Here is a 144,179-nt window from a genome sequence, read left to right as displayed (position 1 = left end):
TCCAGATAGAAAAGCTGAGAGAGCATGGGATAGATGAGTGGATAGTGAGGTGGGTTGAGAACTGGCTGTTGGACTGGGCTCAGAGAGTCGTGATCAGTGGAGCAAAATCTGAATGGAGGCCTGTGACTAGTGGTGTTCCCCAGGGCTCGGTGTTGGGTCCAGTCCTGTTCAATATCTTCACTGACGACCTTGATGAGGGAATAGCATCCACCCTCAGCAAGTGCCGATGATACAAAGCTGGGAGGAGTGGCTGACACGCAGGAACACTGCGCTGCCATCCAGCGAGACCTGGACAGGCTGGAGAGCTGGGCAGGGAGAAACCATATGAGATTCAACAAAAACAAGTGTAGAGTCTTGCACCTGGGGAGGAATAACCATTTGTATCAGAACAGGCTGGGGGATGACCTGCTGGAGAAGATCTCTGTGGAGAAGAACCTGGGGGTCCTGGTGGATGAGCCAGCAGTGTGCCCTGGTGGTTAAGAGAGCCAATGGGATCCTGGGATGCATCAGGAAGAGTGTGGCCAGTACATCTAAGGAGGTGATCCTCCCCCTCTACTCTGCCTTGGTCAGGCCCCACCTGGAGTATTGTGTCCAGTTCTGGGCTGCCTGGTATAAAAAGTACCGGGATCTCCTGGAGAGAGTCCAGAGAAGGGCTACGAAGATGAGGAAAGGCTGAATGAGCTGGGACTGTTCAGCCTAGAGAAAAGAAGACTAAGGGGGGACCTTACTGATGTTTATAAATATCTTAAGTATGGGATGCAGGGGGAATCAGCCAGCCCCTTTTCAGTGGTCTGTGGAGACAGGACAAGGGGCAATGGCTGCAAGTTGGAGCACAGGAAGTTCCGCACCAACATGTGGAAGAACTTTTTCACAGTGAGGGTGACAGAGCCCTGGGACAGGCTGCCATGGGGGGGTGTGGAGTCTCCTTCTCTGGAGATATTCAATACCCGTCTGGACACCTATCTGTGCAATATGTCCTAGGGAGCTGCTTTGGCAGGGGGGTTGGACCTGATGATCTCTCGAGGTCCCTTCCAACCCCTACGATTCTGTGACTCTGTGATTCTGTGAACATGGTGATTTCTTAAGATTCTTGTCTTCAAGCACCGAGAGCTTCTCAACAGCTTGTAGCAGACAATGGTAATCAATTAATGTTAAAAGTGTTTCAATTGTTTAAAGAAATTATACCAAATGTGTCACATCAGATTTTCACTATCCTGCCAGAAACAGGTTTACTGAAAGATCTACACAGACATCTCCAACAAGATCTACCAGTGGTAAAGCCACTGCATTATCCTGTGGTTTGAGTTGTCTCTCTTCTGTAGAAAAGCAGTAATTAAAAAAATTATGTCTTGGAAATTTTTATAGAACATAATTTAAGGATTTTAGCATCTGGTTAGCAGGGTGAGCAGTGGTGTGTTGAACTAACTGAACAACTGCAGGAAACAGTACTGTCATTTATGGGTCCACTCGTGTAATTTTGTCATGGAAAAGGTATATAAAATATGTGGTTATGTTATTTGGATAATTTTTTTTCTGTAAAACAAAGTTATGTGTTTCCGTTCTTTGGAGAATATACTGAGTGTGCTAAGATATGTGTTGCTATTGGTTGATGAATCTGCTGTGAATATGTTATGTGAAAAAATTAATAGGATTTTTGTTGTGCTCCTGACTGAGTTTCTAAATTGTTTGCTCTGACCCCTACTATACGTAACTTCAAAGCAACAGTTCACATGCTTCAATTTTTATATATTTGTGCTGAACTTCAAATCTGAAATTGTCATGCAGTGTATTTTGACTTTAATTAACAGCATAAATGCAGTTCTGTAAACGGCACGTGCATAAGAGCAGAGTTTTACTGCTTTAAAATTATGATTTGAAGTACCTGTATTTATGTTCATTCCAATATCTCACACTGCATCACTTAGACTAAAAATGGAAAGGAACCATTGAACCCTGAGGCATCCAACTACTTTAATTAAAAGTAAATAAAACCACACTTGTATTGGATTTAATTGTTTCAGGCACTCAAACTGCAGCACCACAGCATCACTAGAACAAGACACTGAGAGGTGGAAGTCATGACACACTCTTCTGCAAAAACCTTTTCTCCATGCTCGTGCTTCCTGTAATGGGAGGGCAGGGGATAATGAGCTTGCTCCCTCTCACTGTGGTACTGTAAATAACAGATTCATTTATATGGGGATGATATTACTTGTCTTCACTTTTTTATGTATTGAAGGGTACATAGTTGTATAGTATAACAAGATCCTGGCCTTGGTTAGCAAAGAGAAGTTCAGAAGGAAGAACCAAGTGGGTATCTCAGGCTGCATGTGCATGGTGTGATATACAAACCCTGTCTGGCCCTTTCACTGTGAGGGATGATGTCCAGGATTTCTGAGTCCATGCCAGGATGAGACCTGAGCATCCATCCCCTGCATCTGCATACCTTGATTTCTGCTAGGGCTGGCCAGACAGACCTGCAAGTTCCCTGCTGGGTACCTGAACCAAACAATCAGGGATCTCAATAGCACACCAGGATCATCTGACCTGAAGGCTGAAGAGATGTTTCCCTCTTGTTTCTGTCCTTCCTTCCAGCAAGGTAAGAACATGGATGCCTGCTCCCTGTTCTGAAAAGCCTATAAACACCAAATAGCTATGGATTGCTGTATAAACACCCCCTATCCCTTTGTCAGCTGGGACAACGCAGCTTTCTCTCAAAGGGAAGTAAAATATTGTCCCATGCAGGAGAGAGGAACTAAGGGATGTTATTTGGTTCATAGTAGAAAATTTCTTACATGTTTGTGATTGGTTTGATTATAAATTGTCAAAAGATTTGGATAAATGGTGTGGGTATCCTTTTTTTTCTTAATTTAAACAATGTGTTTGCTTGTTTCTTAGCAGAACATACGTGATAAACAATCTCCTATTTATGTAGACAAAATTTTTTTCAATACTTCATCATTCTAGGGAAAAGTTGAGGAAAAAATCAAGCATTTTATTTATAAATGTATAATACTTAATAATATTCTTTCAGAGAAAACCAAAACCAAACAACACTGATCACCTCTGCTGAAATGTGATTCTTGGTGAGAAGAAGTAGTTCTTTTATTTACAAGCATATTTATTTTATACTGATAATATTTGAACATGGCTCATTTCATAAAAGCAAACACTGAAATCAATCATTAAATCTCAGTCTTTCTTCACGAAAACCCATGTCTGGAAAACGACAATCTACTATAGGATAATTTTGCAGACAGTATATAATGTAAGGAATGTCATTCTCATTTAAAAAAAGTTTTTATAGAACTATGTTAAAGCCAGTTACTTCTGTCAATAGTTACTGTGGCCCCTTTCAGCAGTGAAAGTATCACGTTCAGAAATATAAAAAATGGCATTTATATGTAATTGTTCATCTTGAAGTTGCAACAGAAGTGGTGCATAGCAGCTAGATCATACTCTTTTGTAGTGGAAACTGATGGAATGTACATTTAATGTGGATAATTGGATTGGTTTGCCATTTTAAATATCTTGACTGAGTTTTTTTTAATCTTTGGACTAATTATATGAAATAAATGACAAATTATATAAAAATAATTCTTAAGGCAGGACCAATTAAAAAATTAAAAGTTAGTTCAAGGAGACTTTTTTATTACAATGCATAATTGTTTGTTTTTTTTTTTTAATTCACAATTATTTTGCTACCTATTCTTTCCTCCAGTATAATCTGGGTATGGAATTCTGCTTTGCTTCTGTTGGTTTGACAATTGTTTTTTTAATGCAAAGCCTATGAAGGCACACACTTATCTTGCAGAGGATTAGCAAAAAAATAAAACAAAAGGCAAAAAAGGCAGTAATTTGTCTCGTTATTTCATTTTGCTCAATAGAGCAAAATGGAGTTACTAAAAAATCCTATATCATTTCTGGTCTGTATCAAAAGAATAGCATGTGTCACCATAACTGCATAATAGGTGATGCTCTAGTATTGTGACATTGTAACTGTCAGGTTTTACATAACCCCTGGTTCATTCAGTGTGGCGTGAATTACTGGTGCTAAAAAAAATTAACAAATTAATTTTGGGATATTAGCAAAACACAACACATATGAAAATTGCTTTTTCTTCCTTTTTGTTTTTCTTCTTTTTTTTTTTTCCACTGAGGAAATGGCATAGCAGGAACCAATCTAATACTTATGCAGAACAGCATCTATTTTTAGTAAAGCAGTTTTCACCAGATATAATTTGGGCATTCTGAATAGAATATGTGAACCATAGCAAGTTTAACTCCTCTGAGTTAGGAAATAAAGGCCACAGCATATGCAACTGAGGTGATTTTCTAATTTTAGGATACGATCTGGGTTTTGACCTGTTGTTGTAAGGTCACACATTATAAGAGACTCCTATGTTAACAAACACACACAACATTCAGGTATGCATCCTACACTGCAATAATACACACAGATAAACCCAGTGACATAAATCCATGCAAATTCATGTAACTTGTTGGGATAGGTTGGCTCCAGATACCTTCCATCTCCAAATATAGTCTAAAAGAAGTGTTTTCTGGTTGTCCATTGTGGGTGCAGCCTATTAATGCTTATCTATTTATTTGCCTGTATACGTAGATTTTTCATATGAAGCCTGTGAAAGTAGTATCTAAGCAACAGCCTGAACATTTCTGCTTTGTCCTGAGGACTCTATTCAGCATTGAGAATGGACCATAAATGTAGGCAAGTTGCAATGGCTATGGGCAGTTTAACCACTGTATTATCTTACCTCAGTGCTAAGCAGCTGTAAGCAGTGTGTTATTTAAATGGTCACTATCTCCTGTTTGAAACAGCACTCTCACTGTTGTTACCACTAATGAAACTACCTCAGAGGTGCTCACCTAGACAAATGTTAGGGGAAAGACAATATTAGGAGGAAAATCACACAAGGAAAAAAAAAGAAAAAAATCGATGCTGTACTCCACTGTAGCCTCTGCATCTGCTTGCAGGCATATGTGGGATTTAGCAGGATTTACTTTTCAGATATTCAAAGCAGGCTAACAAGTTTGGAGAGCTTATGATGGTATTTGGATTTTATTTATATATATATTTCAAGGACCTGCTGTATTTTTCCACCTACAGACCAGTGTGTTTCTTCGAAGGCTTCTCTAAGAATTATTGTTGATTCATGCCCCTTCACCACCAATACCCAAAACAGTGTGGTCCTCAATACCACAGCAGATTTGGTTCTCTCAGCTCGAAGGGTTGTGCATAAAACGTGAGTGCTTTTCCATGGCCGTATAGCATGTCAAAGTTATGTGGCAGACCCATCCTGTATTTTTACCACATGATGAAACATATAAGGAAAAGTTTTTAAAAGATGTCATGAAAATAACTGCTATAACTGGATTTTCTGTTGGCTGATTCTGTTGCCACTGGTTTTGAAGAGAAAAAAACCTCTGCAGTCTCAACAGGGTAAGCAGCAAAACAATTCTCTGTACATAGATCTCATCTGTATTGGAAAAGTCATGCAGACACTATTGCAACTATGATAATGCTTCCACAGTTTTTGCTGCAAATTGTGGGGACATCAGATGTGAAATATTTCCAGTTTATAGAAGGATGGAAATATCACAGAAAAAAAAAAAAACAACCCACCTGGCCTTAGGCTAAAGCAAAGCCAAAATTTAACAATGTGACAAGTGAGGGCATGAATTTAGGGGCTTAAAGCAAGAATTTCTTCTATAGTGGGCTTTTCAGTTGGAAATGACAGACTAGTAGAAATAGTTGCTTTTCTATTAAACACCTCATTGTATGATACCAGATAAAGATAAGATGCCCAAGTGATATTCCCATGAAAAAGAAATAGGGGATTTATCTATGAGGGGAATCTAAAAGACTTGGGTTTATGTTTTTGATCGTAAAAAGAAGCAACCAGAATTGATGTCCTGGGAATTTTCACCCAATGAATCCCCAGTCACTGCAAGCTTCTGGGACACTGGTGATTCTCTGGACTCTCCATTTGATACAATATCAACTCTTAGTTTCTACATACAACAATAAGCATTTTGTAGTTTTGTGGTGACAGAGCAGTATAGATGTACATACACGTTTCTGAATTGAATGATTGTAACGGTGGCTTTTTTGTAAAATTTTCTGAGATAAAAAGTTGTTTATGAATGACCATAATTTTCATGGCTAAAATGTCTCCCTTGTGTCTGGGAGTACAAAAAAAATCAAAACCGAAAAAAAACACCTCAGCAAAGCAGGCAGAACTTAAGGATAGTTTAATAATGCCTGGAAAATTACTGTTGAATATCTTGGCAATGGTCCACATTTTTAACATGCCAAATAATGTCTTTGTATATATTGACAACTTGGATTATACCTATACTCCCCTATAACAATTAATACAGTGACACCCTGTTATTATTTTCCATCTTCTTCAACAGGAAAAAAAATCACTTAAAAGATATGTATTAAAACTAATAATCATACTAGATAGCCAAAGGCTGTGGGCTATTGTGTTATGAATAAATCAATCACTGCACTGATGCATAAAAAAGGTTGTTGCACCACAGAAAGTAACTAGTAGTGAGGGAATGCCCCAATAATTTAGAAAAATACTGCTTAAAATGCCTGGCTAAAAAGGAAAAAAATAGTTACTCAAGAAGAAAAAGTGTTTCAAATTAATTAATTTGTACAGGGCAGGAAAATACCAAGTAATGGAAAAAGAATAAAAAATAAAAGGACAACAAGATTCTCTTAATTTATTTTTTTTTCATTTCAGAAATTGTGTGCCAACATAAATTCTTTTGGATTAAAAAAACCCAAACCCTCCATATTTTTCATCAACAATTTGCATTTTAAGATTTGTTTTTCTGTCTAGATCTTTGCTATTTTCCCTGCTAATTTTCTGTTCACTTCTTAATGTCTTATTTATTCTCCTGTGCTGTTGCCATATTTCCTTCCTTCTTTTCTATTTCATTATTTCCTACTTTGTCTCTTCTCAGTCTGTTTTCCTTACTCCTTTTTTTTTTTTGGCAGGCCTCCATAGAAAATACTGCAGTATTTTTTTTTTTCTCCTACTATTCTTGCCAGTAAAACACTATCCTTGAGAAAGAGAAAAACTAAGCTGCTGCTCTGGAGGTGGCTAGAATACTGGCATAATACCAGTGAACATAATCCAAGCCTGGCACGGGACAGACTAGATGACCTAAAAACTTTTCCTTATATTGAACTTCAAGGTTTTTAGTAAGGGAAAGGACCAATTCCAAAACACTAAAATCTGTCAAGATGTTTTAATTGCACGGGGCTTAAGGGGCTCCAGAGATACTCTGTCCTAAAACAGACATTTCACTCTCAGTGTTTATTTTACATTTCATCTTCTTTTAAATTAACTAACAGTAAGACGATGACTTCGACTACGCCAGCTCAATCCTTTACATTTGTTGTGCAGATGAGAAGAGCTCCTATGCCAGGGCAGAGGCAGCTGCTCTGAAATAGGCTTTCCTCTGAGAAAAGCAGTGCAAGTCCTGGATCTGCACTAGGGTGCAGTGCACATGGACAGACCTTCTGGCAGAGCGTCTGAGGTGCAGGAAGGGCAGAGTGCAAGATTAAGGCAGAACTCAGAGAAATTAATACCTTGGGGACTGTAGCACAACCATGGATTTCCTTTTCTTCCTTGCTGGCCTGTTGTCAAGCTTAACTGCATGGGCCAAGCACTGGCTTCAAGATTATAGACCTGTGTAGAAGGGTCTGAGGGTTTTCTTCTTCCCTGTTTTGCGGATCAATGATTTGTCTAGTCTGCAAGGAAAAGTACCTACATATGTTTGGGAACATGTATTTATGATTTCAGTTCTTGTTCCCAATATTTTGAAACACACGCTTCTGCAAGCCTGCAAAGATAGGCTGTGCTTAATAGAAAACAAACTATCATCTCGCATCCAAGGTCATACTGCATCATTCCCTCGGGAGACCTCAAGCTCATTATTAGTACAGGAGCCAGATAAATACATGATAGAAGCCGCCACTGACACCGGCACATTAAACAGTCTTATGAAAGTTCAACAAATCTTCAGACAGAATAATCTGACATCTTATTTTTCTTCCTCTTTGGTTAGCTGTCTATCACTATGCAATTGAAGTATAAACAGAACATTTTATTAGGAACTATTATTAACAGAAATCCAAGGCTAAAAACTGTGCAGGAAAAAAAAAAAAAGTAATGGCACTTGAAAAAGTGAAGAATTCATCCCAGACTTGGAGCTGTTTTGCATTGCCATTTCTAACACATAGGACTGAGCCTTTTATTTTCATATCTTGCTGTAAGTCTTTGCCAGCCTGCTTATATTCCCCAAATAGCTTCTGCTTCACTACATTTCCATCTGTACAGAAAGGGCATGGACATAAACACTGATAAACAGTGAATGAAATCTTCCCTACCTCCCAGCTAAGGCAGGATACTGGCAGGCCATATTTTTCTTTTCAGAAAGTATTATGCTAGGGATTGAGTCTTTTATTGTGATTTAAGAGGGATTTTTACCAGGAAGCTGGCAGCATCAGGCATTTTTTGCTAGATGTTGCACTGCTCTGTGATACACAGGTGTGTGTCTTTTGGCTGCTATAATAACTTCTAAAAATGAACAAAGTACTGTTAACTGTATTTTCACCATTTCATCTCTGTAGTTGATTAAAGTAGATTTTAGTCTTGCAATTTGTTGTCTGAATTTTCCTCTGATTAAGAACAGGATTGTCACGTGTGCCTGCATAAAGGAGAGACCGGCTGCACCGGGAACATATCATCGGGCTGCGAGTACAAAACAGATTTCATGGGAAGTTATTTCCTGTGTGAAATAATCAAGGGACACTTGGAAGGCTCAGTTTCTGTGGAGTCCCGACTTCTTTTTGCTTATACCATTGGTATACTGGTAACAACCAGTAGAAATTTATCTGAGCCAGTTGAACAACAATTATCACAGTTATTCCCCACATCTATAGCAGAAATCAAGGTCCTAAATCACCAGAATTTTAGGGCAACACAGGTATAAGGTGTGGGTTAGGGAATTACAACTCCAGGTGACAACACTTTGATACAGAGTTTTTAAAATCAGCAGAAACATTTGAGTTAGTGAAAAAAACCCACTTTGCATCTGCAATTCTGTTTCCTATGGGAGGAATTTTTCAGTATGACATCATTGCAACGAGGTACAGATGTGTCACATATCCAGAACCAAGTTGTTCCCAGTGATAAGAATAATAAGGAAATAAGGATAGTTCATATGGTATGTTGAAATAAATACCATACAGTATTTAGCCAGTGTCAATGCAAACGTCTATTAGTGCAAAGGCATGACTACTGATGACAAAAGGGTACATGTATGCCCTAGAAAATTACACTTAGATTGCTTAGAACAGAAAAATGTTTCTCTAGAACTAAATTAATATCACCATAACTAAGCTCACATAATTCTCATTAATATCAATAGGAAGCTGGTGCCTAGAAAGAAGATAATAGAACCCTTATGCACTTGTGAGAAGCAGATTTGCAGCTGATTAATTAATAAAAATGATTAAGCTTGCTTTTATCCTCTGATCCTACACAACACACTTGCAAATGCATACACAGCCTGTGCCTCACATTCTCATAAATCAGCATCTATTCCTGAGGCCTGAACCCTCTTGTAACATTGGGAAAATAATACTCTCCCCCATTTAACTGTTTCCCTTTCACTTCCAGCTTGTTCAGCAGAGTTTCTCGAGTCTCCAGGTGCTTCTCCACACGTTCTTCAGAGTGGTGTTCAGAGCAGCCCTCACAGAGTCCCAACAATGAGCAGCTGCAGTAACGCACCCCAGAACACGCTGGAGGTGTCTGCAAGAGCAGCAAGACCAGGCAACACTGCAGTTAATGCAGGGCTTGAGAAAATTATTTTTCTTAGTTACTGTAATGAAGGAAAAACATGATGGGGAGCAGGCTGTAAGAAAGAATTTTAACCTCTGACAATAGATGTGTGGATTTGAAAAATATCTGGACTTCAACTCTGGTTTTGAATGAAAATTAAAATGTGATTGGAGAGGCTAAGAGTGATAGCTATGGTGAAGGTTTTAAATTGTCTAAAAGATAGATGCCTGAACTGCTGTTGCTGTTTGCCATGACCTTATGATGGAACATGACAGAAAAGACCATAAGCACTTCAGACATATTATCTTAGTGCTGTTCATTTTTCAAAACCATGGTGGCTATAAATCCCCATACCAAAAATCAATGTGGATCAACCTATCCTTTGGATGTGATTTGTAGTTATGGGGGGTATCCGAATCTCATTTAAACAGAGCTGTGGCACGCACACACTGCCTTAGCTTGTCTGAATGTGACGTCCTTCTGCAGCTGCACAAGAGTAGAGTGCACAAAATACATGTCATGAGGCGGTTTGGCATTGTGGACAATGGTACTTCATGGAGTCCTACAAAACTTGTGTCACATGCCAGTGAAACTTTAGCCTGTCAAAGCCTAAGAACTTAGTGTGATCAAAATGCTTCAAGGCATAAAGAAAGTAGAAATCTCCCCATTACATTTTTCATGTTTCACTGTCAGGTGAAGTGCCAGACAAAGTAATACCAAAGTAAGAGCATTAAAAGTTTTCTGCGAAGGTTTTTGTCTTCCCAGACCTCCTGTATGCATGTTGTGAAGCGGGGGTCTGTGCTAGGAAAAGAGGAAATTCTTAATTTCTTTGTTTAGGGAAATGTCCATACTGTCTCGTTTCTTTCTGCTATGCAGGTCAATAAAGATTTGGGGACACTGAGGAAGAGGAAGGATTTGTCCTTCTTACAAACATTTTGTCCGATTCTTGAAGTAAAGTAGAAAAAAAAAAGAGAGAAGCATTTTCACCTGTTGATCCTTGTTGTGGTTTTGCATGGCGGGATTCTGGTGTGGGGGGGAGGGGGGCGTTGGTGATGGTGCAGGGGTGGCTTCTGCAAGAAGCAGCTAGAAGCTTTCTGCAGGCCCAAGAGAGTAAACACCAGCCAGCTCAAGGCCACAGTCACCATTCATTCACTGCCTGCTAACTGGTATTTGCATTGCTGATACTGTGTGCATGCAGGATCTGCCTATTAGACAAAACATATTCAGTTCAATTATTGCCTTTAAGTGCCATACTTGGACTATAATTGGTTTGCCTATTCTCTTCCATACAGTACAACATATGTACAGTAATTAAACTTTTTATTTTTAACTGTTTATGACAAGCTATATCCTCCGCTAGCAAAAATTTTAAAAGGCAGGAAGAAAGGGACAGGAAGAGCAAACTAGGGAGACAAATTCCATCCAAAACACAGATTTAATTGCTAGATAGAAAGTCCTGTGGCAAAATCATATGATAAAATATATCTGAGTGATATAATGTTCATGATTCTGTGGAAGAAAGGGGAGACTGACCATTTCTGGTAGTAGTTATTGATGGAAACAAAGCAAAGGAAACCTTCCTATTGGAATGACTGATCCAAATTTGTTGGCATATTACTGGATAGTAATTACATGCTTTGGGTCTTTTTTTTATAAAATCTTTTTCCTGTACTATCTTAAAATCTCCCAAACATACAAAATTGCACTGCAATTACGAAAATATCGAAATACAGGTTTGCTTCCTAGTTTATGATAACATTTGTTTTTGTAACAAGAATAAGGAAAATGGACCTATATGTAGTACTTTTCTATCTGATTTTCTAGATCTTCTGTTAATGAGATCTGATAAATAAATTGGACTGAGAAGGGCTATTTTGCTGTTTAAGTGTTAAACTCCCACTATTACAAGAGCCTGTAGATTGGTTCAGTGTCCTTTTGTTTTTCCAAATGGCTCTGTAAAAGGAGACCAGGCAAACTGGGTCAATTATGATTTTGAAGTTAAAAAACCTTGGAAGTAGTTGGGCTTTAGTTTCATTTGATAGCACCTAAAATTTGTATTAGTGTATAAAATATACCCACAGCTTAGTGACGTGATGCTGTTTTAAAGGCCTCATGTTGATGGCATTCTGGAACATGCCAAAATTAATCCTGACCCTGCATTTGTAGTTTTGAGAGCCATTCTAGGTGGTTTTTGTAATTAGACCCTCCCAGGTAGCAGGAAACTAGAGCTCTGGCTCCTTCGTGAGCAGCTGTGCTCCCAGCTGGGTGTGTTTATTATAAACGAAAAAGAGTCCTCGAATTTCCATTCTCGGCATGACCATGCTTGGCTTCAGTCTCCACTTCTGGACGTCACTGAAGATAAACATTAAAAGCAGTCTGAATGCTGCCTCATAAAGATTTGGTTGACATAACATAGCATAATGATATATTTCTAATCAGGCTATTTAGTGCTATCAAAGGATCTTTTAAAAGATGAATCATGACTTGTCATTTGAATATAAATGTAACCTAACTCAGACAACTCTCTGTATAACGAGCCTGTGCAGTATAGAAACTGAATATGAAATGAAATATTTGCCTAAAGCATGCAGGTGATGATAACAAAACAATGGGGCATTGCTGACCCATGGTTATTGCTCATCAAAAAAAAAAAATTACTTGTATTTCAATCTCATTATAGAAACTGGAGAATGTGCTCTATACCATTATTCAAAACGGTGCATGGCATTGCATTGCCTCACACCTAGTTTGGAAGGTTTAAGTGAGATTTAAGGAGTACATGGGCCCAGTACTGTTTTTTTAACATGGGAGGATTTCATCATTAATAGCTACAGACAAGATATAAACCTCCTTAAAAGCAAGACATGGAAAAACAGCATTAAAAATTAGTTTTCCCTAAAGTCTCTAGTGTATATTTTTGTAGAGCTGGAGGTTTTTGTTTCGGGAGATTTTTTTCACGTGTTCAAAAAATGATTCCTTTCCAATCTCCCTTCTATTTAATTCTCTAACAAGCAATCTTTCCCTCTGCACCTCCTAGCACTTTCACTGCTTTTTTGCATGATTCATTGAGCTTTCTGTCTCACATATTTCATCCAAGTGTAACAAATCCCCCCAAGCCAGCACTGGTCTAGAAAACGATGAGAATGGGAAAGCAAGTTATTTCATATTGGGGCTAAAGTCTTTAGATTATTGTTCTGCCTTATAATATCTATGAATTTGTCTACTTAGTGGTTGTGCTGGTTTCTTAAAATCAGAGTTCTAGTTGAGATGCCCTCCAGATTTCTTGGGCAAAATTCTACGAAAGTAAACGGCAATTTTGCAGCTGATTTCAGGAAGGCAATGAATTTATGCAATTACTTTACTTTGTAAATATCTAAGAGATATACCCCTGTTCTGTTGTCTTATCCTGCTGCATTCTTCTTTTCTGTCTCCGTATGGTTATTCTTATAGATGAGTGAAACACCTTATTCCAAGGTGACTTCCATGCTATCAAAAGTAATCATTTTCTTCCCCAGAAACATGCCTCCCAATGTCCAGGCAGTCTCAATCAACTATTTAGAAAGTATTATTACCCATTAGTATGAAAATCTATTGGATGCCCTCTTCCACTAGGAATACATCTGGTCCAGCACATCATTTATTCCCTCTCTTGAACAGCAGGCTCCTCTAGCCAGCATCCGTTCTGATCTGTGTCCTGAGATCATGATGGTCGCGGAATGAATAGAGGTAATACTACACATAACCATGAGAAAACTAAACTGGGATGCTTTCAAGAAGACCAAAGGTGTTTTGTCACTACCCGTTTCCAAATAGAAGTTTAAAGCTGTTGATCCTTTCATTATAACACTATAAAAATATCGGGGGTTGTGCTCATAGGTAGGACATTCTCAGTCACAGGTATTATGAACTTGACCCTGTTAACAAATCTTCTTTTAATGCAGTAAAATGCATGGATGGCAGCCAGCCTCTCTACTTCCTCTGAAACTAGCCTCTATGATTAGCTATGTAGTAGAAATCTAATATGTTACAGTATAATACTCACAGGATGAACAAACTGGTTGAGACCATATTCCTTCCACATATGCAAAGTTTGACCACAGTCATTCCTTGTTGAACCTTACTGAAAAAGATGTGCTTTTTGTCCCAGAGAGAAACATGATCCCATAGACTAAATTCACCTCTCATTTACATGCAATGCATTCTATCTGGGATAAATTATTAGAATATCATCTTTTATGTATCCCAGCACAATTCTCTTTTTCTATCCTGCATCTTACAAATAAGATGTATTTCACTTTGGAAAGGTGAAGTTTCCCTTGTGTGTGCCAGCAAAACCTGTCAGCAGCTTGGCAGGTAGGAATTAAACCAAAAAAATGTCTGCAAGTACTCATGTAGGTCACAGTCTAAAAATTAATCCATGAAATTATACTGAACATTTTCTCTGCTCCCTTGTCCAATTCAGCTACAAAAGGTGTTTGCAGTTATTAACTAAAGTTAGTTTTAGGCTTATGTAGGTGACTGCACAATTTTAAACAGCCTCTGGACTACTCTGAATTATGCTACCTTTGAAGAACTGCATACCATATCCTTGCAAGAACAGATGGGAGAGGTGAAGAATTGGCCAATGGATTGTTCTGCACAGAGTTGCCATAGTTGTTGCTCCAGTACTTTTTGTTACCCAAGTGATGCAAACACCTCACAACAGAACTGAGGACCTTGCTTTATAAATTTACATTATAAAAATTCTGAGATGTTAATAGTCAGCCATTTATACCTGTTAGCTTATATTCAGCTAATGTGATGGTTTCAACATTTTTTGATTAGCATCCACTACAAAGGGGTGTGACCTACTAGTAGTAGGCTTCAAACTCACAGCTTTAATTCTGCTTACCATAATCATCTTTTGGCAACCCCAAGAGCTGACAGAGCACAAGCTGCCAACCACTGGTCTGAAACACAACTGCAACACACACAAGGCATAAAAAAAAATAAAGTCTATATAGGAGAAGAAGTCAGTTTGAAGATTTGAATGTTTTGTGGGTTTTAGGAAAACAATCTTTCAATTCCCAACTTCCAGCAGATGCAGAAATGAGCAACACATTTTTAATGTTTCATGATTTACAATATGAAGTGAACTTCATAAAGCCAAAACCAATGTTGGGGCTTATTAGTCAAATCCAAAATTAGTTGGCCATGTTCTTAATTCTGTGTTAATACTTTATTAGTACCTTTCCTATAGCTATTTATATTGCATTTATTAACTGCTTGAAGCACCTTTAGTGTGTTCCATAATTGTATTGAAATATCTGTGTATTCCTAGTACTTCAACCCATTGGATTTTAATTATTAGTTTCTGAAACATGTTGGTTCGATGTTAAATAGGACACACCTCTGTTTCACCTCTATATTTTTCTTTTAATCTCAGATTTATTCTTGATATCCTCCATTCTTACTTCTCCACACATGTGGGTTCTGTCATTCTCAGAAGTATTTAAACAAAAAATCTTGTGAAACTTACTGTGTAGAAATAGTGGCTGTTTTATCTCCACACATATTCTACCAACTTCATTTCTTCCACTTGATTCTCTCAAATCTATGACTAGGCTAAGAAAATCTGCCATTACTCCTACAGCTCTCTTGACCTTTCCACATGCCTTTTCATTTACTCAGTCATTTCACACTCGAGCTACTGTTTCTGGAGAAGGCAGAGTAAAGAATATTCCTGTAACTAGTTTATTCTCTATGACTGATTCAAATTCAACCCTGGATGACACCGAAGCTTTAGGAATGACCAGGTCACCACTGTTCTTTGCTCAAGGAACAAGCAAATTGATGCCCATACAAACAACTGCCAAGGAAAAACACGCAAAAGGGAACCCTTTGACACCCTCTCTGACTTTTCCCTTAGCATGGAGTGGACCAGCTGGAAAGAAAACTCAAAAATCTCCTTTCCACAGTGAATTTACTGGCTGATTTAAGATGGTATAACAAGAAGTTTACCTTTCTCTGGGTTGTCTGCCCCAAAGTAAAAATGAATGAAGTAATCTTATTCCTAAAAGCTGTTGCTCATAAGGAAGGTGGAGGTTTCCCATTTCAGAGACTTCCTGTTTCACATTCTTGCTGGCTCCATCTAATCTATACTTTTTAATGTTAATAGCCCAGTTAATGTAATCTTTGAGCCAGATTTCAGTCAGGCCCATAATACCCCACTTTTCTTCATATGACTGGCTCTCTCATTCTCCTGCCTACTTTCTTCGACTTCTATTTTTATATAGGCAGTGTAACAGCCTTTTATTATTGAGCTTACATTACCGTGTATTAATGTCTAAAACTTCCCCATCAATCTCTCATATAGCACATTTCCACTACATAGAATACATTTCCTTGTTAGCATTTACTCTTTTTGTTTTCATCTGCAATATGTACATTATGTTAGAGAGGAAAGATTTGGGTTTGCTTGAATAGGTTTGGGTGACTATTAGATACTACTTTATTGATCATAAGATGCTATTGTAGCAGTAGAATAACAAAAAAATAATCCAAACTGAGTTGCTGGTACACTCAGATAATTTCTAGAAGTCTTTCCTTCCCCATTCAGCATATTAAATAAAAAAGGGTCAGCAGGAATTGAAGGAGCTCTTAATCTCTTAAATATACATATAATACAATTGCCTATTTAGATATAAAAACCTTGGAACAGTGAAGTAGGTATCTACAGGTCACTGTAGAAAGTATTTTACATCATCTACTTCAGTATAAAGAATATACATATATTTCTATACAGGGCTGTTAATATGTTTAAATATATGTTTAATATGTTACAAAAAATTACATGTCAATCAGCATTAAACAATCAACATGACAAGAAAGAAACATAGTACAGCTTTTCAGCTGAAATATGCCTTTTACAGTGTTATCACCACTTTATACGTCAGTGTTCATGTGTCTGGGTTTGTCTGTTTTCCCTAACTGATGGGAAAATCCTGACTCTTATTTTCATTGTCTTCTCAGGCATGGGAAGCAGCCCTTTCTAAATCCTTTTGGGCAGTCCACCACTACAAATTTTACTTTCTTCTTTATGTCTTTTATTAATACTATTTTGATAGTGACAATTTGTTTGGCTGTTGTTATTAGAACTTAATACCGACTTTTGCATTTAAGTGTGTTAATTTACTGTGCTATTCTTTGAAGCTTTGTCATCTTCATAATTTTTCTTTTAAAGCTGTCATTATTTTATCATTATAATACCTTCACCAGCTTTCTTTTGTGAATGCATTCCCCTGCGTGACAAAGAAATTCTATCTCTACATTTGGATTTGGTTCTTCAGTGCAACATTTGGAAGAAAATATCAATTTCACAAAGAAAAAAGAAAAAATACACGGAAGCTACAAACAAATACTCATATTTCACTGTGCTATTTTGTCTCTTGCAGAATGAAATGGGTAGACAGTAAGCTCTAAAGCATTATGAATTATTATTTTATGCTCTCCATAAATATTGTTTCATACTAATGAAACATCAGTGTAACTGACACAGAAGCAAAGACTTAGTATCATCTCGATCCTGCATTGCATGTAAATACTTTTACATCGATCAGTACCCTCATTAGAGCCAATGGGGCTCTTCAAAGATTGCAAAAGTGTTTATGTGCCCAGTGCCAGAATGGTATTGAAGCACTTACCTCTGTTTAGGCACTTCAGTCATATTAATTTCAGTGAATCAGGATAGGTTCTTGTCTATCCTATTATAGATCTGACCTTAAGTGTTTTGTGGAATCAGAGTCATGCCCGACATTTTCTCTTCCTTTTCCACTTAGCCAACAGAAAAGCTGACATGCAGTGTTGTAGCTTTGCACGGCTGGGTTTTGGTGGGAAGTGGGGACTGCAGGTGTGGCTTCTGCAAGAAGCAGCCAGAAGCTCTCTGAAGCCCTAGGTGAGCAAATACCAGCTGGCTCAAGGCCAGAGTCACTGTTGACCAAGGCCAAGCCCATCACCAGTGGTCACAGCACCTCTGGGAATCAAATTTAGGAGAAAAAAAAAATGCAAGCAGCCACTTTTTGCCACCAGAAGTGGGTGTCCCCCTTCAGCCCATGGATGATGACAGGGAGCAGAGATCTCATCTACAGCCCATGGAGCAGGTGGAGACACCTGAAGGACACTGTGACCCCATCATAAGCCTGCATTGGAGCAAGCTCCTGGCAGCAAAACCTGCAGCTTGTGGAGAGACCAACCCACATTGGAGCAGTTTTGTGGGGGGAATTATGACTCGGTGGGGTACCAGGCTAGAGCAGTCTGGGCCTGAAGGTCGGCACCCCATGGAACGGAGCCATGCTGAGGCAGTTGGTGAGGAGCTGACACCCCAACAGAAAGGACTCATGGAGACCTTCAGGTAGGACTGTCTCCTGTCGGTGAGACCCCACGGTGCAGCAGATTAAGGGTGTGAGGAATGGACCCCCAGCTAAGAAGGAAAACAACTCATGAGGAACTGACGGAAGCCCCATTCCCCCAGTCCCTGCCCCTCCCTGTGCCACAGTGTGGGGGAAGAAGGGAGCGAAATCATAACTAAAGTGAAGTCTGCTGAGAGGAGGGGTGGGGGGAGATGCTTTAAGATCTGGTCGCACTTCTCATTATCCGGCTCTGGTTTCACTCTGTGTGTAGTGCAGTGTAATAAATTGAGAGTTTTCTTTCCTTTATTCTGTGTTCAGTCTGTTTTGCCCATGACACATTGCAGAATGATCTCTCCCTGTCTTTATCTCAACTACTAAGCCTCTCAATGTATTTTCTCCCCTTTCCAGCTGAAAGGATGTGATAGAGTGGCTTTGGTGGGCATCTGGCCTCCAGCCAGGGTCAAACCACCACATGCAGTCAAGCAAGTTAGGATATTACCAGAAATGTGACATTTATTGGTTTTGTGCATTTAGAGACTCAAGCATATTCTTTTACCTAAGAAATATTATGTATGATAGTTTATTTGATACTTTCTCCCTTAATGAAGGAAAATATCATTGTAATCGTCCATTCCAATATTAGATAACCTACAGCAAACAGGAAAAATCTATACTGAGTTTAGTGGAGCCATAATTTGTACCACTGTAGGGAGTTCCTGAAATAAACACTGCTGCATTAATTTCTGTGCACTAGACTGTAGATATATACCCACTCAGACATTAAGTGCCTACTTATCAGAACTCCTGAATACCACAAACACAAGCTGAAGCCAAAGGGAGCTGTGGTTATGGAGACTCTATCAAAATGCAGGAAAATCAAAATCTTTATTGACAAAAGAGTTACAGTCAGACTGTAGCTGCTCCAGCACAAGCGTGTACCACTACACGGATGTGCCAGCAGTGCCGGATGTTTCTGGATTTGATACAACTTAGGTTCATAAAGAAGAGTCGGAGAGACAATATGAGATTCCCTGTTCCGATGACAGCAAGAAGCAGCTCAGTCGCATAAAACCTGTGGCTATAGCAAGTGACCATATCGTATGCTTAACATTCAGGAGCCAGGTGTTAATGAAATGGAACCTAACTTCACTAGGATGAAACAATATGGTACCAGATATATATGTTTGTTGTGCCAGGCTGCTGATTTTAGCAGGCTCTGGGAAATTGCTGCTTGAGAATAAGAAAGAAATGAGCAGCTGAGCGGAACATCAATACACAGTACTTCTTTGGAGATCACTTCACATTGATCAACATTTAAAAGATTTTTTTTTTTTTTAAGATGAATGAATGAAGAAGGAAAAAATAGTACATTCAAATGCTAAATACAGCCTACACTGAGAAAAGTGAGAAAAATGTCATTGTCACACTTGGGATACACTTGCATAACTGTTCAGGCTATTAGGCCTAATTAAGAGTGAGCTAACATATTCTTGCTGTGGGGAGGGTATATGCAGAATATGCTAAATGTAGGGGTTCCTATGCTGAAGTTAGAACTAACTTAGATTTAGGTTACTGTAAAATCACGCAGAAGACAATTCTGCTCTGAAAAGGAACTATGAACTTAAGCACCAATGGCTCAGTTAGTTCTCAGAATGCTAATTCTGAGTGCTTATCTTAATAATGAAAACAAATTTTGCATTCTTCCCAGAACAAATCCAATGACATAAAATATCAAATTATTCTCATGTATGTTTGCATAAAAAATATAATTAAAATATTTTAATGAAGCTAGACTGGCTTACAATTCCTGGGGTTGCTCTTTTGGTTTTGCTTTGGTATTGTAGCACAGTGTAGGGAAAACTACAGACAGCTACAGTATGAAAAAACAGGCTTTATTTTAACTTTCATAAATTACTCAGCTCAAGAAGGACCTAGAACTCCTTGAAAGAGTCCAGTGCAGGGCTACCAACGTGATTAAGGGAGTGGCACACTTTCCTTATGAGGAAAGGCTGAGGGAGCTTTAACTTGGAGGACACTGAGGGGTGATGCAAGGGGTGCAAGCTGGAACATAGGAAGTTCCACGTGAACATAAGGGGGAACTTTTTCACTGTGAGGTTGATGGAGCACTGGAACTGACTGCCCAGAGAGGTTGTGGGGTCTCCTTCTCTGGAGACATTCAAAACCCGACGGTGCTCCTGTGCAATTTAGTCTAGGTGATCCTGCTCTGGCAGGGAGGTTGGACTAGATGACCTTTGGACGTTCTTTCCAACTCCTAATGGTCTGTGATTCTGTGACTCTGGACCCAAGGAACTCACCAGATAAAGCTAATGTAGCTGCTGCTGTGAAGAATTCAAACAAATCACTTCAGCCACTGCATGATGGAACTGACTTCACAGTGGCAACCTCCTTAAATACTGTCAGAAAACGGATTCTTTAGCTGTTAGTAGCTAGAAACTTTCAGTCCTTGAGAAGCCCAACTCGCTAAATTCTTTACTGATTAGCCTGACTGACAAAACTTCTCAACAATTTATTATTTTATTTTCTGAGAATGCATCATCTTTGAAACCTTAATAACTACTTGCTATGTTTCAAATGCAACTTAAATTAGAGCAATGAATTATTATGGACTGTAAAGAAAGCTCCCCACATGCTCAGAATCAAGCACGCAGACTAATTTCTTCTGATTTCAGTCCCAACAGTGCAACCAAATAATCTATAATACTAATCTAAATGTATGCAATGTTGTTTAGGTCCTGACTACACATTCCCACAGCACTAACTTTACATGTACGAGTGCTTCTGTTTAACTCAGAGAATTAATTACATGAATAAAAAAATTCTAAATTCTCGTAGAATCAGAGGTCCAATTATTTTGGAATAATGGAATGTTATGTATAAATACTTTTAAGGTTCAAAAAAGATTAATTTTGTGACTAGAAGGAAAATGTGGTGTGGAGAGGAGCTAATAGGGAACAAGCACAACACATACATTGCAATAACCACTGTCAGGTGGGTGGAAAATTGGCAAGCTGGAGTCTTAGAAAAGCCATTTCTTTGGAATGATACTTTGTTGCCAACAGAAAAAGAGATGTAAAGGAACAAGATCTAAGAATCCTTAATAGGAAAATATTATTAATTGGGGAAATGACAAAAATGACAACCAAAAGGAGAAGCGAATCATAAAACTGGCCAAGACTTTTAATGCTTACTGAGCCAGAGTACAGCAGTGTCAGAAATATCATTCTGCTGGCAGTTTGTCACACTCCTGTCTGCTATTTTAATGTCATTTTTTTAGGCTGATGACTTTTTGAAAGACAACATAATCATCTTAAATGCTTATTAGGTGATTTCTGTAATTATTGCAGACCTGCTCACAGTAATCATCTGGAACTTTTTCTGCATGATGAACTACTCTTCCTGTCTGATCCTGCAATTCAGGACAAAGGAACAATTCCCTTTGACTTCACTGGGAGTCTGCCAGAAGAATTTCCCTTCCAAAAAGTTCACCTAATTTATTCATTTGCTGGGATTAGAGACTTCTCATTATCTTCTTTCTAAGAACCTCTGATTAAGTGTCCAATTTCAGTATTTGTTCTTCTCCTACACGTTATCCTCTGCTTTGTTATTAATTTTCAGCAGTATTTCAGTATTTCAGTTGTATTTTACAACTTAATTTGAAAAGTGGTTATGCATCCTTCATTTCATGCTATCCACTGACAGTAAAAAATAAGACTGTAAATGGCAGGTATCACCTTGAACTGTATTAGTGAACACTATTCTTTTGGTTTTAAGTAATACTGGAATGTGTCTTTAAAACAAAGCTCTTGTGAAGGAAGCTCTCACTTCCACCTCTCTCCTCAGAAAAATGTTTTACTTTAGAGTTTTTACCAAGTACAACTTCACAAGAGATTACTGAAGCATTTTTTAAATTGTAAAAAAGTTACTTTTGCTAGGTGTTACAGCTCAAAACCTGCCTGAGCAATAAGACAAGGACCTGTATTAATTCCTGACATCCCAATTGCCATATCTGAACTGGACAGCCTGAGCAGCAGTAAATCGTCCTTTTATCTAGATGAATTTTTCATAAGAGTGACCTGTTTGACCTACACAATGTGGTCTTGATGTTCTTCCTGACCCTCTTTTCTGTCATTTCCCCCTCTCTCAGCATGATCCTCTCAGATAAGTCTAGTTTTATCAGTAGCCTGGTCAAACCTGACTGACTCCAGGGCAAGAAAGACTACAATGTAAATTTTTTTTTCTAAGGGAGGTGTCCTGCCTGTGCTCCTCTAGTCTGCTTTCAATGAGGTGGTGTTGCTACCTGTTGCTTGCACCAGTGTGCCTAAGGGAATCTCCAAAAGAAATTCACTTGTACATGAAGTCTGCATTTTTTTTCTCTGCTTTAAGCATCAGAAATCCTCATGTATCTGAAGCTAAAGGATATTTACTTTCGTACTTGCAGATTAACTTGTTTCCACTGTATTGGCTTTAAACTTCACTCAAATGGCACTACAGCATGTTGTTGCAATACACAAAATGTGTAAGAAGATGCTTTTTACTCCACAGAGCACAAATACATTCTTTTTGCCCGATCTCATGAAAAATTACCTTTGTCATTGATTCGAACAAAGACATTGTTGGATCTAGCATGTACATATTCACAGAGGAAACCACCACAAGCTAACCAAATATTAGGCAGCACACAGGAGCTTAATACACAAGTGACTGAAAGCATTTGGTACAAGGATTTCTCAAGTCCTTCAGGCAACTGCTGCTGAACCTAGAAAGAATGAAGCACTGATTCTTCCTTGCTTTCCTGATAATTCTGAGAAGAAATTTCTTCTTTACCAAAGTAATACATTAACATTTATTTTATGCATAACTTCCAAGCAACCTGTCAAACTCAGGCAATTCTAAGTGGTAAATGATCTCCCTCTAACATTTCTCAAGCTACATGTTCTTAAATATATATGTACACATATCCTCACAAACACAGGTCACTAGAGAGAAGGTTTAAGATAGTTCTGCTGGGGCCATGGGCTTCTGGAATGAGAAAGGAATGCAGCTGTCCCCTTGCTAAGGGCCCCACACTGGGTATGGCAGTAGGTCAATGCTGCTTGACAGTGTGATGCTGCAGTGTCATGGCCATACAGCACTCTGGCACGAGTTGTCTTAGACATGGGCAAACTATTATTCCATATTATACGGAAGAAATCTGTCCTTATAGCAATCAGCAGAAATATTTCCACTGAATACTTAGGAGAAACAGTATTCCCTGCAGGCAAGTACAAGACAATGAATGCTGTCTCTGGTGCCTTAAGGATTTGAGCCTCAAGAAATATATGACAAAATGACCAATAAACAATGATGCCCTGCTTTCTTGGTGCACAGCAGTTTGAATGATTTTTCTGACCTTTAAGAGCATTTCAAACAAAATAACCAGGAAAGAGAGAGAATTTTACTCAGTTTCTAGCAGTCATCCTTATTTTAAAAACTATTTATTGGTTTCAGTAAATGGTCAAGAAGGGGCACTGCAGAAATCTTTCCTGCGCATTTGCTCTCTATTAGAAGCCCTTTAACTCCCACATAATTCTTATGTTTGAAGCACAACAGATCTATTTTTCACAGAATCACAGAATGGGAGGGAATGGAAGTGATCTTTCAAGATCATCTAGTCCAACCCCCCTGACAGACCAGGATCACCTACAGCAGGCTGCACAGAACAGCATCCAGCAGGTTTTTAATGTCTCCAGAAACAGAGACTCCACAATCTGGGCAGCCTGTCCCAGTGCTCTGCCACCCTTACAGTAAAGAAGTTCCCCCTCATGTTTAGGTGGAACTTCCTCTATTCAAGTTTATGCCCACTGCCTCTTGTCCTGTCACTGGGCACCACTGAAAAAAGACTGACACCCACCCATCAGGTATTTATTAGCATTGATAAGATCCCCCTCAGTCTTCTCTTCTTTAGGCTAAAAAGTCCTAAGTCCCTCAGCCTCTTAGAGAGATGTTCTAGCCCCCTAATCATCTTCATAGCCCTTTTTTGTACCCTCTCCAGCAGCTTTCTGTTCTTCTTGAATTGGGGAGCCCCCCAGAAATGCCCACAATATCCCAGATGAGGCCTCACCAGTGCAGAGTCGAGGGGGAGGAAAACCTCCCTCGACCTGCTGGCCACAGTTCTCTCGATATCCCCCAGGATGCCATTGGCTTTCTTGGCCATGAGGGAACATTGGTGCTCATGGTTAACCTGTTGTCCACCAGGACTCCCAGGTCTTTTTCCACAGCGCTGCTCCGCAGCAGGTCAGCCCCTAACCTGTACTGGTAAGTGGAGTTACTCCTCCTTAGGTGCGGGACCCTACACTTGCCCTTGTTTAATTTCCTAATACTACTCTCTGCCCAACTCTCCAGCTTGTCCAGATCTCCCTGGATGGCAGCACAGCCTTCTGGCATGTCAGCTACTCCTCCCAGTTCTGTATCATCAGTAACCTTGCTGAGGGTGCACTCTATCCCTTCAACCAAGCCAGTGAATATATTGAGCAGGACTGAGCCATGAGGAACATCACTTGTTACAGCTCTCCTTCTAGGAGTCTTTGCTCAGTCTTTCCAACACTCCCCACCCAGTGGGTGGGTGGTGAATGTGCCTCCCCTCACATTAGCCATGTAGTTAGTTCTCTCTAAATGTGGATTTAGGGTCTATGGCAAATGGAAGGAGAAAGTAGTGCCATAGACTGATCCATTTCACCTTGAAAGAGGTATCTAAGATAGGTGGGATGAAGTGCTGTAGCGACACCTTTATAACTAACTGCCTTGAAAGTGACGAGTCTACACAAAGTGGTTTAAAGAGTATGACTAAGCCTTGGATGACCGGTCATCTTGATGGCTGAGGTAGGACTGCAACCAGATCTTCCTGCGAACTGATGACTTTTACCCCCAGGCCTTAAGTAACATTGTTTAATGAAGAATAAGTTGGACTTACTGTGTCTCTGTGTGGCACAATTAAGGGTTTAAACCATAACTTTTAAGGGAACATAAAAAACAGAGCTAAAATGTTAACATGTCTGAGCCACTCAGCACCAACAGAGTCACACTTGGATCCATCAGAGGAATGCAGGCAGGTCTGGGCCACAGTTTCTGCTGGCAAGAGCAATCGTACACCTCTCATCCAACACATGGGCACAAGTCTGTGCTCAGTACATTCCAGCAGCACAGCCTGAAAGTACATGCACCAGAAATCTGGATGCAGGTGACTTGTGGCTCCAGCTAAAAACAAATAAATAATTAAAAAAAAAATCTACCGAAATAGAGTACAAATTTTATCGCTACTTGGCCAAGAATCCAGACACTAACATGCTCCAAATCAAAATGTGTCTGGCATTTGGATCCTAATGGCAGCTGACTTTCTTTTCTGCTCTGAATCACTCCAATCCCATTGTCAAGCTAGAGAGCACATTAAGCTCCTCTGAAAATCAAGATCCCAGTGTGCCATGCCCCAGCGAAGCCGCAGGATATCCAATACAGCATTTGTGTCCCACCAGGGCCCGTCAGATTTCTGCCACCAGCACAGCTGAACACTGGTTTCTTTTGTGCCCTCAATTAAACCCCCCCCCCTTTTCTCATGGCAAAGGCATGCTGATACAGGGAAGATGGTGAAAAACGCTGTCACTGGCATCCTGCCGGATGCTACTTTCAGATGTACGACCATCATTGTGTCACTCTGCAGGTGCCGACCGGAGTGACAGCATAAGGGAGGCAGGGGATTTCGAGGGAGGTTTTGAGGTTTTTAAGGGGCGGGGTGGTGGTGGAATAAAATCCAAAGCGAACCAAAAAAGCCGAGGGGAGGAGCCGAGGTAGGGGCTTGGCTCTTCCCTGGGCCGAGCCTGGTAGCGCGGCAGCGCTTCGCCAAGTGGCAGCTGGCTCTGGCGGCCGCTCGGCCCTGAGGCCCCCGCGCCCCCCGCTGCCGCCTCGGAGAGCGCTGCCGGCGAGGCGGGGCAGCGCTCGGATCGGGTCGGGTCGGGTCGCGCCGGGGCAGCTCGCAGTCCAGCCCGTCCCGTCCCACCCTGCCGCCGGGGCGGTGCGGGGGCGCCGCGGGGCAGGTGAGGGCCGGCGCCGCTCCCGGGGCCGTGCCACCCGCCGCCGTGCCGGAGGGCGGCGGGAGCAGCGGCTCCGTCCAGGCGCTTCCGGGCGCGCCGGGCGGCGGGGGAAGGAGGAGAAGAAGAAGAAGAAGGAGGAGGAGGAGGAGGAGGAGGAGAAGGAGGGGAGAGGTGGGGTGGGTGGAGGGGAGGGAGGGAGGCCGCCTTTTTTAGGAGGGAGACCCTCCTTCGCGGCCGCCCGCTCGCAGCCATGGCTTTGAAGGAGGCGGGCGGCAGCATCCTGCCCATCAGCGACATGGTGTCGGGGCCGTCGGGCTCGCCGTTCCCCGAGGTGGTGGAGCTGAACGTGGGGGGCCAGGTGTACGTGACGAGGCACTCCACGCTGCTCAGCGTCCCGGACAGCACGCTGGCCACCATGTTCTCCCCATCCCGGGGCGGCCCGGCGGCGGCCCGCCAGCTGCCCAGGGACAGCCGAGCGCGCTTCTTCATCGACCGCGACGGCTTCCTCTTCAGGTACGTGCTGGATTACCTGCGGGACAAGCAGCTGGCGCTGCCCGAGCACTTCCCCGAGAAGGAGCGGCTCCTGCGGGAGGCCGAGTACTTCCAGCTGGGCGACCTGGTGAAGCTGCTTTCGCCCAAGGTCACCAAGCAGAGCTCGCTCAACGACGAGGGCTGCCAGAGCGACCTGGAGGACAGCAACTCGCAGGGCAGCAGCGACCGGCTGCAGCGGGCGGCGCTGGACAAGCGCTCGGGCTTCCTCACCGTGGGCTACCGCGGCTCCTACACCACGGTGCGGGACAACCAGGCGGACGCCAAGTTCCGCCGCGTCGCCCGCATCATGGTGTGCGGCAGGATCGCCCTGGCCAAGGAGGTCTTCGGCGAGACTCTCAACGAGAGCCGCGACCCCGACCGCCCCCCCGAGAAGTACACCTCCCGCTTCTACCTCAAATTCACGTACCTGGAGCAAGCCTTCGACCGGCTCTCCGAGGCGGGCTTTCACATGGTGGCTTGCAACTCCACCGGCACGGCCGCCTTCATCAACCAGTACAGGGACGACAAGATCTGGAGCAGCTACACCGAGTACATCTTCTTCAGTAAGTGCTGCCCGCGCTCCTGCCGTCCCCCATCCCCGGGGCTTGCACGGGGGTGTGCAGTGAAAAGTACATCTGCACCCCCCACTCCAGCCCTCGCAGTCCCAAACCAACATGTAGCTCGAGTGAAATTGGGGCTGCCCCCTTGTTCGGCGCTGTCACCGCCACAGTTCAAATTTAATTTTGTGCGCCGAGGGGAGGGCGGGACAGGGCTGCCCACTGCCCCGTCCGGAGCGCAGACAGGGAGCAGCTCCCTCCACTCCTCAGGGCAACCGGGGCTGCCCCCACTCCTTGGTGATGAGTGTGCACCAGGGAGGACCAGCCGCCCTCCCTCCCCCCTTTCCCAACCCCCTCCCCCGCACCGCCTGCCCCATGTCGGGGTCTCTCAGAGGGGCGCCGCACCGGTGCCGGAGCGGGGGGCTGCGGCGGTGGAGCTGGGGTGTCCCAGCCTGCTGGCCGGGCTCAGCGCCGGCTCCGCCGCGGCGGGTTGCGGCGCTCCCGCCCAGCCAGGCGGTGCAGAGGTTGCAGCGGCGGAGCCCCGAGCAAGGAAAGGTTTTAATATTTTATCGCTGCGTTTCCTGCCCAAGCGAGCGCACTGCGCCTGGGCACGGTCTTCGCGAGGGAAGGGGAAGCGAGGGCACAGCCAACTTCCCGAGGAGCAAGAAAGAGTCAGGCTCCGAGGTGGGGAGAAAAAATGGGAAGAAAAAAAAAAAAGAAACCCAAACCGCTCTGTGGCCAGTACAGAGCTCCTAAGCAACTTCGCTGGTTGGCTTTGGGTAGCCGTAAAGGTTTCAGGTCACTCACAAAGAGGAAAATTGGGTGATGACGAATGAGTTTCATTCTGGCAAAGTATGTAGTGCTATATGTAGGGCACTGGTTGGACAGTGGCTTTGGGTAATGAAACTGCAGCTGGATGGAGAACACCAGCTCCTGGCAGAGATTTGTCTTTGAAAGGCAGAGGCAGCCTTACACGTTACAGATGTGCCTGAGAGCCGAGTAAGCCTGTGGAAGAGAGGTGTTCTCCATTCCTTTCTTTCTTCTCCTGTCTGTGTGGTCTCACACTCCCTGAGCGCAGGAGATGCTTTGGTAGAGCATCTGCCTGTTTGTGCAGTGAGGTGGGAGATGCAGCCTCTAACTAACTTCACTGATAGGGCAGCTGAACAGAAGCAACCTGTTTTGTGTGCAAAACTGGACCTAGGCACCGTGTTTAATAGAGGAGTGAAATGTGAATGGTTTTCTACTTGGAGGAGGAATTCATCACATAGTTTACATTCCTGTATATCATATAGGTGGTGACCACCCTTTGCTGAGCAGACTTAAGTACTTCAAATCAATCTTCAAAACTGTATTTAAACAGTTTTTGAAGGTTTATTGCAAGTCATCTTTCATAAAAACTGAGCTGTAGTTTTACATTCATTCTTCCGGGTGGACTTCTATCAAGTATTTTACATGAGTATTGAATCTCCTTTCTAAGAAAAATGAACATACTGATTTTCTAAATAGTAGAAATTCCTTATTGTTATTATCAAAACTATAAAATGGTTCTGTTTGCTCAGAGATAGATTTGTAGGTATGTAATTATTTATGTGCATTTGTGATGCTCATAATGTTTTGGGTTATTTTTGTGCGTGTGTGTGTTGTGATGAGATTGCTGTATAGAATAGTGCTCTAATTCAGAGCAGTGTTCCAAATTAATCCCTGGTGTAATACCACTGATTTATGTGGAATAATGCCAGAGATGAATTGAATGTTGTACATCATCATTTTTGTTTTGATTTTTAGTCTACCAGTTTACAATGTTGTGAAAAGTAAAACGGTTACTTAAATTGATACAGTTAATTGAAAAATTATGGGGTTTGCATAATGTTTTTGGAGATGTTTGGTTTTTTGGTTGTGGGGTTTTTTTTTTTACTTATGAGTGCAAAAAATGGCTGAGAGAAAAGTAGGCTGAAAAGATGGGGAGCATATTTTCATTTTGATTGCTTGTTAGGCATTTAGCAACCTTTTTGTTTAACAATTTTGTATATTTTCGTATGATTAGATAGACTTTTCTCAACATGGAGGCAAAACTTAAAAAAAATCACCCAAGTGGGAAGAGAAACAAGTGAAACACAATGCCTGAGCTGGTACTTTAGGTTTTGATTTCAGGTTTGTTTTGGTTTGAGTTTGCAGGTTTCTGGGTTTTGAGAGTTTTTTGTTTTTTTTTTTTTTTAAACTGACTAAATGACCAACTGATGGAGACTATTGATAAAACAAGATTTTATTATTATTAAATGCCCTGGATGGGTTGCGTGCTTCCTATGTTGCTTTGCTGGACTGCTGTACAAGACTCTATCGAAGGGAGAGGAAACCTTGGAAGCATCAGGCCTCTGCACCAGGGGTGCAAAGGGTGGTTACTGCATGAATGTAACCAGCATTTGCAATTCCTTCCTCACTCAAAACCAGAGCTAATATACAAAGAGAAGAGCAGCCATTCTTCAGTTTGATCCTTGCCACATGGCCCCATGACCCCAGAATGGAGGCAGTTTTGGGTGGGGTGGTTGCTCATTTCAAGAGCCCTCTTGGACAATGCCCAAACCTGGGCTGTGCCTTTCAGATAAAAATAAAAAGGAAAAAAACCCCACCTTTGGGGAGACTATTCTTGTTTTGGCCAGCGCCTGAAACTTAATTTGGTGCTAGTGCAGAAGAAACCTAGTTTTATGTTCACTGGAAAAAGCCCTAGCTGCATTTGCATTTGTTATTCACAGCATGAGCATCTGCAAGCAGCAACTGTATTAGTTGTTGGTCTGTAATCCTATAGCAACCACACAAACTTCTCTTTCACCATTTCTCCTGAGGACTTGTGGATAAGTCTGTTTTCTAGTAACAGTAGATAGCAAAGCAATTGGAAAAATATGGCTGGATATATACATTCTGCCCTTTTCCTAAGGTCATGGGTAGCTGAATTGAGTTTCTTGCTGAGAGGTACTAAGGAATGTTCGGAGGCCAAAGGTGGCCTTTTAATCTATGATTTGTGGAATAGATTTCAGTTCTGTTTCTAGTGTCTCAAACTTCAGTATTTACTTTGATTTGAAAGGACCACCTAGCACATTTTTAAAAAATGGAAATTACATTCTCTCAAATATTACTGCAGATGGAATTCACCTTGGCTACCATGCATGTATTTACTAAATTTCTTAATACGGAGGGATGGATTGCAGACTAATTCTGACTGAAGAACCAGAGGTCGTTTGAAACCGCTTACCAGGAAATAATGCTCCAGCCTTCGGCAACATGTTCTGACAAGTACAGAGACAGACTTTCCACCTTATTATGCATAATTCCTATAAAAAACATGAGGTTCTCTGCCCCCGGTGCTGTGCAAGCTATCATGTATGCAATGACAGCTTCATTTGTCTGTGCAATTACAACATGGCCGGAATTTAACTTGAGCCTTGCATTGGTGGCTTAGCTCTTGAAAGCACTCACAGGTCAGTGTTGTGTATCTATTACAAATCCTTTCTCTTAATGGTCAATAAAAGGAGTAACTTTTTATGTGGTATCACAAAGGCTCTACCAGAGCCTACTGCAAACTTTTCCCTTTTTGATCCTGGTAGCTTGGCTCCATGCCTGAAGGCAAACAGGCATTTCCAAGCTATTGAAGCTCTCACCGTAGCGCATGTGAGAGTTACTTGGGTCAGTTAAAGTCGCATTAGCTGCACATGCAGTTTGGGAAAGGTGCTGGAACTCTTCTGCCTGTTGGTTTCAAGCTGCCATAGAGGACTACTGGTAAATTACCTGTAGATGCACATTAGGTGAAGGTTTTCACAAAAGTTGCTGTTAGTTGGAGATAGGATACTAGAAGTAAGGAGACTTTGCTTCACATGACTGCAGGTAATACAACAGACCTTCTGTTAGCTTTGTGAGGAAAAGATGTGATTTACACTTCCAAGCTTTTGTCTTTTTTTCCCTTTCTTTTTTTGTGATTCACTCTATCTCTCAATACTTGTGTGCAATGCAGGGTTGCCTGTGCATACTATTACAGTTTTTTTCGTCTGTAGAATCTAATTGGTCTTAATGGATTTTACATTTAACATCTGCTACACAATCTGACTTATGGGTGTTGAGAGCATCATGCTCAGCTGGAAGATTTCTGTGCTGAACTGACATGTTTATTGTAAGAAAAATGCAGTAATAGTTCATGAAAAAAAACTTTGACATGTATTCTGTTTTGACAGGCCCATTTCACGTGACATTTTCTCTTTCCTTGTCTCATGTTTGTGTTTGTAACAGGTGACGTGTGTGAATTTATGGTGCTTATTTTCCACTTGAAGTCACAGCACTGTGAGATTACATTGGTTGCTGTGGAAATTGTCATAAGCAAGTGATAATAATTTCTTAATCAGTGGGGAATAAGCATTTGGAAGCAATGGACTTTTTAAAAACAATACGGTATTTTGAAAATAACCCCACAACCAACAGCAAGACCAGACCCAACCCACAAAAAAACCCCAAGTGACATTGTGTTTTTGCAATAGAAAGGAGAAAACAGAAGGTGACACTTGAAACATGAGGAACAAACATATACATTACCTACTGTGAGATGTTAATTGCTCTGTGAATGCCAAATCCAGCTCAGCATCCCACTGGGATAGCGAGGGCGTGGTGGGTTGGCAGATAACCCTAAACTGCTTTTCTGCAGGCAGAGTGCTGTGAGAGCCATCTTGCAGGTGGTTTCTGTGACCATGCCAAGCTGCTCTCCATCCATCACTGCTTATTTGGTGGAGTTTTTGCTATGTGAAGCGTGTGTGTGCTATTTTATATGGCACATATATATCTGAAATGTGCAAGGCTGAGGAGAGAAGGTGACCAAGACAAATGTAGAACAATCATGTTCCTTCTTTGTGGAAGGATAAGGGGAAGTCAAATGTTTTACTTTGAGCCTGAATCAGAGCCTCAAAGATTACAATTTTTTGGTGGTCCAGGAAGACATGGAGGGTTAAATCGGTATCACAAGCATAATGTAGAAAAGCTTTGGGTTTCTGACAGCATAGAGATCTAGGAAGGTTGTTTCTGGTAGGATTAGGGAGCAGAGCCCTTAAAGGAGAGATTCTGTAAGCAGCCCTGTGACTTTGGAAAACTGACATAAAACTTCAAGATATTCGGCCTTATGATTCCAGCTCAACTCTAATACAGTTTAAAAATAAATAAATAATATACTAATCTTTAACTTGTCATTCTTCCAAAATATATGTCCCTGAATGTAAAGGGATGAATCAAAGTGTACAGTCATATAGTACTAATGTAAGGATATCTTTCTTATGCCACCAGTTGACATACTGTGTGATAATCTAGACTACTGAAACTGTTATTCTGATATTAGTCATCATCTCAACTAAGAGACTCTATTTGAGAATGGTCTTTTAAAACATAAGATTAAGAAGTTTGAAGAAATTCAGCTTTTTAATCAATAAATAATGAAAACAATCTGTGATCCTCTACAGCTGGTGTAGTCATTGCTGCAGTAAACAACTATGCCAGGAACCTTTGGATTTTTCTTGTTTCAATAGAAATATGCAAGACGATTTATTAGCAGATTTTAATTGCTATATCCAGTGTCTCCTCTTACCTAAATGCAATGGTATTTTTAAGTACTGTAGAGCCACTTTAATGTTTGGAACTGAGGATTGGAACTGTTGTGCAGTACTTTAAAAGTAAAATTAGAGAAAATCAACTATCCTAAATATTGTATACTGGGATTGATACTAGATAAGCAATATAGACCTGGATACAAGCAGCTGTTATTTCTGATGTCAGGAAATAGAAACATGCTGGTTTTGCTATTATCCCAGATTTGTACTTCTTGTGGATTCCTTGGGAACAAAGTAGCAGTGTTGGAGAAGCTGACTTTGCCGGGTCTGTAATATTTGCAGGAAAACTGCTGCTTGGCGTCGGATCACTTCTTACATTTTCAAGGATTTATGACAGTAGTTGCAGGGAAATGTTTACTTTTCCACAGTAGGATGAGCAAATCATATTTTATTTTTTCTTTATTGTCAACATGAACTCTCCGTTATCTGCTGTTCAAGCACAGAATTTACATGTACAGAAGTTTTCTGTATAATATTGTTCCAGGCACATGATTTAAAATTAAAACGTTACCTCTAATAAAATGTGTTTTGCAATATATTTGCTTTCTCAGTATGATATGGCTGGTATTTCACTGCTGGTTTTCTCCTTTGCAGCAAATACCAACTTTGTGATGAGAACTTCAGTGGCGAACAAAAATTCGCTAAGCATCACACCAAGAGGGAGTTAATAGGTTCTCACATTATCCTCTTTCTGCCGCAGTTCTGCATATATACTTAGGTCTCCAGAAATGAAAACCTGCTCAGGCATCTCTCTCAGATGTCAGAAGTAATATGCTACGGGAGACTGAAGTGGCAGAAAGGAAGGCCCTCTTCTTGGTCCAGCTGACCATCAGCATGGCCTAAACAAAGCAACCAGAAGTAATCACTCTTTTTTTATGTGTTACCCTTTTAAGGGCAAAATCCTTAGTGAACCAGATACTTAGATGGGCAAAGGAAGAAGGCATGCACATGTGCACCCATCTCCCTCCTCTGGGGTCCTGGGCTGCCCGAGACTGGTGTGGTGCCTGAATAGCTTGCAGCCAGCTTAGCATTGCTTGATGTTCTTTAAGCAACTAGGCAGATCCTGGCTGTCACTGCAAGAGAAGTGAATAGCAAGGCCTGCTCCACTGGAAGTTTTTCTACTTCCAGTTTTGGATTACTTTACTGCCAGAGTCATGTAGGTAGGGCTAAATTTTTGGCTTGAAGTCAGCTGACTGGCAGCGGGGCTTTCGGGGGCTTTCTTGGATCTTCTGGTGGTCGCAGGTTCCTTGCTATGGCTTGATGCTGCATTTGTAAGGGTGATGTTAAGACCTGAACTTAAAGAATGATGACATTTCTCTGGAGTTGGATTTGATGATCCTTAAGGGTCCCTTCCAATTCAGTGTATTCTGTGATTCTATTTAAGGAGTTTGTTACAGTTAAATTGACCAAGGTCATGTCTGTAGGACTTTTCCACACCAGACTGATTATTTGATTGATGGTTGATTATGTGGCTCGGTATAATTGTTGAAAAAGCTTGAGTTGCTATACCTGCTAACATCCTAACCTGGCAAACAGATGTTATTCTTAGGTCTGAGGTTGATTTTATTTTGTTTCTGCATACAAGACCTTTATTTCTTAAAACAGGTGGAGTACTGACAGCACTCTGAAATCATGGCTCTTTTATAAACTGAGCCACTCGAAGTCCAGTGGAAAATCCTTAAAAAAGTTTACCAGGTGTCCTGGTTTCAGCATGAATAGAGTTAATATTCTTCCTAGCAGCTGGTGTAGTGCTGTGTTGTGGATTTAGGATGAAAATTATGTTGATAACACACTGGTATTTTAGTTCTTGCCAAGCAGTTAAGGACTCACAGCTTCTCACTGCCCTGCCAATGAGAAAGTGGGGGGCACCCAAGAAGCTGTGAGGGGAAACAGCCAGGACACCTGACTCAGACTGGCTAAAGGGATATTCTATAGCATATGACGTCATACTCAGTGTATAACTGGGGGGAACTAGTTGAGCATTGGCTATAGATGGTGAGCAGTTATGCTGTGCATCAATTCTTTTGTACATTCTATTATTATTTATTATTATCTTCCTTTTCCATTCTATTACACTGCCTTTATCTCCACCCACAGGTTTTCCCTTTTCGATTCTCTCCCCCATCCCACTGGGGGGAAGTGAGCAAATGGCTGTATGGTTGTTTTACTGCTGGCCAGGTTAAACCACGACACCAGGCAAATTTCATTCTGCTTTAGCAAATCAGATGCTTTGTGATGGTTTTTCTGGGGAGGTTGTTTAATCCAGCTTGGTAACATTGCGTGTTCTTTTTGAGAAGAGGTAATTAATATATTTATTTAAAATTCATATATTGACTAAATGTAAGGAGAAAAAAGTGCTATGCCTACAATGCAATTATCATTCCTAGTACAGTTTAAGTACTTTTCTTTAAATATTTTGAATCTTTTATTTTAAAATTATTTAAAAATGAGTAATGGCCATTGCACATTTAGCTTTTGACTCATATAAATTCTGGTTTGTTCCAAAAATTTATTCTTTTTTTTTCTTTTTTCTTTGCCCTAAATGGGATCAATCATGTAAATAGGGACCGTGAGTGTGTGAAGCTCGCGCTCAAGACCCATTCACACTGCAAGATAACATTTCACTTGGATTGAGGCAGCAAATAGTCTTGGACTAGTTTTTCACATAAAAGTGAAATTCAAGCTACACAAGTGATTATTTGGTTTTATAACTGTTTCTAGTACACACAATTCTGGCAGGAGATAAGCAGGGAGGGTTTGTAATTTTCATGGTGCTTGTAGAAACTGACTCCATTCCATTTTGGTTGCGTTTTATCAGATTGTGGCAACAAAACTTGTCATATTTGTTTCAGTTTGACAGTTTAGCTTCAGAACATGTATTTAAATTAAAGAGTGCCTCTTGCTGCAAGGTGTCACTCCATTCGTATCACCACATCTCTAAATATTTTCAGGACTTCAGCACATGCCTGTAAATATCACAGTGGTGTTAATGAGAGTTTCATGCCCTGTGGGGTCTGCCTGGCTATAAGCAGCGCCGGGACTGCTCTCAGTTACAGCTGGTGCAACGGCTCCTTCATCGACATTTTGCAGCTGACAGTAGCTGGGTCAAAATCCAGTCATCCCCTTTCTCATTACTTCCCATATGCCAGAAGCCTCTGGCAGGGTCTCTGAGCAAAGAGGAGCAGAGCCAGGGGCTGCAGCCCCTGTGGGGCTGCCGCTGCCTCCGGCTGGCTGCCACTGCCTGTGGCCTGTGTGCGCCTCAGGTGTGCTTTGTGCTGCTCCAGTCACGTCCCCTGCGCCTGACCTGTGCTCGCTTCCAAAGGCACCCACTTAGTGAACAAAGAATATTGGAGTGGCTTATAGAATAAAAAATAATAGCAACTTCCTTTGGAAGGGAATGATACTACAATGCATTTCTTAAATAATACTGTGAGCTACACAATCCAGAGATGACAACTCAATCACAAGTGCAAGTACACACAGCAGCAATAACATGTATGGAAGTATGTATGCTGCACACATCTTTGTGGGGAGAAGGAGTGGGCTGGGGAACTGGAGAGAGAAATCAACACCATCATTAACTTTTATTAATGAAATTAAATATTCCAGGTTTTCCCTTAGCATACATTCAGTTGGGGCAATGGCTGCAAGTTGGAGCACAGGAAGTTCCACACCAACATGCCAAAGAACTTTTTCACAGTGAGGGTGACAGAGCCCTGGGACAGGCTGCCCAGGGAGGTGGTAGAGTCTCCTTCTCTGGAAATACTCAAGACCCGTCTGGATTCCTATCTGTGCAATATGTGCTAGGGAGCTGCTTTGGCAGGGGGATTGGACCCAATGATCTCTTGAGGTCCCTTCCAACCCCTACAATTCTGTGATTCTGTATTATACTTAATGCATAGAGAGATGTTCTCTTTGCATTAGCAGAAAGATACGATTCAGAAATGAAAACAGTGTGGTTTTTTTTTTATATATAATCAAACAACAAAAACCTTCAGGAGCATTTTAACTTCTTTTTCCCCCCTCATCCTTACTGGGTTTTCCCCTTTAACAGTATTAACAAATATTCCCAAAGAGAGATGAGTTGGTGCTCAGGGACTGTTGTCACATTTTGTTGTAAACAGTCTCCTGCAACTTCAGTTAATAGTGAAACTGGTTTATATTTTATTGAATGTAGATGTTTAGAGGTTCTTGTAAGGATTGCTACTATGTCAGTGTGTTCCATGAAAGTTACTAAAAGTGTATTATCATTCCAAAAGCTTTTATCAGTGAGGGTATTATATGTGTCTAGCTGTCTGTGAAGCTCTTTATATTTTTTTTATTAATAGAAGGAAAAAAGGCCCAGAATTGCATATATATGTATACAAACATGATTATATAAATAAATCGTGTGCAAAACAGTTACTTTTATAACTTATAACTAACAGTTTAATTAAACTAGTTGGGTTTTTTGTGCGTGTGTCTCTTAGTCAAATTCCCATTGAAACCACCATACCTGCAGAACTGAGAGAGTGATAACAAATGTCTGTTTTGTGTATACAGAAGCATGCTCCAGTGCTCCTGGTTCTTAATCCAAGGTTCTTTTATGATCATTGAAACTCATGAATGCAAAATAATATGAAAATCAACTACAAAAGGGTTAGAAGGCAGATAAGTCGGTAAAATAGAGTGCCAACAATTTAATCAGCGTAATATGTAGATAATGCAGTGGAGAAAGACTAAAACTAAACACCACTTTTTGCTAGCTTAATAAACATATTTTCTTTCCCTTTCTTCTCAGAGCCACCCATTTATAGCCAGCCACTTCTCAGTATTGTTCTCTTCAGGCAGCTGTTACTATTTCTGTTGTTAATGCCTACTGTGGCTTTTGAGCTGATCTGAAACAAAGCGGAGGTATGGCTACTCTTGCCTTTCTACCTATTTTTGTCTCTCTCCAGTGTTTGGGAATATAAATATCACTCATTCCATCCTCCTAAAAATACCAATATACAACCTTATAAAAGTGTGATCAATACTGCTGAAGCTATGTGGACTTCAGCAAGGGGTGAAGAACAAAACAATTCAGCTATTTATGGTGCAAGATGGAATGGGACTGTTCTTCAAGTTGTGTCTGTCCTCTCTGGCAAATTTTTTGGTGTCAAATCCCACAGTTGCCTTTCCAAGTGATTCACCTGTTCAAAGTACCTCTTCTTTGGAGAAGAACCTGTCAGCATCAGTATTAGGATGAACCACCACTTTAGTTCACGATCCTTGTTGAAATTTTTACTTTCCCAGTATTTGTAGACTTCAATTTTGTCTCTTAGCAGTCTGTCTGAAAGCAGTGCATATTTACAGCTTTTAGTGTTTTCATAGCTCGCAAACATAAATTTCTGATCATTTCCTTTTTCCCTTGAGATTTCTTTACACTGTCAGTTTGTCTCTGGGGATGTAATAAAAGAATATAATGTTTCTAAATGTTATAGACAGAGATAGGCAAAGTCTATGTGGTTTTGCTCCCCAAAAGCCATCTGGAATAACAGATAGTGATATCCTTTGCCTTCAAAATAATCCTGTAATTCTTTAGGATGGAAGGGACAAACTTCTCAGAAGTTTTTCAGTTATTCAGTATGTGATATTTTGAGGACTACTGGAATTTCTGAAGTTTAACCTCATAACCTGCTAAGTTTATATCTGCCTATGACTTTTAGCTGCCTAGTAATCTAGCCTCCAGTCAAAACAATGCTCACATTTTCATTCCCGTCTTTTCACTATTTACCTTTCCCACCTGCAGCTTAAGTAGTTTGGTGTCTAAATTGGTGGAATTATGCCCCTAAATAATTGCGTCTGTGATCACATTTAATTACAGGAAGAAGAATGTGCTTGTGATAGAGGAGATTAGGTTAAATGCTGTCTGTCTAATCAGATCCCTGGTGACTGACTTCTGGCAGTATTTGCTCCCTAAATCCCGTTGCTGTGGATGCGATGAGTAAAAGCAGCGGGGGCTGTGTGTGTCCATGTCTTCAGAAGATGGTTTTGCTTTTCTGATTTGAGGGGAATGATGCGGACCAAGGAGCAACCCTGAACATCATTTGCCCCTGCGGAAATCACGCACGGGCTTCGTGGCGCTTTTGGCTGGGCTTGGCTTGGTGGGTCCTGTGGCACCTCTCCTATGAAGACAGCCTGAGAGAGTTGGGCTTGTTCAGCCTGGAGAAGAGAAGGCTCTGGGGAGATTTTATTGCAGCCTTTCAGTACCTGAAGGTGCCTACAGGAAAGCTGGAGAGAGATTGATTATCAGGGAGTGTAGTGATGGGACAACGGGTAATGGGTTTAACCTGTGGGAGGGTAGATTTAGATTATACATTAGGAAGTAATTCCTTATTGTGAGGGTGGTGAGACACTGGAACAGGCTGCCCAGAGACGCTGTGGCAGTCCCCTCTCTGACAGTGTTCAAGGCCAGGCTGTGAGTGTTTGGGTAACCTGGGCTAGTGGAGGGTGTTGGAACTAAATGATCTTTGAGGTCCCAACACAAAGTATTCTGTCATTCTATCGTTCTAAATAAGCTCTGACCAGGCACCATAATCACTGGTCTGCTCTGGGCCCTCAAAATGTCAGAGCAATGATTCAGGGTGGGTTGGTTTTTTTTCAAAATTTCATGAACTTTCTGTAACATGAAATACAGAAGAAATAATTTCTTGACTTATTTTTATGCAGATAAAACAAGGGGTTCTTCATCAAAGACACCAGGAAGGCAAGAGTTGCATCTACCTAATATTTATTCAGTGGCAGGCCACATTCATACTGCTGCAAGTTTGTTGCTGAAACAGTGTAAATTTAATTGTAATCTTCAATGTAATACAGTTAACCTAAATATTCTTTACATCTGGCTGCAAAATATGAAGGGGAAAAAGCATCTATTATAAGCAATTGGTAACTGGAAAAAAACACATCATTTGCTTTCTACACTACATAAAAAAATTTCTTTATAATTAATATTTATGATGTGACTATATGCAAGCCTTTCTATATTGTCATGCTTATGATGCATAAAAGGTATGAAGGAGCTTGGGGGTTGCTTAGCTGTACTTTCTGAAAACAGTAAAATAGTCTGAATTTTGAGAAGATAGACTTTAAAAAAAATACATGTTTTTGGAATCAAGGTTATCTTCTGCTATCAACAGTGAGGCTACTAGCAAAATTAGTTATACTTTTTAATGAACCATGTAACATATCGCATTTGAGAGTGAGTCTAAAATTGACCTCCAAAACAATGTTTATGTTCTTTAATGTATTTTCAGAAAATCCAGCCAAATTCAGGGCAAATTTCCATCTGCACTTTGAGTACTGGGCAAGCAGCAGGGCTATTTAGGCTGCTGGGTTGGAAAATTTATTTATCATCCCCATGACTGACAATATACTGCACTTGTTTCTCTTTCATTATCCTGTGGTTATATTAGAGGTTTAGCAATACAGAAATTGACATTTTACCAAAGTTCAACTTGATTTCTAACAATGGTTAGCCCTCAGTCATTAATTTGCTCGTTTAAATCAGATTTAACAGTGAAAGGAATAGTGGTAAAAGCTATTTACTCTATCATCAAGCAGTCATATAGCAAGAGTATTACTAGGTAATTACTGCTGGTTCAGAGTGAGTTGCCATAATTCCTATTCAAGAAGGTATGTGGTGTTAGACTGTGGATCAGTAAATTAAGACTAATAAATATTACACGTGGTAGCCATATAACATTCTCAGCTCGAGCTTCTTAATAGATTTACAAGTTTCTTGATAAAAGGAAAAACATTTTCCCCATTAAGGTAGTCAGGCATTGGAACAAGCTGTGCAGTGCAGCTGTATATGTTGTGCATCAAGACTCGCCTGGATTAAGACCTGTTAACCTGGTCTGACCTCATAACTGACTTTTGAGCAGAAGGTTGGACTAGAGGCCTCCTAAATTGTCTTGTGATTCTCTTATGTGATGTGATTTAACTTGGCATTGGGTATTTGAAGTCACTTCTTGGGAAAGGAAGAGTAAACTGCTGCTGGTAAATGAAGTAGATGCTAGACAGCTATAAATTCTGAATATTCTGAAAATCACAAGCTTCAAAGCCTTAACTTTATGTTATCTTGTTACTTACTTTTGTGTGTCCTACTTGTAGTCAGAATTGAAACAAATGCTTCAGGAGAAAGTTTCTTGCAAGAGTGTCTGTCCCAAATTCAAAACCATAGAATGGTAAATAGGCCACATTTAACAAAGTGTCTGAAAAAATGTTAAGAATGAATATTAGGTAGCTCTGTGGTGGTTGATCACATATTGCTTGAAGAAAGAAATCTCAAGAATTCAGAAAATCACCAGTGTTTAAACTTCTAAACAATTTTATTAGACAGATGCTTTATTCATTAGATAGATTCTGGCACTGTCACAAAGGTGACAGATTACACGGTATTTATTTGGATTTTTCACCAGTTCAATATGTTTCATCAGTGTTGAGTTCCTTTAATGTGACATTTTTTTTTTGCTCGAGGTTTTCAGCCTCTGGATTTTTCCCCTCTCGTTAGAATCAATTTATGTAACAACTGCAGAAATGTTGAACGGGATTTTTGGGTAGCCTGGAAAACTTAATCAATCATAAAGCAAACATGAGCAATGCTGAGTTACTTTTTAGTGGTATGATGCTAAATGAATGCACAGCATAATAGCAATTATTAGGATATTTAAACAGTTTGGTTTTTTCCTTCTTGAACTTTTCATGTTAGAAAGGAATGTGAGGCACTAGTAAGCAGGGTTACACAAAAAAAGTTGGATGTTCCACTTGCATTTTCTACATTACTGAAAAGATTGCTGAAGTGATATGTTTGGAGAGTCTTTTATGCTGTTAAAAATTCTCTTATGACAACAAACTAAACCAGAAGTATTGCTTGCAGTGACTGACACCTAATAGATAAATATACAGATATGCCTATATAGAGAAGAAGCATAATGAAAAGAACCTGAGATAGGTCTTATGTCAGTTGTAGGTTGTCAAAGCACTTTGAATGTCAGATACTCCTGTTTATATGTTTTCTTCTCTAAAGTTATTCTCCTGAGCAGGGCATCCGTTGTTAAGGTACAGTATATTTCAACCAGCATTCATGGGTGATGGAGGGATCGGGCAGATTGGTACTGACATCCTGGTTATGAGCTCACCTACATCCACTTAGATAAGGTTTGGATGTCTTGATGGTGTTAACTACTCTGTCCCTTTACATCCACATGAAATGTGATACAAAGTTTATGTGACACTGCATTCAAAGGCCTGTGGCTTGGCTGAATTTTGCTTCTGGGAGTGATAGAGATGGGTTCCCTAGAGACTGGAGGGAGGCATCCCGAGGAACAGCAGCCACAGGGCTTCACTTCTCCTCCTCGTGAGCTGGTGTGGTGACCTAGAAGCAGTGAATCATGGAGCTTAGCCCCTCAGTGATTTGCACGGGCAGCCTCATCATTTCAGGGCTTCTTTCAGGCTGTTTTCCAGTTTATAATTGGTCTCTTAACTCTGCTTATGTCTGTCACAGGCTACAAGCTTTTCTTCACAACCTAGAGGGTCAGACAATTGCTTTAGATTTTAAAGTTAAAGCCTGAAAGTTGTTTATGACCATGTGAACCTGGACCCTAGTATCTACTGTGCTGTTTTCACTATCTTTTCAGTGCCCTCTTTCCACCCTTATTTATAGACCACCATTGGAACTACATTAGTAATTTATCAACACAGTATTCCCAAATATTTCTTAAATCTACTATATCATAATCTGAAATCTAATGCATCCTATATAAAGTCTATATTTATTTATCTACATTTCATGATCTAAATATTTGAAGAAAAGGCATTAGCTGGATTCTGACATCCTGGCTCAATATTGTACTTGATTCATGTTATGGTGGCTTGGGAGGCACATAAATAAAGAAGAATATTTTTCCTTACAATTTTATTGATAGACTTTGAATACTTGGCAAGATACTTTATTTCTTTTTTGTAACACCCATTAAATAGATGGTTATACCAATATAATTCAGAATGGTATTGGCATATCATATATAATTGTCATTATTTTGTACATTTTAAAAGAGTTTAAAAAATGCTTCAGTTTAGAGTGTTGAATTTTTTTTACAGTATGACTTGCAGTAAAAAAGGATTCCTAAATTATTTTACACAAAGAAAGAACTGTTTCGTCTTGGTTCAAAGCTTCTTGAAGTCTTTGTGTTCAGTTCAGTGATTTAATGTGCATGTGTAAAGATCCAGTTACCAAAATATGAATATTGATTTAGTAATCATTTTATGTAGTGCTAAATCCTACATCAAATACATAAGAATTATGTTATCAAGTATAGAAGATTATACTACAGTAACTCTGCTTTTTGTATATTCTTCTCTCTGAATTCTACTTTTAAAATAGGATTTTCGCTGCACATATTTCTCTTTTCAGATCGTGATGTTCTATTCTTTATTGGATAGGAAAGTAGTCTCACTGCCACATAAAGCTATTTTCTCTTCGCTGTCTTGCTGCAGCACTATTGGAGACAAAAATGACCATATTTTTATCAGAATCTTGCTATGTGGACATTGAGAGTCGTTACAGTTTGTACTCTAAGCAGGGTTTTGTTGTGATGAAGATGGCACTGAGTATCTTCACCAGCCAAATAGTATGTAAGACTGTCTTGCTACAGTTCTGTAAAGAAACAAGATTACAGTGTTACTTGAATATTTAAAAGCCTTCATTAGCACAGTGGTGATAGAGAGATTACAGAAACTGTAGAAATAATAAGCAATACAAAGGTGTTTATAATCGTGATCTTTAGGACAGTGCTGCAAGTTTTGTAAAATTACTGTATCTTTGCTCCATTGGCTCATGTCATGTGTACTTAACTTCACCTGTACAGAGTCGGTCCAAGCAAAACAGGTCAGATCCTTTGTATGTTCATTGAACAAATGAAGAAAAATTTACAGGATACAAAACAGTGGAAACTTGGGGCTGTATGGACAGAAATGCTCTTGGAAAACTGAAGATCTTCAGCTTGCAGAGGCAAAACTCAGAAGTTCCTAATTTTATACTCCACAGACTTACGTTGCAATACTTGCCATGTAATACGAATTACAGGAAAAAGTCTTGAAATTGTAACTTTGCAATAAAAAAACTGGTAATTAAGAAAAAGCTCTTTTCTACCAAGAGATACCTGCCATTAAATGCTGTAGAATTTTATTTTTAGTTTCACAGAGTTACTCCGAGAGAGGCTACTGGAATGAAGGGCTCTGCTGAGCTTCTCTGACATGACACAGTACAATCTAATGGATGCCATTGCAGTCTTATCAAGTCAGGGAGTTTCCTATAAAAGGAAGGGCTTATGTTTTCAAAAAGTAGCATCACTAATGTTATGAATATGATGTATAGGTGTTAAAAATATTTGATGGAAGCTCATAGAATTTCATCTGCCATGTTGCAAATACTCTTTTTTTTTTCTTTCTTTTTTTCCTCTTTCTTTGTTATATTGATTTTCCACACTAGATGGCAGTGCCTTAGCACTAGTGCATGATAGGGGAATTGATTTAATTTGTCCAGGGGGAAGAAATCCTTCTGGTTTGTGTTTCCTGTTACATACATAGCTCAAAGAATTGCAGATAGGAGGCTGGATTATGATTAGCCACATATGGATGGGCAAAGGAAGATGCATATTATTTCCCCTCTTCCTTTGTATGAATGAAAAACCCAATCAAGTCGATTGAACCAGGCTTGTATTGGCTGTAGATGAGATGAACTGGGGCTTTCTGTGCTGTCCCCAAAGAACTGCGTTCATAGAAACTTCACATGAAATGTGGTATTGAGTTAGAGCTGAGAGTGCCTCCAGACTCTGAGCAGATTGCTTCACAGTTTTGAGCCATATGTTGTCTATACTGAGAAGTCAGTGAGAGGAAAACACAGCTTCCTTTCCAAGAAAACCACGTGCTGGAGAGGTGGGGATGGAGATCTGAGAGATGATGGGGTGCACCTAAATATTACTGCGTTAGAGCTAGGAGACAGCCAGGAGATTTACATGCACCTGTAATCTGGGATGCACTTCTGGATTGCATGTTAGGTGGAAGACTGGAAGTTAGCATACTAATTTAAAGTATTTTAACTAACTGAAAAGTCAGTGAAAGCCTAATGGTGAGGACTGAGAGGAGATGATGATTAGAAAGAGATGTGCTCTGGAAGCGTAAATGTGGACATTAAGATACGGTGTTCAAAATTTAGGGATGAGGTCATTAAAAACACAAGGTTATTAAAGCAATCAAACAAAAAACCCTTGTCAGTTGTTCTTTTGAGTCTCTAATGTTTGTATTTTCAATCTCATGTTTACAAACTTGAAGGAAAATCTCCACCTAATCCTCTGAAAGGAGGACACAGTTAGAAAATCAGCAAAAATCAATATACTCTGCAGTTAAAATAAAATAAATAGTCACATAACATCATCAGAGGAAATTAAATACCTCTAACAATAGGGAAACAATAGGGAAAAAAAAAATCAACAAACCTGGACATAGGAATGATGGAAAGAAGGTATAGAAGAGCCTGGAGAAAAAAAAGCCAGGAAGTCAAGACTTGACAAAGAAATAACCTCTCAATGTAAAATTCCTGAAGAGTCTTTTCATGGTAAGGTTTGCTCAAAAGTACGATCATTGTTTCAGTTTCAGTCCAATTTATACTTAACAGGAAGTAAATTTGATGCAGTACCTTTGTCTTGCTCACTGGAGTTAAACATTTTCAAATCAGGAAAGCTCTTGCCTGAGGCTGGGAAGGATACTTCCATGAACACATTTTCTTAAAGAAGATTTAACTAAACTTGGTGTCTCCTGGGACATCACTGAGTGCATCTTCTGCCTTTTTTATTCAGTTGTGTTTTATTTTTTGCTATATCCCTACTGAATGAGCTGGATAAAAACAAATTGAAATTCAGGAAAACAAATTTTTTTTCACTGTTTTTTACTGCAATAGTAGCTGAAATTTCATTAATACTGCAGGAAAGAAGGCAGACCAAAGGAATGTTTACCTATCTTCTACCACAGCATTTAGAGAAACTGAATCTTTTTGCAAAATAGGCTGTTGCTATTTGCTGTCATTTTTTTACATGCCACAGAAAGTGATAATCCTTCTATAACCTATTACATAATTCTGCCAGAGCAGAAGATGCAGATGACTTGCTATAAAAATGCAATGCAAATTATACTTGTTAGTACCACTTAGACGATTCCTCATTAGTTAGGCGAAGCCACAAACTGTGCTGAGTTGGAATTTGCCAGGAATTTGGTGCTAGAGAGTGAGCCTTATGCTTGGGACACTTATGTGGGAGGTAGAAGTTGCCAGTTCTTTAAATCAGAGAGAACAAATGATTGAATATAGACCTCCCACCTCCCAGATGAATTTTCTAATCACCAGGTTAGGTTGTCAAGGGAAATACCTATTGCCTTGCAACAATGATTTTTTTCTTTCTGCATTTGAATATAAATATCTTGCCTTGAAGGTTTTCATAAAACAGAAACTTGTTTTCCAATTAGGCTGCTTCACATCAGTAGGAAGCGTGACACAGAGTTGTTTGAGGAAAAAGGTATGATGTGTCTTGAGGAAAAATGATTATTTATATGAACGATATTATGCAGAAATTTCAACCTGGGGAGGTTTGTTGTTGGATTTGGAGCGGTTGTTTTTATGTTCTGTCTCAGTTCACTTTCATCTTGTGGCTAGATGATAAACTGATTTTTCCTTTTGTACAGATCTTTGGGAAGTCTGAGTAAAAGGAGTAAGTGAATTTCTTCCAGAGTTTCAGTCTTCCTGAGCACACAGTTTCACAGACTGGATGATATACAGAATTGGGAAATGTAGGAGCCCTCTGGGTACCCCAGTGCAAGAGTTTCTTCATCATTAGCACACTAGCCTTTTCAGAGACCACTAACCAATCTCTGTATTATGCAGATTAAATTCCTGTTAAAAAAGAAGAAATGTCATTTGTAAACTTTTAATGTAAGTACCAAAGGAACATGACATCTATATTTTAAAAATAATTGGAGAGTCTCATTAAAATCTGATTATCTCATCAGTAGCTCTGTAGCCGTGTTCACTTTTTTTAAACAGCCATGCCCAGCATGTTGGGAAGTCACAGAAACCCTCCTTTTTTCCTGCAAGCCAGGAGCAACTTGCTCTAATGGGAGATTTCTGTCTTGCTCACATGGCCACCCTGATTAGATCTGAAGAACAAATGAATGACAGGATGCTTCAGACCACCCAAATGACTTGTCTTTACCAATATCCATGATTTAATTGTAAGCAGTAGGCTCAACTCCAAGAATCAGGCTTTGTAGGCATAAGGACTTCCTGTGTTTGTTGAATGTTAACACCTGTAACTCAACATTTATTTCCTCAGAAAGGCAAGGTGCTCTTCCAGACTGCTTTCCTGGGTTTGCTGGTTTACTTTGCTTTTGAAAAACAAAACCAAGCAACCCTGTTGGGTTTTGATAATCTGTCATTCATGAAGAACACGTTCAAGGTGTTCTCTTTAAGACAGTGTTGGTTATGGGTTTGTACTACTGCTTCAGCTCCCCAGTACTTTGCTTGCCTCCTCCCGATTGTGAAACGCCATCTCCACAACAGGGACAACAGAGGTGCCACTCATGCTAAATTAATGCTAGCATTCATCATTGCAGTTTTTATGCTGTCCAAACACTTAATATTCAAGTTTTGCGGCTTACACTTGAATTACCCCAACCATCATCTGGAAGATATCCTTCTGACTCATTGCACTTGGACAAAGCATCTGATCATAAATTCAGTTTTGAATGGCTTTTCTTGTCATAGATACTCTTACAAAATATTAATTAAGCACTTCTGTTGTCCTCCTGATTTTTGCCCTTTTCTTCCTTACTTGGACCTATATAGCTTTTTTCTCCTTTTGTCATCTCTTCTTCTAAAGCAGCTTATAAATGAATTCATTATACTTTCCACTGCCTTTTTTCTCGTACCTTTTTTTTTATCAGTTTTGATTTTTGTGTGCATTTTTTTCAATTACTATTAATGCCCACTAGTGTTTTGTCCTTGCTCTTTTTTTTTTATTGTTGTTCCTTCAATTACCTTTGTTTTGTGGTTTGTTTTTTTAAAAAATTTTTTTCTTTGTTTCTTATACAATTGCTTCTAACTGGCATATATTGTTCTACCTGCAATTGAAGACTGTCCTCACTGTGGGTTTAACATGTAGTCCGCTCTATCACATTTTATTTCACTTCTAGCAAAGTTAAACCACTTAAAAGGCAGCAGCTTTGGTTGTTCCTTAATTGTCTTTCTCATCTCCATCCTGCCAGACATATGGAAAACAGCTGAGTTCCCTGTTTGCACTCCTTAACTATTACTTTCTATGGTCACATGCTGTTCAAAATGAATGCAAGTTCTTTAGGTGGCATAATAGAGATAAGAGATAGGCATTTGCTTTATAAAATTCCATGCTTCCTTTTTTTTTTTCTCGCCTTCAATTCATGTGTTTCAAAATAGGGGCTGAAACACACAGTTTCGCTGTTTAATGCTTTCTTATTTTACTGCATTCACAAGAGAAATTCTGCAACATACTCAAAATCCTTCACTTTTGCTTACAACTTATGGTTGATTGAAATCCTCCGTGCAGCTGAAACCAAGCTGGCTGCTAGAGAGAAGGTTCAGATGGCAGTGGAGAGATGAGAAACTTCTGCTATGGTCTGCAGAGCTTCTGTGAATATGTTCTGCCAGGGGGGTCTACAACAGTTGCCAAGTTACCATTTTCATGCTACCGATGTAACCGCCCTGGATTAAACACAGCGGGTCTGCTTAGTCAGCGACACTTGCAGATCCCTTGTTGTGTACAGGCAGACAGTTTCTCATGGGATGCAGCCTCCTTTCTGAAAAACTGAAGAAAGGAGCTGCTGGGCAGCAAGATCCCTCAGGACACCTGAGTTCTCTCACCAGTGAATGCTTGCTCACTGTGCAGGCAGGTACTGGCAGCAGGTCCAACGAGGTGAGTGTTTCTGATTTCCCATGCTTGCTGTGGCTACCACTGTCAAATGAAAATCCACATTGAGGTGTCCTTCCCATTCTTTCAGATGGAAAGCAGTTATATCACCTTTCTATATGAAGACCTGAGCACTGACAGGACATAGTGCTCAAAGGGTAGTACATTTGGTAAATTGTGGCTGCCCTTCCAGAACATGAGTAGCAAAGCTTTTTTGTGTTTTTATTTCTGTTTCTCAAGACAGACACACACACACCAGGCAAAAAGATGAGATAACAGCTAATAAGATTTTAGAGTCTATATTTTTGGCCATTTTATTGTTCATTGCAGGTTTTGAACTTTCTGCCTCATTTCAGAAATTCACCACAATTTATGTAAATGTACTGTGTAATAATAGCAGCAAAGGTAGTGAAGGAGATTTATGTCCTTCCCACTGTTAGAGCCAATAACTTTTAAAACTGAAATGTAGTCATTTCTGCGCTAATATTGCTACATAATTATGTAATGAATTTTCTTCTCTTTAAATAAGTCTCTTAAGAGATTAAAGGGAAAGTGGATGATTTTACCCAACTTGAAAATTATTTTATTAAAAAAATCACCAAAAAAAGGCTATCCCAAAAATTAATGTCTATCAGTTATTTTTATTCCCTGTCCTGTATTCTGTAGACTTGATTTTCCTGGTTTAGATGTGCAATTGCCTCACTGTCATTTAAACTTCATGAAATTTAATATTAAAGGGAATGTCTACAGGAAACACTGTTCTCTACAAAGTTGGCAGGAGAATCAGCAAGGATTAAAATTCAAGAGAAATTGTTTGAGGGGGAAGGGAACATCATATTCAATCATACCGTATCTTAAGAAGTCAACAACAAAAGACAGAGGATATTCATCTGGAATGATCACAGCACTGTGTACAGACTGGATGCAAAAGCAGAACAGGCATTTTAACTTAAATATACAAAATTGCTGGTCCTGAGCAACTCAAATACTACTGTTCTAATTTTTCTTACTTTGGAAGCTCATTACAGGCAGACTTCATTTTGGGGTGTGGAGCATTGCTGTCCGCTGTGCAGCTCGCTCCTGGCCACGGCTCCTCCATTGCTGATGTTCGGGTATAGTGGGTGGCTTGTAGCAGTGCCACACGTGGGGCTGGCACGGGCCAAGCGAGCTGGTGTCTGCAGGAAGGGCGCTGAGATACCTTTTAGAGGCAGAGTGTCAGAACAGACATAGGAGGCTGAAAAGAAGAGCAAGGCCAGGTGAAAGAAAGCTTTTCTATTTTGTAAATGGCTAAGGATGATTTAATTTATCAAATGGTAGCACAAATCCCAAAACACAATGTATTCACATGTACATTCCTCTTGGGCTTAATGGACATGCCTAACATTTTATCATTTCGGTTCTTAGTGTACTCACTTTACTATTTGGCATTTAATGTATTGGTTGAATTAAATCTTGCAAAATTGAAGTTCCTCCCTAAAACATTCTGTTCCATTAGCTTCAATCCATACCTTTTAGTACTAATCACTATTTATTTACTGTATCAGAGAGACCAATTGAAAATCCCTCAAACCAGCTACAGATATTTCTGTTAAAATGAAGAGACAAAATCCTACCTTCCTCATAGTCTTTCCAAATTTCATTACAGTTTTCCCTCCATTTGCAAACCGTGTATGATATATTATTCTTCCTTTCTGTTTGTATTTTTTAAATATTGGGGGGGAAGGGATGATACTAATTTTTATTTGAAGTATTTGCAAAAAATCTTTAGTCAGAGGTTGCTGAATCTCTGATCTGGTCAGTACTTTTAGTTTGCAATTCTCCTTTCCCTGCCTGGAGAGTGGAGCTTGTTTCTGATATGATGGGTTTCGGACAAGGAAATCAGAAGCGTTACCTCACTCTTCCTTCTTTTTGGATCCTCCTGAATGACTTTAAAATACAATTTTCTAGCAAATGAAATGGACTGCCAGAAAAGAGAAAGGAAAAAAGAACTGCTTATTAAGTTTCCATAGTAACATGTATAGGATATTTGCAAAAGTTTGATTTTCTTATATAGATCTGTTGTCTGGTATGAATAGACCAGTTTGGCATCATGACTTACGCTTCACATTTTACTGGGTTCTGACTCGTCATGGCAATATAAACAGCAATCAGTGTGACATGCAGCTGAAGGCAGTAGTGTTCGGTGGCAATCTGTATAGACAATTTAACTTTTTATTGTCATCAAAGTTTTATTCATCTTCTCTATTTATTGACTGTAAGAGCCTAGTGAAGAAAGCTGCAACCTTTAGCTTCGTTTTGTTACAGATCCCTTATGAAAAATATGCATAATACGTAAGGTTTGAAATCATATCTCTTACCTAATGGTGTTACATATCTTTTTATGTTTCAAAATTGCCAATATATGTTGCCCATTTGGTCACATAAATCCTTAGTGATGTTCTGTTCTCTGGGAGTGAAATCTCTGAAAAGTAATACCTGTGCTGCTGGTGTAATTCCTGGAAAAACAGCAGTGGCTCCAAACCCGCACATTTGTAATTGCTTAAGTAGTTCTGCTGAGGAAGAGCATGAAGGGTTGGATCCAGCTAAGGTCTGATGATGAATAAGTCATGGTTTGATGCATTTTTTTACATACTTTAAAGCATATGTAAATTAATGGCGTACAATAATAATTTTATTTCTGTAAGCTAAAATACACTTGATCACAGTCATTATAGAATCATCAAGGTTGGAAAAGACCTTCAAGATCATAAAGTCACACTGTCAGCCCTACACCACCATAACCTCTAAACCATCTCCTAAAGCGCCACATCTACCCATTTGGTTTCTTTTAATAGCTCCAGGGACAGCAGTTCCACCACCTCCCTGGGCAGCCTGTTCCAATGCTTCACCACTCTTTCAGCGAAGAAATTTTCCCTGAAACCTAATCAGAACTTCCCCTGGCACAATGTTGCTCTAGTCCTGTCACTAGTCACTAGGGAGAAGAGGCCAACACCCACCTCACTACAACCTACTTTCAGGTAGTTCTAGAGAGCAATAAGGACTCGCCTCAGCGTCCTCTTCTCCAGGCTGAACAGCCCCAGCTCCCTCAGCCACTCCTCATAACACTCATTCTCCAGACCCCTACTCAGCCTAGTTGCCCTCCTCTGCACCCGCTCCAGCACCTCGATGTTCCTCCTGTATGGTGGCTCCCAAAACTGCACACAGCACTCAAGGTGGCCTGCAGAGATCGGAGGTTCTCAGTTCTTCATAGCGCGTCTGTGTGGAAGTGCAGTGATGGTGCCTTTATTTTCTCTTGTTGCAGAATCAGCCTGCCTTCCTGCAGGTTAGTAGTAAACTTTAAATTATAATCTTACATCTCCTTTTGTAGGAAATGCAGGTTAACACAAATGTTATCAAAACTTTAACTGAAAAACAAAATACAATTATCAATCAAATATCACCGAGAATCAGATGAGGTGGATTATTTGCAGTCTCAGTCCTCGTTTAGGAATACATTCTGTATCTTAACAGCTAGAGTAAAGATAAAATAACAGATTTCCTCTAGTAACCCACTGAGCTTTCCGTTTCATCACACTCTCTGTGCAACTTTCAGCTGTACTGGTTAGCTTGTAGGAAAGTAGGACGTAAGAGCAGGAGTGACATTCCACATGCTAATGATCCAGTCCTTTGACCTAATAAATAAATGTACATCATCCTGCTAATGCATCCATATCAATTTAAAACCTATCATTTTGTTCGCTATCACTATGTTTGTTGGTTAGAGACCACTTTAAAATGTCCAAACTCAGCTTTAGTCAGAATCAATTTATTCTTTTATTATGTGCTGATACTGCTTCAGTTTAAGTAACTCTTTTTGTTCCATTATAAAGAACAATTATATTTTTTCTGTGTGTTTAAATCTACATTTTCTGAAGAAAGATAGAATTGTATAGAGTACATTTGATGAGATTTTTATCGTTGCTCTGGCATTTACAAGTTTTAGGATAACATTAGTTAGGTAGGTGATGATCTGTTCAGCCAAGTGACAGGAGATAGGACAAGGGGCAGGTTCAGATTAGATGTTACGAAAAAATCTTTTACTGAAATAGTTGTCAGGGCCTGGAACAGGCTGCCCAGGGATGTGGTTGAGTCACTATCCCTGAATGTGTTTTAAAAAAGGGTAGATGAGGTACTTAGGGATATGGTTTAGTATCAGAGAGGAACGGGTGGACTTGATGATCTTAAAGATCTTTTCCAACCTTGTGATTCTGTGATTACAAAAGAAATTTTGTGAGGAAGGGTTCTATAAAAGGCAACACAAAATTCCTGACTGGGTTTCTTGTCGTGCTGCAAAATGTCAATATATTAAGGTATACAGGCTCTACTTTCTGTGCTATTTTTCCATCAGCAGGTAATACTGACAGGTGGGACAGCTGACATTCCCATTAATCTCACTTTTTTATGTAGAATTAAAAGCAACTTTAGATAAGAGCAGCTGACTGTGGGATTTCAGAAGTTTCTCTTTGACTGTTTTGGCGCAGTATAGCACTCTGTAGCTATAAAATCTCTTTGCTCTTTGACATTGCTGAAGCTACTTTAGAAACAATGTAAAAGGCACTTAAAAAAATACTGTAAACCGTAGCATGTGACCATTGTAAAGGTCAGAGACAAAATCAGCATTTTCCAGATTTTGAGTGCAATTTTGTTCTTCCTCAGGGAAGATGGTTTTCTATTTTTGAGTTTTTCAGTACACTAAACTCCTGATCTTGTACCTCAGGTGTTAACAGAAGGGGAAGAGCAGTCATGATGAATGTCAGAATGAGCTATGGGTAAAATTAGGTCACGAATAAAAGAACAGCAGAACACTTAGACACACTTACCACAACTCACTAGCTGAAAATAATGTTGGTTACGGAAATCTTATGATTTCAAAAAAATTTCCTTGGTTATATTATTTGGAATAATCTAGAAATTGAGCAGAGTGTCCTAGTATGCATTGGCATTACATTTGATTTTCAGCCTGTTACCAAATATGTTACTTGTCACAAAGAAAACCTCTCACCTGGTGTCCTGCAAGGTGCAGAGTGGTTATGCTAGGAAGAAGTGGATGTGTGAGACTTTTGCCCTTTCAGCTTCACAACAGTGTTTCCTGTATTTAAAAGTCTAGGAAGTGCTTAAGTTTGTCAATGAAAAGTATTTTTTTATAGAAGACTTTTTTTTTTAAAGTGGGTTATCTATGAGACTATATCCCATAGTTTAACTTAGATTCTCAGCATAAACTGAATGCATGCACAAGCATTTTCCCAAGTCTTTGTGGGTTTTCCTTCAATTTTTAAATCATTATTTGTGGACTCAGCCACTATATATTTATACAATTATAAATGGACTCAGCGCATCCAGACACAGTCAACTCTTGATACTACTGATAACTAAGACTCTTGCATCATACCATTACACATGGCTTGAATAATTTGTAACATTCTTGCTTTTCATGATTTAATATTTGCTGCACTGGGGATTGTTTTCTCCTTTAGCTTAATATATAATTACTTTAATTATATCTTGAACTCTACGTATTCCTCTTACTTGAAGCTAAACATACCCATTAGAAAGGAATGCTACATTTCCAACAAAAATTGAGCAACAAATTTGATACCTGCTGCAAGCGTTCAGAGAACTGCTCCCAGCTGTGATATTAATATTGCATTGTTTATCAGGAAGGTAACTTGCTGAGTTATTTCAAGTTAAAGGCCAGGGTTATCTCCTACTGAGATAATAGCAGCATATTTCTTTGTACAAAAGTATTGGTCTAATTATGTTTTTAACTGTGCTACTAAATACGATAGCCATACAGCTACATACATTAGCATTAAAATGACTTTACATTGTACATTTGGTTCTAAAGCATCCTGGTTTAAAAATCTGTTTTCAAATTTTTACACAGTAGCTTGTTGCCTTCTTTTTGACTTTTATTGTTGCTAAACATTATAATGTAGTGATTCAGGAAAATTAGCTGCAGAGAATTCTTAAATATTTGAATGTTTTAAAAGCAAAGTGTATTTTGTGTGTTAAAGAATGGTACTAATCATATGATTTATTAAATATTAGAGATTTTAAGGGGAAGTTACAAATTTAGCATGTGTTGGAGTGAAAAGAGCTTTCTAGGTTGTAGTCTGTCACTATTCTACATTTTGCAGGAGTAAATACAAAGTAACATTAAAACAATATTTAGGCAGTAAATTAATCAGCACTGTTCAGTTGTATTGTACGTTTGATAGCTGTTCCCAAAGTTTGTAGTAAAAATGTTTCTGGATCCTTTAACTGAAGCTAAACATACAAGTTTCTGGTATAGTTTGTTCTCCATAAGAGGCAATGGCAATATGATATTATCAGGAGCTGTAACAGCAATTGGTCTTACTTCTCTTGGTGAATATTAGTGAATATTATACTTATGTCTATAGGCCCTCACACCTGATGATTTAAGTGCACTTGAAATACATGATTCAGTGCTCACATCGTCTCTAGGACATGTGGGATTACCATTTCCTTTAAATATTGTGTAATCCAATCAGAGAAGAAAATATAAATCTAATTTATAAGGGCTACACGAAGCATGTGAGTAACTGGAAATCATAGTGCTTTGCAGAATTAAAACTAAGATGATGAATTACGTGAATACTTTTAAGTATTTGAAATAGGAAGGAGAGTAGAAAGAAAATACTTTCAGCCAATTCAGTGCAAACTACTTCTCCATGCTTCTCCCTTTTTTTTGGTTAAAAAATATGATCTAACAGTATCATACTGGCAGGCTAAAGCAGCATCCATAATGCTGGGTAAAAGCTTGTTATTGAGAAACGTTAATTTAGTCTTGCATAAGCAGCTAAACTGTAGACCCAAGCAATTGAAACCCGTTCAGTAGCCAGCATATGGCGAGGGAAAAGCTTCCTTCCCTTCACTCGCTGTAGCCACCATTACAGGTGACAGTTTAAATAAAGGGGCTCAGCTCATCCCGATAGTCAACTCTTGGTTATCTAAGGATGAATTATTTGGTCTCAGGCTTAAGCATGCCGCTGATTTGGAGACACTGGAGCTGGCTCTGCGTGAGCTGGTTTCATTTCAGGCAGACTGCAGGCATGCCCAGCCGGAGCAGACGGTATGTTCCAGACTCCTTGCCGGGTGCCAGCTGGGGGATGTCCCTGCTCCACGCTCCTCAGCAGCGCTGCCCTTTTCCTGCTGCACCCTTGCTGTGCATTCCTATGGCTGAATGTCACGTGTATCTTGTATTATGTGTGGTTTCTGGTTACCCAGGTTATCCAACCCCTTCAGAGACCGAGAGCATATAATCAAGAGTTGATTGTTGCCTGCTGTTTCCTCTTTACATTTTTTTTAATGTACCAATTTGCTAGGCAACTATATTAAAAGCAGGAATAGAATTAAAAATGCTAATTTTAAAGTTATAACTTGTATGTGACTTCAAAACTAGGCTTGCTGCTGTGTTTTAGTAATAGGATGCATTATCTCTTCTAGTGGCAGAAAGACATTCTTACTACTACCTTAGACGTTTTGCTCGCCTTGGGCTTTTGGGGCAAAGTAAATTTAAACCATTCCTGCAATGTAATTCTTCTGCACAAAATTGATAAGACTGTCCACTTCAGAATTTCATGTGAAGTAGATGCACTCTGCAATAAATAGGAACTAGCATGAGATTTAAATTTCACACGGTTTTATTTCAGATCCCTTTCACAACAAGGATTAATTAAGTTCCACTTTACGATATTTTCACATATACATTCAGAATTTTTAAAATTTCATTGGTTGTTTTCAGCACTTTACTGTAACATTCCGTGAGTTTTGGAGTGGCAGTTATACACATATATTCACACATGTGATTTTTGGCTCTGAAACTCTATTTTATTCTAACAGAAGGTATCATTGACACTGTCAGATCCATTGATTCTCAACCACAAAGCCCAATCTGTGTCTCTTTATAGACTATTTTAGATACAGTCATTTGGGAGTAGTATAGTGGAAATCCACTTACAAGATGTACTTAAGTTGCCTTTAAATTAAATTGTGAATTGTACTACTATATAAGTAGGGTTTGGACTACTGTTTTGGTTTTTTTTTTAATAGAAAAGTACAACATTTTAACTCTTTAGCATAGTAATTCATACTAGAGTTATGTTCTGAGGTGTATGATATAATCAAGCTTCCACTTGATGTAACAGGCTTTTAGTTTTCTGGTTACCTCCATGATGGAAATAACCATGTGTCAAAGCAGTCTGCCCAAGATGACTTTACCTACCACATTACAGCTTTGAAATCTTTCAGATTTTCTCTGTGAAGCATCTACAATTGAATTAATGGTCAATCAATGGCATTACCTTTGTAATCATAAGATGCTATTTGTTTCATCAACATCATCAACTGCCTCACACAGAAATATGACAGTGTAATATTACACTCAGTGAAATCATGTAAAGTAGATATCTGAAAGGTTAAAATCTACATTTTCAACATTTCTGCCAGAAAGTATCTGAATAAGAAAAAAAAAAAAAGCAAAGAGGATTTTGAATAGTAATCTTTTCCTCTGGCCTTTAGTTCCACATAATATGCTAAAATGACAGTTGCCTTTAAAATACCAAGCAAATTTTCCTTTGAAAGATTTCCAACTTTTCATCTAATATGTAATATCAGGCTCCTGTTGAAATGGAAATAGGTTGGTATCTGTATTTTTGCCTATTAGTCCAGCTGTAATTCAACCTACCTGCACATATCCCTCTGGACTCTGGCTATAATGTGCAAGCTCTTCTTTTTGATACAAGACCAAGGCATTTTCTTATTAATATATGTAACTGTGCTTGTGATATATTCTCAAAGGCTTTGAAGAACCTTCCCCTGTGTCTTTAAGCAAAATGGAAAATATAAGACTTCCACTAAAATTTCAAATGCTTTGATGTTGCTAGTAAGACTATAGGTACCATTTGTTTTCTGGAACATATGGCAATAAAGATAAGAAGGTGTTTCATATTTAGATCTTTAGCTTTCAGAATCCCTCTGCTCACAACCACCAGTAAAGTCAGTAAAAAGTTTCTTCTCGGAAAATGAACTGTTTGTCTTCAGTTTCCTAGACACATTCATTGTAATCTTTAGCAAATGATTATATATAAAAGAAGAATGGAGAGAGGGTGTATGTCCTTTCTTCTGTTATGAGAGCACTCCGCTGGGAATTCATACCCATACGCCTGCTCAGATTTAGACTTCTGACTCGTTGCCTCGCAGCAGAATGTGCTCAGCTCATCTTTCCCATGCTACTTCTGGCTGTTGCTGTTGTGACCTATTTTCACACTTGTTTCATGCAGCTTTTATACAAATAATAAGTTCATTTCAACTGTGTGTTCACAAAGATTTCCTCTTGCTGAGTAGCTCTTAGTGGTTGAGTCATTGTCCTTCCCAACCATAACCAACTGCCTTTCATCTATGCCCATTTGTTTAATCTGCCTTTTCTCTTCCATCCCTACTTACAGCCTGTCAGCATTCATGACTACTCTTCCAGCCCAAGCCTTCCCATCCCCATGCACTGCTGGTAAAAGCAATTGTTTTACTACATTTTACACCTTCCTCTGCCCTTCCTTCCTATAAAGGTTAATCTGCTATCACTGTCCTCTACAGTGTCCATCCAGTATGTGTTTTTGCAACTTCTTGTTCACTGTGTGTTGTAAGATTTCCTCTATGTTCCTTTTAAAAAGGTGTAAGTTCAGACCGAGACAGAAAGATGGAAAATTAGCTGTTAAGGTGCAATTAAACACCTCATGCAAGCTAAATGCCTACATTTGGTCATTATGCAGCTGCTTCAGACCAGACGGGCTAATTCCACTGTACATAAGCGAAGAGAGAGACCTATGCATCCACCTCAAGTAATATTCATTCTTTTAGGGTCACCAAAATGCCTAAGCAGCTACAAACCTCTAAAGTGTGCACAGAACACACAGAAAGCAGAGATGCAGCTCTCTGCCTCAGCAGTTACATGTTTAAGGTTGAACTCTCTTCTTTATGATCAGCTTCACCTTATGGATGCTGCCACAGTGGATTGGTGAGCTCTGTAGAATGAAGGTGTCACCAGAGATACAGAAGGTATGGCTAGAAGTTGTAGAAGGATGGGAATAGGAGAAGCTGGGTGGAGAAAGAGGGAAAGACATAAGTGGAATAAGAGCTCTGAAGGACTCTGTACCACGATCCTCAGGGTTTTTTGCTAGTCTTAAGAAGCAGTCCAAATAAAATTTTGAGAGAGATAAATGCTATCAAAAGTTTTTATCAATAACAACCCTTCTGAACAATGACTTTTACTCCTTCTTTCTTACACTGACCCTCAATAGTTGTGTCTTCACCTTTAGTTGCAACGCCTCAAGCCTGCTGCAGGGCTCCTGATTTGCTGTTAAGTCAGTTGTTTCTGTCTACTTATTCCTGCAGTGATCTCCTGCCTGCCCACAGCTGGTGAAGAGGCATGCATTAAACTCTACTCATCTGTCCTGGCTCTGAAACTACATGGGGCTGAAATGCATGTATCCCTCATCAGCACACATTTGTCACGAGCCCCTTACTGAAAGAAAAAGTGGGTGGGAGTTGGAAGAGGTGGCATTCTCTCCTCACCTGCCCTAAGTATTTCCATGCTCAACACCATAAGGATGGAAGAATATAAATCATTGGGACAGTGTTTGCTGCTTCTAAATCAGATAATGTGAAAAAGACCACAGTGTCTGTTTTCTAATGGGACAGTCTTTAAATACAGTTTTACCTTTTCCATCTTCATTTTTATCTCCCTACATGCTGTGTAAACTTTCATTCTAGTAAACAAGTAGTCTCCCTTGTAGATAAATATTATTTCTCCTTATATTAAATACTCCAATCTATAACATGGACATACAGCACATACTAGCAATATTTATACCTACCTCTACTGACCACATTTCTTGGGAGACTGCAAGTTCCCATTTAACCCAAGCACAGGAGTAACATGTGTCTCGAGTAACCAGAATCTTTTAAAGAGAGTAGGGGTGTGAATTGCGGCCACTTAATGGCAGAATAAAACCCCCATACATTCAACAGAGATGCAAGTGGAGTCCACATGGGCACTGCTGTTGAGAGATTGCCCTTGACCAGCTGTGGACATGACCTGCTGCGACTGAAGGATCTGACAAGCCTTGTTGGCCAGTCTCCTTCCGGAGTTCCTTTAAAGGCACTTTCAATCGTCTGCATCATTTATTTAGCCTGATGGTGATAGCTTAAATGAGTGAGGGTTTTGGCAAAGTCCTCAAATTCATTAGAAATGCAGGTCTGTTGTAGATATGACAGGGCCTGGTTAGTCATTAGTCATGCTGACAAAGAGCAGGAACTGCTACACTAGGTGTTTGTGATCTTGATGCATTTCAAGTAAGTCTGCCACAGTCTAGGGGTTCTTTTCGAAAAACACAAGGGCATCAATGCAGATTCAAGACAGCAGCTTCTTGGATTGCATCTTGCATGTCACACAGTATAATCTGTCTAGTGATACACTCATTTATCATACCCTTCTGGATATGCTTTCAAACTCAGAATTTTTTGGATATGCTGCAACATGGCTCAGGTTGGCAACAATCAGTGTGATTTTTTCCCTTCTGATTATTTTTTCAAACAGTTTTTCCTGTTAATGTTCAGGGAGAACATGTTGTGGTGGTGGATGTGGTGGTAATTTTTAGAACTTGGTTGGCTAAGGAGGGAAGTGAATCTCCAGGTAGATTGACATGATCTGGCACCATGTTGCAGTGGTGCATCATGAGGATGGTGATGAAGTACTACAGAGATGAAGCACAGACTTCACAACATGTAGTTGAAGGAATAGCCAATGCTGTAGCATTCAGTGCCTCATCAGAGTTCAATGGTAGGGACAGCAGAACCCTCATCAGTTTGCTAAATTTGTAGAAGTGAAATATCCAGTCAATGACAGATGATGTGGGCAGAAATGATGCCATCCTACGCCTTTGTTCTTCAGCACAGCAGGCTCACTAAGTGCCTGTAATGGCAAACATGGGCAGTGGAAAGAACAGCATGTTTTGGTTTGGGAATAATCTCTCTTGTTTCAAAATTATTCTTGAAATCAGAGAATTTTGAAACAAAATCCCATGATGCAGAAGCACTTATATTGAGTTGCTCAATGCATCCCAGCTGTGCTGATCTAATTTCCAGGCAAGTGTGCTATTTCAGTGACTGCGGCAGCCCATTGCGCTGTGAGTGCTCAGTGCTTGTCTTCAGGAGCACAGCTTCCTTCTCTGAGGAGCAGTGCCATGCTCCTGCTGGTTCTGCTCATTCTACCCCAGGATTACACCCTTCCTGTTGGAGTGCTGGAGTTGTGTTTGTGGAGTGGGACACATCTTGCAGCGGAAGCCAGCAGCGAACAAGTGTGACGACTTGTGGTTAGCAATATGAACAAATCCATAGCAGCTGCATCTTCACAGGGAGTAATGGCATGCGGCGTTACTTCCTCATAGGCCAGGCACAACATTCTGCATGTACATCAGTGGCACCTCATCTAGGTATTCATACTTCATATAATTTAAAATTGCCTTTTATGCATACATCACATTTTCTGCCTCCTGCTTTCATTTCCCCATCTGTGCAGGAGTCAGCTGTCTTTTTACAGATAACAGTAAGTCCAAGATTATTGCTCTTGCCTCTTTCTTTGCATTTATCAATAGCAAGATTTCTCTTCACCTTTCCTTCTTTAGTCCTTGTGTCTCTTCAGGAACCCATCAACAGCCTGACATGGCAAACACTGGCTTTGTCCTCTTTATTGTGGACTTACCCAGTTGCCAGGTAGCAGCCTGTCTGGTTTTGTCCATATGTTATTTATTCACTGGTGCTGGAAAAGCAAACTGTTGGCAATAGATATATTTGCTGCTTACCCATTGCCTTGATAATTCTTTGAAACTTGACTGTTTTCTTATATATTAATGAAAAGAAATTATAGTAGCGCTGTTAATATCACTGATGGCTGCTTTTAAAAAATGCTTAGCTAACAACAGCGGTAGATCATTGTTATAGCCAGGCACATGCTTTACATTAAAAGTAACACTACTAAATAAAACAATATACAAAATATAGCTAAGTTGGTACACTATGTCACCAGTTAGTATATCGCCAACAGTGATCCAGAGTAAAATATGTTGATGTCAAGTCTTGCCACTGGCATTTGAAAACTACACCCAGTTCCTAAATAACAATATTTCTGGAAGATATTACGTGTGCTGCTACAGAAATCTGGATATTCCACCTGGGTATCACGTAGTCATGGCTGTTTGAAAATGCTCTGAAATAGACTCAGGGGCTTATTCCTTTTGGAAGATTAAAATTTAAGATACTCTGGTGATTTTGTTTATATACAAAATGACAGTCCTAGTTGGGATTAGTTAATGTTTTCTGTTTCTGGGAGGTCTATAATGAATGAAAGTTCTCATATGAAAAGCAGGAGATTCTGGGGGAAATTTGTAAAACATCAGGGTTGAGTAATCTAAGTCCACTCGAGAATTAATATATATCATGGCTTAGAAAAATGGAATGCCAAGGACATTCAGTTTAGTAGCTTTGACGATGAGATAAAAGCTTTAGTGACAACAGTGTCACCAAAGAGCAATTTACTGAATGGTTTCAACTACAGTCTCTGTTGCCTTCGTTAACTATGTTTATAAAGTTTTACTTTTCATTCTGTTTGCTCCAATACCATATTGTTTTTAGCAGTGCTAGAGCTGTCTTTTTTACTTCTAGCTTTTTTGCTATGTCTTTCAAAAGTAAGCGTGAACCAGCAGAATAGGGAGAAGAAGTGGAAAGTACAAAGGAAAGCGAAAGTTCAAAGCTTTCACAGAATGCCTTCAGGTTCTTGAAGTCTTTCAAGTAGAAAAGTATGATGAAAATTAATTACTTGCTGGTGCTAAAACATAATTAAGAAGTAATAATGGGTAGCGCAACATACAAAATTTAAACAACAGACATAATATATTATTAATATTTGAAATATTTATCTAGAAGCAATTTTCAACCACCTCCCAATATTTTGTTTTTTAAGTACACAGACATAATTTTAATGATCTGAAATAAAGTCTTGCAATGAGAATTGATGGCTTTGGAGCTATGGTGCTGTTGCATTTAGGTCACAGTTCAAATAAGGCCTTCTTCACTACTAATTTCAAGCCATTGAATGTTGGCTCTCCTAATTATTAAATTTGGTTTAAAAACCTTTTTGTTTGTCTGTTCCTCAGGTTTTGCTAAATACCAGCAACTGTATCATGCTTGCGGCATGAATGTGAGCATAGTGAAGCTTCACACTGCAAACTTCAGGCCACTTTTAAGTATCCAATATTAATAAGATTTAAAGTGTCCATGTTTAGTTTTGTACAGTACCTGAAAGAATTGAAGGTGCATACCTATTTTAAGATAATGAGATTAACTCCTTTAGTGTTAACTTAATTTCATCTGGGATAAGTTCATGCTCTGAAGTGTAAAACTTCATCTGAATAAAACTGTAATTTTTTTAATAGGTCTTAGAAAAGGTGATACCTAACTCATCATAATGTTGTAATACGAAATGATCTCCTTAGCCATTTAGAAGAAATAGAGTTTGAAAATATCAAAAGGGAGATCTGCTGGTGGAAAGTGTCAGAAAGGAAAATGAAGTACACCTTGCCTTAAAGCTTATGCTACAAAAGAATGTAGTGATTGTGCTGCATCAAACCAAATGTCTGTGTAGGCCAATATCTGTCCAGAACAGCAGCCAGCAGCCCCTTTTTTGGCATGTGTAGTGGGTATTTAGTCAGAGATATATATGGATAGCATTGGTATTTAGAGAGAGGTCTGAAGACCAAGCAAGATCAATATCAAATAGCAAACGCCCATACAAGTGTATGAATACTGGTTACACTATAGTGGTATTTCCTCTAGTTATATATAAAGATAGAATATATTTTGCTGTTAATAATTGAACCTTAGATGCTGGTGCACAAAAGCATGAGGCCTGGAAATCAATGTCTGCATACACTTTTGGAAATAATTTTACAAACTATGTTTTTTTCCTAGGTTTTAGTATGTCTTGCCCAAAATAAAATGTCTCCCCAACAAAAGGTAGGTGATTTTGTTGGCAAATGATAAACTACTTATTTTAAAGCCAACATTAAACTTTACCTATATAAAATACTTTTGAAGTAACTATTGTTCACAGATCCTTTGTAATATCTTTATGACTTGTTCATTAAATTTTAAAATATGATAATATTTTATGTTTAAAGCAGAGAAAACTTTGAGACACCAAAGCACATCACTTGGTGTCCTAAAAAGAGCTGAGAAAATAATTCATAATTTATTTGCAGGATTATTTTTTTTTTCTCTCCTTCATAAATACTTCATAGTGAACAGTTTGTTCTATTCCAAGTATTGAATTTTTAGGTCTTGAGAACTGGGTTAATTTTAAATGTTCATAATTTTTTACTTCCTAGGGTGTGGAGTTTTTTGTCAACAGTCACTGAATTTACGAACTCTTGACATGTTTGGACTGATAGGATATTTTTGTGCCTTAGCTGTAACTCTGTACACCACTCTTCTAGTAGAAATGAGAGTAAATAATGATTTTATTGTAGTCGATAGCATCTCATGCTTCAGATGTCTCCGTGATTTCCTGTCTTGCATTCTGAGGACCATGACCAATGACACTGAAATTCTTTCACTGGAGAATGTTCATTAAAAATAGAATATAGTATCTTTTTCATTTAGAATGAGTAAACACTGTAATGTTTGTGACAGTGAAAAAGAGTGTTAAGTGTAGATGTTTATAAACTTAGAACAAGCTTTTTATGGGATCAATGACAGCATGACAAGTAGGAGAAGAGAAAAAATTATAAGCAAACCAGAGAGCAGTAACAGAGAACTATAAGGGCTTTCATAGAATTCAGGATAGATGGGATTTCCCACCTTCATGTTTTCTTCATAGTGTGAAAGAGAAACCACAGTCAGATTATTCTCACAGAGCAGTGGTGCTTTTTAATGTCTAGTTGGTAGTAGGTAAGCATCTGACCTTGAGAATGATAAAATCTATGGTATCTCCATGCACTTGGAAGTTTTAAATGGCAGTAAGATGGTGAAGGGTATTAACATAGTCTGAAAAACAAAAAAAAAAAAAACCACTTTCTGCATTTGATTGTAAAAATATTTTTAAGCTTTACATATATAAAAATTGAATGTATGTTTTCTCAGACACTCATTTTTACTTAGAAAACTAGGCACATCATGTTTGTTCCTGTGCTGTGTTTCCACTAGCATTTAGTATTTCTTCTTTTCACTACCAATCAGAGATCTATTTCACTTTTGTGTTTTGTTCTAAACACTCAGGGCAAAGTGGGAAATAATTGCTTCTTGCTTCAGCTAGAGGAAGCGCTCTGCCTTCAAGGCTGGCCCACCTGTCCTGGAAGTCTTGCCCAGACCAGTAGTTTGCATTTCATACCTTAATGATGGTTACACCACCACCTCTATCAAGGACCATTTCTAACATAAAGTAATCTTAGTGTTCCTGAACATGTATGATCTCACAACACAAAGCACCCTGTATGACTCACTGGTGGTCTGAAATATCACTAACATGCATGGTACTTGCTCCTTTGCTAAAGTGCACTTACTTGAAAACAAAATAGAAGATGCATAATGGACAAAGTGACTTGTAAAGAATTAGGTTCATAAAGTAAATCATGTTCTTCTCTCACAGTTTAAAAAACATTTGCCCAAGAAAAATGCATACCTTGGCAACTGGTTACAACTAGTGACATATTAAATGTAGCTAAAATGTAGTTAGCTGTAAAAGCTGAAGCGGCATTTTCTTCTATTAATTCTTGTCATGGTCATGCTTATGAGAGTGCGATGAAAATGTACCGATGTGTTGTCCCAGCTCGCTGTTAGAGGCAGTGCCTTTGGGCCCTTGCATTTCTGTGGTGTGCTGCCAGCTAGGTCTGAGCTGGTACTGTGCCGACATAGGTCTGAAACTTCTCTGTCTTCTCGTTCTGTACTGAGCCCACTTAGATCCACAGTTTGTTTAAATGAATAAAGGAAAAAAAAACCAAACCTCATGTGATTAAAATTTAAAGGTTTGAAAATGTGTCTGCAATTACTATGACAATTACCCAAGCTTCTCTGGGTGTATATTTGCCTAACTTTTAAAAACTTGGTGTCTCTGAGTATTTTTCTCATGAGATCAAATACAAAAGCCCCATTTATGACTCAAATTCTGTTGTGCTTTGCACCACTGCAATTTTACACTTGGGTTGGGGTTTTTTTTTTGGCATGTGCCACTTTAATACTGGCAGAACAATGCTGTTTTTTACTCAAATCTTTTCTTTGCTGTAGGTGACAGCTATTAGTCCCTCATGAAAGAAATGTTCAGGGCAGACAGAAACCAAGTGCCTTATACACCTTGCTTCTGTTTTCATCTGCTTGTTTTTGTTATAGCTTTGCCTGCTACAACTAAAAGCATAGTGTAGTCAGCCTAATTATTCCATACTCCTCTTTCCATTTCCTGTAATTTTCAAATTAAAGCACATGAAAACTTTCCTTTTGTAGGACTTCATGACACCTCATTTCTTGCCCCTGGAGCCAAATTCACCCCTGTGAATAAGCTTATCTGCCAACTGTGAATTGTCTGCCAGTCTTTCTCTCTCTTGCCTATGTTTCCTAGCTTAATTGCTGTGAGTCAGCAGTGGGAAATTAGAAACACACTCCATAATGAACGGAAGCTGTCTGTGAATACCATCTTTTTAGAGTACAGTCGAGTCTTTACAAGTATAAGCTGATTTTTTATAGTCCTCCTTCCATTCAATTGGTTTTTTCACTTCCAGAGCTTAATGCCTTGTCAGATACGACAGGTCATAGCTAGGCAAGAGTTGTAACCTGCAGATCATGATCTTACATGTCAGAATGACTGAAATTTGTAAACATGTGCTGTAATTCTGAAACTTCTGCCTATTGTCATGTCCAGCTTTTTCTGTGTGAAGTGTTCTTGTGTGGGTTTGGAAATTTTGCATTGTCAGCCCCATGTGGTCAGAGTGAACTCTCAAGATAAAGCTCCTCTTCCAGAAATAACGACAGTGAAACACTGTATAGTCACACATTGTTTTATATCACAAGCATTAAAAGGGTGACTCAGACATGATCTCAAAGATTTATGCATGCTATAAACTTTAAGCATTTAAGTAAATTTAAGTTTGTACATAAGTCTTCCCAAGATTAAATCATAAAATTTACGTGCTGGTTGCCAAATATTTACACTAAATCCTGATAGTGTTCTACTTGATAAACTCAGCTTAATGATATGCCACCCCTTCATTTTGTTCCCTTGCTCAGGGCAAAGGCAGTGAAATGTTACTGAAAGGGGGATCTTGGCATATCACGTTGCTAAACTAGCAACAACTGTGCTATGGCTGGTTCTTCCGATGATTTACTCTGTCTTGGTGGCAAATACATAATGAATCTAATAATTACCTTGAAATGATCCTTTCTGCTTTTCCCTTCTCTTTTTAAATTTTGCCCTTACTGAATTTGTTGGGTGTCTGGGTGTCAAAGAAACAGAGTCAAGCAACTAGAATTGGTTGGGTACATTTTCAGTCATATTTAAAGCCTGAAAGATTTACACATTCAGAAGGGCAATATGGACAGTTATTTTTATTTAGATCAGATATGAAGCTTGTAGAAAATGGTTCTTATCAGGTGGTTGTGATAAACATTGAAACAAGACTTCTAGAAAAAATGTGTGGCCAAATCATAAGATACTGCACCTTGCCGTCTGTGAGTAAAATGTTTAGGCATAGAGATGCCTCTTTTAGGATACTATTGGGTAAGGAATATTTATGTAGGAGTTTTAGCTCAATATTATGGTAGTGATGGATGCTGCCATTGTAAGGTGTTTCAGTCCTTCTTGTCCCAGTTTTTCTATTTGTAAAGTAGTTGTGCTGATTCTGATTACTATCATGAAGTTCTGTTATGCCTACTTATAAGATGATGTTTGTAAGAGACATTAGTAATCTATTAGTTAATATAACATTAACAAATGTGTATTTCTTATTAAAAATCAAATAATGTAACATTTCACCCACCCCAAATATATGACAGGTCCCACGATTTACCAAGAATCCTTAACACCCATCCCTCTTGGTCTTCTTCCTCCAAAAATCAGTACCAAGCTCCTGGATTAGTCTGATTATTTAGAATTTAAGTGGCTATTATTATTATTATTATTATTATTATTATTATTATTATTATTATTATTATTGCTATATTTTGTAATTTATAAATGATAGATTGACAAGTCAGTACCTTACTACTTCCGTAAGATGAAGATGACAAATCCTATTCCCTTCTTCCTGGCTTTAAACCCAATTTTATGATTGTATACTTATCTTTTGAATTTGGATGCTTGGAATAGCTATTATTTATTAAAATATATTTATCTACCCAGACTAGTCATTAAGTACCTGACTCACAAGTACAGTTCACCTTTGCGGACTTAATGTTACCTTGTGTTTCATGGGCAAGACAGAATCTAAAAGTTCACCTAGTTAGTCTGATAAAATATACTTAAATAGCTCCATCATGATGGACTCTGTATTGAGAATTGAAATATTCCATGTTTTCGTAATCCAGAGTGGTCAAACCACTGTAGAAGAACAGTGTTTATTAGGGAGTAGCTAGACCTATAGGGAGAAAGATACTTTGAGACTGCTAGAACTAATGAGGAGGTATGGCTTCAGCCCTGTGTCTCATTTTGTACAATTGACAAACTGTGTTAAATTGTAAAAAAGGTCATAAAAATTCAGAGCTGTGCTTTTGTTGCTTTCCTGAAAAGTGTCAGGTGATTAAACTTTCTGGGTGCTACAGTTCTGTGCTTTCAGCTTTTTTTGGCAATGTGGTGAGCAGTGAGGGATATCACCTACCCACTGCCCTCCGAAACCCTTGCTGAAGTCGTGCTGAGTTTCTTCAGTGTGTTTGTGTGGATGCATATTGATATGGCTCCTGAAGCTCAGGGGGTACAGGAAGACCCGCATGCACATGGAAACAGAACTGGATACACAGAAACAGCAGAACGGTGTAAGGAAGAGTTCTTGAAAAGGAAACCTAAAACTGAAAAAAAGACATTCCAGAAACCCTACACAAGCCCAAGGCCATTACATATAAGCCTATAAAAGAGCACAGAGGAAACCAAGTCATTACAAACTCGTGTCATGAGTGAAATTTGCAGTAACAGTAGCAGGTTAGGAAGTTACAGGAGGACTTTTCCAAATTTAATAAAATGTATCAGTATTCTATTAGTGTCACACAGATGTGAAGATAATCCAAAATCTTGAACTGACACAATGCTGAACCTCACATTTTTACCAAGATGGATAGAACCCATTCTTCTTTTCTTGGCAGCTGTTTAATGTCAGATTAAGTGCTTTGAAATGAGGTTTCATTACATGTGCCCTCTTACTTGGGATGGGGTTCAGATCACAGCATTTATTCGTTCATAGACTGTCCTTCCCTGTGTCAAAATGTGTCCGTTTGGCTCTACTTGTCTTAATTGGCTTTCCTGAGCTTCAGCTGCCTGCAAGTACCACAAATACAACTTTTTGCAGTGAATATGTGGAAGTCTGAGGGACTACAAAAAGGCCTGGTTTCATTTTTTATGGCAATTAAGATAAGGCTATTCATGCATGTAGTAGATTTGTTATTTTCTTCTTCTAATTATTTATCAAAGGTCAGTTTTATCATCAAAGTCCTGAGTATCTCCATGGTCACTTGCTTTCCACAAAGTAAAAAAAGGTTCACATCCTCAGCAGTGCTGAATGAATGGTCCCAAGGCTTCCAGTGAACCTCTCAATGGAGAGGTTCACTGAAAAGGAAATGTACATTCAGTTCCATTTCGTATAGGTTTGTTTCTAACTTGAAAACTACTTGGAGCACATCAGAAATGAGTTATGAATACCTGAACAAGACATATATTACTTTGGGAAGTTTTCTAGCCACTAAAAAGAATAAAGGCAGCCCTGCTTGTGTGTTCATCCTTTCCATCTGCTATCCACTGATAGCAGGCCTTTGAGATTTGTCTCAGGATAAAATAATAGCATAATGTACAACAAAAATACAGTGCATGTATCTAATGTATCAGAAAGAAGGATTGTTCACTTCTTTAGAAAAATTATAGCAAAAGGAAATGGCTTTATTATCATAAAATGACATTATTAATAGCAGTAAGTGTAATAAAACTAAATGAGATATTAGATTTGTCATTTGTACGTATCAGGAAAATGTTTAGTTTGTGGTGAGAAATTCTACAGGAAGGTTGCTGGCAGTGGGACACAAGTTGATGGGCGTAAGTGATTGGTAATAGTACATATGCTTTTTTTCCAGTTTCTTCTTGATGTGTGTCTTTTCTGTCTGTGGAAGGTGCCATCTGGCAGTTGCTAAACTTTGCTCTCCATCTTTCAAATTGAACAAGTCAGTTTCAGTGGAATGATCCACGGATGGGAAAATGTGTGTGCTTTCTTACAAACTTTTTCTAATGCATACTTGTGATGATATATAGAAATAGTGCAAAGAACTTGTAGCAACCCTCATTGAAAAAGATGACATTTGTGGCCATTTCAGATAGGATATCCTATGTGAAGAAGCTGAGTACTCTCCTTAACAGAGATTCCCCACCTGACAAAAAGCTGGCTGTGCTACAGTGTTATAAAAAATAATCATACGTTCTCTTTTCTCTTCTCTTCTCTTCTCTTCTCTTCTCTTCTCTTCTCTTCTCTTCTCTTCTCTTCTCTTCTCTTCTCTTCTCTTCTCTTCTCTTCTCTTCTCTTCTCTTCTCTCTTTGCTTCTTCGCTTACCTCTTCCTTTCCTTTTTTTTTAGAGTATGCTGCATATATTTCTATTCATTTACATGTATTTCAGCGGGTGTTTCTGCATACGTGTGTAGACAATGAGAATAAACCAAGGAAAAGTTGATTTTGCAGTTTCTTGTCAATATGGTCTTCAGGTAGTGAGTTCATTTTTCTCTTTTCTGGTACCAGTGAAAGTATAATGTCTTTCATTCAGAGGATTTTTCTTTTACTGTACAATTTCACCCTCTCAGGGGACCAGATCTGTTGTAGAAAATCACCATGCCTGGGGAGGGAAGAAGGGAAAATGTGGCAAGAGTCCTACGGGAGTGCTCAAATTGAAGGAAACAGCAGATGGGTGAGGCACTGTTCAGTGCTGTCAGCACATAGGGAAAAGATAATTATCATAGTATCTTCACAGTCCTGTGTTACAAAGCAAAATTGGTGCATGAATTGGAATAACTAATCTGCAGCCCACAGGTATGGCTGATCACTACATCCAGTAGATCATGTGGTAGATAAAGCATTTCTTACCTGAGCGGCCATGTCTAGTAATGAGTGGGGTTTTCTTTCCTGAGAGATGTATTTCATACCTACTCTGCAACCTTGCAGAAAAAAATACTAATTAATGAATTTCCATGAAGCTACAGTAGATTGGTACCAGTATAAATGAAGTCAGAAGCTGGTCATAAGGGTCTTTTTTAAACATTGTATTTAATAATTTCTTAGTCTGGGAGTGTATTAGATTGTTGTCTCTCTAGCAGGAAATATATCCCCTTCTCCGTTTACAGGTTCCCCCAAACAGTGTGGCCTGAACTGTAGGGTTTGAAGCCATTACTATTCCATACTGCAGTGGCAGATTATCGATTTAGGGCTGGTTACTGGCCATAGAGACATCATGCCTTCACAGGTGACAGAGTACCGGTCTAAAACTGCGTCTGTGCTTCTAACCTCAGGAGTGCTGAGGGCTTTCCTATACCTCATTAACTGTGAATAATTTAAACTTGCTGGCAGCTATCATAATTTAAAGGGATGAACCCAGTTCACACCAGAGCAAACACTGGCAGAGTTCAAGGAAACCTTTGCAGATGCTCTGTGAAAGATTAGCTGGATTTAATGTATAGAAGGAGTGACAAATTTTTAAATTTAATATTAGCTTCATGTCTTCCCATTGTAATTATGCAAATGCTCTTTTGGATCAAAACATCATTAAACCTTTAATCATATATATTATGTTATTCAATACAATGAATCATGCTAGGATTGCAAGAGGTTTCACCCGTAAGGAAAATAAAGATTTGGAGAGAAAGCTTGTTTGTGTGGGAGAAGAACACTGTATATAGTTACAAGTTTCTTGCATGAGTGATTTTTAGGTCAGCCTCCTTTTTCTTTTGCCCTGTGTCTCAGTGAATACTGTATGGCAGCTCATGGGAGGCTTTTCCATTATAGCTTTATCCTGTGGCAGATGCGGCTGAGAAGCATTCTGTACCGAGCAGTGTTGGTCTGCTGGGCAAACACACTGATCGTGTTTCTGAGCACAGCCTCTCCTGAGACACAGCGATTTGCTAGTATCTGCTTCCTAGCATCTGGGGACCAGGATGATTGATGATTTTATAATGATTTTGTAAGATAGGAAAGAGGAAATACAGAAAGTAATAAGAAGAAATTTAAAGACATAGGAGAACCTCGTCATCTTTTACTTCTTTGCCTTCCTTGCCTTCATAGCTTCAGCCACAGCACTTGATAACCTGCTTTGACTTGTATCATTGACTGGAGAAATGTTGAGGTGCAACAAGGAAGCAGGTGTGTGCCAAGGGAGACATGTAAACATCTAGGCAGAGAAGGAAGTATTCAACTGGAAACTGCCCGCTACAAAGTTGACATGAATTGGAATTAATTCCATTAATTGGAATGTAAAACTAGTATTGCTTTATCCTGGAAAATAAAAAATACACCTGACTTTTAGGGATACACACAAAATATTTAATTTCAGTGTCATTAGATAAAGTATCTTAATAGCAGAATTGCACATTAGCATCACATTTTTAATTCCTCAGGCACAATTAGAGGAAATTCATAGGCTTGGTAAGTATCTGAGGCCAACACGATAAAACCAACTTCAGTTTTAATAATTTATTTGGTATTGTTAAAGAAACATATTCGCCTGTGTTTTGATCTCCAATGTATAATTGTATTAGAGGATAAAGATCCTGAATAGAAATATGAAAATAAAATAGCTGCTCTTAATGAGCGGAATGGAAAAGATGAGTGAACTCTGCAGTCCCAGTTCACCACTGTATTGCTGCAGGCTTTGTCTGCAGAAATAAGAATTCTGCTGGTTGTAGCAGCAGCCACAGAACAGTTACTCAGGTCTGGAGCTGCTTTACTGCAACTCTTATGAATGCATTGGAGCTTTTTCAGTTTCTTCTGCAGTCAGCAGTGGTGTGGTATATTTTTGGTGTTATAGCATCCACGTGTGGTATAACTGACAGGGGTAATCTGTCTGGCGCTGTATTGTGAATGTGTGCATCCTGGGACTCAGCTGAAGAATGTTCCTATGTGGCTATTCTGGCACAAGTAGTGCATGGAATATGAAAGGTCAGCGTTAACTTTTCCTGTAGTTCATAACAAATGAGAAGTGATTAAAGTGTATTATGTAGGGAGCTTTAGGATGCGTAGGAAATAGTTATATGGTTAGAGATATAAGTAAAATTTAAAACACCTCCAGGAATAAAAGTTAAAGCTATATTGTTGTGATTTCCATATCAAAATATTCGTTAGCTATGATTACACAGAGTCTTTCCAGTTGGATGTAAAGATTCTTGGGACAGAAGAATATTATTTAGATTATTAGTGGCTTAAAATTCATATCAAAATCATATTACATGCAAATGTTATTCACTATAGGTCTGTACAGGGAAAAATGCACGTCTGTAACCTGAATTTCAGGATGTATGCATTTTGGTAGGTACTTCTTGAAAAACAGTTACATAGTCTCTTTCTCTATTTTCTGCTCCTTGATTCATTGTCAAATAATTCACAAAAGTAAGTCAAAAATAAGGAACAAAAGCAGTCCAGGTAGGCTGTTCATAGCTTTTCCAGCAAAAATATATTCAGCTAAATTGTCCAAATCATGAAAAAATGAGCACGTTTGGAAAATGTACACCTACAAATGCTCCATTGTCTCAGAAGGGACTTGCCTACATTAGCATAGATTCTTTCATGAATATTTAGACCTCTGGTTTCAGCCACCTAAAAGTCAATCTGTACTGCCCATGAGAATAAAAGCACAAGGTAGATTTCTTTCCCTTTACTCTGCCAGATGTGGCTGTGCTCATTTCCAGCACAGGGTGTATGAACACATTTAGTTCATTCTTCGTATCATACAATCTACTATTCTTCTGAGGGTCTGCATGAGATAATTAATTCAGCTCATTATGAATTATTTTTTTCTCTACAGTACAATCTTTCATTCATTCTCCCTCAACGTTTTGCCATAGCTGACAGATGCTCTGTGATTGTGAGCTCAATTAATAAAAACATTGTCCTAAAATAGCATCCCAAAGTGACTTGCTCTCCCTTCACTTGCTGTGTTTCATGATTTGCTGTATTTTCTCATTGTCTTTAAAGTCTTTCTCTTGATTGTAAAAGTTCTTGCCACAAAATTATTTTTGTCATAAGGAGATGATATAGATGGAAGGGCCCATTCAGAAAAAATGCATGTACGTCATAGCTTTTCTTAGAAAGGTTTGAGCACTTGTGGGTTTTCATTGTAGTCCCATTTGAGGAAAAAAAGCTGCCTTACTGCCAGCTTCAGTAAATTTTTGATGGATCTTTTGGGTCGTCAGTCCCAGAACCTCTGTCCTAAAAATGCTGAACCTGTATTTACTGGTTGTCGTGGGAGGTTTCCATTGTCAATCTGAGCTGTCTCATTGGCCTTGAGGGTAAAGACTATGCTAATGTTGTGTAGAAGTGATGAGCTGTCCTTTCTTTCACTTATTCATGGAACAAGAAATTGCCTCTTTCCTTCCCAATTTCCTTACTGCTTTTTAGTGTAGCTGGAGATTGACTTTCTCACAGATTCCTTTATGCAGGAACACACAAAAGGGGGAAGGTCAGGTATATTTACACTTGACTCTTACAAGAAACAGTGTTTTAGCAGACCCAGCATGCCAGTTTACCTCCTTTTGTTCTTTTGAATCCTTAAGAAAAAACCCTGTCCTTTCAGCGACCTCTCAAAAGCCCAGCATGCAGATAATGCACACCTCAAGCAGCATCTGTTACAAGAGACCAGAAAACTTACTTCCTTCTGTCTTCCTAAGGATTGTTGAAGCAGTCCAAAGGCTTCTCTTGGGGCAAAAATGCAGGAAGAACAGCTGTTACTCAGTATTGGAGCTGCTGTTCTTCTTGATGGGTGTACAAGAGGCGATAAGGAGGAATTGTTCCTTTCTGCTGCTTTACAGAGGCCAGGAACCATCTGACCATAATTGCTCTTTGAAATGCATATGTAATGTAAAGTCCTAAAAAGCTGCTGCATTTTTATTTGAAAAGCATATAAGCATTAAGATAGTTTCATTATCAATACACCTTTCCCCACAAATTTTCTGATGACTAGCAAGTCAGTTGGGCAGTGTTGGTCTCAAACTGATCACAGTTCTTAAAATAAGGAGGAATATTTCTTATCTATGAAATTATTCACGTGATCAACAGTTCCTCCACAGGACTTTCTGTGTGTCTCACTGTAGGTGATAGTAATCTTTTCTGCTTCAGAGGTAGGGACAAGGTGATAAAACTTAACAGAGAAGACCTTTCCAGATTGAAAATGCAGAAGTCATCCAATAGGTGCCCAAGTTTTAAAAAACTAACCAAGTTTCAGATATTTATTATTTAAATAAGTACTGTTAACAGGGTAGCATGACAAAGCTGTTTCTGGAGTAGACGTCAGAATGGTGGTCCACACTCTGCTGGGGCAAAACCGCGACACATCGCTATAGCTGAAAATAATTGTACCCTGTCTTCGTAAAATCTTGCCATGCACTCAGACCTTTCCAAATACCCATTGCTTTATGCATGCAAAAACAACAGGCAAACTTTTACTATGTTCCACTACAGCTTTTCAGGACCAATAAAGCACAAGCTCATAAAAGTATAAAGATTGTTCTGAGGCGAGCTGAGAACATGATCCCTCCTAGGTGTTTCTGACAAGTCTTGGCAGGGACAAAACATGAGTAGGAATAAATATATAATGCAAAAGATCGAAAATAGCTTTATGTGAAGAATTACTGTAGCTTAAAAAGATTTGTTTATTGTCTTTATGTACTTCTAATAGGAGTAGAGAATAATATTTTGCATAAACAAATTAATCATAGTTACTTTTTCTAATATATCATTGACAGATTAAAAGTCCATGGAGTCTCAGTAATTATTACATTGAAATCTAACTTTCCAAACTTTTGGAGCTACATAATTACACAGCAGTTTCTGGAAGGGATAAGATATTTATTGGCAGGTTTATTATGGAAAGAGAAAAAAGTCAGAGAACCTTGAAAATATTTATCTTGAAAATATTTTTCTTGTACAGAGTTTTCTAAGTAGATAAAAGGAAGTTCATAAATGGAAATTTATGCAAGCAAAATCATAACTTGCAAAAGTCTGCCACCCTGCCTGATAGTATTCCTGAAGATTTCCTTCCAGGATAAAGGATGTCTGTCCATTTTTGTCTTTTCTCTTGAACAGCTTTCTGTCTGAATTAGGTAAAAGAGGTAATCCTTTATTATTTAAATTCAAGTAGTTGTTCCTTGAATGGATCTGAATCTTCTACATGGTCAAGTCTCCAAAGTGGCAGAAAATAGTAACTTCATACCTCAGTCGGTTCAGATGGATCAGAATCTTAGAACTAAGGTTTAGCTCGAAGTACCCCACAAATATCCATACTGTATACAAATACCTTTAAATGCCTATCATGCTAAATTCAAAACAGAGTTCAAACTTGAAGTTATGTACTTTTGGGTATATATTATTTTTTAACTCATCCTTATGTGACTTTTTGTATTATTTCAATGTTGTTTTTTAAAAAATATTTTTATGAAAAACTCTTTAAACCTATACATTACTGTTTAAACTTCTAATACATGTCCTATAATATTAAACATTTTTGAGATGACAGAATGTTCTTTTTTATTGTCATTTATGTTGCTAGATCTGTAATATAATTCAGGTGTGACATTTTAATCATCTGATAGAACATCAGATTTATTTTTCTTTAAAGTGTTCCTCGCCAGCAAATCAACTAAATCCATTATTGACCTGTCTTTTAAAATTTGTTTAAGATTTCAGAAGCTTCAAAGAGTTGCCATTCATCACCCCAATCTTCCAATATCAGATTCTTTTGACCTTAACTCTGTGTTTAGCAATATTTTTCTTTGATTCAAATAATCCCATATTGTGAAATACTGCTTTTACTTTTTCTCCACTTGTCAGTCAGAGGTAATATCTGCAAACTATATTGATAAGAAAGCAGAGGTCTTTCCACAGAATTAATCAGTTCATGTTCCTTCTGTTATTATGTTAAGATACTCCAGCGTAATGGTTCTCTATTCTGCTTATGAAGAGTGAAGTGGGGTTTGAAATAGCTATTTCCTAAAATAACCTGAGATCCAAGAGTTGCTCAGTCTTATCTTACATTGGCAAGGCAGTCTGACATTAGATTACTGATGTTAATTTTTCAAATTACTACCCATGGTTAAATGCCTTGATTGTTTTACCAAGGATAATGAATTCTGTCAGACAGTATTTTGATGAATCTTCAGTTGAAAACTACAGCCTTCTGGCATTACAGTGAAGTCCAAAGTTGTGCTATTCCCTCTGTAGCTTTTGACATACAACCATGTCAGTCTAAATTTTGTGTAAGTATTTGCTCCTCTGCATTCCCTTGTTAGCAGTAAGGAAGTAGATAATAGAGAGTGAACAAAAGGAATTGGAGTGAACAAATTTCTTTGGTCTTTGTTGTTCACCATCCTGGCTATCAGGCATTCATTTCATGACAGTCACCACTTCTACTGTTACCTGTTGCAATAACTTGGAGTGAATCCACAAGAAACAGTACCTCTGATGAGCCTTTATGTTTAGCCAGTAACCTTCTTGTTGTTATCATTAATTCGGTTCTCATTCTGCATTACAATTTTGTTCAGCGTACAGAACAAAGCTTTGGTTCCAGGTCAGGAAAAAAAGCACTTTTCAAACTCCTCTCCTCTGACTTGGTATGTATAGCCACTCTTTCAAAGAGTTCTTGTAGGAAAATCATGTTATTATTATCTGTCTTCTGATGAAATGCAAAAGCAGTACTCAGTCCTCTATGGCTGCTTGCTTCTCCTCAGGCATCCTTAAGCCATGCATTACTGAGCCTGGGAATGGGAAGACCACTCTGTTGCTGACTTTTGAGCCTAAAATCAAGCAGATGAAGTCTTTTAGGGTGCTAAAATAAAAGAAGGTCTAATTCAGGCTAGACGGGTACTTAGATGAGCCCGATGCAGTGCATGATGGGAAGCAGTGGATCTGAACTCAGAACAGTGAGTTGACAGAACTTCAGTTGTCAAAGAGAACTTTTTGGATTGAAGCTTTGGGTGGTAACACCTCCACTGTGCTCAAGTCCCATTTTCATGTGTTAGGGAAAATCCAGAAGCCAGTCCAGGTCTATCATTATGCATGTATAAGAACACCTGTAAATGTTCTACTTGCAAGTCAAAAACATATGACCAATCAACAACCCACTAGAACTGGGGAAATGGCAAACAGTGGAACAGGCCTATTAGGAATTTCTGAGACTGATATTTCTGATTACCCTCTGAGCCCTCCACATCTGAAGTTGACTGGAATATAGAGCAACACTGTCCTCAGGTTTGTTCCCAAACATCCTTGAAGTGTACCTTGCCATTGCTATTTCTGCAGGTGAGATGAGATCCCTCCTAGCTTCCCTGCTCTTGCAGAAGCTAACTTTCTGTGGTAAAGAAAGTTTATCTAGGTAGTGACCAGGTGTGATGGTAGCTCAAATGAATCTGATTATGGACTGCTTTCCCACATTTCCTGTTCCATACCTAACTGCTTCTAGAATATTGTTGACTCTGGTATCAATTTAGCCAATTATCAGCTTAGCTCCCCCATTAAATTGGGAGCAGGAAAGGGTTATCTGTGGAAGGCCATTTCAGTTCTCTTGTACCTTAATGCAACAGCATTGCATTTAGGGTGTAATGCAGACATGGGTTTAAAAATTACTCAAGGGAAAGCCTGGGAATTGTTTTAAAAAAAATCAAATCATCTGCGTTGTTTTAAAAGCAGAGTTGCTGATTTTTAAAATTCTTTTCAATTCAACCTGATGGTTCCCAGAATTACTTGCAAATGAATTCCACTGCGGTTTAGTGTCATCAGTGGGAAGAGGAGTGTGAAGCTGAGCAAATCTCTTGCCATCTGGAATGTAACCCAAGCACCTGATAGTTCCATTCTGAGTCCCCTCAGGAAGCTTACAATTATATAAAATGTTTAATCAAAGCTGTTATGCCAAGTATAACTGCAAAGCTGACATCAACATAGGAAAAGTTAAGTGGCTCAACATGAGCTGTTCTTTTCACTATAATTTTTAAAAGATGGGAAGAGGAGAGAATCCCAACTTTGCTTCCTTTATCTGTGAGTTACTAAAATCACTCTCTTAGTAAATAGTGTCCTTGGGCTATTCTACATCGTTACTGTCACTTAACATTCATTACAGAATTAACGCCCATAGATATATGGCTCTGTTTCGTGAAGACTAGATGTTTATTCAGTTGCTTACAAGCGTGCTAATTTCTGTATTCTAACAGTTAATCATGCAAAGTTGACTTAAATCCAACTGGCTTAGACTGCATTTTTTTCCCATTTCAGTTCTTAAACAGAAAAGACTGAAACATTAGAATCAAAAATTAAAAAAAGAACAAGTCTGTGCAGGAATCGTCATGTAATATGTATTTTCAATAGAAAATTGATACAAATCAATTTGGATCAGATTTGGAGGAGAGACAAAAAAATCCCTTTCATGAGAAAGTTCTGTGTAAAACTTTAAAAGTATTTCTTAGTCTATTTTGTTGCAATTTTTGACCACTTAGGGCAAATTTGCATTTATACAACTGCTGGAATGTAGGCTTGTCTTTTTTTTGGGTAGCATCTTTTTTGGTAACAACCTGGAGTAGAGTGCTAAAGCAAGTGATATTTTGAATAGATGTAGTTGGAAAATTGTTTGCACAAACCAACCTTCACTAAAAATTCTAGATCTCCAAAGCAAAATATAAGTTAGTGAAGCAAAACATTAACCTAAGAGAAGTCATCGTCTGCATTATTGTTCTCTTTGGACTGGAATGCTCTGAAGCTTGTAGCTTCACGAGACATGAGACACGCTTTGAGGTATTTAAAAATTACTACTAGTTAACTGAAAATGCTTCAAGAAAAGTCTGGATCTTTTTTATACTTGCTAAAATAATTGTAAAATATAATATCCTGTTATTCTTTATTCAGAAGAATATATCATATTCTATTACAATATATTACTCTAATTACACAAGTGTAAAATAGTGATAAATTTTAATTGTTCCATAAGGTGAGGGTGTTATAACTTCAGCCGAGGCTTTGATTGCTGTACTATATCTAGCAGTTGTTAAAATATGAGTATGAGAAATTGAAATTCAGGGAAAAACTTGTTACCTTTTTGCATTGTAACACACTTTGGCATTGACAATGGTTTTAAAATGTGAGAGGGGAATGCAGAACTTATGTTCTCAAGCTCACTAAGGGAGCTACAGATTCCTTTAGGCTATAGCTTTATTATGCTAACAAACTTAATAGTCCATTTTGATTGTTTGATGAATATCAGGAGATACTTAAAGGACCTAGTTAGAAATAAACCCATAATCCCAGTGGTCCCACACATAAGGAACAGATTCAACTACCTCTGTGTTGTCTGACAGTTCTACAAATATGGTTCTGCTTGTTGTCTTAAAGCATGCAACTTGGCCTAAGTGAGTAGTGCTCACAAAATGTTAGAAATATTTGTTGGAAGGAACCTTCAAAGGTCATCTAGCTCAACTTGTTGCCGAAAGCAGTACTGTTTTCTAAGAGGTTGTCTAGCTTTGTCAAGCCGAGTCTTGAAAACTGCAGAAGAAAGGGTTTCATATCTTCTCTGTGCAACATGTGCCAGTGTTGGACTGCCATCCTCATGCAGAAGTTCCTCCTAATGTGCAACCTGAACCTACAAAACTGCAACGTATTGCTGCAAGGTTACATCATCTTATTACACTGTCTGTCAGGAGGAGTTTGTGCACACTGAAGGTGTTTACGTTAGCAGGTACTTGGTGTGTAGATACATTTGAGAATTACCAACATTAAAGGAAACTTTACATAATTCTGTTGTTACTGCCTTGAAGGATTAGTTGATTAGAAGAAACAGAACAAAAAAACCCCAACAACCCAGTAGTGGCTTGTGGAAGTTTGGGCAAGAAAAGTGAAAAATCTCAAAGAACTTGTGTTCTCTATTATTTTTTAAAATGTAAAGCACCTGATTCCCATGTCAGTAAATATCCCTTAAATGGTGCAGAACATAACTGCTAACATTTCTCTCTTTCATGTCTCTCTGCCCTTTCAGAAAATCTCCAAAGACTTGTGGAGTGGCCCATTCATCTTAATGAGCTACTGCCAGGCAAATGAGAACAACTCAGGGACATGGGTACATGTAGAAACCATCCTTGGGATGTTTGCACTGATGCATTCATTTCAGCAACTCTTCTTATTTTCCCTGCTTTGTTTTCATCTTTTCTGAGCTTGCTGGTAATTAGAGCATAGAGCATAGGTAAACAATTTTGAAGCATTCTGATGTTTGATAGCTGCCATGCACATGTGAGTGCATTGGAGAGGGGAAAAGAAACTCCCTGTATTTACCATTAATAGATCAAATAAAACACTGGAGACAATGTCCCATAGTATTGCACACACAGACACACAAACAAACTGAAGAAATGAGTGGAAAATCAGAACTTAAGCTACTGTGTTTTCACTTGTATGGTATCTTTATAAAGACACTTACACAAGATCACCTGAGCTGTATAAGATGTCCTACATGTTTTCATGAGTAAGAGAATTTCAACCAGTAAAAGAACTTCAACTTGTAACTGAAATATTATTTGCAGGCTGCTTCATCTTGCTGCACAAGTCCTTTGGTTCTTCTAGTTTCTCTCTCTCAATTATCTTTCTTATTATGCTGTTCATAACTGGTTTTTTGTAATTTAAATTATTTTTATTTGTGAAATACTAGAAATATGCAACGCAATGACTTAAGTGATTTTACATCTATCTGTAACTGCTTTCATTTCCACTGCCCTTTCTTTCACCTAGGATTTTAATCCTTCTCATTTACCTCTGCTGACTGCATTAGATTCCTTAAATTCTATTCAACTTACTTCATAGCCCTGTCATATTCCTTGACAGTCCTTTGTATAAAACATGCTGTCATTTAAATTATGAATGCTGCTATTGCTCCTTTGTAGCACTTACTCTTTTGAATCTTACAGGGTACACTTCCAGGTAAAATAAAATCAACCCTGTTTAGTGTGATCAAAGAGCAGGGAAGGATTTAACTGGAATTAAGATCAGCTTCATCTCTAATGCTGCCAGGAGCAAAGTTAGACCATCTGGATCATTCCCTAGAAAATAAGGTCAAAGAAGTCAACGTCCGAGCCCAATAATGAAACCTTCTATCTGCTAAAGAGCTGAGGTGAGTGTAGCAATTAGAAGAAATTGCTTGTTCCACTCATATATATGTTTTAGGAAATAACATTGCACAAACTATCTCTGCCAGGCATTCTTTTCCACCTAATCCTACCAATCTTAAAAAAAAATTACACTGTTGTATTCCATTATGTTAAGGATCAGTCGCCTCTGTCAATCTCACATCTGGACACAGAAAACTGCTGCCCTGTTTTATCTTTTGCCTCCATCAGTTAATTTATAGATTTCCCAGGGAAAACCCCTCAATTTTCAAGGATAAGTTTTGCCTTGTCCTAATGAAGTATTTAGCTACTTTATCATGACATCACCAAATAGAAGACATTGAAAAGCAATTATATAGGAAATCTTACCAAAAAGGGAATGCAAGTCTATCAAAGTTTATCAGAGGTAGGGAGTGTTTTTTAATACAAGGAAATATTGTTAATCCTCATCCTGGAAATACTGGAAAATACGTTGCAACCTACACTGAACACTGAGTAAAGAAAAACTTCAGAAGTAGCTATCACATTAAAAATATAACCCTTCAGGCCAAAGACTTTTAGAACTGTCAAATTTTTTTTATTATTTTAAATATTTTTTTTAAAGGATTAAGAGATTTTGCACTGCATGAAAGAATTCTTATTTCAGGCTATCTGCCCTTATTGCTTTTTTGGTTTTGATTGAGTGTCTAGACTTTTATCTCCCCTCTTGTAATTAGGATTCTAAAATTGATTTGTCTTCTGGTTCCAGTAGATAAAGATAGATTTTATCTGAAAATGATATTGTTTCTTCAAGGGTGCTCATACATCTTGTAAAATAAAATGAAACATATTAAGACTTTAGTGAAATAAAACATGTGACGACTTCAGGCTTAGCCCTTTGGGCTCCTTCTGTAGCTTTTGCTGCCATTCAGCTGGACTTCCTCTTAATCTTCTATGACAAAATACTGGCACAACTACTCTAACAGAAGTATCTTTGCCAATCTTTTTTGGTACTGAAAACTGCACAGGTAGAGTTGCTCCCAAGGTCCCTGGGAAATGTATTAAAGAGACCCTGGTCTGTGCATCCCTACTGCAGGTTGTCTCTGTACCAGGATAGTTTTCCCTCCTAGATCAGAGGTGATAGATTTTGGGCTGATTGAGATGAAACCTGCCCAAGTTCAGAGCAAGCTCTGATCCAAACGTTGGCATTGCAACATATGCTGAGTGTGGTTTAACAGAAAAGCATGCTCTCTCAGCAGAGCTCATTACCCTGGACGTGTTCATCTCACCACAGTTTCCCATCTGGTTTTGGCTCAAAGCACAGGTGGCAAGTGCAGTGTGTGTGTGCACGCCTGTGTGTATCAGTAGGAAATCTGCTGGTCTACCAGTTAGTGGCTTTTGATCTTTCACAGGGAGTCTTCACATAAGAATATTGGAAAACTCATATAGAGCACTGGAAATTGATATCTAATGCTGTATTTCTATAGTGCTCTGACTTTGCTGGAGTCCTGCTTACTATATGTCGCTTTTCGGTCTAAATTAAAACTAATCAAATACATTTCTTTCATAACAGTGTTGATTATATCACCTGATCTGAGAGGACGTTTCCTTAGTGCTTGGGTAGCAGGAGCCAATTTTGGTAGTACTGGGGTGGAGTGGGCCAATAACTATTTTTCCTGACTCAATCCTCAAGAGAACGACAGCCTGAAGTATTAATCAAAGTGTATTACTCCTCTTTTATGGTTTTTATTTACTTATGATAATTTAAACATTTTTTATCTATCAGTTTTCATTCCTGAAGTGTAAATCTATTTTGAATTACTGTGTTTTGATAAGAATATAGAAGTTAACATATCTTCTTCCTACCAGACACTGCTCCATGAGAGTTAAATCTGCCTGACAGCTATTTTGCTTCTGTCTGCAACACAAGTTGGAATTTACTTTAGGAAATGCCATTTCAGAGAGCTCAGCCAAACTACTCATTCATTTATCAGCACTATTAGTCAATAGTTGTCCCTTATGCACCAGAAAGGAGAATAGGGGAATTTCAAGGTAAATTAATATTTTTTTCCTGTCTCTCAAACTGACGATGTTGAGAATATGCTGCAAGATTTATGTACCTCTTCATTGCTCTAGTCAACTTGACATCTTCAGTGCCTTCTTCCAGGAATAGAGTTTATTTCTTGTGCAGTGTTTGCCATTCTTTGCTCTGACTACAATGCACCATTTGCATTGTAGCTGCAGTATGTGACGTTCACAGTATTGCTTGAGGAGCATCACTGCTTAAAGAATCTTTGGTGTAAGACTGAGCTGAACTCTGTGCAAATGCAATTAGATATCTAGCTGAATATGATTCAGTAGCTTAAAGTTAACTGAGGCTAAACTATGTGCTTCGACGCTGCAGTTCCATCACTATTGACTTTTGTACTAACCTGTAACGTGGCTTTTGTGTATTATAGAGTTATTGTAGAATCATAGAATTGTGGAATTGTTTTGGTTGGAAAAGACCTTTACAATCATCAAGTCCAGCCGCTAACCTAATGCTGCCAAGACCAAACACTAAACCATGTTCCTAAACACCACATCTGCATGCCTTTTAAATACCTCCAGAGATGGTGACTCAACCATTTCCCTGGGCAGCCTGTTCCAGTTAGTGTAACCCTCTTGGTGAAGGAAATTTTCCCTAATGTCCAACCTAAACTTCCTCTTCTGCAACTTGAGGCCATTTCCTTTTGTTCTATCACTTGTTACTTGGGAGAAAGCATCGATACCCACCTTTCTACAAACTCCTTTCAATTGCTTGGGTTAATCTGACAGCTCGGGCTGGAACACGTTTGCTATTAAGTTACATCAGGTAGAAAGCTCTCTTTTGTTCTTGGTTTGTGGGGTTTTTTGTGGGGTGTGTGTGTTTGTTTGGTTTGGCTTGGCATGACTTGTATAGTTATTCGTACAGTTAAGGAAGCGTATTCTGGGGAGAGTGTTCCGTGACTGGAGTTCATGGGATAATCACAAGATTATTGTGCTTCAGTTCCCCTTCACTGCTGTGGTCTAGCAGGTGACTGGCATTCTCTGACTCTTCATTGATAAAGCTTCTTGTGTTTTCAAGGACAAATGATGCTTCTTTTTCTTGAGAGGGTGGAAAAGCTTCATCTCTGATTGTATGACATGGTTGTCAGGAGAGAAAAGGGTTGTATTTCAGACAATCTCATCATACAGGCTAAAACTACGTCTGCATCTAAGCAGAAAAATACGATTGCCATTGCTGATTGCTGGCATGATAGAGTGGCAGGGATGAAGTAGGTAAGTGTATGTAAGTGAGATCACTCAAACAGGATTTTTAATTGCTCTGTTTTACATAAAAGTGAAAGGATTATTTTCAAAATATATCTTTAGGATATGCTGGTGCTTCTCATGCTACTGACCAGTTGTTATAGTGAAAGCCTTAGCATTCTTGACTTTCAGTCCAATTATATATTATTTTGCCACTTTCACCACCCCAAATAGAACCACAGTAACTAAAATTCCTGGGGTTATTATTACTAGACACTAGATTTTTTCATATTTAGTATTCATTGTAAAATTCAGTAATTTAAATTAAGTAGGATTCTTTCTATAAGTTTCTAATATTGGACAGTTTGTGAACACCTTAGAGGAGATTCAGTTATTGGTATTATTAAGCATTTTGTGAAAAAATTAAAAAAAAAAATTAACACATCTTTTTGGAGTATCAGCTTTACTTGGTGTTTACTGTGTGGCTGGAGATATTTCTTCTGTTCAGCAGCTTTTTAAGCAGACTGCAGCAGAGACCTAAGGATTACTTGTGCACTGTGGTTCTACCCATCACAATTGGAAAGGTTGGCATCCAGCTCAATAAAATAGTTATGATTAATTTTCTGGAAATATTTGGAATCATTCTTTGTGTATTACACTTTCATTTTTCAAAGGTTTGGATGTTCAGGCAGAACATAGCCAGTACAATTTTGTTGATACAGCAAAGTGTGTAGCTGTTTGAATATCAAAGGACTTCATTCACAGCAGAGAAATTTCAGCTCACATTTTTCCACACAATTGTGTTAATAATGTCAGTCAGCCAGCCTATTGATAATTACTAAGGAGGAAATAAACATCCGCTTCATCAAAACAGTGCTAACTTTGTGGTGTTTATTCTGCAGTAAATGTTGATAAAATTTGGATTGAGGGCCTAAATGTCAGATGCTCTAGCTGATACCCTAGTCCTGTGTCTCCTTCAGTGTGTAGTCACTGGGGTGAGTTCTGTAAACTGGAAGGTCTTAGGTAATTAGCCTTCTTCCTTCAAGAAGAGGCTTTGTACATATTTCAAAATATTTAGAAATGTAAATATTTTGTATGTCCAAAGAAGACCAATAAAAGTAATGAGAGGTTTAGACCACAAGTCTTAGAAGCAGCTGAGGGAACTGGGTTGTTTAGTTTGGAGAAAAGGAGGTTCAGGGGAGACCTTACCACTCTACAACTACCTGAAAGAGGGTGTAGCCAGGTGTGTTTTGGTCTCTTCTCCCAAGTAAGGAGCAATAGGGCAAGAGGAAATGGCCTCATGTTGCACCAGGGGAGGTTTATATTGGGTATTAGGAAATACCACTGAAAGGGTTGTCACCATCCCTGGACGTATTTAAAAAATACATAGATGTGGTGCTTAGAGATGTGGTTTAGTGGTTGGACTTGATGATTGTGAAGGTCTTTTGCAACCTCAATGATTCTATGCTTCTATAAAAAATAGTTTTTCTCATTAACCTTGTTGCCCTTTATTACTTCTAACTTTCTCTATAGCATTCAGTCTATTACATCAAGGAAGATATACCTGTATCTATATATTGCTTCTGTGCACTTGATTGCATGCTTATTCTTAATGTTTTCTCATATTTAAATTACGTGAGATATGGAGACTTTTGTAAAGTTTGTGCTTGTTGAACAAATATAAATTAAGATATCCCCAAATTATAATTGATTTATCATTGAAGAATAAGAATATAGCTATCAGCCTTTTTTACTCATGTAGGGATGTATGACTCAAAAATATTAAAAAATTTGAAAGTATAAAAAGCATACCACAAAAGTTCCAAAATATTACTCTGTACCTTGTACAAATAACTTTGAAGTCATGGTCTGCAGCCTACTTCATGTCATCCAGCCTAAAAAACCTCCTTCAGGTTTCCGGCACCCTGCAAATTTTTATTAAAAATTCCTTTAGCTTTAACATCTCCAGAACTTCAGAAAGTACTAACCGTCAGAACTCTTCAGCTTCTTATAGAAGGATCACTATTGGGAAATTGGTGCCTCATATCTACAAAAACCAGTATTCAGTCACAAATTACAAACTTGACACCACGCATGGATAATATCAATTTCTCATCATGTAATTTGTCTGGATGCTGGTACTAGTTAGGTAGAACAAATGAATGAATATGTGCCTCAAAGGAAAAGCATTTTCCTTCTGAATATTTATAGATGTTAAATTTAATTTTATTAGAACATACTTGTTCATATTGTTTGGATGAACAGTAGATGAATAAAAGAAATTAACTGTTATGTGTGACATTCAAAATACTTCCAACAGGAACTGAGATCAGTCACTTATTTTCCATTTTCTAAATAGAAGTTTATTCCCTGTGTTCCTCTATTAGTAAATAAAACACTTCTCTCTGCAGTACAGTACTGATGCCATATAAGCAGTGATACAGTGACACATGGGTACCATAGATAGCAAAAATAAAAGAGATACCTAAACCAGGGATACTTTGAACTCTTCTCTGAAGCTCACATTTCTGATGCAGGGTGTAGGGTTAGAAAAATGCATAATTTTTTGCAAGAAATAATGCTCGGTATGAAGGCTGTCCACATGGACACACTGTTCCCCAGCTTTGTATTTATCAGGTATAGCTGTTAAAAAAGGTTTAGAATTTTGAGAGAAAGGACAATTTGACAGAAGTTTTCCTTCCTTACAACTACTAGTTTTTAGAAATATCAAAGCATTTTACTTTATCTGAAAGAAATGTTAAAGAAAGCATAGGTGATGTATACTAACAGAAGTATAGAAAGCTTTGAAGAAAGCCCAACTGTGACAATATATTAAGTTATAAAGTTTCTTGACATAAGTAACATCATAAGCTATTAGAGCAATCCTGTATCTCCTGCCCTTTCCTGTGTCCATACTAGAAACAGAGACTAGAATAATCTGCTCCTCCCTGCCCTCCCCAAAGGTAACATACATACATGGTTTGTAAATTTTGATGAATTGCCAGCAGCCTGACAAGTGGTAAGAAGCAGCTGCTTGGGTGATCACCTCTGTTGTGAATCTCCATGAGAAAGCTGTCAAGAAAGCTCTTCTTCTCTCTGCCATCCCAGCTCTTACATTATTGCCAGTTTTGGGAGGAAATCCAAAGGCTTTGTATTTGCACGCATGCTGTCTGCTAAGGGGTGGCCCCAGTGCTGACTGGAAATCAGTGTATGCTACTGGTTTTCACTACAAGCTTGTAGAAACCACCATAATCCTGTTAAGACATGCCTGAGTGTGTTGGCTTTGCTGGCACACGTGCTTGCTCATCTTTTCCTGAGGCAGCCTCTGAACAGAAGGTGGGCAGGTTGTGTGTGGCAAATGGAATGTTGAGAGCTACTCCAGAGGATGGTCTCACTGTAATGGCATTCAACCTAGTGCTGTTGTTGATGTAGCCTGTGCAAAATCAGTGGACAAAAGCCGATGCAATATTCCTCAGTACCTGATTCAAGTCAGAGAGGCACTAAGTTGGAAAAGATCTTTGAGATCGTTGAGTCCAACGATACCTGTCCTCTGCTAAACCATATCCCTGAGCACTTTAGCTACCTGTCTTTTAAATACATCAAGGGAAGGTGACTCAACCACCTCGCTTGGCAGCCTGTTCCAGTGCCCAATAAGCCTTCTGGGTATAATCTAAACCGCCCCGGCACAGCTTGAGTCCATTCCCCCTCGTCCTATCATCTGTCACTTGGGTGAAGAGACCATCTCCCACCTCTCTACAACCTCCTTTCAGGTAATTGTAGGTGGCAGTAAGGTCCCCCCTCAGCCTTCCTCTTCTCAACACTAAACAACCCCAGTTCCCTCTGCTCCTCACAAGGTTTGCTCTCCAGTCCCTTCACCAGCCTGGTTGCCCTTGTCTGCACATGTTCAAGGACCTCAATGTCCTTCTTGTAGTGAGGGGCCCAAAATAGAACACAGTACTTGAAGTGTGACCTCACCACTGCCGAGTACAGGGGCACAATCACTTCCCTAGACCTACTGGCCACACTATTTTTGATACAAGCCAGGATGCCACTGGCCTTCTGGCCACCTGGGTACACTGCTGACTTTTTTTTTTTATAAAGAATTTACATAAGTCACATTCTAGGGGGTTGGACCCGATGATCTCTCGAGGTCCCTTCCAACCCCTATGATTCTATAATTCTATGATTCTGATCCAGGAGGCAACGGGGAAGCTTTAACTGCGATTCCATATGCCAGGTGGTACCTGAGTGGCTTTGACAGCTCATTCTTGAATCCCCTCTGGTTGTCCACAAGGTTTTCTCTGTAAGGATACTGTGGAAAAACACTTGAAAGATAAAATATACATAGAAGTTATTTATTCAATTATGAGAAGTTGTTTGCATGATACTTTTAGATGATATGCTTTCTGAGTAAGAAAAGTAGTGTACCTTGAGCCTTTATTGCTTAGTTCGGAGAATCTGAAGTGCCCTGCCAGCGTGATACAGAATTGTGGTAACAGGAGTACAAGCAGTATCTCATGTTTTTCAACCATTTAGTTTGAAATTAATAAAATCAATCTACATTAATCTAATGAAAAATCATAAATCAACAATAAAATCTATTAATGATTGCATCTTCATACTTCCATGTTAAGCACAGTTTCATGGTATTACATAAGCCCAATGTTGTCACCTCTAATATCAAGAGATTCAAGAATATCCCCAAGTAGCAAATTTCATTCATGCATAAATGCCTGGGGCACATGCTGAACACTGCTAAGCCCCAATGAGACACATCTGTAGTGCTGTGTCCTGTGGTGGCCTGCCCAGTACAAGACAGACATGGACATACTGTAAAACCACAAAGATGATTAAAGGCTTAGAGCATCTGTCATATAGGAAGAGGCAGAGAGAGCTGGGATGCTTTAGCCTGGAAAAGAAAAGATTCAGGGGGAATCTTATTAATGTGTGGAAATACCTGGTGAGACAGAATAAAGAAGATGGAGCCAGATCCCTTTAAGTGGTACCAAGTGATAAGGGCCCTGAACACAAATGGGAATACAGGGAAGTCAGTTTAAGCATATGAAAAAAACTCTGGGGGAATGGTTGAACACTGGTTGCCCAGAGAGGTTGTGGCATATCCATCCTTGGAGATATTCAAAACCTGACCAGATGTGGCCCTGGGCAGCCTGCTGTACTTGACCTTCGTTCTAGCAGGAATTTGGACTAGGTGATCCCTGGAGATCTTTTCCAACCTCAGCAAGCCTGTCAATTTGCTTCAATCTCGCTGAGGATTATGGAGGTAGCCTCTAAGGGTTAGCTAAACAGCTCTGGATCTTACAAGTACATTACTACATTCTGCCTGTAGCTTTTGTAGCCTGAATAGCTTCTCGTCCATTACCAGCAAATGCTTCAGAGGTACCACTGGAGGTGATTTGGATAGTATATGCTGTTTGCTGTCTGCACACAGAGTCAGTTTCAGAAAAAACCCAAAACATTTTACTGTGGGGTAGTTTCTATGGTTATTAAAACCATATGGTTATTCAAAACATGCATCAATATATGCATCAATAGAAATGTATGAGCAATTTTCAGTAACCATCACCAAAGTGCTTCCTCAGCTGGTTTACTCTGTCATGTATTGATCAATTCTAATGGCACTGTTTGTTTTCATATTTTTTCTTCTATATAAACAGCTTGAAACAGAATTTAAGTGCCAAATTCTCACTTAAATAGCCAATTCCCACTAGGCAAATAATTTGTAATGATTAATTTATCCAGGATGGTTTTTAATCATCAAATTATACTAATTCACATTCTGTAACTTCGTCAAGAAACTTCAGTGCAAGCTTTTTGTGAGAAACAAAAATTGATTTAGTTGAGAGTTTAATGGCCTTTCATTCCCCAAAAGTTATAAACCAAATTATTTATTTCACAAAATGTGACAGTATTAATAGTATTTAATAAAACATGAAAACGCATCACCAAACCTAGGCTACTGTACATAATTTTAAGCAAATATAAAGCACTGTATCACAGCAAGGTCAAATCTGCAAATTTTTCTCTACTAAACTGGAATTAGATAATCAGACTAATTAATTCCTCAAGTTAATACCCAAAATATCTTCTCTTTATATGTATTCTAAATGATTCTCAGGAAGTGGCAGCATGTGTGGGTGGCCGATCCTAACTAAAGAATTTTCCAGAGTTGTTTCACTGAATAAATTGAATAGGTAAGTGCTTTAATACTGCCAGAAGGCTGTGCTTTAACATCTGAATTACATTCTTAAAGGTAATGATGAAAAAAATTCAACAAATAAACTTTTGTGGTTTTAAACCTTTCCCATATATTTATCCAATAGGAAAGAACACCATCTTTACTAGGAAAATAGCAAACCTTATTTATCAGATCTTATTTGTCAGGTGACAAGCTCCAGCCTTCCAAAAGTTGCGGAATACCAAAGTGATCACACCCTCTGTGTGGACTGGCCAGTTGCTGACATAATAGCATATAAAACAGTAACCATGCAGAGGCTGCATGGACAGACTTCCATTTCTATGAACTGAAAATATAAAGGACGTCTCCAAATAAATAAAAATAAAATGAAGAAGAATGAGCTGCCTAAGGCATAGTGGAGGTTGGATGCTCTTTACCTCCCGTAGGACAGGTCTACACAGTGCAGTGGAGCACATCTCCAGGCAAGTGCTGATGAAGCTTGTCCAATGCCAGAAGCGATATACTTGATGTGTGTTAGCACTGCCCTGGTGCTCAGGTGTAAGCGCTGAAAATATGCCATAGATAATTCTCAGTGTAATGCTTTAGCTGTCAGTAACCAGGATAGTCTCAGGCTGAAGCGTAGCACAGAGCCAGAGGTTGTTACAATGGTGAAAGATCTTTGCACATAAGCTAAGAAAATAAATCCCTACTCCTGGCTGGAGCATGTTATATGAAGTGCTACTTTTGTTCTTAAAGTAGTGTTGTAGACTTAGTGATCCATGTGGTTTTGGCTTCTGGGTTTGAGGTAGGGCACTCGCTGTGTGGAGGAATGAAGCACATCTGGAAGAGCAGCTGCCACAGGAGCCTATTCTTCTAAGCAAACAGAACATATACTTTGTAAAGCATGGAGTTAATAGTCCTGTCCTGCTCAGCGTATGGCATATCCAATCCAATTCTACACTGAACTCCCCAGGACCACTTTTTCCTCAGTAAATATGGCTTCTCTTGAGAGGTCAGATTTTCAGGGTGGAAATCACATTGGTGTCCAACCAAGAAAGAGAGGCACTTAATGCTTGCAGGAAAGAGTTGAAGATCAGTTAAAAATTTAAAAACAGTACAAAATTTCTCTTCCTAAATCAACTTTATGGAGACATACAGCACAACTATTCAAAAGGCAAATATTAAACTTTTTTATTTTTTATACAACAGCTAAGAAGTTAATAGAGATGGGTTATTAACCTTCAGTTTTAAATATTTTTGAGATTACATTAATGCAGTCTCACGTGGATGTAAATTTGGAGTTTACAGGATTATAATTGGAAAGCTTGTTTGTTGCTGCTTTTTTCCATTATTCACTGCTAATCACTGTTCCAGTTGGAGTTTTACCACTAAAATAATTTCCTAGAATATTAGTACACAGATAGAAAAAAGAGGCAAACACAAAGTAATAGTTAAATCCACAAACACTTGTAGAACTTTGCCTCTCACTTCTCCTCTCCTCCCTGTAATTTCACAGAGATAAGGACCAGAAGTTTAAAAGTTTGTAGAATTTTTCCTGAAAGCCAAAAATCCCTAGAAACTTCTCTTCAAGTTACCTTCCTTCACCAGTCCCATCCTGTTTGTAACGTGCAGATTAAATGCCTGTCTCAGTGCTTAATGCAAACTGTCATAATATCCCTTTTGGATAAATGAAGACTATTTGTTGTGCTTTGCACATGACTAGAGCAGGTCTCGCTTGTGGGAAATGGCACTCTGTGTCAGTTCTATCCTATCCCAGTTTCGTCAGATCCATTTTAAATGGAGTAGAAATGCTGACTATTGTGATTAGTTTAAAAAATAGGAATAAACCAGTTGTTATTTTCAGATCAGATCAGAAAGTGTGTTTTCTTGTATCCTTTTATTCCTGTCATGCTTTGGCTTCCACCAATGAGTCACAGAGAACCTCTCCTTCTTTTGTTTCTGTGTGGCCTCTGTTTCATTTGCTTTTAAAGCTTTTCAAAATGCCATGTGCTCCTTTTCAGACATCTTTTTAATGAAGAGCTGAGAAGAGCCGTGGAAATATATAAAATCCTATCATTGATCTCAACCTAAAAGTAGAATTTTAACCGAGAGATGTATTAACTTCTGTGAGCTTTTCACTCTTCCATGTTGCAGTAATCTGAGAAATACTGCTTTTATTTTCTTGTAGTCATATCCCCTCTGTCTGCTTGGTTTGGTTTGCTCAGGCAATGTGTGTTGCACTTGCTACCCTTCTGCCCTGATTCTGGAAATGAGGCCGTCGATTCATTTGCATTTCATTTTCCACTCATGCCCTGTGAACTATAGGTTTTAATCCAGTTGCTAATGTGTACAGAGTCGGCTACATGGAGCCCTGCTGAATACAGGGTGAAGCTTCAGCATCCACGTGCTGCACACTAATTATTACCAGTTTGTGGATCAGAGCTGTGCAAAAGCAGCACCGTTTTCCAGCCTAGTGCTTCTCCTCATGCAAATCTTTTTAAATACTTTTTTATTATATCAATAAATGAGATCATAATTAAAACCTGAGCAGATCAACAGTGTCTTTAGATTTTCATGTGTAATCTCTTAATCCTGTACTAATATTAGACATTGGTCTTTTTTTCAAATCCTCTGTTTAGCATGTCTGTGCTAGTTCTTAATTTACCCAAAGATTAGCTTTGGTAAACCAACCCATGAGTGTTTCACAGCAGTCAGCTGATTTCTTTTTCAGTCCTTCTTTTACATGATTTCTTGCTTGCTGAGAGACCCTAATTAAATCTAATGGACTGCTGGTATACATCTATTGGAATATTGACATTTTATCACCAATTAGACTGTATTCCTTATCTTATTATGCTGTTAGCTAACTTTTTATCACTTTACCTTATAGGATTAGGAAATGCTTCTTCCTCTGTTTTTCAATATATTTGTTTTCAATTAAGATGTTGATGGTTTTTATTTGGAAAATAGAAGCATTCCATGTCAGAAGATAAGTATACAGGGCATGAAGATGTATGTAACTGGAAGGCATAATCATCTTAAATATCCTCCTCTTTTTCTCCACTAGTATTCTCCTTCTTTCCAGAATACATCCCACACTTTGATAAATTAAGCTCCTATATGCAAATCTGCTTTCAAGCTAGAATTGCTTGTGGGGTTATTTTCGAAACCACTTTACAATAAGAATCTTCTAATGATTTAAACTCAAAAGTCTTTCTAAACTGTAATGCACACTGCTTTCATTTGGAGATAGCGCTGCAGAAAATACTGCAGGAAATGCTCTCATCCTGAGTGTCGTGTACCGGTCGGTATCCTTAGATTTCAGAAGAGTGACTCTGTGTTACACTGCAGTATTAAAGGCACGGGGGGAGGGGGAGGTTGTTGTGGAAGCTTCACCCAAAGCAAGGGTTGTGAGTGTAGCCTTGCTTTACGCCTGTTAACTATCTGTCTTTGCAGCTCGTCATCAGAGAAAAGCAAATATGGGCAGATGTGCTTCTACAAGGCCATTTAGGTTGTATGTGTTCGATCCCTAATGAAAAATTTCTTAGGCTCATCAGCAAAGGAATGGAAGAAAGTTAAGCCAAAGTCAGTGCTAAGTCAATTTTGGACATCTGGATTTTGTTCATCTTACCAACTAAACCCCAAAACTGTACGTTAGACTAAAAGTCTGCATGTATACACCGAAAGTCTCTTCTCCCAAATACTCTGTGGCCAGGTGCAGCCAGCCTAGTGGGAAGAGACCCTGTACGACCCTCTTTCCAAAGCCATGTCCATCCATTGGCTGGAAAAGAGCTTGTTGGCACAGGGTAAAACTGTTCAAAGATGACACTCTTAGCAGTTACACACTCTGGACAACCCTTGACTAGTAGCCAGGTTTTCTTATATTTATTAATATGTATTTATCTGAAGAGGTTTTCTATGCACAATTCAACCTTATGCTACAATCCAAAGATTTCTTTGTATTTCATTAATATAGGCCATAGAGTGAAGGAAATCCACACTGAAATGGCTGTGCAGAGTAGGAAAAGTGGGACTGGGCTACATAAAAATTTGAAAAAGAGAAAAGTAAGGCTAAATGGATTTCCACAACCAACGGGTATAACAGGACTGATACTGGTTAAATTGAATTATTTTACATAGGCACTATCCCATATTTAGTGTCTTGATACAAGTCAGTAGATAATCTTTACAATATCTTCCCATAATATACAATATCTTGCTTTCATGTGGGGTTTTTTGCATACATTGTGATGCTAATTAATGAGTTGCTATATCTATCTGCATTTTCTCAATTTTCAGTAAGTTTAGTGATGCAATTATAGATGATATGAAGCCGTGATATTAAATATATTCTGTTATGGGTAAAGTACTTAGTACATATCAGGAGACTTGTTCACCAAGAATGTTATCTATGGACTACAGGATTATCAGGAAAAACAAATTGTAAAAAATAGAGCACATGAATTAACAGGCTGCACTGTTGTTTACATTAGAAACACATAGTATGTCAGTGATACAAGGAGCATCTCTGACATATGATCATGGAACCCAAACAGTTATATTTATTAGTGATTACTACTTTAAGCCAACACTGGAATTGTTTTCTGTTGATAGATTTGTTTGTTGGTCTGTGATGTAGGGCAGCTGAAGTGCTGGAACATTATTTTCTTTCCTGTTGCAGGGGGCAATAGCCTCCTTCAGAGGTGCACAGAGAACAAGAGATCTTATGTCCCACTTCAGGAAGACCTACCAGAGGATGTCTGTCCGTGCTCCTTTTATATGTCCCTTGAGTTCTGCCCCTATCAATGGCGACTTGTGTTGATGTATGCTGGTGTCTGCCCTACAAATATACTACAAAGAAGAGATAAATCGTTTTGGGTCCCATAGCAATGGGAAGGTCCAAGTTCCCCTCCTGGAATCATATCACTGGTGGATAAATTTCAGGTTTTCAGGATTAATATGTAAGAAACCTTTAGGTTCCTCTCCCACAAACAGGTATTTTGGGTCCAGGGGCTGTGAATGGTGTTCTGTTCAGTTGCTGCTGAGGCCTTCCATAGGTATATTACATTTTGCCCCAGAAGAGGAGACAATATACTATTGTTTTCTAAAGAAAGTAACTGTTACCTAATGGAGTTAAAGTAAGGAAATGTACAGCTTACTAACATATCCCCAACGGATTTGCCTTACTGGATTACAAGAAAGGTTTTCATATGTGTTTATGAACCTACTTCATAACCTGTAGCACTAATGACACCGGAATACAATTATTTGGTGGTGTTCTAGACGTACGGCCAGCTCTGGGCAGATTGCAGCGATGATGGGAAATTAACTATACATTAAAAATACCATTACTGAATACTTCTTATATAATAGACTGCTTCATAATGTATTATTATGCTCGTAATGATTTAGCGACTTTTATCATAGATGCACTAGATGAAGTAGCAACAGCAGCAGAGATAGCAGCATGAGCATCATGCTCCACCACCTGCCCTGTCCTAAAGAAATAAATGTGGGAGGAAGAGACATAACGTTGTGAGTGCAGAGACTGACAGCCACGGAAGTGATGAAGTCTCATGAAACCAACAGCATGTAGAATACGTACTTAACTGTTATGATGACAGGTTGACACTAAAAGGCTGACCTGCTATCATTGCACCCAAGCAGCTCTGTTAAGGCCGTTTTCAAAAGATCAAGAGATCTGTTTTAAACAGATAATAAAAGTTGGTTGAATCCAACAGCTCTTCTAATGCAGTCTCACCCTGACTACTATCAGTGTGAAGTTTGAACTGTGAAATATTTTTTCCAGTCAGGATTTAGATCATTATTGTCACCTGGCTTCAAAATAATTTGTAGCCCCTTCATGACACACTGTCTTGGTCCCACATGCTGTAAGAAGAGAGTGGTGGCTGTCACCACATTTGTAGCACCACACGTGTAATACATGTGCTACTGCCAACTGCAGAGCAAATTCGCCGGAAGACCTGTTCAGTAGGGGTGTTTTGGTTTGGTTGGGTTTTTTTTCTGAGCAGAATGCAGGATTTATAAAAATATACTTTGTGTACAACTGATCAACCTCACTGTAACATGTGGCATGCTAGATGTGCAATTCCCAGCAAAAAATTTGGTAGCACACAGTATAAGAAATTCAAATACAACCTGGTTTTAGTTTTGTTATTTTTATTTTTACCCCCCCCCCCCCTTATTTATTAAAAGCCTTCCTGTCAGGAAATTATCTAGGCAGATCCACCCCAAAGATGTAACTGACTTGGGGATCTCATCATAGATGTGGCTGGAAGTTTACTGAATTTGTACTATTGTAAGCAACCACACATAATCCCATTTATATACTTAACAAACTGCAAAACCTTGTTGTTTTGCTTGTTCAGAGCTTCTGAATTCATAATTGGTTAAAATCAACTTATTTCTGTACCAACACTGTCATTTCTGGTGGCATTGCTTTTTCTTCTGTCAGGCTTTCAAATTAAAAGAGGAAAAAAAAAAAAACTGGAAGCATTTTCGTTAGTTGAAAACTGTCTTCTATAAGCTTGGGAAGCCATTATTGAACACAGTATTCTGGGTCAAGCCTTACCTTTACCTTGTAGAGCAGTACAGTATTTCCTTCTGGATGTGCCTTACTTGTCATGTTCTGGAATCACACACTTTTCCTTTAATGAGTATACTACCTTGTTTGGAGGAACTATGATCAGTTAGCACAAACAATTCTTTCCTCTCTTTTTGTTGTTTTCACTCAGATGCTTAAAAAAAGAAATTCTTGTTAATAATACCCAAGAAGCATTTTGTACAATTACATTTCACGCTGTTTTTATCATTAAGTTCTTCAGCATCACTTGATTTCTCTGGTGTGATAATCCCGATCTTCCCTCTTAACAGTGATACCTTACAGCTTTGTGTCAACACCACGCTTTAGCAGCATGCTTCTGTGCAGAGGTCACTGCTGCAAATATTAAATGAGACTCACCTTAGGAATGATTCCCAACAAAAAAACACTCAAAGTTTTTCTCTAGCTGAACAATTCAATTTTCAGTGCATCTTCACCTCCCATTTACTCCAGTCTGTTGCCACCTTTGTATTCCTGTACCTGTCCTTCTTCTTGGCTGGCTTTTTGCAGGTCATTGCTGCACAAATTTCACAATACTCCCCAAATGAGGGAGAAGTTATACTGATGTCTTAGGAAAATATTTATTGCTCAGAATTCATCTTCTGGTGCAGCTGCAGATTCTATTCCTATCAAAGTATTTATAGCACACCCATCACCATAGTCCAACAAACCCATGGCAAGAAGGAAAAAAATACATATTTACACAAAGCCCACTCAGAGGACTGCAGCACCGAAATACTGAAAGTTTTTTCTTCAGAAATACAATTTTGCACAGTGGTTAAAGGTTTGTCATAGCTAAATAAGGAAAGTAACACATTATTTATATTAATTCTTGTGTAAAACAGTAAGAAAAATCAATGAAATCCTGGAATATCTTAAGCAGCTTTATTTAACGCTTGTTTATACCAAGTCACACATGTGAGGTTGTATTCATTTTATGATCACAGTAAAAATAAGTTCATTTGAAGAACACTTCAATAGTAATGTGAAGGGAAAGAGAAGAGAGGTTAAATTCTTAGGTCTCTCTTATATTTTTAAACTACATGACAAAACTGGTTAGTACCATTTTGCAGCACACGGAATAATGCTGCCACTGTTCTATGTACAGTCCCAACTGAGAAGCAGCTTTTTTTCCCCTTTACTTGGTGACATTTTCTTTTTGGTTATTAAAAATAGAAAAGGACAGCTGCATACTTAGATTTGCATTAACTTCATAAATTGTTAATCCTGAAAAGACATGCTGCTCACAGAGGGGGTGAGTTTAATGCTGCGGACTGCCATTCAGTGACTATAACTGTTTCTTATGTCTGAAATCGTGCACATCAGGCAGTGTTTGCTTCTCTATAAACTGAGCCCATTCTCAGGGTGTCCCTTGATGCAAGCAAGAATTTCATTTCTAAAAAAAAGCTCAAATAAAAACAATAGACAAAGCTGAAATGGTTGTCTAGCTGGTGTCCCTCAGCAGAAGTGAGTGGGAGGCAGGTTTGGAGCACGCCTTGAAGGTCAGCACTGATGCTCCTCCTCAGTGCATTAGCTCCCAAGTATCCCTGAGAGGGCTCTCGCCTTGAATGACCCTGTCCCAAAACCCAGGCTGGGAAAGCATTAGGGCATCCAGTCATGCGTTGAATCTGCTGAGCAGGATGCCTGGCCCTGCCACTGTGGACCTCTTCATGGGAGCCAGGCACCCATTGTCCCACATGGATGCTTCAAAGCAGAGATGGACAGGCATCGCCAAGGGATGTTAGGATGCCAGTCAGGAAAGGAGCACGGCACATGCTTATGTCCCAGTTAAGGCAGGATTTTGTGATGGATTCCATCTCATATTACTTTTATTTGCTTTGTCTCTGATCAGCTACTGGATCTACTACAATTTCCAAACATTTTTCACTCACTCACTTCCCAGCCATAACCTTTTGTGTATCGTCATGCAACTAAAATTGTCTATGTGCTTAGCTAAGTCTCTATCAAAGAAACTTGAGGGAGGGAAAACCTGAACATTTTTCATTGCTTACATTACAGGAGAGTAATACCATTAAAATGTCTTCAAGGTATGTGTGTTGGAACTTAGGTAAGTTCAACATGTCATCCTAAGAAACCTGACTGAGCTGTCGCTTCACTCTGGAAACACTTGTAATCTCTAGCAGAGTTTCCCACTTTACATGCTTTTAGCTTTCTGTGTGCGTGTGGCTGGACTGCCTACCGAGGTTGTTCCACAAGGCAGAAAATAATTCATCATGGGAAGATGATGAAGCCTTTCCTAGCAGCTATGTTTTAAAGAACATCTCTAAATACACAAAGTATAAAAAATGAACTGCAAGAGCGAAACAGTGGTTCCAATACAGAATGTAATCCTAAAGGTGCATTTTGGTGATGACTGTGAAAACATTTCTAAGTTTTTGGAAACCAGGAGGTTTTAAAAGGTGTTAAAAAGGAGATAAGAACCTGGGTTGAACTGTAAGATTGCTGAATATAGGAGCGTGGTTCTCCTGCATGTATTCAGGTTAATGCATGAGAATAAATGAGACATGCTCACTGAGCCTAATCATGTTCTGTTGCAAGTGTGGTGAAGGACCAGAGTGTCTTCATCAGCAATGCTGACATGAAGCCAGATTCACGGAGATGTAACTCTGTTCAGAATCTGAGCTGCGCCATCAGAAAAGTATCCATATGAATGTGTCAGGATCGAAATCCTCATTATTGAGCACAACAATAGCAGTAGGAAGCAAAAGGAAATGATGATTGTAAAATAATTGCCTTCCTCCACCTGCTGAGGAAAAAAGTGGCATTTTTTGTGTTACACAGATGTATTATATAATTTCTTGCTATTAGTAGAAATGCATTTCTATATCTGTATTTTTAGTACTGTATCTGTACTATCCACAGATACTGCATAATCCAGAGATACTCTTATTCTAATTACTTTACCATATATATTGAAATTATTCCTATTCTTTGTCCCTTTTATTCTTTCATATAAAGACATTAAACAGCTTCAAATAAATATCATAAATGTGATCTGTGGAACTGTTGGTTCTGTTGTGTCACAGACATAGGGTGATGTAGGATGGGGAGGATATATTTATAGCACTGGTTGTGTTCAGGAAAATCTGCTGAAATATTTTTTCAGTGAAAAATATCTGCTTCATCAAAAGCTAAAATATTTTAAGCTCCTGGAATTATTTTTTTTTTACCAAGAGAAGAAAACCAGGTGATTTCCAAAAGTGTTAGAAGCTCATTTAATAACTGATTTTTTTTTAAACTTAAGTGGATTTCCCCACTTTCTTTATATGATTATATAAAAATGCAACCAGCTGAAATGGCAAAGCTTATGGCTTAAGAGAGAGAAAAGTCAAAAACTATGATAACAGAAGAAGCAATTCTCTTCTAGACCCTTATATATTTTTAAAAATGCAATGCCTCCTTTGTGGTTAGAGTATTACAAATGCCTCTGTTTTCTGTTTTGTTATTATGAACATCTGTTGAGGAAGATAAATTATAAACGAAAAATACCAATAGCAGACGGTTGAGAAGTAAAGTCAAAGAAGCTATTAAATTTACTGTGAAGAATAGTCATTTATTTTATTTTGGTGTTTTGTACAAGAAACAGTTGGTGGCATTTGTGTTGGAAAATATTTTTTCAACTGGTTTTAAAGAATCCTCTTTCTCTAAAGAAACAGAAAAAGAACAAAGAACCAAGATTAGAATAATGAACTATCTAGAATAATGAAATGCCACCATATTCCAGTCTCCATTCCCAGTTTGTGAAGCCCCTAAGCTGTGATTGCAGGGCAATGGAAGGGTATGTCAGGAAATCCGGTTCTCTATATACATTTCCTTTCTTGTTTTGTTTTAAATGCAGACAGTCTCTTTCAAAGGAAATCTCAAGGGTTTTGTTCTGTCAGTAAGATTCCCTGCTGGCGTTCATCTCCCATCTGTGACCTTGCTGGGAACAGAGTCAGCTCTCAAACTCTGCCATTCATGCATACTAAGGATAAAACAAAATCCGGGCCTCAGGTGTGCTACCATTACACTAGCTTGTGTGAAGAATTAGGACCCCATATTAGCACATTGTTCTTCCTCTTCTCCCTACTTGTTTATGCTCTTTAAGGCTAATAAAAAAAAAATAAAGAGGGGGTAATTCAATAAACCTGTGACTCCAGAGTGAAAATCAGACAAAGTCAACCAGAAGCAGGTAAAAGAACCAAGACTGCAATCACTGGATCTTCATTCATCTTTTCCACTAAAGACATTGACTTCTTTTGCTTCCCTTCTTTTCTAAAACCACAGTGATACTGAGGCATACATATAGCAGACAAGAAGTAGTAGTAAGAATGTACTATGTCTTCTATGGTCTCAGGAGATAAACCTGTTCCCTAGTTTATGAGCTTGAATTGACTTTCTGTTGCCCCAGCTGTACTATATTTTGTAACCCAAAAATAAATTTGGAATTTATTTTGTAAGCATTCAGTGGGATTTATTCTAGTATATTATTAGTTTCCAGATGTCATATAATATTTTCAGCAGTAGATTTTAAAACGTTTTGTAGAAGGCACACCTCCCGTTTTACAGATGGAGAAACTTGGAAACCAATACAGAAGCACCCTGTCTTTAATACTGACATTGAAAAGCAGAGGAAAATTACATTTTTGGACACAAAACCAATTTGTTTAGGGTAACTGCCTTGTTGTATTGAAAGCTCAATGGACAGCTGAATAAGTTGATAAGCTAGCACATAAGAAATTAAACTAGTAGCAGGAGGAGAAACAAGTATGTAGGAAGTAACAAATTCATTATAAGAAGCCTGAGAGCAATGACTTAACAAGAGAGGAGTATTTTGATCCTGGGTTCCTTTTGAAGAATATGAAAAGTAAGAAGAAAGGGCACACACAGCCCTTCCTCTGGTTAACAACTGTACAGATTGTGCTTGGAAGTCCGAGTCACTAAAGTTACATTATTGGGCCCAGACGGTCCTTATGCCTATAGACAGGTCTTTTTTGTTGGCTCTGGAGGGTGACAGAAAAGAAGCACCATCTCAGCTATCATCAGAAGCAGGGTTCAGTTTGAGTTGCTGTTGGAAACTTGCAAATGCAGAAGTGCAGCTGTTGTCCCAGATTCATTTCAACATCTGTGAAGCAACAAATGAGTCTTGTCTTTTAAAAGAATAAATATTCCCAAGCCTTATGGCTATTATAAGAAAAACTGCCTTCTATCTTTTTCTTAATTTTTTGTGGTGTAGGTACAACTAAGATGTGGTAGCTCTTACAAGGATGCAATTAAAATGCCAATTAATACAAAATAAGATTATATTTATCATAATCACTTACTAAAATGCATCAAATGCTGCTTTTCTAACTCCCTAACTTCTTTTTTTTTTGTGATAAAATTTGAATGTAACTATTCCATCTCTGTGTCAGTCTTCCATTCAGTCTGCCAAAGGTGACAAAAGGAAATAAGACAAAGTATATTAGTTTAGTTTTAATGAAACTCTAGTAAAACAATTGACGGTGCCTTTGGTCAAACAGAGGTAGAACTATTAGTTGCATTCAAACAGGGGTTATTACTTTTTGTATAATGTTTTTATTGTAAGGTATTGCTTAGGTTTGTTTGATGAATAAAATTTGCTGTAAAAATTTTCAACAGCACTGTCTGTCCACTCTTCCAAGATGAATTTTAATGCGTTTTTCCTTCCTGCTCTCATTCTTTTTTTACTATGCAAAGCTGCAAAAGCCACTCAGCTCCTAATTAAAAGTTTCTTCAGATAATTTACTGGAATGTAGTATTCTGAAATGTATAAATAAATCTGCATTTCTCCTCTAAAATTCTCATAGGGCTTTTTTTGTTGTTTTCTTTGCTTCCATTAGAGTTAAAATAGATATTGAGTAATAGTACCTATAGTTTTCTACTGCTAAGACATGTTTTGGGATATCTCAAGGTTTGGTAATACTTTATTCAAAAAATGTTTTCTAAGAATCATGTAAGAAGTGAAACTTTCACTAAAGAACAGTGTCACCCTCATTAGATAACCTTTGGTTTTCAATTTCCAGGATAGTAGAATATCAGTTTTATTATTTAACATTTTTATTATTTAAAAACTTTGCAAACTTAGTTAATATTTCAAGAAAGAATTAGTTTAAACAAACACATTTTGGTCTGAGCTGGGCATAATTTATTCATTGCAAACTGTAGTAAGTGATTAAATATCTCAGTTATGTATATTGATTGCATTTTTCTGAAAGATATCTGAAACATTTGGAGTAAGAGGAGAATGAATTCTTACTCTTTCTAATGCTGGTTTCACTTGAGCTAGGAACCAGAGTCTTTGTTACTTGGGGAACATGGAAACATCACTCATAAATGCACCTACTGAACAAAACTAACAGGCTGTTCTGATTTCATATATCATATATTCATACTTCCTAATAAGGGATTTAAGGAATAAATAAGCATTGAAGGTAAGGTCTTACAAATCATGCATTGCATGTGTAAGAAAATTTGAACTAGAAGAGCATACAGCATCTTCAGGACTAGTTTCACAAGCCTGAAGTTGCTCAAAACAGGTCTGGGGTTATTCATCCCTTGATTTCTGCTGCAAGGTAGGAGGAGTTAACTGGGGAGAGCTTGGGTGAGGCAAGAAAGTGTTGTAGGAAGTGCAGAGGAAAGCATGACAAAGTTAACTGGGACATGGCTGCTCCACAGACCTTCATAGCTGTTTAACCAAGAAAAGTCTTCAAGAATATGGTGTTTTCAGCTATATCCAAATGCAACTTAGATACACTGAAGCAGCAGCTGATAAAAAAAAAAATAATTTGTGGTTTATTGCTTTGACTCTTGTTTCACAGTCCTTACCTTAAATCTCTCATTCTTGTATCAAACATGGGTTGCATATCTTCTCATTCAAGGTTTTCAGTTACCTATTCCTCCACTAGCCCCCATTGTTTGCTCTCATAATGGTAACTCTCTGCCCCATCCGGACCATGGTGACGTTCTCTATTGCTCAAATTCATGTCATCTCTGATGCTGCTTCTGACTTGATGGAGAAGATACCACTAACACCTGCAAAGCTATTGTGTTATTATCCTTTACTATCCTCCTTAAAACTCTGGTTTTGCGCTGCTCGTATAAATTTTGACAAAAGATTAGACAGCTGGAGATTTGAGAAAACCACCCTATCATGCTGACCAATACGGCATTTTTTGGTACTTTCCCATCTGTCTGTCTCTTACCATCTGTTATTTCTTGTCTTGTTCTTAGATTTTAACCTGTTCAGAGCACAGGTCATCTATTAATTAATGATGATGCAGCCCAACCATATTATGCAGAGCACAGTCTACTACAAGGACATATAATCTGCAAAGGAAATAAAATTAATATTAATTAAAAAAAAGCCACCTGAGAAATAGCACTAAATCCTTTTCATTGTTTTTATAGGATTAATCAATGATAAAATATTTAGGTTAGTTCAAGACTTTTATCTTCAGGTATTAGCTAAGAAATGTCTGAATAAATTTTGCAGTATTTCAACTACTGCTGTTAGGAATTCCTGTATGGTTTGGATTTCTAGATGTGACCAATGCAGTCCTGCCTCTTAAATGCAGTCTTGTCAAAAATGTAGTTTGTTCTGCAAATACTAGGGTTTCTGCTAAGAACTTCACATTGTCTTTATTCAAATGTAGTTGGAATCTGTGTGGTTTCACTGTCTCCCAAGGAGACTTCATTTAATTAATTCAGCCTTCAGTTCTTTGATCTGCTTGTGGGTTTATGTCATGTAGCCATAACATTTTGTTTGTGTAAGTACGGATATATAACATTTTTAGATGTGAATGGTTTGCAAACTAATTTGCTTTTTGCAGAGGACAATACGTGTGTAAAGTATGTTCATTATCCTTTACGTATTCCATAATTTTTATTTTATTTAAATATATACCTTATAAATAAGATTAGTTTTCTGCTTGTTTTCATATATTCTGTAGCTATTTACTTGGAGTCAATGCTCTGAATGTTCCATGAGGCTGATCCAGGAATTTGGATATAAAGATAGTGTGTTGTTATCGGCATGTGTTTACACAGTTTAGGATGCAATGCCCCATTAATTTCATATTGGCTTACTTTATTTTTCATATACCAGACGGTAATGATAAAATAGATGAATGGCACTGCACAAGTTGAAATGTTAGTTTGAAATGTACTTCATGCTATGTACACAGAAGCCAGAAAAACTTCATCGATGACCATCACTGTTACTTAGGGAAAGCTTTCCGCAAACATTCCTGACCGTTTCACAGAATTCTTGAAGATTGAGATGTCTCTATTAACCCAGAGACCATCAAGGAAAGACATAAAGCTATGCAAATACAATCTGAGTGTATTCTGAATCGCTGCCCTCTTAATGCTTGAACCCTTAGGATAATTCACTGTGGACTCTTACCCAGTTCGTATCATTCACTTCTAGTTCTCAGTAATCAAAAGTAAAATGCAGACTTGATATAAGTGTGCATTTTCCATTGTTTTGCACTTGCATATTGCCTAAAGTGCTTTCATAAGTATCGTGTAAGCCTGCCAAGATTGAGATGATACTAGACAATCAGAAATAAAAATTATCAAGAAAAAAATTTGGTTTAGTATCTGAAATTGAAGGGGCAAGCAAGACACAAAGGCTGGTACTGTCCCTTTGTTTGTTTGTTTTCCTTTGTTCATCTTGTTAGAACAAAATAACCAAGACTGAGGCCACCGAGAGTCCCCAAAGAGGAGAGTTCTCACCAAGGAGTTATGAATGAACTTTTCTTAAAAGAAAATTTCAAAACAAAGATTCCTGAAAGCACTACTTTAATCTCTGTTGCTCTGCTTTAACTCATGTTGGTGTCTCAAAAAGAGATACAGGGATTTTGGAAGTGTCTGAGTCCCTGAAGTCCCACTGAAATACGTTTCTGTCTGCTAGACCTTATTTGAGATGGCATTTTTTATGTTTCATATGTGCTTTTATTGAAAGTAAACTACATTTTGATGAGGACATTATTATGTCAGTGTATTTAATGTATGTATGTGTCACAAGAACACAAATAATTGTTTCATGTGTGTTTTAAATTGCCATGAGCCATCACTGGAAAGTGCAGTTCCGTCCCTTGAATAGTCTTTCCCATCCCTCTGGTGCCTTTTGTTCTGGCACAAGCATTTATGTTGCCACACTGGGAGCCACATTTGACAGCTGAGAAGTTAAAACTAATTTAAGAAAAATGAAATGCGGGCGGTTCAAAGAAGAGGGTTGCTTATCTGGGTAGAAAGAGATTCAGCTTCACATTGCCTAAAACTGATTAGGGCTTTGCCAAACACAGACCCGGTGGCTAAAAGACTATTTCACAGTTGAGCAGATGCCCAACCAATATTAATATTTACAAAGCAGAAGGCAGCTGCCAGCAAAGGAGTTGACAACAGACTGAAATTCCTGAATGACTTACAAATAAATATGTCCTTAGAAGAAAGGGAAAGGGAGTGAAGAAGGGGAATGATAATATCTGGCAACCTCAGAAGAACCCCCAAGGCAGGAGAGGGCTATATCAGGGATAAACAGGGATATAAAAGTCAGTGTCCTTCCCCAGCCCAACATCTGTTTTCTCTGAATGCAGTCTGAGGACACCGAATAGGAAACAGAAGTGAGTCTCTAAGCTCACACGTTAAGCAGTCATTTATAGTTTGTCCTGTAAATCCTGGGAGAGAGGTGCATCTGGGATGTGTTTCTGCAATGCAAAGGTGGAGTGCTTGTCTTTGGCTTTTGTCGCTTCTGCCTTAATAAAGTGAGTAGAAGTATGTTGTCAGCTTTTATTTTTTTATCCTCATTTTCAGTCCATGTTAGAGGTGATTTCAAGGAAATGTTTGAGAAAGAACAATCCTAAGCCATTTGCATCCTTGACCCTGAGATTCTTTATTGATGCCGGTATCCTGGTATTGAAAGAATAAGAATTTACCTGTCATTTCAGCTGCAAGGGCTAGAGTGGGAGCTGGAAGACTGGCATCCAGTGTTCAGCATTAATGAGGTAAACTCTCTGCCAGCACCAGTTAGGGGAAAGAATCACTGAAGTCTTAAGGGAGTTTGTAAGAGTAATATGATAAAATGTCTTGCTTTTGATACCATTGACCTGACTCTTTTTTGTGGTAAGTTGAGAATATCACTCTAAATAATTCTAATTAACTTTCAGATGCCAAGTTTATAATTTGAAGATAATTTGGTGGAGTTTCATATCAATTAGCAATTTCTTTAAGGGAAAATGTTGCATCTAATAAACAGCTAATGAGCATTTTTCATGGACAGACCAAAATATTTTAGCTTTTAACTGGTAGCCACTCCAGAATAACCAGTCAAAAAAAAGGCAGATAGTATTAACACATAGAACTGAGCATGAACCTACTTGACAGTTTGGAAATGAATGACAAGCTCATATACCAGATGTTGCTGAGATGTTACTGAAATGCAAGCAGTTTGAGCTGCTCATTGTAGCAAGTGAAGCTGTGGAAGAGGCATGATTTTTATGAAAGTTGTTCTCATTTATCACGTATAACATTGTTTTAATTTTTCAGATTTACATTAAGCATCACAATTCTTTTCCATACCTACATTTTCAGATTTGAGATAAGGGAAAAATTATTTCTACAGGTGGAGAGACAACAAGCCAACAATTCCACATGTAAAATGCATGTAAAATTGCTTTCATTCTAAAATAACCAAATCCCTTCAATGTCAAGATCAATCTCAGTCTTACTGCTCTATTTTTTTCTGCTATCAGTCTGCTGTTAATTATTGGAGATTAATATAGCATGTGACCACCACTGATGTATTATCCAGAGCTCCCTTTAGGTAGAAAATTCTGTAGTGCTTCAGTAAGTCCTTCAGTGGTTCAGTGGTTCCCTTTTGCCAAATAACTTAGAAAAATCTAATGCATCTGTTTGACTCTGGAAGTTTGTGTTGCCTAACAGGAAAGTGTCGGGTACTGTTACAATATTCCTGTTGCTGTGAGCCTTATGGAGGTTTGTTAAAATTTCCTTCTGAGATTTTGCAATGTGTTTGTTAATCAATGGTATCTTCAAGTATAATTAGGAAGGTTGATGTCTTTGACTATGGTGTATTGACCTAGAGATGTATTCTTGAAACAGATAAAATCTGTCATACGTTATACACAGGGCATGGCTATTGGTGGTTTTCTGACTTTCAGTCTTTTGACATTGATGCAGCTTGTATTTTATCTACAACAAAAATTAAATTGTCTTTGTGCATCTCCAGCACAGCATCAATGTGGTAGCCATCTCTAAGTCCACAAAATAAAAATAGCCTCTTCGATATTTGACTCTCTAGTTGGATATGAAAAATTACTGATCTTTCCTGTTATCTTCAGCCTGTCTACCAAGAAAAGATGTTTCTCAGAACGATTACAAAATTTTCAGATTAATAGATTTAATAAAAAGATGGGGATTCTTGGTTTTACTGAAATGCAAGGAATTGTTCTTATCAGTATTTCACTGACTGCCTTCTATTTAAATACCTGTCTGCCTACTGCGAAACCTAGTTGGAAAAGGAACAAATGAAGGGACTCTGTTTTCAGGTTTTCTTCAAAACAAGATTAGGGGGAAGTACCTAATGAATTCAAGTTAGGCACAGGACTGTTTATTGTATATCTTTTGTCATTCCAAATAACAAAAATAGTTCCCTCTCTGTATATATTAACTAGTTTTTTTTTCTGTGGTGAATAATGTCAATATTTAAAATATAGTCAGACTTGAAATAAGCAAAGACATTTTCCTCATTGATGTATTTAACTCATTCCACTGCACTCTTTCTAGAAGTTAGTTTAACGTCAGGTGGTAGTAAATGTGACAGAAAAATATTTTTATGTTGTTGTGTTTTGGTTTTTTTCTTTTGAGAAAAAGCACTTATCACTTACAGGCATGTGGTCCTAATCTGAAAGATGAATTGGTTCACTCACTTCAAGCACCACATAACCATTCACACACCATCGAGTTTAACACTATTAAAGGGTAATTTCCCCTGTGGGAGCTATGCCCAATACAGTCACAGTCCCTACAAAGTGTCTTTTTATCTTCCCATGGCAGGTAAGGAGATTTAAATAAAAGGCTTCATCAAGAGTGCAATCACAGACATATTCTTCTTATTGAAATATCCATGAAACAGCAAATAAACTCTCCTAAAAACCTTAATGCTCCAAAACATTTCCAAGAAGGCTTCAGTGTACAGTTCCCACTTTGAAATTTCATGTTGGAGTCAAAGTGTGTAAGGTGCCTCATGGACTTGGCAATAGAGGACAGGAAATATTATGGGGAAATTTGCATTTCCTATTAAATTCTGAATGTAATAAAACGTTTCAGAATAATCATGGACTGTATTTTGCCTTCATCTTATAATTGCCATGATTCTTTTTTTAATTTCTCATCATTTCTTTAGTTTCTCTACAATGACTCATTGAACACCCTATTATTATTGGTTCTATATTATAGCAAAGATGATAATTGAGATTTTCTTTGGAACATAGTATTTTCACATGTTCTTGCTCAAATATTTAGTGGCTGAAGTATTAACTGCAATAATTTTGCATGTTTTCACCTAAAGATGAATTTTCCAGGGGTCCCAGTAAAAATACGCTTTCTGACTGAAGTACTGAAAAGCTACAGAAATCATTCTAACTTCCTCTTTTTCTTTAAGAAGATGCAGTATTTTTCACCCTTTCTGCTTTCACAATTAAAGTGTTTTCCTTCTAAGATTTTTTTTTATTATTATTCACACTAGAATGAACAGGCTTTACTTTTGAATTTATTTTTTTTTTTGTAACTTAAGGTCACAGAGTGTGTTATCTTTGCCTTGAATAGGGTCAACATTTGAGTCTAAAACTTTATTTAAAGTAAGTGCAGTTTTGGACCCAGACTCCCAGCTCAGAATCAGCTTGTTAGTGAAGCCAAACAAATTTACATGCCCTGTAGATACGAATTTGAAACTTTGCCAGAGTGTAGAGAGTATTTACAAAACTGTTTTGATAAAATGTGGGTAACATAATTGCTATTCTTCATGTCAGGGAAGCCCCATGGTGATTTGCAAGACCTCTCTGTGGCAGCCTTATCTGCAAACCAACTTGCTTGGCTTTCTCAGGTCCCAAAAAACTCAGGTTCTGCTTAGAGTACTGAAGTTGATATGTCAACAGCGTTGGCCTTCTACCAAAGAGTTCAGGGCTTAGCATGTTAATAAATCAAAGCTTCACAGGTACTAATTCTGTCTTATTCCTGAGGGAAGTTAACTCACTTTTTCCAAATGAATATGTTACCCTGAAGGCGAAGGTAACATTCTCTTCATTTTATTGAAGCTATTCTACTTTGCACTGACTAGAGCCAAGCTTCAGTTGGGTCGAAGAATGTGAAAGTGTCAACATTTGAAAGGACGAAGAAAACAAAAAAATTATGAGTTTCATTCCTCCTTTCTGAAAAATACTTCACTATTATATACTAAGTACTCTGAATCATGCTTTTAATCCAAAAAGAGGATGAAATTTTGTACCAGATGAGACCCAAATTAGAAACCAAATATGTTTGGTTTGGGTTTTTTTTCACTTGAAGTGATTTGAAACCATACAGCATTAAGACTCCCACAGAAAGTATTGTTCCACTGAAATCTCTGTACTGAACTTCTAATTTTTTCCTGTAAGTGCAAGCTGTCAAGAGCAGAGCTTGTCAAGAGCACTTAGATATTCCTCACATTCTATACTTAGTTGTTAGTATTGTTTGCTTGAGATGTTCATAATGGATAAAATTCATCCATAGGCAGAGAGGGAGCTAAGGATGGTGAGCCACTTAATTCCTGTGTATGCCTGCATATTAGCCTTGAAATAGAAATTAAGTGGGGCATGGCCTCTTCCCTCCTCTCGCTTTCAACAGGGTGTGTTAGATGCAAATTACAATACCTAAAAGAGGTGGAAAGGTTTCTTTCATGAACTGTATGGAGTTTTAAAAAGCTCACTGCCAAATCGAAGCAGTTCAGTTTGATTCTGTAGTGCATTAAAGAGGACAGAGTACAATGGTCAGGAAGTCCTGTGTAAACTTGCTTGCCAGATAGCTAACTATAACCTTAGCTCGGCATTGGTGCGGCCACACCTCGAGTACTGTGTCCAGTTCTGGGCCCCTCACTACAAGAAGAACATTGAGGTCCTTGAGCATGTTCAGAGAAGGGCAAACAGGCTGGTGAAGGGGCTGGAGGGCAAATCTTAGGTAGGAGGAGTGGCTGAGGGAGCTGGGGTTGTTTAGCCTGGAGAAGAGGAGGCTGAGGGGAGGTCTTATCACTGCCTACAACTACCCAAACGGAGGTTGTAGAGAGGTGGGCAATGGTCTCTTCTGCCAGGTGACAGGAGATAGGAGAAAGGGAAATGGCACAAAGCTGTACCAGGGCAGGTTCAGATTAGATGTTAGAAAAAAATTTTCACTGAGTTGTCGGGATGTGGAACAGGCTGCCCAGGGAGGGGGTTGAGTCACCATCCCTGGATGTGTTTTAAAAAAAAGGTAGATGAGGTACTTTGGGATATGGCTTAGCACAGGACAGGAACTGTTGGACTCAATGATCTCAAAGGTCTTTTCCAACCTAGTGATTCTGTGATTCTGTAAGGCACAAGCTGAATCCCTTACTGGCCTGAAAGAGTGAATTCAAGTGTTAAGTTGGTCTCTAAGAACAGGATTTTCTTCTAAAACTGTAAAGATCGTTAATATGCCACAGAAGATGTTGGGGATTTAAAGCTATCCTTTTATAGCTCTTAAAAATAATCTTTTTTAAAAATAAAATTAAAGTGAAATTAGACATAAAAGATAATAATTTACCATTGAAGTGTGATATTAAGTACTCAAAAGTCTGGTAATGAATTTGTTCCCAAAGTAGCCATAACCTGTCATCAGATTTCACAGGTGACTTCTCTCTCAGCATTCAGCTTAGTGTAATACTTTGGATGTTGGTGAAAGGTAATAAAAAACCCTAGATATGTACGATGGATAAGTCCATCTTAATGTGAGATTTGATGAGCATTTTTCCTATGCTTTTATATTAATTATAGTTAATTTTACTTAGATCCTTAAGATTAAATTATAAAATAAAATCTTATATGCACTCTGAATAGAATGTAATTTTGATACAGAAGGTAGAAGAAAAGTTTGGTTTGGGGTTTAACACAGCTGTGTACCAGACTGAGGGACCTGTGTAGCTTATACAAAAAAAGGATAGTTCCATATGCAAAATAATGCAAAAAAAATGCATTTCATGCTAATTCATGTGTAAATCACATACTGCCAATATTCTCAAGCATGCAAACATTATGAATCAAACTGCAAAGACATTGAGGTGCTGGAGCGTGTCCAGAGAAGGGCAATGAAGCTGGTGAGGAGTCTGAGGCATAAGTCTGATGAGGAGCGGCTGAGAGAACAGGGGTTGTTTAGTCTGAAGAAAAGGAGGCTGAGGGGAGACCTTATCACTCTCTACAGCTACCTGCAGGGAGGTTTCAGCCAGGTGGGTGCTGTTCTCCCAAGCAACAAGTGATAGAACAAGAGGAAATGGTCTGAAACTGTGCCAGGGAGGTTTTAAGATGTTAGGAAAACTTCACTGGAAGTGTTATTCAACACTGGAACAGGCTGTCCAGGGAAGTGGTTCATTCACCATCTCTGAAGCTGTGGTGCTCAGGGATGTGGTTTAATGGTGGACTTGGCAGGGCTAGGTTAACAGTTTGACTTGATGATCTTAAAGGTCTTTTTCAACCAGAAAGACTGGAATGTTTCTGAGCCTTCCAATATAATTAGTCAGTTGACCTGGTTTTATTTTTTATAAAATCAGTATAAAAAATTGATTTTTTAAAAATTCATAATTTTATGAACAATTTTGCGGTGTTTTTAAGATGCATTCTTAATAAATATAAAGTATTTGCTAAAATGTTTTTGCTCATGCAAGAGTTAGATCTGTTTATAGCTATATCAGATCAAAGGAACCCTTAATTGGATTATTTGATTAATTCATTAGACTATATCTAGTAGAGCTGTTTGTTTTTTTTTTTTAAATACATCTGAAGAAACAGAAAATTATCAAAATAAAAAGCCCCTTTGTTTTCACTGGAATTACATCCTAGAAAAACCTCAACATTTTGTGTTTGTTTGGGTGGGTTTTGGAGTTTTTTAATTGGCCTTTAGGAATAAAGTAACAGAAAACTGTAGGAATAAAGTAGCAGAGTGAAGAAGAAGTTAATTTGTGCATCTGTCATTGCACATACAATAAACTGGGCATTTGACCAGCAGAGAGAGAAGAGACTGGAGAGGTCAGGTTAACTGGTTTTAAATATTATTTCCTTTATTTTTAGCCTGTTGTATTGATATTTAAGAAAATAAGTGTACCCAAAACCATAAATATTGATAAGCAGAATATCATTATTTTATGCTTTTAATGTTTCCAGTGTCGTGTTTTTCTCTGTTGCAGGAGATAGAGCTAAAGAAATCTTCAATAGTTACTTAGATTGCACTTCAAGAAGTGCAATTTAGACCTATCTAAGCTTTGACTCCCAGAAGTACATGATTATAATTTTCAAACAATAGTTATAGTAATAGTTGATGGTTTGCTGTGGTGTTTGTCATGTGCTGTTCCTGAATGGAAATCTCTTGCTCCATTATTATTTGACAGAGAAGTCAGAGAGGACTCCTGGATCCTGGTGTGAGTGCTGTAACTGACAGAAGCAGATTTTCACTGCAGAGAATTGGGTTTATAAGTTTCTAGTTACTTTTCTATTTCTATTTTCTAGTAATTGTTTGACTCTTATCACTCAGTTCTGCCAGGAAAATTTGGCAAAAATGTCTGCAGAGAGTACCGTGGATAAGTAATAAACACAAAGTAAATGCAGTATGCCTTCCTGATCAGAGAAACGTGTTTGAAATACTCTGTCAAGTCTACTAGACTTGGGACTGTTGTAGCTGCTGTGGCGGAGGTGGTGAGTTACCTCAGCTAAAGGGAGAGAATGCTTTCTAAATTTCTAAGAGAAAGGAAGCCTGAAAGTAATTAGTTTTGGATAGACCGAGCAATTTACAGGTCTTCAGTGTGGTTCTGGAAGGGCTGAGAAGATACAGTGGAGACAGCATTCCACACACAATCCCAGCCACCAATGAGTGTACGAGCACAGAGGACAGTAAGGATGTGTTTCCTGAATTAGAGATGTAGAAAATGTTGAAAATTAAATTCATATCTTTTGAGGATGTGTTCTTATAAATTCTTTTGGGTTTCAGCAGGCTGAAAACACTGTGAGAAAAACTTCCCCTCTAGCAGAACTGTTGCCTCTGTTAATAACACACTACTGAGAGAGAAGTGTGGGAGCATATAAAGAATTCTTTGTGAGGGAGGATTTGTTAATTTTTAAAAGGAGAGGTGTGGGAGTAACCTGTGTTTGGATTCAAGTCATTGTGAATTCGGGCGATTCAGTGAAGCATACCGAGCTGTAAGGTACTGAACCTCAGGGCTCTGATCCAAAAAAACATTTAAATACCTGAGTAGTCCTGTAGCAGGAAATGGAATTTTTTATATTCTTGAGGGTGTATTTCGGTGCATTTTGTTTTGTTTTTTTTTTTTAATAGATTGTTGGAGGTTTGATCCCTTGAGAAGCAAGTAGTAGCAATGAAGAAATAAGTACAAACAGACCAACTAGAAATATCTTGATTTATGAAGTTACAGCAAAAGAACTGGGCAGAAAAGACAGAGTTGAAAACTCTAAGTTGCTAACAGAGAACTTTATTTTCTTACTCATAGACTGTGTTGTTACATTTGAAGAAGCTAAGACTGTAAACTAGATTAGATATTGATGTTAATCATGTTATTGAAAATCAGAGTAACAAGACTGAAATCACTATCTGATTAACTACACGGTTTTATAATCACATGCTGAGTAATTCCATAATGCCAGCTGACTCTCTAGATTTAGCATAATCATACAATGATTTTCAGGTATGAAACGAAATGCCAGATGCAACAATAGAAGGAACACATGTAAATCTATTTAAGAAGGTAAACATATTTCTGGATGAGAAAGAGGACGAAAATCATTGCATCCATACTCTAAATATTTGGATTGAATATAATGAAGTAGAAAATCACTTGTGGTTTTCACTCTGAATAATCTAAGTACAAGCCCCGATGGATTGTTGCCTCTTCTCTTCAGATCTTGGTTATCTATGAGATTCTCTAGGTAGACTGCAGAAACGTGGCACGGCATCTTGGGATGCTGGCTAAAACAAAAGCGAAGCAGGTTGTTGAGTGCTGCTGTTATTAGACTACTATTTATTTGCTTTTGTGTTTTCCTTTGTTTTGTTTTCCCCCGTGTCTCTCATTGCAATCTTCTTAGAGTCCTTTGAATCATAGAACTGCAGTCAGAAAGACACTAGAGTGTTCATATTGCTCCTCCATTCTTTGTAATTGTAATTATATTTCTAATTTGTAATTCTGAAAAACAGAATACTAAGTGGCTCAAAAATCTCCTTGCAAACCTGCCCCAGTAACTCAAAGCTGAGCTGTCGTACCCGGAGTTCTGGTGCTGGCAAAGGCAGTTACCTGATGCCAGTGGCGCTTGGGTAAACTGTAAGGATAATCTAGTTTTTGTAAGATATTTAGATACTTAAACTCTTTGGACTCTTTCAGGATTTGTAGCAAACATAACTGCCACTGAAGTCCCACACTTCATTTCCATTTATATGTTTAAATGCCTTTAAAAATTTTCCCTTTGGTTTGATCCAATTCCTCTTGAACCCTGCAGATATTTCTGTCAGCTTTAGATAGTGTCCTAAATTAAGATTTTGACATTTATATGATGTCAGCATAGCATCATTTCACTTCCCAGCTGGAGTTCTGAAATAAGGCTTCAGAAATGAAAAAGCCTGTACAGATTTAGCAGCTACCACCTAATTTTCACATTCATACTCTGCTTAAAACTTCAAAGCCAAAGTGATATCTGGAGAGAATAACAGCCTAGATGGGATTTTCAGGTGTGTGAGATGCGGAGCAGTGCCTGCTGATAGGCCATCGGACCGCTCTCCCTGCCATTGCAAAGTGCTGCTTTACTGATAACGTCACAACCTTCTTTTCCTTGGCATCTTGTGCAGTACGAGGCGTACAAGTGAATTCTGAGCTTGCGCTGGGCCACGTCGGGGATAATAACTGACAGTAAGAAGTGCAGTGGAATTACTTTGGGATGAAAAAAAAAAAGGCTAAAGACTCTGTCAGTAGTGAGCGATCTCTCTGTTATTCTAGGATTAATACTCCTCCTTCTATCCAGAGCTTCTGTAGACTTGACATCTGCAGACCCTAATATCAGTAGACTGTTCTGGAAAGGTGAGTTAAGAGCTTCAAAAAAAAAAATGTTGAAGCCATTGGAATATTTTTATTTAAGCAAAGGGTTTACAAATTTTACGGTATTTTCCTTAAACTACAAAATCTAATTTCTCATAATAAACTCCTGGGGGCAAACTGGGACTTTTAAACTTGCCTGCAGGGATTTCCAGTGCAGACAATCTGAGAGTGTGGTGGGTTGACCCTGGCTGGAGGCCAGGTGCCCACTACATCTGCTCTGGCACTCCACTTCTCAACTGGAAAAGGTTTATAGGTCAAGGTAGGGCTACAGAGAGATCACTCACTAGTTACTGTCATGGGCAAAACAGACAGCTTGGGGAAATTAGTTCAATGTATTGCCAATCAAGTCAGAGTAGATTAATGAGAAATAAAACTAAATCTTAAACCACTTAGCCCACACTTCCCTTCTTCCTGGGCTCAATTTCACTTACGAATTCTCTCCCTCCTCTCCTGGAGCAGCACAGGGGGACAAGGAATGGGGGCTGCAGGGCTGCAGTTTATCACACATTGTCTGCGGCTCCTTCCTCCTCAGGGGGAGGATTCCTCACACTGCTCCCCTCCTACAGTGTGGGGTCCCACCCATGGGAGCCAGACATCCATGAACTTTTCCAATGTGAGTCCTTCCCACAGGCTGGAGTTCTTCACAAACTGCTTCAGTGCAAGGCCCTCATGGGGTTACAGGTCCTAACAGATGCCTGCTCTAGGCCAAATTTCCCACAGGGTTACAGCCTCCTTCAGATGTTTCCACCTGCTCCAGCGTGAGGTCCTTGAGCTGTAGGTGGATATCTGTTCCACCATCAACCTCCATGGGCTGCTGGGGACAGCCTGCCTCACCAATCTCTGCTCCAGTGCCTGGAGCACCTCCTCCTGCTCCTTCACTGACCTGGGTGTCTGCAGAGTTGTTCCTCTCACATCTTCTCACTCCTCTCTCTGGCTGCAATTGCTCCTGGTGGTTTTTTTTTTTTCCTTTCTTGATTCTGTTATCCCAGGGGTGCTACCACTGTGGCTGGTGGGCCCAGTCTTGGCCAGCAGCAGGTCCATCTTGGAGCCACCTGCAGTTGTCTCTATTGGACATGGGAAAAGGTTCTGGCAGCTTCTTACAGAAGCCATTGCTGTAGCCACCCCTAGCTGCCAAAACATTGCCATGTGAGCCCAATGGAGTGAAGATTATAGATGTTTCATTACCTGGATTCTTAGGCAGTGAAGTTATTTTTTCTGTAGACATTGTTAGGAGTGAGAAGTTTGACAACTGAACACACATGCAGGAACAGACATTCAAACCATGTACCAGTCTGATATAGTTCTTTTGATTAAAAGGAAACATCACCAATTTATCCCACCCAAGAATCTAAGTTATGTTTTACTAAGTAGCAGTTGATCAGTTTTCTGTGTAAATCAGTGCTTGCTCAATGCTTTCTCTTTCCTGCCTTGTCTTAGGGCCTCCCCAGCGAACTGTTTCCCCCAAGCAAGACCATGAAGAGAGAAAGCATGACAAAGTCTTGGACAAGGGCAGTGAAAGTGGGACTTCCTGTAACGAGTTGTCCACCTCAAGCTGTGACAGCCACTCAGAAGCGAGCACCCCTCAAGAAAATGCCACAAACACTCAACCATCCACAGCCCACCAGCCAAATACTCTGACTTTGGATCGTCCATCTAAGAAGGCTCCAGTTCAGTGGATGCCAGCACCAGACAAACGCAGGAACAGTGAACTCTTTCAAACTCTCATTAGCAAGTCCAGAGAAACAAATCTTTCCAAAAAGAAGGTATGTGAGAAGCTGAGTGTTGAGGAAGAAATGAGAAAATGTATCCAAGATTTTAAAAAAATCCACATTCCAGATTACTTTCCAGAGCGCAAACGTCCCTGGCAGTCTGAACTCTTACAGAAATATGGGTTATAGTAATCAACTCTTTCATGACGTATCTCTGGGGCATTTGGTGTTTATGAAGTTGTCACTAACTTACTGATGTCCTCCTCCTGGCCAGCTCTGCCACCAGAGCTATTCCTGCTGCTTATTTCTTTCTGTGAACAGTGGATGTTGGATAGTACATGGTTTCTTTAAAAATATATATAAAAAGATAGAAACTTTTAAAATACAAAAAGCATCTCATCTAAACCACCTCATCATAGTAAAGAAAAATGTGCATGGTCAAGAAAGATGGTTTTTGAACTGTAGTCAGTTGAGCTTCATCATCATTTTGGAACTTAATGAATAAAAATCTCAATCATTGGTTATCTCCTCGTTTTATGTCACCAATAGCAAATGACTCAGACTGCCTATGGCTGAAGAGAAACAGGGTTTAAAATTCGATTGAACTGGTTTCAGAACTAATTCCCAATGTTCTTTCAATGTTAATGCAATAAAGCAAATACCTATTTTGCATGAGCACAATGTTACAAACAAATCACACAAGAACAAGAGGTTGTCTGTTGCTTGGAGAATTATTTGTTTCATACCAAGCCTATAAACGTAAAACGTCTAAGGGATTGAATTTACGTTGTTCTGGATCTGTGATTTTTTTGTGTGTACAGTGTTCTGTATGTAAGGATGGTGTAAATATGCCTTATACTGTTTTATTATTGCACCAACAAGGTTCATCTATTAGTGCTTGTCAGGATTATTTCTGTGAAATCCAAACTTATGGCAGATTGTGAAAACTGGTTTGATGGTCTGAAAGTTTCTGTTATGTTAGTCGCTGAAACTGGAGAAAAATAAAAGAGACTTTAATGTATTTATTAAAAGAACCATCTGGTAGATTTTCTTGGCTATCGGTATCTCCTCTCTTTTTAAAAAAATCAAGCAAATTGTTACTTTTTTGTTTACTACTGCTGAAAAAACAACCAAACCAAAACAAAAAAACATGTTTCGAGAGTGGGTGAAAAATATTTAGGGTAGTGCCAGTTAATTGGAACCACCATGCAGACTCTCCGAGAGGAAGGAGACAGTCACGCTAAGAAGCAGTGGGGAATGAACTAAAAAACTGAGTGGTTTTACTAAGAGAGCTGAAAGCAGTTCCCATTTGACAAGTTCGCAGGAATCAGCTTAGAAATAGAAGATTTAAAATATCACAGCAGAGTGCACTACATGTACAAATGAAAAATTTTCTATGAATAGTTAACTCTATATGACAAACCTATTTTCTCAGCCCAGATACAGGAAAATCAATACCTTTCACATCACAACACTAACAAGAAGGCAACCGTGCTTCAGACAAATGTAGCTGGAATGGGTAAGGACCACCAGAGTTTGCTGAGTTTTGCTGCTGAGGTCCTGCAGACCTGAAGCTATTACTGTGTGTGCACACACAAATATACACAGCTGAAAGTGTTCATCCCTGTACGTATTCTATAACAAGAACTGTACACTGTCAGAAAAGCTGTTTTACATATGGTGTTACTTCTAAAAGTATAAAGAGGGCTTTTTTGCATTGTTATCTCCAGGTTTAATCCTGATGCCTGTATTACTTTTCAGTCTTTTAACAGGCCACAGACCCCATACCTTTCATAGTAGCTTGCCATCTTTGGTCACATTTTTTAACTGGCCTAGAGCTGGAGTTACTCTCCTACTTCATCAGTTTTCTCCAATGTTTCATCTTTTGACAACATTTTTATAACTTGAAAGCATGTATCTGCGATAAATCTAGTCTGAACTGATGCAGCCCAGTGTGAAATCAGTCAGCTTCTCAGTTTGGCCTTATATATGTTGCTTGCTTGCTGCTTTCTCTGGGGTGCAAAAGATCCTTTCCTTCTTTTGAAATTTTCTTGTTTCCTAAGCATTTTAGCATCTTTTTTTTTTAAATGCTTGTCTTCCTAGTTTTTTGATAGTCCGATGAAATTTCAGACTATTTAACCATGACTTACTGACCTCCAGTGGATACAATTCTGGTTTTATCTAGTCTAAAGTTAAGAGTATTATTGAGAGCTTTTAAAAATCTCACACTGAGTTTTCTCTCCTGGCCTTCTGAATCTGCCTTCACTGCACTTCTCATACCTTCCGCTGTTTTCTGTTACCTTTGTTTAGGTAAAGTTTCCATCTGGGATGATACCTTTTAGGTTCAGACAGAATCTTGAATCTTGCCATGAAACCTCATCATTGAGTTTGGAAATATGTTTTCCTGCCTTAGTTATTGTCAGTATTCCAGGCAGTACCTACTTGGGGGTACACTTAGGTCTTTGTTTGACAGGTGCATCATTTTTAATTTATCCATATATAGATGTTTTACAAGCTTTTTATTTTTTCTTTTAACATGCTACCTAAAATTTCCCAGAGCATTTTTAATTCATTCTTGAGGAGAACAGAATGTTATCTTAATACATGGGCAGCATAAGATTTATGATAACCTTAACCACTTTCCATGTGTTTGTGAGGGATGCGAGCGATGTGGCAGATAAACTGCATCGCTGTTACTTAGCAACCACACTGGCATCTTAGGACGAAGCATTTTGGGTTTGGAATCACACAGTGTACACTGTCCTCCTCCTTTCAGAGGGGGAAATTGGGACGTGTTATAGTCAGAGAGGGAGTGAGAGAAAACAACGGCTCCTGCAATTCCTTCAATCGTATTCTCTAATTCCCATCACACTTTACATCAAGTTCACCCAGTTAGAGCTCCAGCCCTACCTATATGGTTATTAACCTACAGATTTCAGATTCCAGCCTGTAATTAGGGAGAAAGCCAGCTGAGACATTTGGTGGAACAGAGGAGCTTGTGGGCGGTTAGATGGCCAAGGTCGGTTGGAAATTATCAGGTGTTACAAGGGAATTGTATATCAGAAGCACATGGTGGGGGGTTTGATTGCTTCCCTTTGTCTTCTGTTTTTCTTACTTTTCTACGATAGCTGCTTTTTCTTTTTCCATTTCAGTCCGCTTTTCCTCTTCTTTCCAGCTATTCACTTTGTTACACACAGGGATAGTCTAACATGGGAACCTGTGCCTTTCACTGGACTTCAGTGGAGGTGGTCTGCACATTAAAATTCCACTCCATATGAAGTTTGTGATTTTAAACCACAACATTTTTCTGGAAAGGAAGAAAAAAGAACCCATCAAAATGCTGATAGTTGTCAATCTTAAACTAAAAACGGAATGTAAAGAAAGGATCGTATTTTTCTTTCAATATTTCAGTTATGATTTTTGTATTAATTATCAACTCTTACAGTGTTTTTGTTTACAGTTATAACATATTTACTTTAGGGTCATTAAAGAACAAGCAGTTTTTAGTCAGCAGTTGCTATTATAAATCATAATTGATAATTATTATGATAAAATATCTTTTAAAAAATTTAAAGAGAAGTAACATAACATGTAAATGAAGCATTTCTGGAAGGAAAGTAATTCTTATAAAAACTTGAATTATTTCTTTTTCAGAATTTTTTGCTAAATCAACACAGTCCCTTAAATCGTGGTGATATTGGGAATTCAGTACAAAATTACATATCCCTTTATGGCTTTCAGCCAAGTTTAATTTTTAATTTTTAACATTTTCAGCAATATAGAATGCTATATTCTAGATTATGTTTAAAGATTTGGAGCTAGTAAAAGTAAAGCAAATCTTCCTCTACAAGTAGTCTGCCACTTAATCTAATATTTCACAAGAGTAACATATTAGAATCTGCTGTAAAAACACTGTTATCATTGCCCATGTTTAATTGCTATAAAACTTAATTTTAAGACCTCATAATGGATGTTATGTGCACCAATTTTTATATACTTTATTGTTCTAACAGAACAGATAGGGAATAGAGATACAGTTTATACAGTTTTGCCACACAATGATGTTTACACCTTTAAAATGTGTGAATAAAGATCAGAATTATACAATGGACTAATTTATCTATTGCTGAAGGAATATTTCAGAGCCCTAACAATGAGTCTTAGAATAATTGAAATTAATTCTGAATTAGAATTTTAGAATTCACTTTGATTCCCTTTGAATTAATAAAAAAATAATGCCAAATAGTATAAAAAGTGTAATTTTTGTGGCCTTTATTTAAAAAAAGTGCTTATGCAAAATCATTTGACTCACTAATACTGTCTTTGTTCAAGTAATGATACTCAAAAATGTACTTCCTACTAGAGGTGGTAAGCCCAAATTAGTATACTTGGTAACGAGAGTGCAATGTTGGGTCCATTCTATAAGTGATTCATGTCCCAAGCCAAGCTCTTTGGGATGCTCAGAAATTCTCAGGAAACCTTTAGCTTTTTGCAGGATCATACCACTGGTATGGCTCACCATAAAACAGCATCCACACATTGTTTCTGCTTACATTTTGCAGGCCATCAAGTAGTTTCTTCTTTTCCAGGTTCTCTTACCTAGAAGTAATTTTTTAACCTGTTTCATACTGTCCACTCTACCCCTCTCTTTTCCATTGTTACTGTGGTCATTCATACCATCAGTTTTATTTGAGAGTTTATCTGCTCCTTCATTGAAGACATATGCCCAAATTCAGATGAGACTACCATAGTCTTCATATTGGAAAACGATGGGAGAAGCTAGGCGCCCTGGGGATGTTGTTAGTTTGAGTAACCTTCAGCACTGCTGGCAAGAAGCCGCCATAAAGCACATAAACCTGGAAGGCAAAGTCCTATCACCCTACAGCTCACGCTGTTTTTCAGACTGTCAGGCATCGGATACCTTTAGTGTTGTCCAGTCATCCAATGAAGTGAGCCACATAGACATTATTCACTGAAAAATAAGCCACTGATGCTGTCAGCATACGGTTTGCCATCCACACCTGGGCTGTGTGTCGGTACTGCAGCTGAATCCATCATCCCAGTTCAGATACAGTGATGCTGTATTGCACAAGACTGGTGCAGGAACGTGCTGTATGAGCATTATGTCCCCTCATGGAGATAGTACACTACTGTTGTAGTGGGTACCTGCCTTCTCAGAGGTACTCCTTGCATGACTGTCTCTGAACTGGGACCGTTGTTTTATTCTGCTAGGTCATCACCGATTGCACAGAGAATGGCTCTCTAGTGGGACCAAATCCTAGTGGGGATCTCTGCTGCCATAGCACACTGTTCCTTCTTTCAAACTGGCTCATTGGATGCTGGGAAAACAGAGTACAATTGGTGCCCAGAAGAGAAACTCGGCACTGACTGTGCTCCCATCTGTTTGGAGCCTGGCAATCCTCAGCTGCAGGCATTGGATCATGTAAGACACGCTGGGGAAAAGCTCAAATGCACTGAGTGCAGTTACTGATGAATAGAATAAATATTTGGGAATTTTCTTCTCCCCTAAGGGTTCCTCCTCATCTTGCTGGGCCTTCTCTTCTCCTCAAATAATAAGAAGTGAAAAGGGATTGTGAAAACAATAATAGACCAGATGGAGGTAGTGGGATTTTCTGTGTCTCTGTGTTGCATTGCTTTTTAAATTTCCTGTATTACTTCACATTGTTACTTTATGTTCTTTTATATACAGAAAAATGTAGAAATAGCTTGATGGGATTCAATCTGAGATCCCAGATCATATAATCTTTCATACACATATTAGATGAAGTTCTAATACCGAGCACGTTCAATGTTTCAATTACAATGCAGTGCAATTTTTAGCAAGAAGTCACCCAAGAACAGATGAGTACTGGTAACAAGAAGTAAATAAAATTAACATAAAAGCAAGGGAGATCACAAATAGGCAATAAATAACCTTTCCATATGCTAAAGAAACATTAAATGCTGAAATACTACCACTTCATCTACTATCTGCTTAACATCCATGCAATTAATTAATTTAATCCTGATCAATTAATAATGTGCCCAAAGCTTAGATTCCTCATGATAAATTTCTGAAAGATTTTCTTTATGAACGTATACTGTACGTCTCAAATGTACATTTTGACAGTGGGCAACACCTGGTGGAATATTTCTCATCCCTTATAGATTGCTAATTTGGCCTAGGATGGAGCAGTGAAACCATCAATCAATGACCTGTAAAAGCTTCTTTTCTGTTTCTCTTCCTATCTAGGTGAATTGTGAGCTTCATGTGGTGTCACTTTTCTGTCAAAGGTAGCATTAGATTCAGTGCAGCACAAAACAGTCGCTGACACTTTGGCCCTGAATTGTTCTGATTTACAGCTACCCCTGATTTAAATTACATTAGTAAGCTTCTGACGTCAGCAGCTGAGTGATTGAACACCTGCAATACAGTAGAGAAATGAATTTAAAGGAGGTAGGGTTAAAAAGGGTCCTCTGTGCCACTGTAGATGTGGAGGTATTCCATGGTGTTAGAAGCCCCAGCCCCTCCAGGATGTGGCATGCGATGCTTCCATCTCTGGATGGGGAGGGATGGGAAAAGCAGACTTGGCCTCTCTTTTTTGTGACTGCAGTCACTAAACTTATGTGAGCAATTGGCTAGAATTTCCCTAGTAAGTATCTCTGCTGATAAGGTGTGCAGGTCTGTCTTTTCAAGCATGTGTTGTTACTCTCTGAACTTCTTCCAACTGTTCAATACTCTTGTGGGCAAGAGGTACCCACGAATGTATATATTCTAGTTTCAGTCAGTAATGGAAGGACAGAGGCATCAAAAACAATTGTTCCCTTCCAGCACTGTGATGGGATGTTTCCACATATAGAATTTGTTGTTGCATGGTCTTTTTTACTGCCTGCTTTCATTGCAAACTTATGTCTGAGCTGAATCACTTGTTCTTGAGGGGGTTTTTTTTAGGTTTTTTTTTCTTTTTAGCTCTCTTTCACCTGGTTACTGCAGCCCTCTGGAAATACACAGGTTTTCAATTATTTCGAACTACACCACTTTCTTCAAAAGTTCAGTCATATTTTACCTGTCTCTGTGTTTCTCATGAGTCTTTCTTTTCCTTTTTAAACTGAATTTCATGAACATCCCACATACTTTATCTTAGATAATTAGAGAAGCTGGCAAATAAAACATAGAAGAGAGATTTTCAAAGGCACACAGATGAGAGAGCCCCAATTCCCCGTGGCATTTACTGAGATTTGGGGACATAACTTTTTTTTTCCCTGTCTCTGAAAACCTCATGCTATCTCTGCAGTGATCCCTGCGCCCTTCCCCTCATCTCAATATGACCTGTCAATCATCTTTAACTGCAGCTTCCCACTTACACTCCAAGTCAATTTGAATTAATTTTACAAGTGAGGTTTCTTGAAATTGAAATCAGGAATTACTATACTGTCCCCTTCCCTTCATCCACTAATTCTGTAGTGCTTACTGAAAGGAATAATCAAGTTGGTCTGACAAGAGCTATGCTTTAAGACTCCTTGTGAGTCTGTCTCATTCTCACACTGTGGTAAACAGCAATTGCCTAAGCCAGCCTGTGATAGGCATCTCGGCAGGAGGCAAGCAATGGTGCTGCTCTGTGGGGTACAAAAATGAGAAGAACCCTTACACAAACAAGCCTCCAATAAATTTGTTGTACATCATCTTCTGAAAATCTACAGAAGGCTTCTGTGTCCCTCTGTAAGTCTACATACAGAGAAGCTGTCACAGGGGGGAAGAGAGCAGAGAGAAGAAAAATCAAGAATAGGACAAAAGGCTTCTCTCTGGCTTTGAAAGTGATTTGAGTGGTTTCTCCGGTCTCCAAGTACTTAGGGGGGCAGTGATATCTTTAGGTGCTTTAAATTCCCTCCCCATGGTTACCTTGATTATCTGATGATTGTCATCCTGTGGTCTGGGGTTCCCAGGTTATTGAACGGTTCGTAGCTGAGATCCTGCTTGACTTCATAGCAGGCATCACAGGGTTCATCTCCCAAACACCATCAGTACCCACCTTAGAAAACAAGGACTAATTTAATGGATCATGCCTTAACAGTGGTGCCAGTGCCATATACTACTCCTAAGAATTACATTGTTGGGTGTGTGCTACATCCCATCATGATCTTGACTTCAGAAGAGGTCAGCAAAACTGCAGTATTCTGCAGGACCCATATCCAGGACTATCATGGTTTTACTGCAACTATTAGAGGATTACTTTCAGCTGGTACGATGTGTACCAGCTTTTAAGCTGTACACATGTTTATGCAATTATCTAGTTAATGCTTCTTCCCAGTTCTGAAGATGTGTTACTTCTTTTTCCTCTTTCCTGCTAGTACCTCAGTCACCCAAGGATATTCAGTAAGAACGATTATCGATGCAGTAGGCACGTGCTGAGTTATTTAATATCCTGGAATGCCTATCATGATTAATTTTTTATTTATTTTGCATCAGATGTGTGGTTAGTGCTTTACAGTTAAGCATAGGCTTATCTCCTGCCCCAAGACAATTGAAAATGACAAAACAGGAACTGGGACTGTTGACATAAATGTAACATAAACACAAAGAGATTGGTTGTTCTCTGCAATTTCCATTAGTATTCCTTAGAATGCTTCTGTTCAAACTTCATTACAGTGTGGGGTAAGATCACAGTCTCTTCATGCTCTTTTGTTTTTAAATCAATGAAACTCCCTTTGATTTAAATTAAGTCCCAAACCTTCCTAATTACCTATCTTCTTCTTTGACAGTTTCATATTTTTAAGACTTCTCAAATTATTTTGCTCTATTTTTTGCTTATCCACTGTGTGATCAACTAACCTAGAAATCAGATCATGCAAATGTAAAATAGAGGGAAAAATATCCACTTACAACCTATTTCCATACTGAGCATTCTTTTTGTTGCACAATAGCTGAGAAGTTTTGTGATGTGTCACTAAGCAGGAAAGCTTCTGAATGGATGAGGATGTTTTTTCATGGGCTGCAGACTAATGTTTAAGCGAGACCCTATGTTTGGGCACAGGTCTGTCACTATGAATGGAGTTCTTGGGTATCCAGTTGCAGGACTAATGCCTTAAAATTGAGTCCTTCAGCTTGCCATCTGTTCAGGTTGTAGCAGTGCAGAGCAATACTCTGATACAGCTGGCAGCCATGAGATCTTACATCAGGGAAGAGTGATAGCTGCAAAAACATTTCTGTTCCTCAGAAAGACTGGTTAAACAATTAAAACAATTACTATTTAACAGGTTTGCAAGCTCATCTACCTATAGGAACAGAGACCTGGGCCATTCCAGACAATCAGGGCAGGGTGTCTCCAGTTTAATATCACACAGCTGAATTTTCCAAGCCACCCCCTCCACCAGGCAGAAGTACCGGGGTAGTGGCTATAGGATGCTTTTCTGCTTGCATAGGACGTTTCACCCAAAATTCTTCAAATACAACCTTGAAAATGGGCTGCTCAGCCTCCGTGGAAGGCACTTGTCTGAAACAATTTGCTGGCTCAGCACTGCCTTTAGCTGTTGCAACAGTTCACTTTTCCAAGCCCACGTACATTACTGAAGTGTAATGGTAGAAAATCACCCTTCCTGTACCTCCATGCTCTGCTCTTTTGTATCAATCCAGGTGGAAAAACAAGCTGCTTTTTGGACATAGAGAGAGCTATTTATTTTTAGCAATGTGGATATTTTGTGGCAGTGGCATATTGTATTCTCTGTAAGCCATCATCAGCAAATTCCTATTTCCTTCTGCCTCCTTTTTCAGGATGGAACTCAGGCTGCACAGCAGAGCCATGTAACTAAATGCATTGCTCCCACCTGAGATTCTCAAGTTTATTGGACACCAGTAAAGGAGAGATGGAAACTGCTGCTACTCTCACCACCATGGGAGAAAACAGTTAGAGCCTTAACCTCCTCCTCAGTCTCCAATGTCTTATATGGCTGACTGATGCCAACTGCATAGTCTGCGGATTCAGCACGGAATTTGGGTTATTTTGTTTATTGGTTTGTGCTTTTTCCCTTCTGTAAGCTTTCTTCCAGAGACACCAGCTGCAAATCTGGGCCAGCAGCCAAGTTTGTCTCTTCTTGAATAAAAATAAGATGGAGTTAGTGGGAAGTGCAGAGAGGGCAGCAGCAGATCACACAGCTATTTGTATCAATCACACAATGCTCACCCAAGCTGCAGGTAGCTGCTGAGGTGCTGTCCCAGAGAGGGAGTCTTAAATGATGCCTTTGTGAACAGAGAGGCACCTACAGACATAATTCACCTATGACCTATCTCAGCTTCTGAACATGCAGGGTGCAGGGCTGCAGGAGGAGAGGGCTTACAGCCCCCTACACCCCAATGACACCCAGGTGGAAAAGTGATCCTGGAGGGAGCAGAAACAGGTGTGATGTGCTCAGAGTGGTTTTCCAAGGCTGAGGTGGGAATCATTGGCAGATTCACTGGGGGGAAGCCAGCAATACCTCTGTGCCATTTGGGAGAGATTGTGAGAAAGGGCTTGAGGCTGGAGTCAACAGCATGAAGATGAGCAGTGACTGCTCAGTAGGTGCATGATGAGGGTGGGAGAGGAAAAAATCTGCAATTTCTTCCCTCTCCCTTGCAAGCTGCAAAAGGTAGCAACATGTCTCCAGAAGGAAACTAAATTCAGTAGTGAGGAGATGAAGAGAGGCATTTCGGAGTTTTGCCAACCTTGTCTGGCCCAGAAAACTTTCTGATGAATCCACTCTTCTGCTGAACCGATAATAGCCTCCCATCGCAGACCTTCCCCCTCCTTACCCATCTGCTCACACTGCTTTCTTCTCCACCTGCCTTTTGACCGATTGCATTGCAGTGGTGCTGTGTATTGGTCACAGGTCTGTGATGGGGAATGACCGTGCAGCTCCAGCATCTCTAACTGAGCCTTTCCCAACAGCACAACAGACGCATCCCTCAACTCAATAGAAAAAAAATAAAATGAAGCTTTTGGGGAAATCCAGAACAGCAAAGGGGTTCTGGCAGGTGGCAGATGTATCTGTCCAGATGTTTTGCTGGGTGAGCTGGGGGCTGTTTGTGGGGACAAACCCTGGGGTGTAAGTATTTGGTGTGTACCAAGGTTGTAAGCATTCAGGTAGTGGATGACGGATGGGCAGATATCTTGACGTTTAGGCAGCAGATGAGTTACAGTTTAAAAAACATCTGAAACACCTGGATTGTAATAAAAGCTTCCAAACTGTATGTTTACGACCCCCTGCTTGTTGTCCTGGCCTCTGTCCCCATTCCCAGGGACATGCACACTGCCTGGGGTGATAGGAACAGACCGGGCTGCCAGGCCCCATCCTGCTGCTCCCCAGGGACACTCCATGGTGCCTGACAATGTGTGTGTGTACAGGAGCTGTTCAACTAGATATATTCTTAGGAAGCAAAATAAGACTGGAATACTAAAGCAGTTAAAAAAAAAAAAAAAAGAAAAAAAGAATAGTCACAAAAATGCTGGAACAGCAACAATGCTCCTGTCATTACAATTGTGATTGATTACATGTAATCACTTTCCTGTAATTTTTCTGTATTTTTCAGATCAAGGAATAGAAGCTGTGTAAATACCTGCCTTGGACAGTTCTGCTTACTGCTCATTTCCCTTTCCTTGCATTTGAAGCAGCTGATAATAATTTCATTCAGGACAAAAAGGTTATGTGCTAATACAGGATGGGAATGAAGCTGTAACTCTGTGGATTGGAAGCAATCAGCCACAAAATACAGACCAGAAGAGTCCAGAGCATGATGAAATGTCAACATGCTTCTGGAAATATCTGCTTGTTAGAGAAACAAAAAAACAAAACCACATTCTCTGCACCATTGCCGTGCGTCCCTGCTCCGACCCTTCAATTTATGTAACTGCTAAGAGTGGCTTTTAAAAACAGTGGAGCTGGTAGAAGGAAAAATATGAACCTTAAAATGTCTTATCAACAGGGAGAGAGTTAGGTATGTCCCTAGGGATACTGAGAGAAGATCTCTTCCTATTGTTATATATGAACAGCATGTCAAAGAAAAAATAGTGTATACATATGTAAGGGGTTCTAAATCCTAGAACCAGCATTTGCCATTCATTGCCTATTTGCCTCTCTGCTCACAAAATCCTAGATTGTTCTTATTTAGACAGTGTCAAAATAACTGTCCATTATATCAGAAGAGAGGGTCTTTAAAACTGGAGACAAAGCATCTTACACCCCTATTAGGCCTCTTTCACTGTCATTTCTTGTGCAGAGCCTTGGTACAAATGAGAATCTGGCACATTCCTCTTCATAAGCACTGCCATTTATTAGCAGGTTAAGATAGAAGACGAAGAGTCTTTTTGATGCGTAGCGTAGGAGATAATTAATTAGTGTTGTAATTCAGCAGAAAAGTGTTAAATTTAAACTTCAGAAGAATTATAAAACTTAATGAATTGACCTGGTATGTCATGAAGTTTCTAGCAACTTATTTAATTGCCCTAAATTAAATGACCTAAAATCATGATTGGACATTAAAAAATTGAATTGGTTGACCTGACCCATGAGCAGGCAGTAAATAACAAACTGAGGAGGGACTGGTAATACATGTATATTCTGAGAGGGAAAGAATGTATCTCAATAGGACAATAGAAGTCATTTATATAACAATTCCTGGTCCATGAAGATTACCATTTTAAATCTGTTTCCATTCGTTTCTAGGAAGACACAAAGGCTTCAGCAGGGGGACTTCAAATAATATTTTGAATGAAGAAGTTCCAAATATAAGCATTTGAAGCAGGAGATGCTGAGTGGGCAATTTTCTTTCTGCTGTTCTCTTTTCCTACCTCACTTAACTCCCGTCTCTGTGCTGCGAGTGGCCAACAAGCAGCCTGTCAGCTTTTACAGATGTTTGAAGACATGGATTAATGAACATGCTGTCTATATACAGTATCTCTGCTTTTCAGATTTCAATGTGTTTTCTAGATATACAGCAGAGTTCCCTAACCCTTACACCACATCTATAAAATCTGCAAATATGACAGGGACGTTTAGCTTAATGGACTATGGAGCTGGTACAGCTGAACCTGAGGGCACATGCAGAAGACACACTGTTCTTAAAATAAAAGCATAGTTCCTAAACAAACCCAAGTTGGTTTTATAGAAATAAATATAAATATAGAAATAAAAGAGGTTCTGCAGTTCAACTTTGGGGGAGCCCAATCTTTCTCCATTTACATGACTATAAACTCCAATTGATGCCATTGTGCAGCAGAAAAGGATTAGGCCCATGTTTAAGTACCATGACAGACTTCATGTTTGTTTTATTGGTTCCCCCCCCGCCCCATATGTGATTAATGTATGATATTCTGACTCTCCAGAAGGTGAAAAGAGCTGCATCCACAGCACTCCCAGTGGGTGCCATTCCCACTGAATCTAACACAGCAAGTTGGTGTAATCACTGCCCTGCAAGGTGTCCCATGGTCAACCAAGCATGGTCCCAAAGCTGGGAAGGTTCACAACTGGAGATGTTTGGAAACACACTTAGAGGATATTTACTGAAATAATTTTCATCAGCTAAGAGTCCGTTTCCTGGCACAGATCAAAAGTAAGCTACTGCTCCCAGAATGCCAGTTTTCCCTTTTCATTGCCTTTCTCAATCTGCTTTTTTCACCACTGAAGTGGGTGCTGCCAAATGGCACAAGACCGCTTGCGCCACAGGAATAAAATTGTATGCAAATCTAAGGGATTTGAAAAGCTACCCAGTGGCTCAGGTGGCTTTATTCAATAGCAGCTAAAGCAAACAGGCCCTGAAATACAGCTGGGTAGGGGCCTGTGCCTCCTAAGGCAGGCACACTGCAAACGCTGTGAGTCAACATCGAAGTTCTGGGCAAGTTTTTAGTGTTTGCCAGAATCAGAAAGTCATCCACCTAATTAAGGATTGATTTTAAACTTATATTTCCCCTTCGTTATTATGCACTGCAAGAGCGTACTACAAACATTAGTATGCCATTATTGGTTCATAATGCGGGGCCATTACTCTGTCCCAGCTCAAATTACCACTGTAATGGCTACTGGCTTCCAATAACCTACCCCGATGAGAGATTCCACAAGGGAGACACAGTTTATGTGAGCCACCACGATAAAATGTCTAGTTATATGCATAAAAGACCAAATTGCGCATAAAAGATTGAACATCTTCTGAATGCAAAGGCTCTACGCTGTCTGTAACAGATGTTTTCTTTCATGCTGCCCAGAAAGGATATATCTTGGGGATTGTTTTAATGCAAATATATGTCATTGTCTCTGTAAACTGCTGTCAGTGCCACTTGTGGCATCTACTTCCCATCTACTTCCCCATCAAGTTCTCCCTCTTTTTAGTTTAGATTGAAATGGGAATATGTAAAATAGTGTTGGACTCACCTTTTGGAGTGCAGTTGTCATCCTCCATGGAGCTGCTCCCCGCTCTTCTCTCACACATGGCTGATCAATGTGGTTTCAGCTGCCTGTACTGCAGTGGAATTCGGTTTCCATTGCCCACAATTTCCTCTCTGTCTCTCTGCCACCTATTGGAGATCCTCCCATTCAATGCTCACACCAGTCCTTACAACGGATGTGCTCTGCTAAATAAACAACACACACACTCTGTTCCCCATCCAGCCCTTCTAAGTTTTCATTATTTATTTATTTATTTCAAAACTTGTGGGTTTTTTAAATACTTTAATTATAATTCTCTGATTGTATTTTTCTGTATTTACAGTTGCCATCACACATTAAATAAAATCTGTTTGAATTATCTTTGAAATATGTCCTTAGGAGTAAGCCATATTTTAAAACAAAAGATAACATATCGCTCTAACAGGGGCATGTAGTTCAGACTACCAATTCTTTTCACACAGAATTTATTTATGAATATATAAAATGTCGACAACTAGCCAATCTATCAGGAAAATTCTCCACTTGATTTTTATTTCATCTCTCTCCCTCTATGATTTGTATCTCACCGTCAATAACACTTTTTCTTCCACATCAGATGTCCTGTCAGCTTTCTTTTCTGTGATTTCAAATGAAAAAGATGGACTTATTTGCCATCCATCATATTAAAATAAACTTGCATACTACCATTAAGTAATACCATTTCCATTCACAACAGTGGCCTGTAGTCAGAAGTTCTTTAAGTTTTCTTGCTTATTCCTAAGTGACAGAAGATTGAAATCTGTGCTATTAAAACTTTCTGATAAGAATTGGGAACCTTTCACACTTCATTCACTGACAATAAAGTTCTAATCTTTGACTTTAATTTAGATTGTGGACACCTGGATGAAGAGGAGCAAAGAACCTACTAATTTGAATTGAGTTGTCTGATTCTTAAAAGAAGGATTGGGGATTAAGTTCCCTCTGGGCCCATCCTGACACACTGAAGTTGTCAAGTATTTTGACAGTGAGTATTCTTGAGTTTTCATTACCATGGCAACTCTAACAAACATCTAAGATATTTGTGTGGAAGTTATTGTTTTCCCCCCTTCTTCAGCAATCATATCTGGATATGGTGGTGCTCTTACTTGCCAATTTTGCCATTATCAAAATTACATGTCCTTATTTCTTTGACAGATTTCAAATAACCTGATATGAAATATCGCTAGGAAGATTTTGTGTTATTGCATTCAGGAAGTGCTGGGGAAAAGAAGCTGCCTGTTTCCGTCAAGTAATTAAAAGCCTTTATTTTTTTGATATATAGGGCAAGTGGACTCTCATGCTGGAATAACAGTTTGTGATTCAGTGAACAGACATCAAACTTGTGCTGCATAAAAATCAGAAGGAAAGGAATGGAATATGAATATAGCAGAAACACCAACAATTTATCGAAGTAAAATTGTGTTAGTGTTTTATAGGAACTTTTATCTCAAATCATATTATATCAGAATTAAATTATATTTCTGATGAGATGGAACATATTTATGTTCCTTTCAAAAGGCTGTAAAGAAGTGTCTGGAAGGAAACAATATGGTTGAGAGGGTACATTTGTTTATTCTTGCTTTGTAATTAACAGTCATTAATGACTTAGAATCAATCTGATTAATGAGGCATTGTCTTTGCAAATTTGTTTTCTGTACTGTAAGGAAAACACCGAGAAAGAACTGTGAGAAAGGTTATTAAGACATCACCAACTTCAATAATGAGACTAAGCAAACTCTACATCACTTTTGATGGAACAAATTAACAATGAACAAAACAAGAAGGAGAAAAAAAGTCTTTGCAAAGACAATTTAACAACAGCAAGCAGTAGACTATAATTTCAAACTAAGACCTTTAGGAAAGAAATCTGACCTCTAGCCATCATATGTGACCTCAGGATTAATGTTCCGTCCCCTTCAAATTACAAATTTAGCCAAATACTTTCTAAGTTAAATTTCTTGCAGCCAGTTGAAATTAGTGGGGACATGCACAGGGAGTTTGTTAAGTTTTAGATCAGATCTTTTTCTTGTAATGAGACTTGGCTGATTTAAGTAACATGTATTGGGGAAACAAGAAGAGCTTTAGATTGGAGAGCCCCAGCTTCTACTTTCACAATACCTTGCAACCCAACACTAGCTGAGTTTCTCTCTTTATTAATTCTCTTTGTATTGAGGTTGATAGAAACTGGCATCCTGATTTGTTATAACAGTATTTGAGCTCCTATTGTCTCTGCAGTACTCACACCTGTAAGCATACTCTGAAAACAAAATAATGGAATCATTAGTACAGTGGGTATGCTTTTGTACTGGTGGCTCCAATTATCCGGGAAATTAGCTAGGTCTTCAGAGCTACGGCTGTGACCAGGCCTCCATTAGCTCTATTGATTTCCATCTGCTCACAGTTTGAAAAGTTACTTACTGAAACCTGGCATCTTCAAGAATTGAGGTTTCTGATTGTTTTAGCTTATTGAAGTTCTTCATCTTCTGTGCAAGCCTTCTCTTCCTCCTGTCCTAGGGCAGAGCTTGTTTCATATAAAGCATTTGATTATAATCTATTATTTCTCAGAGTGCACAGGAAAAATATTTCTTTCACCTCAGCTGGCTCTACTAAATATTATCTAAAATTTTCCATCTGGCATGATATAAGAAAAACTTAACATTAAGTGTCCAACTGCACGTGATGGGAATCTGCTCTGTTGTCAGCTACTTCCAACATCAGATATTGAGATACATTTGGATTTGATAAACTGTAATTTTGTTGATTGTAAACATTTGCAAAAGCTATGAAGTGTTGTCTTCTTTAAATACTGGAAAAGGCTTAAATTAAAAATAAAAAAAGGTGATATCATGATTTGAAATCACCGTAAAATAAATTATTTTTATAACAATACAGCACGAAACCAGCTGGAATTTTGTAGACACAAACAATTACAGACCTAGGTGTCCTGTGCTTTGCCAGAAGAGTTTTTCTCCTCACCTTCAATAAATCATTTGCTTAGGATATCATAAAGGTGCTGAGATTGCATCACTGAACACTTAAAACCCAAGCATTTCTGCAGACCTTGAGAATCCCTTGTGTTGGTTCTGTTTGTTTTTCCCTAGGAGCCACCTTATATAAGATTAAAATAAAATCCTTGCTTATCCAGAGTGCATGATGAATTTTCTCCTTAAGAAAGTACCGCAGGTAAAAGCTTTGCTTTCGTTAACCTGAAAGAACTTATCACAGATGAATATTACAGTAGAAAAGAGGGGAGAGGAGGAAATACAACAGAAATGTAACGCTTAATGCTGCAAACTTTTTCTGACTTAAAACTTCCATGCTTGGGAGCCAAAACCAGAAACTGCCTATGTTCCTGTCTTTATGGGCTCAAGATACAAGGGTTTCATCATGGATATGCTAGCAAAATGATGATTGTGAACCAACAGCAAAAGAGTTTCATTATCTGTTAGTGGAAGAAACGAACTCCAGCTATTCAAGTTTAAAGCTACAGAAAGTGAATCAATATAATATATTTCAAGTAATGCTGTTAAGGTAAAAAATAGCATGAAAACGCTAAAATTAAAGCAGATGCAACTTCTTTGGCTCTGGGTATAAGACGGATTTTATTCCAGGTTATTTTGTCTATAATATTCTATTCTTCTTCTTTATTATTATTGTTTATGATTACTGTTGAGAGCTCTCCAGTTTCAACAGCTGGTAAACAATTCATAAAAATAAATTTAATTCAATTGTCATTATTTTTTTAATATAGACAATTTTTTTCTAATATGGACATCATATTTAAGCATGAAAGGATTTCTCTGGAAAGACCTCTAGTGAAGCATATTTTGCTGCATAATAATTCTTTAGCCTGTATAAAACTATACCTAACTCTTGCCTGAAGAAGAGGGAAGTAAGTGAGAAATGCAACAATAATATTGGAATAACATTGAGATGGTGGTTTGCGTTAAAAATAGTCTTTCTTATGCAATCGATTCACTTGAGACCTCTGGGTGTAGTCTTTAGTAAAAGGAAATATATTGTAAATAAATAATAACAAACAAAAATATAAAATTCTGTTCCAGAAGCCTATTAAGGACATACCACAAAATTCACCTATTACATTAACCATCAGAGTCATTATATTGGAAAAATGATGTTAGAAGTTTCAAGGTCAGTCCTGGCAAGGTTAGGAATCTTCAGTCATACCCAGACTCATGCTTTTTTCCTTAGGGTTCTTAGATGCTACATTTAGGGCACTAAATTTTTAAAAAATCCCCCTTTTTTGAGCAAATTTTCATTATACCTGAATTTTAGACATTTTTACATAAAAAAAATCTAGCTCATTATTTTATATATATATCTTTTTCTTTAATGTAAAATCTTTATATAATTATACCTCTGTTTTGGTCAGTCGTATGTCTGTCATTCCCAGTGCTACCTGTTTCATGTCAGGACTCCCAAATTCTCTCTCCATTTGTGCCTTTCTCCCCCAGGATTACCAACCCAACTCTCCCATGCCATCACATGCTTACTGAAAAGGCAAGATCTATTTGGGATGTGGAAGAGGGGTGCTCTCAGCCGGGAGGTGAAAGCTTATTTACTCATGTATAACCTTTCCTTATAGGCAGTTAAAGGGTGACCAGAGCCCCGTTACATTCTGGGGGTCTATGTCTGCCTTGCTAAAGACAATTTAGCAATCTTCCTATAAAGGGCCCTCTACTAAGTAGGTTTTTGAAATACAAAGCACATATTTTTGTGAATCTAGAGAATTTTTTTTCCATTTATTTTACTAGCTGGAACAAACATAGCAATCTGGGACTCAAGAGGTAAACCATCAAAAGAACACTCCCCAGTCACTATTCCTACAACATATTCATTTAAAAACCAGTGGCCTGGCATTTGCGAGCAATGAGATACATAGCTACTGGGAATACCCTCATTTTTGGAATGGCTCTGACATTACAACAACAGTAATCTGGTGTGAATTAGGGCTGTTAAAATGTCAAGAAACTAACTGTCTTTGGAGGGTTGTGAGGGTAGATTTACTTTAGTTTTCTTCACAACAGATCAAAGGAAAAAAAAATGCACCAGCACTAGCAAGATTCATGGGATAGCTGCAGCTCAGTGTATTTGCAGAATTCCTAATATTGTCAAAAATTTTAAAGCCACTGTTTAAAGAGCATTTTCTACCCACTTTTTTTTTTTTTTTTTTTTGGGTCCCTACTAGTAAATCCTTAACAGCCACACTTCATGTCTTAATATTTTCACAGTTAAAATCTGCAGAAAACCACACACGCATATGTATGTGCATATGTTTAACTTCAGTTGCCATTATTGTAGATTTCTGATACAGTCCACCGAGGTAGAAAATATTGCATTTATTCCTGGAGAAACTTTCTTATCTAAAAAACCTCCTTGTTATTAATTGTGCCCTTTGCTCTAGGATAGTATTTAAGACAAAAAATAATATTGTCAGTGATAACTATTCTCCTTTTAGACATCTAAGATTTTTCATTTGAATTTATTATGGCATCCTGAGTATTTTAAATCAAGATGTATCTTAGTCTAAAAATCTAAACTGCTTATCGAGCTCTACAAGATCACAACAAAATCCATCCGATCTGATTCCCTGCATTGGAAATGGATTAGCTACAGGCACCTCAGGAAACAGTGTAGGAAACAGAGCATCCTTATCCTCACAACCCCTCCCACAACTGAGGGATTTCCTGGACTAAGTAAAGGATTTTTATATTTAATAGGTGCTTATGCATCCATTCTGTCCATTAACCCATTTATATATTTAGTTCTGCAACATCCTGTAGCAACATATTTACAAATTTTGAGAAGTTCAGTTGGTATCTAGAAGCAGGATTCATGGCCTTGTTGGGCTTCCTTTTACAAAATACAAAGAAAGTTTAAGGAAGGGAACTTTTCTTGGATCCAGACTTTCTGTGGCCTTCTTTGCCTTCTGTTGAATTGGGAGGTTACGATTCCTCCCTTGAGCGCTAAGGAACAAGGCTAAAAGGAATGGAAAGGCACCTAAACATCTTAGGCTAGAAGGTGGCTGAGTTCTCTTCAGGGTTTTGAGGTTATGAGAGGTTTATTGACAGTTTCATTCCAATATCCAAGAGTCTCTGAGGTCCTAAAACCAAACCACTGGCATCTGGAAGAAGCAGAGGTAGAAAGAAGATGCCTGCGAATAAAGGATGCATGTTGTCCCCATAGAAAGGAAAAAGACTACACAGCACAGGCAATCCCAAACTGGGTGAAACAGAGATTCAAGGATTTGGGATGGCATACCAGTTGGGGGACAGTATCCACACTAAGTGGATGTAGGCATATCCTTTGATGGAAGATTTAGAGTCTATGCACAGGTTTTTCCTTGCTTAAAGCAGAGAAAGATTGTCTCTCTGTCTCTCATTTCTTACAGATCTAGCACATATTATGATGGACCAGATGCACAGCTGAGGTGACGCTGTATTCAAGGTGGCTGTGTGCAAGCTGCTTTATGTAATCTGAATAGGAGGTTAAGGTAAAATTAAATAGGTACAATAAGGTCTGCATGACAATGGATAAAGTTGGTGTGTATTAGATGTGTAGCACTGAGTTAGTGGAAGAAGTGAACAAATACATGGAAAGCCTGAAAAGATAAATTAATTTAGTAAATTAATTAGAATACACTGGGGGAGGAGGCTGCTGGGAGGGTGGGGGGTGTTAGTTTTTATTTGGGAGAATTCTCTGTGATGTATATTGGAGTATCAGTGAGAATTGCACATGTCAACTGGGGAGTAAAAATAGATCACTCAGTGTTCATCTTTCTTCTCATCAAGTTCCACATAAACAAACAACAAAACAACGATTGGATCCATTGTAAATCTTATATAGAATCTGCACCTTGGTTATGCAAGCTGCAAATGAAGGTAATTAAATGGAAGACATGGAAGAGGAAAGTAATTAAATTGAAGTGAAGATGGGGCTTCTAATTAAGATGTATAGCATATTAGTGACTTAATTTCTCAGGTTATTAATTGCTATAAAATAAATGTCTATATGACTCAACCTTTCACGCTTCTGACTTTAATGGCAATTCAAAGCCCTTGACATTTCCACAGTGTGATCTGTGCTACAGAGGATCAAGTTCCTAAAAGAAAAAAAAAGCATTTTTCCCTTTTTACTTAGGGTCAAAGTAATAAACATCCAGTTCCTCAGAGAGACAACAGATGTGCATATGGATATAGAATACCTTAACGTGATCTTCTACTATGATTAAAACAATGTAGAAAAAAAATGGAAACTCCTACTGCTTTGGACTGAGTTTTGTATCTCTTGTCCGTTGTAAGTAATCCTACAGAAATTAGACTGTTTATTCTGATGGCCGAGAATTACTTTATCAGGTAATGCTCCTTGTGAGTGTTTTACATCTTAGTCTTAATCTAATTTTGGTGGGCTCAATCTGGTTTTATATACCAATCTAATCGGGAGCAGCTCAAGTGATGTTGACAGTTGCACCTGTAAAAAGCTGGTATAAAGGGTACTGGAATCTAACCACTTTATCTTTCTATCCTGAATTTCTTATGGCCTAAATATGCCTCTCTGAAAATTAATGGACATTTTTCAGTTACTTCAGATGGAGCAGGATTGGACCATCAAAAAACTGTGTTGGTACCTTCCCTGATGACGTTCATACTCCAGTAAACTCCATTAGAAAAACTAATTTTATTCTAAACACAGCATTTAGGTAGGAAAAAAGTGCCATCAATCACATTGTGTTATCCCACAGACAACACTACACACATCAGTGATGTGCTTAGAAGGCAAGAAGACCCAGATAGATTGGTACAGTTTGCCTGGTTTTTTTTCACTTTATAAACTAAACTGTTGCAGAGAAATAAACCACTATATAGCCATCATTTCTGCTGTTCAACTCAAGTATATAAAAAGGCCTTTCAGGAAAACAGCAGGACTAAATAAAGAAGGGTAAATTTACATCACTTTACAGGGAACTATAGGAGATGAGCATCCAAAGAATTAAAATTTAATATAATAGACCTATGATTAGTAGTGAGGCAGTAAACTTTAATTTATGTGTTCTCGCTGTGGAATGATGTTGACAACGAAATTTTGATTGTGTATAATAGAAAAAAACACTATATACCTCAAAGCAGAATGTGTATTTGTTGTATATAGCAATTGAGTGATGCAAGGTTCTGAAAAGAGTATGTTAAAAGGAATGCAACTGATATTTGCCTTAATATATTTACCTTCCTGAGAAGGGTACCTAGCCTTACCTATATAATTTTCTGAGTTCATAAAACAGATCTGATAATCAAATATTCTTTAAAACATCTGAAAATCATCAGAAAACGATTATTTTCTGAATTATTTTGAGGCATGAGAATGGCCATTGCCATTCAGTTACAATCTTACGAGTAAAGCAGACTATGTGAAATCCTGATGAAATGGCTGACAATTTGTGAAGACAGTGGTAGTCATAAAAGATAGTGAATAATAATAAACATTAAAAAAAACCGGAATAAAAAAAAAGAAATTAAAGTTGACTGCAAGGTGTTCAGTTTAGCATATCAATTGGTTTTTTCCTTACTTCTGGAAGAATGAAAATGAGATCTTTTCTATTTTAACATTATTTATGTCTGCAAAGTAAGTTCACTGTGCTGCTTATATATGTAATATCATGAAAGGTAATATTATTAGCTTTTAAAGCTAAAAGAGACAGTTGCATCTTTCTGTGTAACCAAAGCAGTAGAATTTTACCAAGCAGTTCTTGCATCCAGCTCACCTAGATTAATATCTATAGAAAGACCTTTAATATTGACTTAAACCCTCAAAGTGATGATGAAGCCAGGTAGTTCCTTGGAACAATTCTATTAGTTTGGGTAAGAAAAATAATTTTGAATTTTATTTATGAAAGAGAAAACCTCATTAATATTCATGTATCTTCAGGCTATTTAAGCCATTCTTATAAGCTGAGGTATTTACTGACTACAGTTGACCATTATTACTAGTTGAATAGAATGCAGTAATTTTCATTTTATATTATAATAGCATAAAATCTAAACAGACCTGCTGTCTGTATTGCATTGAATTGCACTGGAAATCATTGTCATTTGTACCCACTGAACTTGGTGAAGAATCTGGTCCTGTTCAGCTGCTATTTGTGTCTCAAGAGAGACACCAGAATCAGTTCACCTGCACTTTTCCCTCAGTGCAGTAAGGGCTTATGAAGCAGGTGTAAGCAAAAGGGAGGTAAGGTCTTTGTTCCCTTCAATCTTTTTTTAAATTCCTTTTGCTACATTTTTGTTATAATCACCCAAAGCCAATGAGAATGCAGCCCTGAATTACAGCAGAAGTGTTGCAACTCCAGCAAAAATGTCCTTTTCATGCAATGAAAACAGCATCCCACTTCCTTTCTCCTGTTCAGGCCTTGTTTATTTACCACTTGCAGTCAGTAACTGCAAGAACTTCGCCTTTGATGTTGTTATGATGGGCCTACAATTAATCAGCAAGACTTTCATTGGCCTCTATTAAAGTGGAATAGTGCTCAGCACTGCAAAGCAAGATACTGCAGCGTGTGTACAGTAGGAAGGCATCCCATTTGTACATTTGTAACAACGTACTATGGGCTCTGCATCTGCAATACATTATTGATCAAACAGTTGTTATAAATAGGAGCATCTAATTTTGCTACCAGCGCCAACCCTCAGATCTCTGAAAGCTAAGGCGTAATTAATGTATTCATATAGAATACATAAACGAAGACTAGAAGACTACCTACAAACAACTGTGTAAGAAAAAAAAATCAACAAGACAAAACTCATTAAGAA

General features: G+C 38.6%; 1 protein-coding gene across 1 annotated transcript; it reads left to right on the top strand.

Moving 5' to 3' along the window:
• Positions 1 to 26,608: 26,608 nt before the first annotated feature.
• On the top strand, positions 26,609 to 120,117 carry KCTD8 (potassium channel tetramerization domain containing 8; the record flags this gene model as incomplete). The annotated part of the gene is made up of 2 exons (XM_084266780.1): positions 26,609 to 27,452; positions 119,657 to 120,117. 2 exons carry the CDS (start codon positions 26,609 to 26,611, stop codon positions 120,115 to 120,117), a joined length of 1,305 nt encoding a protein of 434 aa, XP_084122906.1.
• Between the last annotated feature and the right edge of the window lie 24,062 nt (positions 120,118 to 144,179).

This window comes from Gallinula chloropus, assembly GCF_964237585.1.
Source record: "Gallinula chloropus genome assembly, chromosome: 7".
NCBI classification, from domain to species: domain Eukaryota; kingdom Metazoa; phylum Chordata; class Aves; order Gruiformes; family Rallidae; genus Gallinula; species Gallinula chloropus.
The sequence above is the reverse complement of the archived record's forward strand: the minus strand, read 5'-3'. Positions and strand labels throughout refer to the sequence as shown.